General features: G+C 43.8%; 4 protein-coding genes across 4 annotated transcripts; 2 read left to right on the top strand and 2 right to left on the bottom strand.

The window, feature by feature from the left end:
• Positions 1–11,569: 11,569 nt before the first annotated feature.
• LOC128470390 (protein PFC0760c-like) lies at positions 11,570–70,296 on the bottom strand. Its single transcript, XM_053452268.1, has 7 exons — positions 69,282–70,296; positions 64,414–64,487; positions 64,046–64,114; positions 63,544–63,598; positions 61,899–61,935; positions 61,396–61,558; positions 11,570–11,579 (listed from the first exon to the last, which is right to left on the bottom strand). Exons 1-6 carry the CDS (start codon positions 70,084–70,086, stop codon positions 61,522–61,524), a joined length of 1,077 nt encoding a protein of 358 aa, XP_053308243.1. The 5' UTR covers positions 70,087–70,296; the 3' UTR covers positions 11,570–11,579; positions 61,396–61,521.
• On the top strand, positions 16,501–37,502 carry PPFIA3 (PTPRF interacting protein alpha 3). The gene is made up of 29 exons (XM_053452262.1): positions 16,501–16,801; positions 19,919–20,020; positions 24,169–24,333; positions 24,504–24,578; positions 24,758–24,838; positions 25,045–25,266; positions 25,528–25,674; positions 26,305–26,439; positions 27,100–27,183; positions 27,706–27,837; positions 28,211–28,273; positions 28,441–28,520; positions 28,617–28,764; positions 29,139–29,359; positions 29,685–29,907; positions 31,278–31,435; positions 31,782–31,939; positions 32,299–32,392; positions 32,776–32,857; positions 33,581–33,781; positions 33,947–34,009; positions 34,512–34,538; positions 34,992–35,167; positions 35,250–35,347; positions 35,549–35,724; positions 35,871–35,939; positions 36,474–36,645; positions 37,017–37,090; positions 37,318–37,502. Exons 1-28 carry the CDS (start codon positions 16,568–16,570, stop codon positions 37,073–37,075), a joined length of 3,645 nt encoding a protein of 1,214 aa, XP_053308237.1. The 5' UTR covers positions 16,501–16,567; the 3' UTR covers positions 37,076–37,090; positions 37,318–37,502.
• On the bottom strand, positions 45,448–49,253 carry LOC128470386 (G1/S-specific cyclin-D1-like). Its single transcript, XM_053452264.1, has 5 exons — positions 49,056–49,253; positions 47,100–47,315; positions 46,716–46,875; positions 46,112–46,260; positions 45,448–45,862 (listed from the first exon to the last, which is right to left on the bottom strand). Exons 1-5 carry the CDS (start codon positions 49,251–49,253, stop codon positions 45,713–45,715), a joined length of 873 nt encoding a protein of 290 aa, XP_053308239.1. The 3' UTR covers positions 45,448–45,712.
• Positions 70,297–82,730: 12,434 nt separating the features above from the next.
• Positions 82,731–110,423, top strand: LOC128470383 (transient receptor potential cation channel subfamily M member 4-like). The gene is made up of 25 exons (XM_053452261.1): positions 82,731–82,887; positions 89,048–89,115; positions 89,845–90,022; positions 91,905–92,085; positions 93,977–94,143; positions 95,898–96,075; positions 96,815–96,879; positions 96,998–97,180; positions 97,640–97,739; positions 97,879–97,997; positions 98,338–98,709; positions 99,182–99,313; positions 99,472–99,601; positions 100,135–100,280; positions 100,571–100,683; positions 101,307–101,402; positions 101,631–102,062; positions 102,451–102,583; positions 102,771–102,945; positions 103,503–103,671; positions 103,808–103,989; positions 104,246–104,378; positions 104,973–105,045; positions 108,960–109,056; positions 109,770–110,423. Exons 1-24 carry the CDS (start codon positions 82,861–82,863, stop codon positions 109,053–109,055), a joined length of 3,648 nt encoding a protein of 1,215 aa, XP_053308236.1. The 5' UTR covers positions 82,731–82,860; the 3' UTR covers position 109,056; positions 109,770–110,423.
• Positions 110,424–122,492: the final 12,069 nt, after the last annotated feature.

The following is a 122,492-nucleotide window of genomic DNA, read 5'->3' as shown; positions in this document are numbered from 1 at the left end:
CGTCTCCCCAATGCTACATCTAATAATTATTCTACTGCAGGAGTAAATCATTCCTAGCACATACATTTCGTAGGATTATTGCACGCCCTATGCAATTTACAAGTACATTTTGACCAAATGCGTAGGTTCCTGCAAGGTTAGTCCGATGGGTAATCTGGTTTTGGGTGAAAAGGTAGCCATTATACGAAGGCTTTAATTCCGTACATTAAAAACATTCTCTGATTCCTCAGCGGGAGTCAAAAACTTGCTAAATAAACACAGAAACTCGATAACGCCAAGAAAATGTAAATCTAAATATGTTCTTTATTTATGAAGAGTCATGGGACATCGACCAGCTCGTTGGTTGGGTCGCCATTGTGTTGCCATACAAAGTATTGGAGGTAAAAGAGTTGGGATTTCATGAGACAAACCAAGTTCCAGCGTTATTATGAGGATTGGTTTCTTGAAATAGGTCAAGGTTAAGTTCCGAACCAAGGCGAACCAAGGAACAGTGGGCGAACCAAGGAACGGTGGGCAAACCAAGGAACGGTGGACGAACCTAGGAACGGTGGGCGAACCTAGGAAAGGTGGGCGAGCCAAGGAACGGTGGGCGAACCAAGGAACGGTGGGCAAACCAAGGAACGGTGGGCAAACCAAGGAAGGGTGGGCAAACCTAGGAACGGTGGGCGAACCAAGGAACAGTGGACGAGCCAAGGAATGGTGGGCATGGCTTGACTCTCTATGGAGGATTTCTAACCAAGACTCTGCCGATGAGACAGCTTTGAGGTCATAAGGTTGGGCAGGCAGTAGAACTTTGATTATATCCAATATTTACTTAGTTTATAGATCGGTGGGAGTGGAGCTATTGTGCCCCAGGTGCCCCGAGGTCTCCGCCAGAGTGTCCATTTTGCCCTAAATGCTACATGCACCAAAATGGAACTTGGGAGGCTTTACTAATGAAGGCATTTGTTCAGAATTTAGAATTTCCACAGATATAATCATGGTGTTAAAATCTAACACCCCCCTCCAAGCTGATGGGGCAATATCACGGCGAGAAGCCAGATCCGTCACACACACCGGAATTCATTGCGCAATCGATATTTCTTCCTTTAAGAGGCGCGTTTATTTATCAATTTTATCTCTATCATAAACTTTGCTGTCAAACTTTAAACTTCAGATAAATATTGGTATAAAACGCAGACACTTTAAAGTGCGTTCCTTCCTCGTTCCAAAGTGATCTAGGAGCGGGACGCGTTTATGGCGTCTTATCACCATGATTGACGGCTTTTTAGAACCGATCTGATTGTGTAAATCATTTATAGCAACGTTGTCTCTTTTTTTGTTGTTGGAATTTTGAAGATTTTTCTTTTTTAAGATGACATCATCAGTGGGGATTGCCTAAAATAAAAGGTACCAGCCATAGTCCACCCCCAAGACAGATTTATCCATTTAGTGGATATTTACCAGGCATTGTGGGCTAGTGAGTTCTAGAACCATATCCCAGAAGACCATTTGTTGAGACGATGGACCAGCCAAATGCCAGAGCCTTCCTCATAATTCTTACTGGGAACGTTTTATTGTCATGTGACACAAAATCAGACGCTGATAAGCTGTTGCCATAAAATGTTGTGTTTAAGCGGGACCGAAGATTTAAATAAGTAATGAAGGACAGGAATTTCCAGATATGTTCCCCATGGGCTCTCGGAACTAGGTCAGGAGTGGTGGGGCCAACTAGGTAACGAGAAGGTAGAGACAGGTGGAGTGTGGGTCCTCGTAAAAGTTACCCTCCTCAGCCATGATATGAAGATACTGCCCTGAATCAGCAGTCGTACCGACACCACCAGGGCAAGAGAGGTTCAACGTATGGCCATCAGGCTGATGGATGGGAAGGACCACCCTAAATGGGGGCATGACTGCTGGGCTACACCAGGTCAATTACGGTGATGGGGCACCATTGGTCTTTGGGTCTACAACTTTGTGGCAGCTGGTTGTGTGTGGCTACAGGTGAGAGGGACAGGGTTGTCCAGTTTTGCCCCCCACCCCATTCGTCATCATTTGCTGTTCTTGAAGTCCCAGTGAGAAGCTTCTGGCCAGCGCTCCTCCATGAGATATCGCTTGAAGGTTCAGCAAGAAGATGACCTCGGGAACCAAGTTCTGGTGACGTCAGAAGGCATCTCAAGATGTGGGCTCCTCACAAATGCTGGTTGAGTTTAAATGGCTAAATGAAAGGTTTGGGATCTGTTCTGTTAAATCTCCGTGTAGCCTCTTTTTTTATAACCCCCCCTCCCCCCAGGGCTTGCCTAATGACGAAGTCTGAGCACTTTGTGGACTCATTGAATATTCTGGTGATTCAGTGTGATTCTGATGCTATGTCTCAGTCACACGCTTCCATTTTACAGTCTGTTACTTCGGACTAAATAAAGAAAAAGTCACACGGCACGTTAACACGTTCCTCGCCGTGCGGCTACCACGCTAGACTACAGACGCGGGGGCAGAGAGGGGTCCGTAATCCCATCACAGCAATCCCCACCACTCAGACTCATCAGAGCTAATCTGAGATCCAGAGGGTGCGACTTACTGTACGTTACTGTATGTGCGACCGGCAACTGGGAGACAAAAGCCCCACTTATTGGTAAAGGCATTGTGGTGACGTATAGTAATACCCCCCCCCGCGCATGCTGTATACAGTAATACCCCCCCGCGCTGTATACAGTAATACCCCCCCCCGCGCTGTATACAGTAATAACCCCCAGTGCGGTATACAGTAATAACCCCCCAGCGCTGTATACAGTAATATAACCCCCCGCGCTGTATACAGTAATACCACCCCACACGCTGTATACAGTAATAACCCCCAGTGCTGTATACAGTAATATAACCCCCAGCGCTGTATACAGTAATATACCCCCCCAGCGCTGTATACAGTAATATAATCCCCAGCGCTGTATACAGTAATATAACCCCCAGCGCTGTATACAGTAATATAACCCCCAGCGCTGTATACAGTAATATAACCCCTAGCGCTGTATACAGTAATATAACCTCCAGCACTGTATACAGTAATATAACCCCCAGCGCTGTATACAGTAATATAACCCCCCCAGCGCTGTATACAGTAATATAACCCCCCAGCGCTGTATACAGTAATATAACCTCCAGCACTGTATACAGTAATATAACCCCCAGCGCTGTATACAGTAATATAACCCCCAGCGCTGTATACAGTAATATACCCCCCAGCGCTGTATACAGTAATATAATCCCCAGCGCTGTATACAGTAATATAACCCCCAGCGCTGTATACAGTAATATAACCCCCAGCGCTCTATTCAGTAATATAACCCCCCAGCGCTGTATACAGTAATATAACCCCAGCACTGTATACAGTAATATAACCCCCAGCGCTGTATACAGTAATATAACCCCCAGCGCTGTATACAGTAATAACACCCCAGCGCTGTATACAGTAATATAACCCCAGCGCTGTATACATTAATATAACCCCCAGCGCTGTATACAGTCATATAACCTCCCAGCGCTGTATACAGTAATATACCCCCCAGCGCTGTATACAGTAACATAACCCCCAGCGCTGTATACAGTAATATAACCCCAGCGCTGTATTCAGTAATATAACCCCCCAGCGCTGTATACAGTAATATAACCCCCCAGTGCTATATACAGTAATATAACCCCCAATGCTGTATACAGTAATATAACCCCCAACGCTATATACAGTAATGGCAACCTGGTTTAATGTCATTTTGCTCCAATAAACTCCCTTTATCTGCAGCCCTGGAGCCGGCGTTGCTGTCAGTCATGTGATATTTTGGGTGACTTTTCCGGCTTAAACACCACACTGAGCTGATGCTTTACGGCGATGCTAATGAAGTCCATTTCTCCATTGACCTTCATTAGTCAGAGAGTCCAACTGGGTAATTAAGATTGAGCCATTCTATTGTTTATCACAGGCCATATGATAAGGATTCGGGGTGTTTACGATCAAGTATTAAAATGGACTTTTAGTTTTATTCTCTCGTTGGTAAAACGCGGAAGACGTGAAATGCTGTATTTTGAGCCTCTTCTGGCTTTATTTCCCTTTCCCCGGAGTTTGTAAAACGTGGCGTTAGAGTCGTTCTTTTGTTTTAATATGTTATAAAGTAGCTGTAAAAATAAAAACATAGCATTATGGCCTTATGGAAAAACATTATATGTTTATTGCGCCCATAGAGAAGACGCTAAAACGCGTCGCCATCATCAACAGCACTAATGTAACTCTGACGTCTGCAGCCGGAGAAAGAGGGTCCACGGGAAAGATTTCCGGCTGATTTACTCTTCTGCAAGCAGCGCTTCCGAGGAACGTTAAACCGGCAGGGGTATAACTTCATCGTGACTCCATAGACTACGTTTCCCAGCATCCCCGGCTAGTCCGCCGCATCCCAGAGTTTATGAGGCCGGCCTGCGGAAGATACCGGTGATGATATTCGGTTATTATAGGGTTATTATCGGCCATGACTATAAGGCATATCATACGGACTCCGGTACATCCTATTGGCTGTTAATGGTGTATGTCTCGTTTTTCTATAATTGAGGTTTATTTCTCATCGTTTTCTCCGCCTCCTGGCTTCTTCTACTAAAAACAGGAAGCATACTTCAGTACACTTCCTGCACGTGCGCCAGCTGGGCGTAAATATATAATGGGCCCCCACGGAGTTCAATTTATTTGCGGGCAGCGCTGTGACCTCACTAGACGCGGCTGTCCCGGTTTCACAGGCCCTCGCATGTACGGTCTGTTCTGCTGAGGTCGACGACAAATTCTGGTGGACCTGGAAGGTCGAGCTAGACCACCATAAAAAGAGGCAGCCCCCCTGTGACCCTCGTGGTTACCCCACCGCTTTTACATTCAATTCGGTGTCGCTGTCCCTGTAAATAAGGCGGCAGAAGTCGAGTCGGCATGGTGGGAACGCGTCGTCGGTTTCATCGTGCGAGCCGTGCCAGGGTAGCACACCATGCCAAGATAAGTACACATTGTTATAGAGATTCATTCCCTCACCCACGCCGCCGCGCCAACATCTACTACCCCCGAAGAACCCCCCCACGGTCACAACGCCGGGGCAGAGCTTATTAACCTTCAGTGTTCTCCTGAAAGCAAATATACTTTTGTTTCTTTCATTAAAGGCCAATATTTTGTTTATCCAATTATATTAGACGTCCACATACTTTTCAGATACTTCCGAGCGCATTAACAGAGACTGTTACAGGGGCAGCCTCATAACCCCAGCGCTGTATACAGTAATATTACCCCCAGCACTGTATACTGTAATAACCCCAGCGCTGTATACAGTAATATTACCCCCAGCACTGTATACAGTCATATAACCCCCAGCGCTATATACAGTAATATAACCCCCAGCGCTGTATACAGTAATATAACCCCCAGCGCTGTATACAGTGATATAACCCCCAGTGCTGTATACAGTAATATAACCTCCAGCACTGTATACAGTAATATAACCCCCAGTGCTGTATACAGTAATATAACCCCCCAGAGCTGTATACAGTAATATAACCCCCAGCGCTGTATACAGTAATATAACCCCCAGCGCTGTATACAGTAATATAACCCCCCAGCACTGTATACAGTAATATAACCCCCAGCGCTGTATACAGTAATATTACCCCAGCACTGTATACTGTAATAACCCCCAGCACTGTATACAGTAATAACCCCCCAGCGCTGTATACAGTAATATAACCCCCAGCGCTGTATACAGTAATATAACCCCCAGCGCTGTATACAGTAATATAACCCCCCAGCGCTGTATACAGTAATATTACCCCCAGCGCTGTATACAGTAATATAACCCCCAGTGCTGTATACAGTAATATAACCCCCCAGCGCTGTATACAGTAATATTACCCCAGCACTGTATACAGTAATAACCCCTCAGCGCTGTATACAGTAATATAACCCCCAGCGCTGTATACAGTAATATAACCCCCAGCGCTGTATACAGTAATATAACCCCCAGCACTGTATACAGTAAGGTTGGTCAGTGTAAAAAACCTTGTTTTATCCCATTTTGTTCCAATAAACTCCCTTTATCTGCAGACCTGGAGCCACCATTGCTGTCAGTCATGTGATATTTTGGGTGACTTTCCCGGCTCAAACACCACACTGAGCTGATGCTTTATGGCAATGCTAATGAAGTCTGTTCCTTTATAGACTCTAATTAGTCAGAGAGTCCAACTGGCTGAATAAGACTGAGCCATTCTATTGTTCCCCACAGGCAGTATGATAAGGAGTCGGGGGGTTTAGTAGATTGGGGATCAGATAACAGAGTGAGAATACAAATGGCTGATATGCAGCTGCCTGAAAACATTATATTATGGGGCAAAAACTACGTCGTTTTTTTCTCCGTACACTTGATATTTTTGTTGTCGGTCCATCTGGCGGGGAAGATATTAAGGATAATCAGTCCTTGAGAAAAAACTAAGAATTACACTGTTATTCAGTGGTTTGTTGCCATGGAAACCAAGAAACGATTGTGATACATTAAAAGCATTTAAATTAAGTGAAGAATAGTTGAATGACAGCGTCCGTGATAATAAAAAATAATGTCATCGATTTGCATGTGTTTACAGCTTCAAACTAATTTGGGCTAAACCCATTGAAAACAATGCATTATCAGACCGTACATGAACGGGCTTTGTCATTAAGGGGTTAATGGCCACAGAAGACCCATATTTCCTGCTTCAAAACTGACTTACTTACCGCATATTTAGATACAAAGAATGTAATCGGCATGTCGAGGGTGCAGAAAAATTCCAGGACCACTTATGTTCTAGATTATGAAATAACTTATCCTCTAGATTGTAAGCTCACGCGACGGGCCTTCTTCACCTATTATATCGTCGTATATCCATACACGATAATACAAATAATAATAAAATAATCTTACAGCTGGGCGCAGTGGAAGCCCATATAGTCAGCCTCACATCTTGAATATTTCATAATAATAATAATAATATTAATAATAATAATAAATAACAATAGTAATAATACATCTCCAGTGGCTGAGCAACTTGGCCTGGAGAACCCGGAGCAACTTGGCCTGAGAGACATGAGTGGGGAAGGGAATATCATAATAATAATAATAATAATAATAATAATAATAATAATAAAAATAATAATAAATCTGAATATCTGCGAATTTTGCGATCATTTTTCAAACATTTTTTTTTTATTACTCCAGTACCGGTTTTTCCATCCAGCCCCATCATGCATGAACTGCTAACAAAAAGCCTGCCAGCCAATCAACACCAAGAGCTGGGGAATTCTGCAGCTGGTGGATCCTTATCATATGATATATCCCCCAAGGGGGCTTTTACTAAAAACCTGCCCTCAAACCCGCCCAGGGTTGGTTTTAAAGAACCAATTATTTTTCTTGCACTTCACACTCACCTGCTGGGCTGTCCAGTGCAATAACTGCCCCCTGCCACTGACCGGGGCAAACTCTGCCCCCGTCTAGGGCAATCCCTGCCCACTGTCTCCGGCAGTCCCTGCCCACTGACCCATATTTCCTGCTTCAAAACTGACTTACTTAACGCATATTTAGATAGAAAGAATGTAATCGGCATGTCGAGGGTGCAGAAAAATTCCAGAACCACTTATGTTCTAGATTATGAAATAATTTATCCTCTAGATTGTAAGCTCACGCGACGGGCCTTCTTCACCTATTATATCGTCGTATATCCATATACGATAATACAAATAATAATAAAATACCCTTACAGCTGTGCGCAGTGGAAGCCCATATAGTCAGCCTCACATCTTGAATATTTCATAATAATAATAATAATAATAATAATAATAATAATAAATAACAATAGTAATAATACATCTCCAGTGGCTGAGCAACTTGGCCTGGAGAACCCGGAGCAACTTGGCCTGAGAGACATGCGTGGGGAAGGGAATATAATAATAATAATAATAATAAGAAATCTGAATATCTGCGAATTTTACGATCATTTTTCTAACATTGTTTTTTTTTTTACTCCAGCACCGGTTTTTCCATCCAGCCCCATCATGCATGAACTGCTAACAAAAAGCCTGCCAGCCAATCAACACCAAGAGCTGGGGAATTCTGCAGCTGGTGGATCCTTATCATATGATATATCCCCCAAGGGGGCTTTTACTAAAAACCTGCCCTCAAACCCCCCCAGGGTTGGTTTTAAAGAACCAATTATTTTTCTTGAACTTCACACTCACCTGCTGGGCTGTCCAGTGCAATAACTGCCCCCTGCCACTGACCGGGGCAAACTCTGCCCCCGTCTAGGGCAATCCCTGCCCACTGTCTCCGGCAGTCCCTGCCCACTGCCACTCTCCATCTCCATCCCTTTAAACATCCTCACCATACTCAGGATGACATCACCTCTTCCATTCAAGCCCGCCCTCCTCGGGCACTGATTGGCAGAATGACACTCCCTGCAAGCCTGCTTTGTTAATGGCTGGAGTGAACGCCGCTCAAGCTAAGAAGCCACACCTCTAAAGGTACCCAAGTAGGCGTTGGATTGTGTTATAGGCTGGCTAAGGTGTCTGTCTGTCTTTCTGTAGGCGGGGTTAGAGGAAATGGGTGGTGCTGACTCCGGGTTGGCTTTATGGGGTTTTTTTTTTTTTTTGCGCTGGCAGGAGCTGGGGTCCGGGTGCTGGGATGCTGAGGGGATGATGGGGATCACGGGCTTTCCTTCCCCAATCACCGACTGCGGAAAGGCGGCAACATCCCCGGCCTACAGTCTGCAGCTCTGAGGCAGAAGAGACAGGCAGGCAGGCAGAGGAGAAAAGAGACAGCTAGGATCTGAGGTGAGGGCGCGACTACCAGGGCTGAGGGAGAGCGCTGAGGGAGAGCGCTGAGGCAAAGAAGAGACAGGAGGTGAGGCGAAGGAGAGACAGCTAGGGGCTGAGGTGGAGGAGAGACAGCTAAAAGCTCGGGTGGGGGAGACAGGTACTAGGGTGGGGAGAGAGAAGAGACAGCTAGAGACTGGGGTACTTGGGTATGAGTGAGGAGAGACAGCTGGTACTGGGTTAGGGGAGAGGGGCAGCTGGGTACTGTGAGAGAGACAGCTGGCACTGGATTGGGAGGAAGGAGACAGATGGGTACAGAGGTGGGAGAGAAAAGAGACAGCTAAATGCTACAGAGAGGGAGAGGCAGGAGAAGAGATTACTGAGGAGCTGAGATAAGGGTGGGGAGAGAAAAGAGACAGACACTAGAGAAGGGGTGAAAGGAGACAGCAGGGATTGGGGGTACACGAGACAGTCAGCAGGGGACGGAGGGCTGCCGAATGACGAGACATTAGGACTGTCAAGTTCAAGGGGAGCAGAGACCGCCGGGAGTGGGGAGGGAGAGAGACGTCCATCTGAGGGGGTCTGATATGGATGGCTGACGGGTGACAGCACAGACTGCTCGAGACTGCTCGACACTGCTCAGGGAGAGAAGGGAGGTACCAAGGAATAAATACCCCGATACCCTCCACCGCAACCCTGCCAGGGGTGTCACGAGACGTCTACAGAGCCAGAACCCCACTGTCACCAGATGCTCCCCCCCGAGCAGGTAAGGGGCATTAGGGGGGCATTATTGACATTAGGGGGTTTTTTCATCTTTACCCCCCCCCCCATGCCCCAGCGCGTGGAGACGGTTACTTCACCTTATGGACGTATTAACCCACTATTTCCTCTTAACCTTTTCAGTGCCAGATGTGTTAACCAATGCCTTGCCCCCCACCCTCACCCGTGTTGATGATCAGGTGTACACTACCTCGTTTAATTCTATAACCCAATGAGAATCCTGCGTTCCCGTCTGGCTTCCAGCGCACGCTCACCGGGGAGGGGGTCTAGCTTCATTTTTTGGGGTATCTTTCTATTGCTTGGCTCTATAACCCCGGCATAGCTACATGCTGTCCTGTTTTATTAACCCCGTCCGTGCCCCGTCTGCATTGTGTCCTCTCCACTGGGGGAGATTAATGGAAAATCATCGCCCTTTGCTGGCCACACCGCATGCTTTCCTTCTCCGCTTTCCCACCATCCCCCCATTTATGCCTCCATCGTCTCCGGCTCCTCACTATCCTTCGGCCAATTCCATCCTATTACGACCTTCCCAATCACTACTGGAGCTATACTGGAGCTATACTGGAGCTATACTGGTGCCTTGAGTGTGTGTGAGGCCTGTCACTATCATCTCATATGCAATACATGATCTATATGGGTATAGATTATATATGTACATAATATATACCGTATATATATATATATACTGTACTAGAGTGTGTGTATGTACTGTATTATAGCGTGTGTGTGTATATATAAGTACATTAATGCTTTTGTTTAGAAATGTACACGTATGATTTTGTGTGTGTCATATATGTATATATTGATATCATTCATTTGACATGCACATTCACACACATGTACATGTATTCGTAATGTAAGCGTGTGAGCATGAACGTATCGACCTCTCTACCCCTGTGTACTGTATTTTCTCAGTTTTGCTGTTTTTTGGCCCGTTTTCCTGCCTTGATACGCTTTATAGCGCCCACATCCCATGATTCCAGGCACCGGAGCCAAGAGACCCTCCCTAGCAGCTCCCCGCTCCGCCACGGCCGCTGCTTCTCTCCCCGCTCCGCCACGGCCGCTGCTTCTCTCCCCGCTCCGCCACGGCCGCTGCTTCTCTCCCTGACACCCAAGGCCCTGCTGTGATATATATAATATAAATTATATATAATATATATATATACCAATGCGTTATACAGCTGTCTGGCACTCAGAGGGTTAAAGAGGCATAATGCCATTTCCGGTCCGGTGTTCTGGTACTTTACTCGTATATCCTGGTAACCAACCGGCCATGCGCGAGCCCCGCTCCCCTGCCTGTGCATTATATATTATATATGTAATGTGATAATGTATACGTGTATATGTTGGCGATACCTGCGCAGGAGCCCCCCGGACTGTGACCGCCCATCGTCCCCGCGCGCTCCGCTCCTTTCAGCGTGTAAGATACACTACACCGCATTTCCAAATTAATAGTGCCGAGTGGTTTATGCAGGTTACCGGGTTGCGTTCGATGCATGCGCTTTAAATCCCGTTCATGACTTCACGCCGAAGCCCCGATACTTTGTGTCTCTAAAATGTTTAAACTGATACATTGTGTCAAACCGGGCAAGTGTCCGGTGGGCCGGGGCAGACGGCGCCCCCCATGTACCTTTATTACCACTTGTGGGGCAGACGCTGTCTTGTAGTGGGTGCAAGAGCGTAACGCGTGGCCGCGTGTATCCAGCAGGTCGCCACAGCTACGTCATGTGATCGCCCGCTGGCCTTAAAGTGACAGGACCGATGTCCCCACGCTGGTGGACCCCCCCAACCTTAAAGACCGACACGTTTTTGGGACGTGGGGTCCGCAGTGGGGCTTACATGCCGGGGATCTGGGGGAAGAGGAGGGGGGCTTTTTTAAACATGGACGTCACCTTGGGGGGGGTGTTAGTATGATGGGCTGTGAGGGCGAGGGGGGCCCCTAAGATGATACAGGACCCAAAGGTGTCCGAGGAAGGCCCCGAGTGCCGAACAATTTACTGCCTTTCTCTCAATACATTTGGTACCCTAACCAAGACTGCCGGTAACTGTGGCAACACGGCCGCGAGAGTCCACCGGTCAGCGGCCTCTTTTGCGCAGGTGTTATCCGGTAGGGTGGGTCGAACGTGGGGTTGGGGTACGTGATCCGATGGTCTCCAGAACATATGGCTTTTAGGTCACGCCGTTTAGAAGATGTGACTCTCCGTGCTCTGCGCCGCGGGGGAGGGGGGTTTATATCCCCACAAGGGGTTAAAGCGATGAAGCGGCTGCCTCGTACCTCTTTCCGTGATTTCAGCGCAGTGTGCATTACTGGCAATTCCCACAAGGTCTCCCCCACCCCCACCGGAGACCCTGGTGAAGCGCCGCTCCTCGCTGATCTATGGGTGGAAACGGGGGGGGGGATGGGAGAGAAACCGCTTCCCTTTATAGTGCATCACACTTGAGATGCTCAGGGGGGTCCGGGGCTCCGCGCACGCGTCTCCGCCTGGGGGGCATTGCCTTAGCCCCTGCCCCAACGCAACGTCGGGGTTGCTCGATGCGTTTAACCCCTCGCCTGCTGGTGGCTCTCCGCAGCCTGCGTCTGATCGTTCATGGAAGGGCTATTCTTACATAAACACGATGCTGTGATGTCATCGTTAGAGTCGTATCGGGGAATTCTGGTGAGCGGCCAAGAACTCATCATATCTGCAGGTTGAATATTAATGACATATATGTTTATAGGTCTATACATACAGATACACACCGTGCTAACGCTCAGGTCTTACAGGTGCCCGTATACGTTTTCGGGGGCCGTAGGCATGAAACCGAATGTGAGACCCTCCTGTGTGCCCGTTATACTTGGTCCGAAGCCCAAACCTCTGCCTGCCCCGGCTTAATTGCCCCCAGCAGCACGCTATAGCGCCCCGTGGATAATCTGCGCGCGGTGACGTATACGCTCTCTATATGTGTATCTATACGTCACGGAGATGTATGAGTGTCGGCAGTGTAAACATTGCAGTGACGCTCGGCGCTTTATAAGCTGTGTATTAACGCTTTGATGAGTTTACGGGCAGAAGCCACGTATTTCACTATTTATACGCTTGTTGGGTGTTTTATGGACTCCCTCGTATACGTTTACTGGCCGGACGGTTCCTCCTATATATATTCTAATGCTTTCTTATAGTATTTGCCCAGCCCCGGTTTTTCCTGTAAAAAAAAATCCATTCTGGGCGACGTTAAAATAATGAAGAATGTAAGCTATATGAAAGACCACGGGGGGGGGGGGGGCTATAACCCCAGGGCCTGTATAATAGCTGCATAGGGAGCCTTTTGGTGAGAGTCAGGATTGGGGTGGCATTTCCTGGCATTTTTTCCTCGAGGACGCGGGCGCCTTAAATACCAGATAAACAGGTGTAGGTGATGTGTTGGGCATCGTATAGAATGCTGTGTGTAGGTGATGTATTGGATATCCTATAGAGTGTTGGATTGGGTATCCTATAGAATGCTGTCTGTAGGCGCTGTGTTGGGTATCGTATAGAATGCTGTGTGTAGGTGCTGTGTTGGGTATCGTATAGATTGCTGTGTGTAGGTGCTGCGTTGGGTATCGTATAGAATGCTGTCTGTAGGTGTTGGGTATCGTATAGATTGCTGTATGTAGGTGCTGCGTTGGGTATCGTATAGAATGCTGTGTGTAGGCGCTGTATTGGGCACCCTATAGAATGCTGTGTGTAGGCGCTGTGTTGGGCATCGTATAGATTGCTGTATGTAGGTGCTGCGTTGGGTATCGTATAGAATGCTGTGTGTAGGCGCTGTATTGGGCACCCTATAGAATGCTGTGTGTAGGCACTGTGTTGGGTACCCTATAGAATGCTGTGTGTAGGCGCTGTATTGGGCACCCTATAGAATGCTGTGTGTAGGTGCTGTGTTGGGCATTGTATAGAATGCTGTGTGTAGGCGCTGTGTTGGGCACCCTATAGAATGCTGTGTGTAGGCGCTGTATTGGGCACCCTATAGAATGCCGTGTGTAGGTGCTGTGTTGGGTATCTTATAGAATGCCGTGTGTAGGTGCTGTGTTGGGCACCCTATAGAATGCTGTGTGTAGGCGCTGTATTGGGCACCCTATAGAATGCCGTGTGTAGGTGCTGTGTTGGGTACCCTATAGAATGCTGTGTGTAGGCGCTGTGTTGGGCATCGTATAGAATGCTGTCTGTAGGCGCTGGCTGCGTTGGGGATTCTATAGGAGTTGGAGGATTCTATGTGGAGTTCCGATGCAGTTTTGGATTGTTTAGTTTCCCGTGTTCTCTTTCCGCGTACAGGTGAGGCAGGTGCAGGGACGGGGCTGATATCACCGGGAGTTTCCTGCGCATGAAATTCATTCCGTCACACGGAGAGCTTTCTATATAAACACCGTCTCTTCCGAGAATATCCAGATAACTAACGGCGGCGGCCCGCCAGGCTCTGCGCTCTTTTAACGTAACCCAGATATATCCGCCCCCCCGTCTCGCGAATCCCCCACCCCCGCCGTCTCGCGAATCCCCCCGCTGCCGTTCTTGCAATGTACTGCCGGCCCTGTTAATGGTCCGAGAAAATTCCGACCTTAAGGGCAAAAAGGAAACTCCGCATCCATACGGCCCCCATGGACATTTCACAAGAGCCTCTGTAGAAGCTACGGACATGACGGCCTCCGACGCTTCCAACAAGCGTTAGGGAGTAGTGGATACAGGCGCTGTACCTCCGGACTCTGCCGTTCCTATTTTTTCGAGGTAACGCCATGGTTTTTTTTCTTTTCTGGTGAGACGCGGCAGGTGGGATCTTCTTCCCGGCCAGAAAGACACGAAGAAGAGGTTGACTTCCGGCAGCTTTCTCCGAGGGCGTCTAAAAATCCTGCCCCGATTCCCTCTGTGTGCGGCAGGGAAAGGAGCTTGGAAGATCTCTAATGAGTAATTACAGTAATTAGCGGGGCTGCAGCGGAGGGGAGTTAATTATATCGGAGAACGCGTTACCAGTATTATTATTATTATTATTATTACTATTTTTTGTGTGGAAAAGCCGATCTGTCCCGATCTGTACTCCGATATCAGCCACAATCACAATGTTTTGACATAAAGGGCGAGTTTGGTTTAATCGAGCCGTGGGGGGAACGCCTTGCTGGCAGCTTACGGGGGGGCCCGGGATTCGTTCGGAAGACTAATGAGGTCTGGTCGCTGCCGCCGCTATAAAGTCGCATCCTATACGCAGAACGTAAATATGCAGGTCCTTCCAGGGTGCGTCCGGACGTCCCGGTAGAAAGGGTTAATGATTGACCCGGCTGCGGTTATTATTTGGACTCCTATTCACATTACTAAGGTATCGGGTAAGAGGAAACCCTTTAGAACCTAGAAACATAGAATCTGCCGGCAGATCGGCCCCCATTCGGCCCGTCTAGTCTGCCCATCAGAGCTTAATCAGCCGTTGGTCTCGTCTTAGATTCAGGAGCCGTATGTCTACCCCATGTGTGTTTAAATCCCCTCGCTGTATTACCCTCTACCGCTTCTGCTGGGAGGCTGTTCCGCTTAACCACCACCCCCTTAGTGTTAGCTGTCACTGGGCCATCATGTTTGCATAAATTCTTTTAGAAGCCAGCAAGGGATCTAGTCTTACAGATGTAAAAACTACACAAAACGTTTGTTGCCAGCAAACTGACTGCTTGTTTAGTCCATCATGTATGACATCACTGTTGTTGTTGTTATAATTAATAATATTAAATATTTTATTTTATTAATATAAATAACATAATATTTAGCCAGCAATCTTCGCAGCGCTTCTTACCCTCCGCACAGTCAAAGGGTCTGACAAAACTAGAAGTGACCGACTAAGACGAACCGGTACAGAGGGCTCGGCCCGCAGGCTTACAATCTAGAGGATGTAAATTAATTTCCTTAGACGTTGCTAATTTGCATATGATGCATTTGCAATCAAATCAATCTTTTTTTTTTTTTTTTTTTAATTTTAATTTTCTACTCTCTAAGTCAGACTTTTTTTTTTCTTTTCTCAATACATAATTCTTAAAATTCATCAAAATTCCAAAATCGCTTATCTGTATATTTTGGATTTTCTGATGTTACGATTGCTTTCAGTTCGAAGCGGCTGATCCTGTCTCGCCGCTTTTTCTGCCAAAACCAAACCTGTACGACGTTTTGATCGTTTATCCCACCGGGTGAGTATTAAGGGAGCCAAAGTTGTGAAATTCCTCCTGTATTATATACCGGGAGACAAATCGGGGTGAGGCAAGGAGGATCCCGCTCCGCAGCCTGCCGAACGGCATCTGGGTGAGGCCCCGGCTGTGAAAGTTCCCAGGCCGGGCTGTCACGCCGACTCTCGTGTTGAAATACACGCAAAAAAAATAATAATTTCTGCCAAAAATGAATCTCTCGCCGCACCGGAAACGTGTTTGTTTGTTTTTTTTTCCCTTCAATTCTTTGCATCTCCAACATGATTTTGGAACATGAGTGGAATCTCTAGAGAATCTTCTCACAGTCCTTCAAAAGAAAAGCACATTTTGTTATTTCTTGTTTTTTTTTCTTATTTTATGCATTTTAATGGGGAAAAAAATAAAGTTTTTAGAAATAGAATGTTTGGTATTCTGTTCTCTGGTGGTAATATTTGTTCCTTTTTTGATCTCTTTTAGGTGGAATTTAATTCTTAATGGTTCTTGGCTGCCGAGTCTGGAGTATCGTTCTGAGGTCCTCACCAAGTCCTAGTTCTTCGTGGTTGGGGACTCGATTAGCGCCGAGGACATGCGCAGCGCTGGACATTACACTCGGCTCTCGTATCATTGATTGGCTCAGAATTTCCATCTTGTTGACCTAAGCGAGTGGATCAGCCCCTTAGAGAACTCGAACCCCCCACTTCTCGTTTTCCTTGGGTGGATATCTGGTGGGTTTCTCTCTTCGCTGCGCCCGGTGCCTTCTCTTCTGGTGAACTTGCCCCTGGAACGCAGCCGTCAAGATGATGTGCGAAGTGATGCCGACCATCAACGAGGACAACCGCCGGGGCTCCACCTACAGCTCCGACGATGCGAACTTTGAACAGCTGATGGTGAACATGCTCAACGAGCGGGAAAGATTGTTAGAGACGCTCAGAGAGACGCAGGAGAGCCTTGCAACGGCCCAACTGCGCTTGCGGGAGCTCGGACACGAGAAAGAGTCCCTTCAGAGGCAGCTGAACATCGCGCTTCCACAGGTGAGAAACGCGTAACCGACAACCCTGATATAACCTCATGTCACTGTGCTGTGTAGTATCCCCCCCCCCCCAACACCACCTTCCTTGGTTTTGGGAGAGACGTCATTGGCGATGATGTCATCTGTTCCCATTTCCGGCAGAGTAACTGGAATATGATGTCATAGTGATCTTCCCAATACCCCAGTGTGTTCCTGGAGCCTCTGAATAAGTGTGAAAAGCATATGGGGGTCTTTAATCTTTTCTATTGTGCGAGCCGGTATTGAGCCTGAAAAAACATGGGGCCCCTAGGCAGATTGTCCTCTTTATGGGCTGGTAGATCCTTAACGCGACTCTGGTTACAGCCCATACTCTGCCCCCAAACAAACGCCTTTAGCTGCATTTACGAAGCCCTCGTGCGTTTCTTGACTCATTATCACCCTTTCCATGACGTCTTCCTCGCCTCTCTCGGCTGTGAGTAGTGCCTGTGCCGGCACGTGATCCCCATCATCTGTCTTGTTGGATCCTCTGACGCTCTATTGCGATGGAGGATTTTTATCTAAAGACATCTGACTGGCATCTCTTCCATTCCCAAGTCAAGGGTCCCTTCAAAGGGGGCTCTAGGAAGCATAAAGCCTCTTTTAATACTAAATATATTTGGCAATATAACTGTTGATTTCAGTGTTTTTTCGGACATTCTGCTTTTTTGCGCATTTTATTCATAATCGCATTTTTATTTATTCATAATCACATGATACATTCTTCAGAAATTAAAAAAGACTCATTACCGGTACATTTACTCGTTTATTCAAAGCTTACGTATAAATACTAACGCACCTGGTATACAATTATGCTATTATAGAAAATACGCCATGGGGCTCCGCGGGACCGAGACTACTCAGGGGTGGGGTTTTAAAATGTGACATCATCAAGGTGAAGGAGGCATTTTTTGTGTCATAGCCAGAAAAAGCCATTAAGTGATACTGTAGAACCACGCGGTGCGTCGGATGTTGGGATAACCTCTTTAACAGGTGGGATTTGCCCCTTTTGGGCAGCGTCGCCGCGCACGTCCGGCCGAATCCTGATATTTAGTGTCTGCGGCTTGCAGAGGGAGACCCGATTGGCCTCGGGGTTCTAGAACGCGGCTTTAATCTTCGGCGCGGATGCGTTTGGCCGTTGGCCGCTCGTTGGGTTCTCCGCATCCCAGGTACGCGGCCGACTAAAAATAGCAGTCAAGGCGCGCGCTCGCTTCTGTATCCTCGCCGGACCCGATTGTGGAGTACGTGGGTAGATTAGATTAGCCGTATGTGCGCTGAATAGTAATCGGCTCGCTTTTCCATCCCCGGCAGGAGTCTGAAATGCCCCGTGCAAAAAAAAAACACAAAGATTTATTCCATTGGCTGCTGGGAGGGGGGTTTCAGGCTCAACTCGCTCTCCAGGACTTAAGGGGTTAAAATAAATAAAGGAATAAATGAGACAAAATGTAACAAGAAGGCTCTTTTATGTTTTTCTTCGTGTTTTTTTTTAGGTAGATTACATATTTTGCAACATTTTAGATCTTGCTACATTCTATATATATATATATATATTTAGAGAGGCTTCGTTTAAAGGGAAACCGTCCTCGAATGTTTAAAAAGGGTTAAAAGAGAAATTTCACGTATTTCGGTGTGAAAAGGGACATGCGCGGGTGACTTCCGCTGTATGAAGCCCCCCGATGATCTCAGTGAGAAGCCTTTTCGTACAATTGTTTAGAATATCGCATTTTGTGCGGGCAGCCTGCTAATATTTTTATTATTAATCTTGGTCCCAATAATGTTGGTTTTAATAAAATATAATGTTTTTGGCTTTTATATATTGATGCCTTTTGGTAAATAATATATAATTATTGGGTATAAAAGTATAAAGATACCAGTTTATGGCACGTCTTTGCTTTTTCGCAGGGATTTCGCCTACGTACAATATATATATATATTTAGCGGTCTCAGATATTAAATGTTGTTAAAGGGAGGTTTATGATGTCATGATTTTCTTTTTGCAGATAGAAGGTGAGAAGCGTAAGTATAACGCAGACCGGAGTGGTTGAGGCTCATACGGTTAGGGAATTTAAGAATGCCCGAGTTGGACCCCCAACATACCCCCCCCCCCAACACTACAAATTTCCAAAAGTGGATGGTTTTGTTTTATGGAATTTAGTTAGATTTGTAACTAAGGAGATTTACTAACACCCTATGTCTTCGATGAAAAATAATGTATTTTATTTACACATTTTCGTTATTAAACCCATTCCTAATGTTTCTAAGCTTATAATTGTAGCTTTTAGGGCAGTAGGACCCTTGCTCATAGCCAGCAAAGAGGGGGCATCAGGGGTTTTGGTCCAACAAAGGACTGCCTCTCCTTACCAGGGACACATAGGAGGTATGACCTCATAAAGTTTAGTCGAGTTGATTACCCCGTGACATCACATGGACGTCGGGCCTTGAGCTGCGGGATACGACAAGGTTTTGGTCATCACTGAGGACCCCTTGGAATGACAGCGATGTTTTCACCTGTTACTACCTTAAGCCGTTCCCTGCTGGATTACTTACCGTCTGGCGCTCAAACAGTTAACCTTTCACTGCTGAAACAAATGAGTTAATGGGCAGTAGGGGTAGTCTGGTCCCCCCCCCCCCTCCAAACTCACACACATTGCATGCAAAGAAAACACGGCATTAACATGAAGTCTCGGCGAGGTCCCAGGTTATACAAAGCAGGCAGTGTGCTCGTAGGGGTCTGCGTAAAGCCTTTCACACAGTCCCCCGGGGGGCTGCGGGGACCCGGACCATACACAATGCAGGCAGTGTGCTCAGCACCGCGCAACGCTTCCTCTCCTTTCAATGGACAGAAAATCCACTTTTTCCCCCCTCTCTTGACGCCTTTTTTTTCAGTCTGGGGTAAACCCCTTTTTTATACACTTTTAATTGGAAATATAACGGGGCTTGCTTGTATATAGCTAGTTCTGGAGGAGACGGTGTCCAGGTGGGAGTAAGATGGGGGTCCCTGACATCTATACCTGTGTAAGCCCTTTTTGTCATTAGATCTTCTCTTGATATTGTTCTTGTTCCGTCGCTTGCAATCTGACACTTTTTTTTCCCCACTCTTCAGGAGTTTGCGGCGCTCACCAAGGAATTAAATCTTTGTCGGGAACAGTTATTGGAGAGGGAAGAAGAAATTGCCGAGCTCAAAGCAGAACGGAACAACACTCGGGTGAGTAGAGTCCTGTCTTATCTTCCTCTCTTGGCCAAAGATAAGTGAACTCTGCCAAGCCCGCTGCTGCTGATGACCGCATAGTGGGAGTTGTAGTTAAAGCACCCAGATTGCCAAAGGATTTATAAAGATTATGAATCCACGTGAGATTCATCTTTAACACGCGGTTCTCTGTTGTTTTACTGATAAATTATCACAATGAAACATCCTCCAAACTGGTAAGAAAACCATAAAATTCAGCGCTCTTATTGCCGCCGTACTGTAAATCCTGTTTCTAACTGTATTTTTTGATGACTTCACTCTCATCGAGCTGCCAGTGGAACTCTGATACATAGCTTTAACTCTGCCTAAATTATTTGAGCTGCCGCGCTGCCCCCATCCTTAATCTCTTTCAAGGTCAGTTCTCAAATACCTCAGACAGGGCATATTTTCCCTTTTTTGGGGATTTTTTTTCATCCTATAAGCAGAGATCTGGAACGTAAACCTGGATTGGTCCACCTCGGCTTGTCTGAGATGATCCTGAACATGTACTGCTAGTGGGTCCTTGAGGACGAAGGTTAAAAGACTCTGGTCTAGCATATTCCTTCAATAAAATTATCTTCCATGTTGTTTTGTCTTGGGAGCCCCCGATCCCCCGGTGGTAGACTTAAAATAGTGAAGATACAGCCGCTGTAGGACGTAAGGTTTCTGTTCTTGTCAGAAGAAGCTGATCCCGAATGATGGGAGAAGATTAGCGAAGAATTCCAAACAATGTCAGCGGCATTCCTTTTTCTACGCTTAGTGGAGCTTCGCAAATTCTTTTCAAGGCAGCAAAGGGATTTATTTCCAGTTTAAGACCTTGTAGGAGAAATTCCAGCTTTGATATTCCAGGTTTGGAGCCACAAGCAGATCCGTCACCAAAATCTCACCGGAAGTTCTCTATCGATCTGATACCGGTCGGTTAGAAGTCTATCAGTTGTCTACAAATTATCGACGTTTTTTATTGTTGTTGGATTTCATCTTAACTTTAGTACGGCATGTCAATCTAAAGTAGGGGTTCTGTAGACTGGCGGATCTTCTGTAAAGTAGAGGTTCTGTAGACTGGCGGATCTTCTGTAAAGTAGAGGTTCTGTAGACTGGCGGATCTTCTGTAAAGTAGGGGTTCTGTAGACCAGTGAATCTTCTGTAAAGTAGAGGTTCTCTAGACTGGCGGATCTTCTGTAAAGTAGGGGTTCTGTAGACTGGCGGATCTTCTGTAAAGTAGGGGTTCTGTAGACCGGTGCATCTTCTGTAAAGTAGGGGTTGTGTAGACTGGTGGATCTTCTGTAAAGTAGGGGTTGTGTAGACTGGTGGATCTTCTGTAAAGTAGGGGTTCTGTAGACTGGCGGATCTTCTGTAAAGTAGAGGTCCTGTAGACCGATGAATCTTCTGTAAAGTAGGGGTTCTGTAGACCGATGAATCTTCTGTAAAGTAGGGGTTCTGTAGGCCGGTGCATCTTCTGTAAAGAAGGGGTTCTGTAGACCGGTGGATCTTCTGTAAAGTAGAGGTTCTGTAGACCGGTGGATCTTCTGTAAAGTAGGGGCTCTGTAGGCCGGTGCATCTTCTGTAAAGTAGGGGTTCTGTAGACCGATGAATCTTCTGTAAAGTAGGGGTTCTGTAGGCCGGTGCATCTTCTGTAAAGTAGGGGCTCTGTAGGCCGGTGCATCTTCTGTAAAGTAGGGGTTCTGTAGACCGATGAATCTTCTGTAAAGTAGGGGTTCTGTAGGCCGGTGCATCTTCTGTAAAGAAGGGGTTCTGTAGACCGGTGGATCTTCTGTAAAGTAGGGGCTCTGTAGGCCGGTTCATCTTCTGTAAAGTAGGGGTTCTGTAGGCCGGTGCATCTTCTGTAAAGTAGGGGTTCTGTAGACCGGTGGATCTTCTGTAAAGTAGGGGCTCTGTAGGCCGGTGGATCTTCTGTAAAGTAGGGGTTGTGTAGACCGGTGGATCTTCTGTAAAGTAGGGGTTCTGTAGACTGGTGCATCTTCTGTAAAGTAGGGGTTGTGTAGACTGGCGGATCTTCTGTAAAGTAGGGGTTCTGTAGACTGGCAGATCTTCTGTAAAGTAGAGGTCCTGTAGACCGGTGGATCTTCTGTAACGTAGGGGTTCTGTAGACCGGTGCATCTTCTAAAGTAGGGGTTGTGTAGACCGGTGGATCTTCTGTAAAGTAGGGGTTGTGTACACTGGCGCATCTTCTGTAAAGTAGAGGTCCTGTAGACCGGTGGATCTTCTGTAAAGTAGAGGTCCTGTAGACCGGTGGATCTTCTGTAAAGTAGAGGTCCTGTAGACCGGTGGATCTTCTGTAAGGTAGGGGTTGTGTAGACCGGTGGATCTTCTGTAAAGTAGAGGTTCTGTAGACCGGTGGATCTTCTGTAAGGTAGGGGTTCTGTAGACTGGTGGATCTTCTGTAAAGTAGGGGTTCTGTAGACCGGTGCATCTTCTGTCCAGTCAACAGAAAATGGATTCTACATCCATTTGATCTCATGTGTATAAAGGATTCCATCTGAGGTCCTGAATATGACCTTTAAACTGGAGAGACACCTTTTGGCTATATTTTTGAAACATGATGGTGTAATCTGTGCTTTCCGGCTCTGACGCTGCCGGCGTGCGCCTCACCTGGTCAGCTAATGGAGTAAGGAACCTGATCTTCTCCCGCCGCCATTGTATTTCCATGCTTCAGACCATCTTCTCTCGCTGTTCCTGCGGTTTAAAAAAATCGATTATATGCCAACTGGGTACACAGCGTGTGGCTAGGATTCCCTCTTGGCTAAGATCTAAGTTAAAATCGAGGTGTGACATTGACAGTCGCTGACCGTATCGTTGTCTGCAAGCAAGCGGTGTTGGTCGCGTAGAGGAAGCAGAAATCCACTGATCACACTTGAATTTACGAAGCCGTTTTTGATTCTTTAATCCTTTTTTTGGCAAACTTGTCATTATGTTAAAACGAGGAGGGCTGTCACCTGTCGTGTAAATCTTATTGAATGTAAAAAACCTTGTAGGGCTGGTTCGTTTTTGAGATTTAGTTGAATAACGATGATTCCGTCGATCCTGTCACTGTAACGAAACCTGTCATTTTTAATTACATTACACGGGGGCGCAACCTCAAGGCAGAGAGGTGCCCCCTTTTATCTGTATTACACACCCTGCTTCGTTTTATAGAAGAAACGAGCAGGCATGGAGCTTTTACTCGTTCTGCGATGTAGCACAGTATAAGAATTACACGCGTGTAGGACGTGCTCGTCATGGTTAACGTGGCTGACAGCTTGCCACGGGCAAAATGAGGAACCTGGATGTGCCGTGTGCGTTGTCACCGTAAGATTACCTTGGAGAAGATCTGTAAGAACGCCGTGTAACAATGTTACTGTACAGGGGTCCTGCCGTCTAAACGCTTTAACCCGGAGATCCTGCTTATTGTTCACCCTTTGAAGGAGCATTGTAAGGGTTAACCCTTGGAAGCTTCACCCCGTCTGACATTGTTTCGTGGCTCTTGGTATGTGTGGCCCTTAGGGCGTTAGCAAAGTTTGTGGGCGTTAAAAGCATAGGAACGTCTTTAGTCACAACCCACCGGCAGGAAAGCCTGTAGAGCGGGCTCAGGTAGAGGGGGATCATTGATGAGATGAGGAAACGGAGCGGGGCACCTTTTAAAGGGTCAGAGACCCTACGCGAGTTCCCAGCTGTTTCCGCTTCAATCGGTCGGTGACCTGAGAGTCCCTATTGGCTGCTCCTGATGCTCCTCTTGGAAGCAGCCAATCAGAACGTCTCTTTCCCATCTCGAGAGAGAAGATTGGAGATCTTCCTACAGCTGCTTCTCCCAGAGGAACGCAGAGCGGCACTCCGCTCGTAGAATAATTCACGCTAAAACATAATAATAATGATTTCTAAGAATGACTATTTTTTGAGATTACCCCCCCAATCAAACCCAAATGTTTAGCATGAACGATGTACTCTGTTGACTACAACGTGTTATTATAGGCAGCCATCAGAACGTTCATTTCACGCCGTGGCAGGATATATTCGACATGGCAACACCTTTCCGTGCCCGGCCGTGGAATTTTCCCCACTCGTTTCCCACTCGCCTCGCTGACGCGTTTCTCTTTTATGTTTAACTCTCGCTTTCCCCCCCGTCCGTCTAGCTGCTGTTGGAGCACTTGGAGTGTTTGGTGTCCCGGCACGAGAGATCACTGAGGATGACCGTGGTGAAGCGGCAGGCGCAGTCACCGGCCGGGGTCTCCAGCGAGGTCGAGGTCTTGAAAGCTCTGAAGTCCCTCTTTGAACATCACAAGGCCCTGGATGAAAAGGTAAAAAATGGGACCCTTTTGGGACAGCGGGTGTGAATTTAAATGATTTTTAATGATTAGTAAGGGGCACATCATTATTTCATGTATGGGCAAGACCAGCACGCTTTACTGCCTTGCTGTAAAGGCACGTTGTATTCGGATTCTGGTAACCAGTTCTTTTTTAATGGCAGGTGCGAGAGCGCCTTCGTGTGGCCCTTGAAAGAGTGGCTGTGTTGGAAGAGGAGCTTGAGATGTCAAGTCAAGAGGTAAGCCTGCTCGGGCCCGTATGTTGGCGCCATATTTTTATACCTATAATGATTCATATTGTCTTATAGTAATACTCTGCGTTATTTTTTGGAAAGGGGGCAGGTTTTTATTTAAACTCAGAGCCTAGGTTTTCTGTGCGTGTGGAGAGCCGGGTCTAAATCACCTCCCTCTTCCACAGTCTCTCTCGCTTCGAGAACAGCTCGCGAGGAGAAGGTCCGGAATCGAAGACAGCAGTAAGGATGGAGACTCCCAAAGCTCTGTAAGTGGATATCCCTGGTACACGTCGGACATATTGGGGGGCACTTGGGGGAATGAGCAGTCCGGGGGCTGAAAGGCTGATTTTGAACAGACCCAACAGCAGACGAACGTTACTGCTCCATATTTTAGGAGATGGATTCCCTGGATCGCTCCGCTGCATTATGTTAGACTCAAGATAACCAAGTCTGCCCAATTGCTTTATTTCAGTCCCTCCACAATGGCTCCTCTCACCTGGAGCTGCGCGGCAGCCGTGAATCTGAGCTGGAGGAGATGGTGGAGAAGCAGAGGCTGGAGTTGTGCCAGCTTAAGGAGCGACTGACCATGATGTGCCGACAAATGGCTGAACTGGAAGAGGAGCTTAACACGGCGCAGAAGGACCTCATCAAATCAGAAGAAGTCAGCTCCAAATTACAGCGCGACGTGAAGGAGGTGAGTCTGCCATAAGTACTGGAGTCCACTCAGATACCTTCAGGGCTCCTCAGATACCTAGAGCACCTCAAGGAACCATTTTTACATGGCCTGGAGCATTGTGACATGGCCCAGCCATATGATGAGCGTCTGTAGCATCTTTGAGTAATGGAAAGTTTCCCCAGGGAAATGCCTCTTTTACATCTCCCAGACCTCCTAAAACTCATTTTGCTTACAACCAAATCTTCCTCTTTTATTTATTTTTTTTTCTTTTCTTTTTAGGCTCTGGCACAAAGGGAAGACATGGAGGAACGCATAACCACCCTAGAGAAGCGTTATTTGAGTGCACAGAGAGAAGCCACGTCCCTTCATGATGTCAACGACAAGCTGGAGAATGAGCTGGCAAGCAAAGATTCCCTCTACAGACAGGTAAAGGATCTAAAATATAAGATATAAGCAATCTATAGGCTCTGGTGAGTAGATTTGGCATTGTCCCCTATAGCACTAGAACATGCCCAGAGTCAAAAGGGTTATGTGAATAATACTCCATGTTTTGGATGTCAAACCCAACCCTACGTAATAGATGGAGGACCCCTAGCCTTTTTCCGTATAAAACATTGAATTGAACCACAATGATGGGAGTTGTAGTCCAAGGACAGCTTTAGGGATGCAGTTGGACAGGCATATTGTACAATAAATGGAATCCATGTATAATAAGGCTTTTACAGACGGGAGGAGACATTTTGGGTGAAACAACGTTGCAGCAGAGTCTTTACTGTGCTTCTTTTCGTAGCGATTGGACTTTTTAATAGGTGCGTTGGAGTGTGACCTTAAACGGTGGTTTCCGGTTCATTGGCCTTAGATTGTGGCCTTTAAGTGATTGCCTCTGAGCTGCGTGTTATCGATCAGTACCTGTCCGCTGAAAGGAAAATAATAGCCCTTTCACATTAGAACGAATTGCAAAAGGCCTCTGGATTTATGGTCCGAGCGCCCTCGGGGTTGGGTCTCTGCCGGTTATCGAGCGCTTTATCTTTAGCTGGCTTGTGTATCCCAACGCAGAGCGAGGAGAAGAACCGGCAGCTACAGGAGTGGCTGGAAGACGCCAAGCAGAAACTGCAGCAGACCCTGCAGAAGGCAGAGACGCTCCCAGAGATCGAAGCTCAGTTGGCCCAGCGAGTGGCCGCTCTCAGCAAGGTACTTCAGACTTACAAGTTCCTTAATCAGAGCGCTCTGCAGGGGAGGACCGGCGGGGGGTCCTTCGTTACACGGCCCGCATCAACGCTGTGCCGCTTCTTCCCTTTCAGACCGCCAGAGGGTGAGAATCCAAATCAAACCATGAATCTAGATACTGAGAGAGGCGGCCATCCTCAACCTAAACTTGGATCTTTGGTTAATAAGTAGTTTGGGATAAGGTATAGATTTAAAGATGTAGGAGAGTTTGGATAGGTGTCTTCTAAAATATTTTACATGTTTTAAAAATTATAATTTATATAAGGGGTGTGAATAAACAGACATATTCAGTAAAACGACAACTTTGTGCGTAACTCCCAGACAATCCTGTGTCAGTCTCCATGGTCAGGATTTTCTGTAGAAAATCACCCCGCCGGTAATATATAAATATAAAATTGTCCCGTTCGGTTGTGTAGGCTTCAGATTACATGTTAAATTTTTAGGGCCTTCATTCACTCTTATCCATCTCCTTGCCGATGTCCAAACTTTTTGGATTGTTTGTTTGGAGAGACGTTATTTCTGTGGCTCCTCAAACATTCGCCCGTGTTGGGACCGATGCCGTAGGGGGGCTTTTCAATGGCGTTCTTCTGCGGCTTTGTCTTCATTGTGTCCTCGTGTGTCCAGGCGGAGGAACGACATGGAAACTTTGAAGAGCGTCTCCGGCAGCTCGAAGCTCAACTGGAAGAAAAGAACCAGGAGCTGCAACGGGTGAGTCCAAAAAGGCATCCAGTTTGACAAACGATGATAGAAGGCGGCTTTGCTCAGTCCAGTGGCATGGCTCATGGGCCACCTCCCCATGGTCTATAGCTGTTACTGGACTGACGCTCTGATATCCATGACATGGTTACTGTAGACCAGCGATGTCCACTTTCTGATGGGGAGGACTTTGTATCCTTGAAAAGTAGCCTCAGAGTCCAGACCTGAAGTTGGGGTTCTACAAAAACCCTTGAGGGTTACATCCACAAACTTCCAGTTAAAGGCTTCACTTACCTTCACCTCAACTGGGAAATGGCAGCTTGTCAGACCACCAGCTTATCCAAAATGGAGTCATCCAGTCCCAAATACAGTAGAGTTATGGTCTTTATTGCAAATTCATATAATTATAAGCATAGCTCAGAGTGGACAATGCGCTTTTGGAAACTATTTATGTACAGAAGGCTGTAAGTAGGTTTTCTTCTTCTGCATTAATACATTTGTCCCAATGTGGCCCACACATGGTCTCTTGTACAGGCTCGCCAGAGGGAGAAGATGAACGATGAACACAACAAGCGCCTCTCGGAGACCGTCGATAAACTACTTTCCGAGTCGAACGAGAGGTTACAACTTCACCTCAAGGAGCGGATGGGTGCTTTGGAGGAAAAGGTAGGCGTCCAAGCCGTCCAAAATGTAGACGCTGGGCAAACCATCCAGTATCTTCAATACTCTCCACCCAGTGCTTTCTCTCCCTAGCCTTCTAGACAAATACGGGAAACGGGAAAGGTTCACTACTTAGTCCCTGGAAATGTTTTCAGAATTCCATTTATAATATTAGCTAACCTGGGTTCTCGGTGGGCTTGGAACAGCTCTGTTGGTCATTAAGTCGTCAAAATAATCCGACTCCTCTTCTGACCCTGTCTTCTTCTTCACCTGCGCTGTTGCCGCCACCTTCGTGAATTCGCCCACCCTGAAGCTCCTGAAGTGCCTGTCCTATTCTCATGTTCTTCTCTCTTTCCTTTGCCTGCCTTCCTTCTCTTAGAACACTCTCTCCGAGGAGATAGCTAACATGAAAAAACTGCAGGATGAGCTTCTTCTCAACAAGGTTTGTACCTTCTTTTATTAGCTAAGTTCGGGTTTCACGCACGCCCTCCTTCTTCCTTCATACAGTGTTAGGGGTTTGTCATCTATATAAGAGATCGGAAGGATATTAGGCATCTTATGAAGCGCTACGTTGTATCCCAGCCAACTCCTTCCGTTTTGATCTTCCAGGAGCAGCTGGTGACTGAAATTGAAAGGATGCAGTTGGAGATTGACCAGCTGCGGGGAAGACCTTCGTCCACGTACTCCAGGTGAATTCTTTTCTCTCTCGGAGACTATGTAAAAGGGTTCAAGGTAACGGCCCCTGGGCCATGTCCCAAAAAAATCCTTCATTCTCATTTCTTTAGGTCTCTACCTGGCAGTGCCTTAGAGTTGCGTTACTCTCAGGCACCAACTCTACCCATGGGAAGCCATATGGACCACTACAGCGGCTCATCGGTGATCCGCCGGCCCAAGAAAGGACGCTGGGCCTCCTTGAAGGATGATCCAACCAAGGTAATGAGCTCCTTTGGAGGCAGCGGTTTGGATAGAAGGAGAAACGTGCGTTATGGTTGACCAATTTCTAAAACGCCAATTATTGCTGCGCTACAACTTTCTTTTCTTCTGTTCTTTCTTTCTGCTTCCTTTCCGGAATTCATCTTAACGTAAGTATTTTTATATTATAATTTATTATTGGGTTTTTGGAGCTCATGTACTCTTAAAATTCTGATAGCGACTTGGTGATTGGTGATAACGGAGGCCTTCATCAAGATAATAAATGGCGTATCACCCCTCCTCTTATTATTACCGGGATGTTTTATTTTCTGGGGATTTGTCCTTTTCTCTGTTAAACCATTTTCCTTTTTTTCTCTCTCTGTTTTTCCCATCAGATCCAAACTTTGGACGAGCAGGAGTGGGAGCGAGCGCAGCAGGCCAACGTGCTGGCAAACGTCGCCCAGGCGTTCGAAGGTGACTTGGACGGCTCCGATGAAGACGACAGAGACACCATCTTCAGCTCGGCCGATCTGCTGTCTCCCAGCGGCCAGACCGACGTGCAGACGCTGGCTATCATGTTGCAGGAGCAACTAGAGGCCATCAACAAAGAGATCAAGTTAGTAGACAAAGCCCTACCATGGGCATCCCAGAGGTCCAAATGATTTAGGCACCAGCACCTATCACCCCGTGCCATTAAATGCATTAAACAATTAAGAATAAACCCCCCATGTTTTAACAAGATTCTTAGAAGTGAAGCAGGAATAGATGAGCTCCATCTCTGACGGCCATCTTTACACATTTTTGGGTTGCCGGAATTTTAACCCGACCGGTCAACCTCTTTACACGTTAAGCCCACCAAACGTCTTATTAAAATCGTGAATTTCTATTTTTGTTCTGTTTTCTTGTTTCTAAACCTCAATCTCGCCCCCGCCCTCCGCCAGATTAATCCAGGAGGAGAAGGAGACGACGGAACTGCGTGCCGAGGAAATCGAGAGCAGGGTCACCAGCGGGACCCTCGACGGGTCGCTCGGACGCTATCGATCAGCCAGCTCCATCCCGACCTCCGTGACCACCTCCACCCTGGCCAGCCCATCGCCCCCCAGCAGCGGCCACTCTACCCCGCGGATCACCCCCCACAGCCCCGCCAGAGAGGGAGAGAAATTTGTACGTCTAAAAATCCATCTCTTTCCAGTTCTTTTTCAGCTGAAACATACATTTTACTTAACATTGTGGGACCAAAGCAGAGTTAATGCCAAAGGCATTTAGAGGCAATTATTATTTTCTATTTAAAGTTTAAATATCTTTTGGCTAATTTACCCATTTTTGCATTTTTTTTAGCTAATGTTAAAAATAGAAGGTTTTACCCCAAGGGTACAAAGATACAAAGTATTTATTTTCTTTAAAGAAACAACATGGTTACATTTTCCTGGGGTAATAACATTGATATTATTATTATTATTATTATAAAAAAATATAATAATAATAAAAATAATGTTTTATTAGTATTATTATCATATTTGGATGGAATATTCTGTAACATGGAGTATAACCTGGAGCCGTTTACCTTTCAAACGTTGATCTTTTTAACTCTCCTAACCTGATTATGAATTAATGGTTAGTGGTTTCTGGGGCTGGAATAATGAGCACCGGTAATTAGACGCCATGCGCCGGCTTGGCGTGTTCAGGTGATATTGATTTAAGTGGAATCTCTAATTTATCTTGATAAATGAACCCCGTGGACCTCCATTATTCTCCAAGCAGCAGGAACCTGCCATACGGATAGCTTTAGACAGCGTGAGGCCTGTTAGCGGAGCGCCACCTCGTGTTCCTAAAGAGAACTGCAGGATATAAGCTCACGTTTCATTGAGTTATGAATTGCGTACGGTTTTAAGAAGATCAGGATACCTTTTCCTTAGGCTGTTGCTTAAGGCTGGTTTTCCAGACCGACTAGGCTTGGGCTCCCGCACTGTTCCGTATGTATTAACATCTAGTAGATGCCGGGAAGCGCACATCCCCAGCTGGGGTACAGGGACGAGGCATTTCAAATTCAACTTTTGCCACTTTGTGCCTAAAAGAAACCAAATTTGTCTGTTAAAGGAACTTGAGGAGCCCATCGTGATCCACCCCACCTACATTCACAGAGTACGATGCCCGCTCATGCTTTCACGATCTTAGAGATCTCGTCTTCAGATGTAAAGATTCCAAACCTCTAAGGTCTTGAAAGCTCAGCGATGCTTTATCTTACTCTGTGATCATTTGCAGTCTAAATGATTGCAAGCTTCTCCAACCGGTCCTCCTACCACCGTTCCCATCACTGAAAAGGACAGGTCGTGACGTGGACTCGGCTTGCATGACTTCAGTTGGCCGTTATCGACTTCCAGCTGTCCTCGAATATCTTTCTAGTAGTTCTAGTAGATTGTTTAATAAAATGTAATGGTGGTGCCATCATTATGGGTTGGTAGATCTGCATCTTTGGTGGGGATTTGACGCACCTGAGTAATATGGCTTGGATTTTTGCTTCATTGTTAATGCAGAATCACGTTCCCAAGGAAGATGGGCGAGATGAAAAGGCTTTGATGCAGTGCGAGACGACCCCGCCGCTCACGCCCCGCGCGGTGCGGCTGGAACGCATGACGCAAGCCCTGGCTCTCCAAGCCAGCCCGTCGGAGGACGGGAGAGAGTCGCGGGCCAGGTATGGGTCACCGGCAGAGTCTCTGAACGTTGGGTTTGGAAGAGGCGGTGAGAAGACGCCATATCTCGCCATGCTGCGGTTTCTCCAACAATCCCGCTCCGTTATACATAAAGCATGTTTTGGCAGGGTCTGCGTATGCACATCACCTTATTTCTAGAATCCATGGGTAAACGCCTGAGGGGTAATCCTTCTACGGCCAAATCCTGTCTATTCTCACCTTAACCTTTGCCATTGTATGATGACTTAAATCTCCGATGACTCTCCGATGACTTCTCACACATTATGGATTTTAAGGTTTTTTTTCCACCATGATGATCGTTCTTTTTTTTTTTTTTTTTTTTGTTAGCCTGGGAGCTGACGGACTTGGCGGGACCAACAGCACCAGTCAAGATTCCCTGCACAAAGCTGCCAAAAAGAAGAGCATCAAGTCATCCATCGGCCGCCTGTTTGGCAAGAAAGAGAAAGGCCGTATGGGGCAGATGGGACGGGAATCCTCCTCCCTGGGTGAGCATTTATTCCCTTCCTAGCCATCTTAATTTTAAATGTCTTACTGCCCATTGTAAACCTTCAGTGGCCCAGACACCCATGGGGGAGCACGTGGCCCAATCGCATATCAAACTTTAAATTTAAAGAAGGGTAAAGCGGTCAGATTTCATCCGTCAATTTTTGTTTTAATGACGGATTGGTTACAAAAAGTATGGCATGAGCCTGGGGTTCTAACGCCGCGCTGCCTCCTTCCGTTGCTCTCCGCCAGTTGCTTTTAATGGCAGATCTGGTGAGCGTTGCTTTTGGCCGATACCTTGTGCCGTGTCCTGTATTTCGTATTCGCTGAGTCGCCTTTTTTCTTCTCGGATTTTATTCAGCCGGAACGCCATCAGAGGAGATGTCTCCTTCTGACCCGATGGGTCTCTCCAAGCTGGCAGGGCCTGTGGACAAGGACCGTCGGAACAAGAAGAAGTGAGTGGCGGAATCCTTCCTGAGAACGTTAATTAAACCTGTGTTAGAATTCTCTTAGTGTCCAATCTAGAACTTTCTCTGGCAAAGAGCTCCTGGATCATCCTTGTGTGTATGTGTAGAAAAATAAATAAATAAATATATATATATATATATATATATATATAATTTAGCAAATATTTGAAGATATGACAAGGGGTAATGTCTATACCTTCTGTCATTTTGATGGCAAAACTTAAACAGAGTAAAGCTGCTTCTGACCACAAGAATTCTGATGCACATAGTTGTAACAGATCTGTATCTGGCTCCATCTTTCAATGTCTTCGTTTCTCACTTTATTTCGGCATGTTTAGTTATCGTTATTTCCCCCCCTGTTTCCCCTCTAGACACGAGCTCCTGGAAGAAGCCTGTCGGCAGGGGCTCCCGTTTGCGGCCTGGGATGGACCCACTGTTGTTTCGTGGCTTGAGGTATCTTTTTTTAATAATTATTAATTTATTAATTTTTATTGTAAATTACCCTGCAAGAACCACCAGCGAAAAACGGCCTGTTGTGGCTTAGGATACTCAGAAAAAAATACATTTTATCTGTGTGAACCTCATCAGGGTCCAAATAATATTTATATGTGTTGGACAAAAAATATTGCGAATGAAGTATCGCCGCGCGGTGTCCCAGGTTAAACGGCACATGGAGAGCAGCTGCTGTGGACTCCAATTCCCACGGCGTTCTCCATCTGTCTGCGGCTGCTATTGTTTCTGTAACCGTATATAAAATCTTCAGCACTAGGCCTTGGAGGAAGGCCCTTTAAATGATATTTTTAAGTGTTTTAGCGTATTTGATCGGTTAAAAGACGCCCCCCCCCAATCTTCCGATCTTAATCAAAGAAAAAATAAAGGCCTGAATATTAGGCGACATTATTGCAAAAAAAAATCAAAACCACTGTTTTTGCTTTCGTTGCTCTCCTTTCCCTCTGCTTCTTCTATTGCCCATTTTTGTTCTTTCTTCTGTCTTCTTTCTTCTTCCTCTTCTGTTTATTATGAGCTCTGTCATCCAGGTACTCCTGCGGAGCCTCCACGCTCACCCTCTCCTCCGATTTGGAGGAACAGAATATTGCAGACAGATCTGCGGAGAAAGAGAGGTGCAGAGACTGTACGTTTCTCACACAAACAACTGTCTCTCTGTCTCTTTTCCAGCTGTGGGTTGGGATGCCAGCCTGGTACGTAGCGGCCTGCCGCGCCAATGTTAAAAGTGGAGCCATAATGGCCAACCTTTCCGACACCGAAATCCAGAGAGAGATCGGCATCAGCAATCCGCTCCACCGCCTGAAACTACGTCTCGCCATCCAGGAGATGGTGTCCCTCACGAGCCCCTCTGCTCCAGCAACCTCGCGTACGGTAAGACGATGCGTGGGTAACGGGCGCCATATTGCTTTTGAATGTCAGATGATGGAGCCATCGGTTTATAAGCTGAGCATTCTGGGCGCTCCAAATGTTTATTGCTTTATTGCCATCTCTGTCTCTTTATTCTTGACCTATTTGTAATGTTTTATTCTTCTACAGTCAACGAGCAACGTGTGGATGACCCACGAAGAGATGGAAACCTTAACAGTGACCACTAAACCCGTAAGTCCACGTTCTACCCAATGTTTCGCCTCCTCACCAATACGGTTGGATAGGATACCCAAGCCCAGGTTATGCGGTTAAAGCTCCATTGTGTATGTTTCACATGTTCCGAGCTCAAGAGGAGCTTCACCAGGTCCCACCAGGTCCATACCCAACTTTAAGGTTTGCAGGGGCAATATTTGAAGGACGTCACTGACGTTCCATGAGTGTCCCAACCTCGCGCATGGGGCTTCAGTAACGTCACACGTTAACTAAGTTGATGCATTGAGTTAATAATCGCCAAGGGCAATGCTGAGCGCTGTGAGCCGCACATTGAGGGATAAATCCCCTGTATGTAATGTGAACTCATATGAAATGAACACATTTTCAGCACAGCTGCATTGGAAGGGGATGGAGCGCGTGTGCACTTTCTATATTAACCCAAATATTCACATGTTACTAATAACTCCACTCTTGACTTTCTTCTTTTATCCTTTTTTTAAAACACTTTAACCTCTGCCAGGAGACTAAGGAGATCAGCTGGGAACAGGTAGGCTGCGGTTTAGGAGGGACAGATTTCTATCGAGCATGCACGGAGTTAATATTATCCATTTTATTCTCGAAAAAAGTCATATTTGGGGTTACCTAAGACTTTTTGTTTTTGCATGTGTGTATATATTTTATTATGTGTATATATATATGTTATTATGTGTTTATATTGAGTTTATCGACCTTTATTTTCTTATTTTAATTGATATTCCTTTACATTATTTGACCTACACTAAATACGCCAACTGCTGTAGTATCTTTGAACTATACGTCTAGCAAGTGTATAGCTCAACTGATACACTACAGCAGTTTCTTTGTGCACCACAAACCCAAAAGTATTTGCCTGCCACAAACTCATCGGGAGGCAGGCAGATGTCTTACGGTGCGGAGGTCTTATGGTTGGCCGAATCGTTGCGTGCGGCCCCCCGATATCACCCTCCGTTTCCTTCATCAGATCCTTGCGTACGGTGACATGAATCACGAGTGGGTGGGAAATGATTGGCTGCCGAGCCTCGGTTTGCCCCAGTATCGTAGCTACTTCATGGAGTCGTTGGTGGACGCCCGAATGTTGGATCACCTGAACAAGAAGGAGCTTCGCGGCCAACTGAAAATGGTGGACAGCTTCCACAGGTACGCCCAAAATGAATATATACCGTCCATCTATAAACTGCTCTGTGGTATTTTTTCACCCTTGGTGTGTCCTGGTTTTCAGAGTGAGTCTCCATTATGGTATCATGTGCCTAAAGAGACTGAACTACGATAGGAAGGAACTGGAGAGGAGGCGAGAAGAAAGTCAGAACCAACTCAAAGGTAGGTGGAATAATTAGGACAATGATTAATGTGCGATAATCCCACACAAAGTGCTAATTACCAGACTATGACATGCGGGGACTTTAATATTTAAAGGGAAGTCTCAGTAAAGAATTGGGCCAAGAGCAGAGTAAACGGGAAGAAGCATTGCCTTTGTTCGGTTTGGGTTCCAATGAGAGGGGTCTCTGTGTCCCTCTGTAGATGTCATGGTATGGTCCAATGAGAGGGTCATGTGCTGGGTGCAGTCCCTGGGGCTGAAGGAATATGCCAACAACCTACATGAGAGCGGGGTACATGGAGCCCTCATCGCTTTGGATGACACCTTTGACTGCAACGACCTGGCTCTTTTACTACAGATCCCGACACAGAACACCCAGGTAAGAGGTGGGAGTGCGGCAGAAACACAACATAACCCCCAAAACACTCGTTCCTGGTGAAATGAGCTGGGAACGAGGGAAAGATTGTTAATTCTCGATCTCGCTTTACTGCCTTTGACTTCTGATATGTTGTCTTTTCACGTCAGGCTCGCCAAGTATTGGAGAAGGAATTTAGCAATCTCATAACCATGGCGACGGAGCGGCGACTTGATGAGGTCAGCAGTTTAAGAACGTTTGTGCGCACCCTGCATTACAACCCACGCCGGTTACTCTGTTATTCTCGTATAGCAAGTGCATGCAATCTATTACTCCCCCCCCCCACCACTGCGGCTGTCCCACTAACACACTAGATCAGGGCCGGCCCCGGGCCACCTGCCTCCGGCACTCGCACTTACTTGCTAGCTTAGGAGAGAAGCCATATAATCTGCTGGAAATGTTTCTAGTGGAAAAATAACCTAGCGTATTTAACGTTAAGTCGGATATTATCAGCATTGTGGAAAACCATAGAAAGCCTTTGTATAAACAACAGCATCGCCCTGGTATCTGCTGCCGCTATATACATATATGCGTAAATTGTTAGCGCTATATAAAATTAAAAGATAATAATAATAATTTGAGATTCCTCTCTGCCTGAAACCTCTGCAGCCAAATAAGTTGTTTTTGAATTAAGGGGAAGGGGAGGCAGGTCACATGGTCTTATATTCGATGACCAAAAGACGTGAATAATATGAGCTCCCTCTGTGTTAAAGGATGCCGCCAAGACTTTCAGCCGCTCTCCCTCGTGGCGGAAGATGTTCCGGGAGAAAGACTTGCGAGGAGTTAGCCCGGATTCAGCTGAGATGTTGCCGGCTAATTTCAGGACCGCGGCCGTCTCCTCCATTACCTCACCGGCTGTACAGCTCCGCAAGATGCAGTCTGAAGGTGAGCAAGAGCTGGACGCCTCCATATCAATGGGACCTTGTAGCTGGCCACTTTTGGCCTGGACCCTGGGGTGGGAAGGGCAGGACCATCTAGATGGGAATGCCAACATTCTATATGTGGAAGTCTATCACTGTCCAACACATACCTGCATAGAGAAAACACGGGAAGGACCATTCATGGTGGGGTGGCAATGCAGGACATTTTAAGAAAAACTGCTATTTGTGGTCCAAGATGGTGGCCCTGATGGAACCGGCACCTGTGTCAGGTTGGAGAGAGAGACACAATGTAACAAAGTCGAAGCGAAGTCGCTTTCTTGTCTGCTTGTAACCGGACGCTGGTTCTTCAGCACTTTCTTCTTTGTGTCTTTTCAGGAAGCACTTCCAGCAGCCAGCGCCCCGACAATGTCTCAGTCAGAACCTATTCCTGTTAATGCCGTCCAGACGCGGTAAGTGCGAGGTGGATGACGTTATGTGTGCAGGGCATGGCACAATAGCGCTTATTTGCCTCAAAATTGAAATATTTTGCCAATCTTTACCTTTTTTAAGTGCGGAGCCATCAAAAGGATGGTTTTAGATACAACTCCAAGTACGTGACTCCTAATGGCGGGAGAGAATCGTCGGACATGATTATAATTGACCCTTTTCTTTGTCTTCCATACTCTTATGTCCGCAGGCAACGTTATTGGGGCAATAAGGTCACTGAGCGCACTTTTATTTTTTCATTCAGTCGCTTTGCCAGACGGGCTTGGCATGTATGATTCTTTTCCCTACAATGGCACATTATCGCTGGGCCGGTCTGGACACATCTCTGTGTCAACGCTAAAGGAATTGCGGAGCCAACAAGACTCGGAGACGTTCTATAAAACCTTTTTTTTCTGTGTTTGCTACTTGAAGTTGTCCACATGGACCCAGGGTGATAAAACGAGCGACGCATGCTGGGAAAATCCACCTCCTTCCCCTCGTACCCGTCTTCTCCAAAACATTTTGTTGGATGGATGGACCTCTTTCAGCACTGAGTGGTGTTGAAGACCAAGAAGAAGTATCTGATTGTGGGGGTAACGATGGAAACAATGTTGATCTCCTATAACACGCTTAGAATTATGAGCTTTAGTCCCTGTTCAGTTCTTCTTGAGCTATGCAGATGGCCGCCATCCCCAACCACCCAACTGGAGCTTCAACACAAAGCCATGTTTCAGATGGTCCAGTAGAATTTAAATAGGGACTTGATGGTTTAGGATGAACAATAGACAATCGGCGTCAACTTTGCTTTAGAACTGGATGAAGCTCGATACTCCAGAGCCCATGTTCCGTCTTCTACATTCTCTCTTTCCGTTCAGTAAGCTTTGATGGGAAATACGGCTACGTTGACAGCAAAGGCATGGCAGGGAAATGATATGACCATCGTACCATATTATTTATTTATTATTTATTAAATATTTTATTTTCACCGCCAAGCTGAGCGTCATCGCACAACGTATCGCAATGCACACGCGGCCAGCTTCTTCTCTGAAGAACTTGCGGTTTCATTCGGTTCTGATGGAGCAGGGTGGGCCGAGGGACCGGGCCAAAACCAACACGCGTCCCGCCAATCAGTCTAACGTTGGTAATGTGGTCGTGAAATGTTTTGTAGGGTTTACAGTTTCTTGTTTACAGATGAAAAGGAGGCTGTTACATTAAGTGTTTCGTATGCTGTTTCCGTGTGTCTTCTTAGGTGCTCGATATATCGACGACATTACAGGTTGCGTGCAGCTCGCACCCTTATTCTCTGTGCCATTCCCAAAGAGGGCTGACACAAATCTGACTGCTAAGAAAACCCATTTGCCCTGGAGGCTTAGAATTGTGCAATACAGATAGAGAGAGGAAATTATACCCCAAAAATAGCCCCACAGCAATCAGAATCGAAGGTTACTGATGATAAATGCCTCCTTTTGTTTTTACAGCTGAAATACTTAATAACGGCACCTCCCGCTACCGTTAAAAACACTCTAACCCATGTAAACATCATCATCATCAACATTGAGATACAAGCCATGTGGAAGAGCCAGTTGGCCACGTCCAGCTATGGCGTTCTATGTAATGGCCGGTGGTGGATAGAAGCAAATGGGGCTAGAGCCTCATCCCCTTGATTTTGTGGATTTTTTGGGTCATATGTGTCTTTTGATATTGTTTTCAGTGACAGTGCCAAATATGGGTTAAGTTAATGATGTCAGAGTACGGTAGAGGTGTCCGTCGACGGAACGGATTATTATATTGGAACATGGCTTTGAATTATTTATAAGCAACAATCAGCCCCTCCAGCCTGCTTATAATTAGGAGCGTACCCCAGAGAGGGGGTATTGAATTAACACTTTGAGCGCCAGAGGGGAGAGCAGTACTCGCACCTCTGTCCCTTGAAAGGTTAACTGGAACAGTATCATCGTCGCTGATCGCGTTACGTGTACGGGATGGTGTGAAAGTGTCCAGTGTCTTGCGCTGCTTGCTATAGGCCCCGGAGGGCCGCGTTTAACAAACAGATATCTATATACAGAAAAGGATATATTTTATTGGGATGTGCCTTGCTGACCCATGAAATGTATTAGAAAGACCTTTTGGTTGCGGGCGAATCTCAGTATAACGTTTGCTCTGGTAAGGTCATTTATTTTTATTTTATTTTTATGTTTTGTTATTTTTTTCCTTCTTCTATTGCACTGCAGACCTCCGCTGGCCGTGAAATGGATCCGACCTCATAATGATTTTAAAATTATACTTGTTATCTGTTCACATCAGAAGCGTATACATTTCTCCTGATTACTGTCCAACATGCGGGCCGGTCGGGAGACTTGTCTGATTTATGTCAGACCTGAGCAATCAATCTTTCGGCTCCTCCGCTAACAAAAGAATGCAAACTCAAGCACTCCAAGGCTGCGCATACACGCTTGGATTTCAGAGTAATGGATTGCTGGTACATACAGTCTAGTAGCTTATTACGCCTTTAATTGGCGGGGTCTAGACACCTGGGAACACTATAGCGTATTATAGTACCTAACCTGCTTTCTCCCTAGGGTTATTCTCCCGTATAGGACATATAAGCTGTCCCTAATAAAGTCAAAAAAAGGAAATTAATAGAAATAAAAGAACGTTGAATTGCATGGTGGATGACGCCAACCCAACGCGTTTCGCCTGCAAAAAAAAATAATAAATAAGAGGCTGCATTGGCTTAGCATAGTTAACGCCATGGAATTATTGACTTCACCTTCTTCTCACAGTTTAGGGAATATTCCCCAAACCTCAATGCCAGTTTATTTTCAAGTTTCAGGCTACCGCTTCTTGTTTTGTTTTTTACTTTTTTTATTTTCTGCTTAGCACGCGCTCCGCTTATTGTACAGATTCGGCATAACTCGAATTTATACGCCGCTCCGCTTCTGCTGTAAGCTGCTTGTCCGTTCGGGCACCGGAGGGTTAACCTCATCCTCATCCGCGTCTCTTTTAGAAGTTATTTTAATTTTTTATTAAGAAAAGGGAAGAAAGAGTCAAAAGCCATAAAGATGTATTATATTTATTTTTTAATTTAAAGTTTTTCTTGAATGTGGGTATATAGATCTTTATTTTTATTACTCTCAATGGGATATTTTTAATGTTTATTGTGCAAGTTCTTACGTGTATTTTTTTTTTTCTTGTATTTTAAGCTGATATGGCGTTTCATTTGCACTATTTTATTTGTATTTTCTTTTAAGTAAATAGTTTTTGGGGGTTTTTTTTTATGGAGAAGCCACCCGCCACCACTGAAGGTGCCCCTCTGTCTTCATTTGGATTATGCACCATAATTTAGCCTATGTATAGGTCAACTTTCTAAATAAGCAGATCCTGGGCTACCCCTTTAATATCGCAAGATCCCATTGTAGTGACTGATTAACTAAATGGTTCTCATAACAGTCTTTATAAAAGAAGAGAAGATATTCGGAATGATTGGTCCCCATTCTTCGCAATGAATTCCAATATAGTTCTTAAGCATAAGCCGCATGCGAATGAAATATACGTTATGTATAGACATCTAGGGTATCGCAGGGTTCTACAGCCCTAAAATGCCAATAATGTTTATAAAAACTGCAGGAAATGTGTTAATATATAAGAAAAAAAACACAAAACATCTTTTTCTTGCTTAATTATATGAATATGGCGCAAAGCCACATAAAACGTGTCGGTTAAAGGCCACCGCCGTAAAACTGATGGGTCCCAAACCTGACATTCATTCACAGTGCATAAAAACTGCCTATAAGATGTGTTAGCATCATATGGTATATTTGGATTAAAAAAAATAAATTCTGTATCCCCCTTCCTGATTGGCTGCCAGTTTAAAAGCTTTTTAGACCTTCGCGTTTTATTATTGGTTAAGGAAATGGGGAAAAGGAGAAGACTCGTGCCGGTTCCCTCTGTGCCCAAAGAGTCACGGTGGGCCATCCTCAAATATTTTACCAAAAATGTGGACTGTTAAAAAAAAAAAAATACAGAATTTATTCATGTTCTGTTTAACATCATTTTTTTTATTTTTGTTTTTTTTTGTTTTGTTTTGTTTTTTAAAACAGAATTTCCGAGCAAAAAAGAAAAAATTAATTATTGTATAAAAAAATTGTTTTAGGTAGTGAATTGGTAAGTGACCGTGGAATCCTATTGCAGTAAGCTGTGAATTGTCTCGAAGTGCTCTGAGCTGTCTCTTTGTGCGTTTGGCGGTGTTTCCGTTGACTGTGAGTCTGCGCGAGCGTTTCATATGCTTTCTCTTTTTGTGTGCGTTCCTCCCCCCCTCCGTATCATTGTCGCTCTCGGATATTGTCGCTCTCTCTCTCATTGCGTTTTTAAGTCAAAAGAGAGTGCTCATGGTGTTTTCTAATGCTCCCAGCTGTCTCTGTTAACAGGAGTGATGCTATTAAGGACTGCGTTGGCCTAGGGGGCCCTTGAATTGATGAAAGGGAGACACCTATAGAATGGTCACAGAATCCTCTTGTTTGTCATCAAAATGTATTTTTTCGTTAATGTAAATATATTGCATTTTTCCACGAATTGATTTTATTTCTAGAAGTGGCTCCGATAAATGTCTTCTCTTAGGGCCCGTTGAAAAAGATTCTCCATTGTCTGTTTAAACTTTCCAAGCGGCGGCTTCTCCAAGCTGCTATGATGTCATTGATATGTCATTACCGAATCGTCCCCCTTTTTAACACAACAGGATACTGCAAATTAAAAAAATTCAGTGTTACAATTTTTAAAATGTGGTCTTAGTTAATATTTATGTTTTATCTGATTTCTTTATACCCAAACCGGTGATGGATATCTTAGGGGGAAATAATGGTAAAAACCGTACTTAGCTTCTGTCATTATATATATATTAAGATATGCTCTATTGTCTTGATTTTTTTTACATTTTTTTGGACCATTTTTGTATAAATTGGGCTTTTTCATCAAAATACATGTCTAAAGCAATAGCACAGGTGGCCATGCCTTCTCAAAATTGAAGGGTGGAAGAGAAAGTGTGTCGAACGCCAGTCCTCAAGAGCTCTGTGGATACCAGACTGATAATAAGTATTATTTGGAGAAGTCTTAAAACAAAAAAAATATACATCAACACCTTAGGAGAACTAAATTGTCTTCTTATAGTCCGCGTAGAGTCCGTTGTCTATGTGACGATAGAGGAATGACCCACAAAATCATTGTTAATGATGAAGGTAGTTGTGGGCTGAAATATGGAACTTCTGGACAATGACAGCAAAACCTAACCCAAAAACGCTGCATTTCCCTTTAAAGTAGAGTAGGTAGCCGCGTAGGAAGCCATTTTGTTGGTGGAACACTAAGAGTCAAGGTCACCTTGAAAAGCTGTCTTGGGTTTTTCCACCTTACTCCTGTCCAGCCCCAGCCACGAGGTCTATAATATTCCGTTTTTATTTTGTTTTTCGAGGGAAAGAAGAGACATAAACCGAGAGCTTAGGGCTTGGCAGTGACTTTTTATTTTAGTTTTCTTACAGAATGTGAAATCTTCTTTACTGGTCAACAGGTTGACGCCGAAATGTTGGTCGGTCAGATCATTCCGCCAATCCAGAGTTCATAAAATCATTAAATACCCGAATGAAAATGTTATTTAAGATACAGATTTCTCCTCCGGCAGAAGGAAGTCGATGTAATAATAGATAAGGAACTGAAATAGTGACATGACTTGTGTCCTTATCCGCATGTCCTCGCCTCTAACCCTTAAAACATATTGGACACTTTCCGTGTTTTTGAATTCATAGAAAAAGTGTGTTGCCTATAACAGAATAAGTGTACTTTGTATCGTTTGAAGTTATTATTTGCCTTATGTCAGGTTTAGAAGCAAGACTTGACAACAGTCTAAACATTTTTGAAGTCCTTTGACGATTCCAATCCGTAGAACCACAGGCTGATCCGCCACCCCTTGCCGTACAAATGCCAAATCGACGATTTCCGCTGCTCTCTCTCTATATTTTGTACACGGAATTTGCAATAACTGTTAGCACAGTGATACCCTGCTACGCTGTTGTGTATATGCTGGCTTTTTAACCCCTCTTTCATGCTGTCGTGTTGCCCCTAAAACTCGTAGGCCGTGTGTCGCTACAGGAACGTGGCCAATGTGACAGCTGCTGAAGTCGAGTGCCTGGTTAATTCATTTTTCTCATAGACTGACATGAACAATATGGTGGGAATAACAGAAATAATTAAAGTCCATATAGATATAGATTTTTTTTTTTTTTTGTGGAATGTTGCCCCTGAACCGCCGGGCTTAGGGGTGCCGCCAATTGTACGATAAAACGCTGTATTTATATGTATATCTTATGTCGTGTTGATCTGTGTAAATGATCTTTGGAATGTTTTTTTTTATTATTATTATTTTTTTTTGTGCATGGTTAAAAAAAAAAGGATATTTCTCAAAAAAAAAAAGTGAAAACCTGTTGCAAGATGAGATTGTGACAAAAATGTTTTATTAATTTATTTTTCCACATGGGGTGGATGAAAGGGATTTTATTTCCTATATTTTTTTCATTTTTATTTTATTTTTTTCTCGGTCTTGCAAAAATAGAATATTGAACTCTGTATGAATGATGTACTTCAAAAAAAAAAAAACTTTAAAAATGTGACAAATTGTCTTGTTCAATTTTTTTTCCTTTTTTTTTTTTTTTTTAATCTCACGTAATTTTTCTGTTCAGTTGCAATAAAGCATTCTCAGTGGAATAAGACTTTCTAAACATTGGCTTCTATTTCATCGCTCTAACGGGTAAAATATAAATACTAACTAAAAAGAAATTAAATAAATTTAACTAATTTGATAATTTATTATTATTTTTTTTTCCTTTTTAACGTTTACTTTTGTTTTCATTACTTCAGTCTTCCCTACACAATTAATATATACTTTCTGTAGACAGTCTTCACTACACCACCTGACCAGTAGATGTCACTGTTGGCTACGAAACAAAGACATCTGTTGCTATTGACAACCGTCTACCATTCTTCCCGGGTCTTAAGATGGGTTTTTTTGCGCTATTATTATTATTATTTATTAATTGGTTTATTGGTTTATTAATTGGTTTATATAGAGTCATCAGATTCTTCGTATTGGTTAACGTTTAATAAATTATCCAGAATTACCTTTTTCTCAAGTCTACCAGAAGTAGGAATTAATAAAAAAAATAATAAAAAAAAAAAAAACCATTTGGTTACGGATGACAAAGACACCATTTTCTTCCAAAAACTTTATTTATAAAACAGTTTTCACACCAATCTGAAGAAAATAGACTAAAACTATTTGTTTTCCATCGTATAAAGTGCAATTTGTAAAGAACGTTCGCTCGGTTATATTTTTTTTAACTACCCAACAGATCGGAAATGGAGAAGCACGGCAATTGCTGTACGCCAAACCCCAAATAAGATACAAACATTCCACCTGCAAATAAAATCCAGATAATTACACAAAATTATTAAATAAAAACGAATGCCGGATTTACCGGACATTTAAATAACTAGATAAGGGATTATGGATCTCTCACCATAGGATGTTTCGACGGACTGCACGTCTTTGATGTGGGCGTTGGAGGATTAATTAGCACCTCGTTAATGATCAACTATCATTCTACACTAATTAATAGGCTACCTTGGCTCGTTGGAGGAATGCTAACGTTTTCATGTCCCGAGTTGACCCAGAGACCCAACCCCAGAACTCAATGGGTACAGGAGTTGGATCGCCAAACTCAACGGAGGGGCTTGAGTTATCAGAAAATAGAATCTTCTGTTATTAAAATTCTAAAGCTACAGTTTTCTGAATAGTTTAGGTTAACTCGGCCCTCTTGCCAACAACCAAATTTCATTTTTGGTGATCCTTCAAGTAGATGTTCGGCCACCAGTTATGAGAGGCCAAAGCGCAGTTTGGTTTCGGTAAATAGGACCACTTTCAAGTCACCGGGAGGTAGAAACTTTTAGCGTTTAACTTTTAAACTCAGGTCACCTGAGTTCCAAGCAGAGATTGCACGATTCCACTCGTTACGGAGGTTAATGAAGTCCAAGTCAAATGTTCTCAACGTCCAAGCAGTAGAGGACTTCTTTCCTACATCGTCAATATTTATATACCTCCCTTTACAGCCAAAGAGAACGTCCGTGCAGCACAGCTCCCGCAAATAATAATAACTTACAGAAATAATTAAAAAAACAAATATTATGCGCACTCGTTGCCTTAAGAAAACTTAAATAACAAATAAATAAACAAATAAATAAATGATAATAATAATAATAAAATAAATTAAGAAAAAAACAATTGGAAATGTGTTTGCATCTGTTGGTTTCCGAATATTTCGCAGCCGATGTTCTAAACCCGGTGAAAGAATTCTAGAACGGCTTTCGATCGACGCACCTTTTTGTGTAGCCATCTCGTAAGGTCCACGTAAAAGTGCTTTTGTATCGTAACCTCTTGAAGCGGTGATGCGTTCTAGACGGCGAAAATCGAACAGCCTGGTTTGGCCGGAAGTTGGACATTCTGTCTCTTAAACCATCGCGTGTTGGTCTCCAGCAGGAGATGACGATGAAGGGTATTCTTGCGTTGGCTACAGGTCGATATCCAGAACGTCGGTTGGCGTGCTAGATCTCTCAATCTCCTCCACAGACTTTGCATCGGATAGCCTGCTTCTTTGAGCTCGTCGAAGACTTTCTTCAAGAGAGACTTCGATTTCTTGCTGACAAATCCTCAGCACGCTCTAAAAGAATGGTTGGGGGGGGACACGTTATTAGATCTACGAAAACGAGGGTTTTTGGGTTTCCACAACATAGTTTGTGAGTTTCCAAGCTATAGTAGGCCTTCTTTAACCCCTTAAGGACAATGGGCGGTCCCTAAGCCCATTGAAAACAAAGCATTTTATGGGCTTTGTCATTAAGGGGTTAATACAGTATACAGAAGGCAACCTTGGCTTGCTCAGCTTTGTAAATCTAAAACTCGGTGGTCTTACCGGGTCGCAATGTATGGCGTGCGCGAGGTAGTTGGTGGATGCTGTGCTGGAGAGAGTCATTCCCAAATTCTCGGGTCGTAGCCCCGTTACCGCCGCGGCTGTGCTGGCCGCCGCTACCATGGAGGGTGGAAGTGCAATAAACTTGCCGTCTGTGGATCAAGAGTAACAGAGACATCAGAAGGCACTTTAATTATGGAGAAGAAAATAAAAACGAGGGCGAGGTCAGGTTAGTGTATTTTTTTTGGTTCAAAATGGCAGACTAAGCTCTTGGTTTTACTAAGTGAGTTAAGTGGGAAACCAGGTATACTTTACTGCTGAAATTTGTGTTCCAAACCTCTTTACCTTCAACAGTCTAGGGCAGCAGAGGACAATTCTACTGCTCAAATAATGAAGGATCTCCAGATGAAATGGGACCATTCAGATGAGCGATGGGCTCTCCAGTGTGTAAGTAGGGCTGCCTTTAAATCGTTAGTTTTGAGTAAGCCCTCAAGTCTACGACTGCCAACCGCTAACCTAAACCTCTCTAGTTGCGCAGATAAAGTCACTCGGTTTAGACGTTTTATAACAAGTACCGTTTGGGTTGAAGCCTACGAGAGGAACTCACCGGTGGCGCAGAGCGCGATGAAGGTCTCCGTGTGCTTCCTGACCTGCTGAACTTTCTCCGCAGGGACACCTAGAAGGTCCACGAAGTGGGAGAGGAAATCCCGCGGGGTTACGGCTTCTACGTCCCATTTCAGTTTGTTCAAAACCAGCAACTCCATGGCCTACAACGCAAGACCGAGGTGGTGAGATGCAGAACATTTTCTTAATGTCGCTAAGGAGTATTAAAACAGAAACATTTAAACAAAAATCAATAGTTATTAAGTTTCTGAATCCGAAGAGTTTTTCTACGTATTCATTTTCTACGTTTTAGTTCTTATTTTGTTTTCTGTTGTCCGGTGTTGCAGGGTTTGGTGGCGCTTAACGTGAGCGAGCGATCCGTACTCACCCTCAGCTCCTTGTCGGTGAAGCAGTAATCGGAGTACATGCACAGGGTCTCGGTGGTCATCGGCTTGCACTCCCTCAGTTTGGAAGCCAGCAGGAGGCACGTCGAGCCTAAAAGCTGAAGCCGCCGCTTTTCAACCGGCACGAGGGACAAGAATCTGTCCAAAGAGTTAACAGCCAGCGGGAAGACGTCCTCTCCGCACCTCTGGTCCTCGCACACCTGTTAACGGAACCAAAAAAAGGTCAGACACCACTTTTTAGCCAAATAAATCATATTTACAAATTAAAATAAACAATATATGTGTATGAATTATAAGCTCATCGCGTGTGCTGCATGGGGGCAGCCATCTTAACTTCCTGTCCTCAGGATCTGCACTTCCTTTTAAGTTGCTGATTGTTGTTGATTGGTTGGGGCAGCCCTGGTAAGGGTGGGGTTAGGAGAAACAATGTAAATGTTTATTGAAATCATATTGAAATTGATAAGTTTGCCACCCAAGAAGTAGAAAAGTAACTTTTTCTTTTTAAAGGGAAAGTGTAGCCTTTAATATTGTTTCTTGGAAAATAATAACTTTTGAGTCCTAAATGATACTTTACGGTTTACGAGAAACACTTTAAATAATAAATTGTGTTTTAAATATATTTCTTCTGAACCATCGTTATTTTGTAATGTAGAATAAAGTTTTCTGTCTAAGTAGAGAGTCTTGCTTTATAAAAGAACGGCTGGTGCGTTAGGATTAATCACCTTTTGGGACCCTGTAGGTTCATGGATCGTGTAGCAGATCTGAGCTGTACTCTGAAAGCCACGGAAGTCTGTTTTTCAGATCTGGACAGCCATAAAATGAGTGCATTGAAGCCTAATGAGGCGCTAAACTTTGTCAATGTGCAAACACATTACCCGGGGGTCTCGCCCCATTAGGGGGCAACAATGGCTGGGCTATTACAGACAACTTCACAACAAAGTTACACTTGAATGTCAGCTTCATGTGCTATGCAAGAAAAACCAGAGAGGCGCATTAAGGGTTAAGCCATTTACTAGCGTCTTCAATTAATATGAAGATAATTTGTTTCCACAATTTTTATTTTGTATTTTTTTTTTTTTGTACAAATTCAGTAACAAGCGTTAAATGGATTTTGGGTAATTTTACAAAATATTTTTTAAAAATTAACCCTTTGATGGCATGGGAGTAATTTGGTGTCAGGGATGTGGCAGTACGATTTGCATCACTGTGCCACCTTACTTGCGCTGCATTATGTCACATGCAGGGACTGTGCAAGAAATCAAGTACACTTTTGGCAGGTATTAGGAATGTTAATTTAGTGTTTTTTTTTTTATTTAAAGAAAATAATGATTACATAATAAATGTTGACTTTTTTCTTTTGCAAGAATGTTTTTTTTTCTGCCTTGATTCCGTAACATAAATATTAATGTCAACATCGCCCCATATAGGAATTACTAGTACTCCATAGGTGCATGTCCAGAATTTTTGTAAAAAATTATATATATATAAACATATATTTACTAGGTTGGGTATTGTAAGGACCAACATTAGCTAACCAGAATCTGTGGTCAACCACTCCCACCACACTCATCCAGCAAGGGACATTATATAGAAAGTTCCTGTTGTTATGATTTCTCAACGTCTTAGGGCTTAACTGCCCATAGGCGAGATAAGATTTCCTAATTTAAATCCAAACCGGGTTCAACCTAGTGCTGACATCAGGCAATAAATATACTTATAAAAATATATATATATAAATAAATGGTTTTCTTATTCTAGTTTCAAAACATTCATTTTTCTTTCCAGATTCTTAAAAAAATGATAACATAATTTGAGTAATCACAGTTTATACGTTAGACATGTCATGGTTGCAAATGTACATCTTGTATGCCACCGTCTAAAGTTTAATGTCCCTTTAAAGGGTTAATGGCGTTGGCCGGGGTTAAGGCGAGGGTCCTCACCTCTAGCATCCAGTTGGTGAGCGTGCTCCTCATGTACGGATGAAGTTCCTTCTGGACGCGCTGGAAGTATCCGGCCCCCGGGATGTATCTGAGCTCTGCCTCCAGCAGGTTTAGCAGCACCTGGTTCTGGAGAAGGACCGGGTCCTCCTGGGCTCGGAGTTCTGCCTGCGCTTCCCAGCACACCAGACTGTTTTCCATCCCTGGGTCTTTGCTGCGATGCGGAGTATATTCGCCGGGGATAGATGACCCTTTAAACTTTGTTGCTGTGTCCCTTTAAATGCCTCCCTTATATACTCGCAGAGCTCCCCTCCAAGCCTAGACCCTCCCTCCTCTCTTCATTCATTGGACTGTTCGGCCAATCGCATCTGCTCTTTGCATTAATTAAGGGGTCTTTGAGGGGATACATGCATCACTGGAACCTTGGAGATGTCAATTTTATTAGAATTAAAAAACACGTTAATTTGTATAAACCCCAAAACATAGAATCTGCCGGCAGATCGGCCCCATCCGGCCCCCGTCTAGTCGCCCGTTTTTCCTCCTATAAAGACTCAAACTTTAATCAGTCGTTGGTCTCGTCTTAGATTCAGGAGCCGTATGTCTATCCCATGCATGTTTAATACCCTCACTGTATTAGCCTCTACCACTTCTGCTGGGAGGCTGCTCCATTTACCTATCACCCTCTCAGTAGAGTAAAACTTAAGCCTCTGACCCTCTGGTTTTAGATTATGGCCTCTTGTTCTAACATTTATCCACCTTTGTAATAAACTTTGGGCCAAACTGACCCCATTACGATACATGCTACGCCCCATATCGGGGAGCGATGGCTAGTTCTATGGCTACCTCCGAACAGCTCTAGCAAGCAGCCTGCCTTATACGTGGCGGGAGGGTTTGGCGTATGAATGTAATAAACCTTCAGAAAGAAATATAAAAGAAAATAAAAAACAATAAATAAAATCAATCCCCGAAATAAATCTCTGGGCAAAGAATGCTTACAAAGAACTTTAATTCACATTCTTCATGGGGGGGCTGTAATATGGGGTATGAAATTGTCCCTTTAATCGTAAGACCCTAAGTTTCCAATAGGCACTTTGAAACAGAACTTCCACCTTTAAGAAAAAGTTATGGTTTTTTAAATTTTTTTTCTTGGAAAATTCCGTCTGATTCACAACATTTACAGAATCAATGAATGAATGAATGAGCTCATTCATAATCAATGAAGTTACACACAGACAGGGGTCCCGCTGGGTCGCTAACAGAAGCTTCAAGGGGGTTCCTACAGATACAACGTGTCCCCTCCTGTCACCTATGTATGAAGGAGAGAGCCGACATCTTGCCCTGCTGAGCATCGTTGGTCCCCATCTCAGGCCCCTAGGGGCCACACACACGCTGGGTTTGCAGGACTTGACTTGGGGCAGTAATGGGGTTTTTAGTGGGATCCTCTATTTCACTATAAGTGACCTTAAACTTCTCTTTTCACCCTTAAAGTATATTCTGCAGTCCCAAGTAATCACAGCCGGCATCTCGTCTAGATTCAGGAGCCGTAGCCTATCCTGCCCATTCCCTCGCTGTATTAGCCTCTACCACTTCTGCCGGGAGGCTGTTCCATTTATCTACCACCCTCTCAGTAAAGTAAAACGTCCTTGCATTCCACCTACGCCTCTGACCCTCTAGTTTTAGATGCCTGTCTCTTGTTATATCTCCTCTCCTGTACGTTGTGTATTTAAATGTTTCTATCATATCAATTTCCTGCTTCGGACATAAAAATTTGGGCAGATTTGGTAAAAATAAAAAAGTTTACATATTCAACCCAGCGGGGGAGTCGCGTCCGCTCGCTCATATCCATATGACATCTGTTACACGCTGACCAGCGGAATTCCTTCACAACCCCAGACCCTATGTATCTCCTGTATCTGAAATGCCGGGAATGCGCAGCCCTCCGATGCCCCCGGCCCTCGCACCCCAGGCTACCAGGTGGCGGGCCAGGACCTCCATTCACCGGACCCGTCTCCATTTTGTTTTGCTGGAGGATGGAATTGGAAAAATGACAGGAATAAAGTGTAGAGGAGGCCGTTGTGACGCGAGTGACAGCGGAAGGAGGGACAATGAGCGACACAATGCGTTTCTTCTTCTTGCCCCTTCTCAGCCTTTGTCTGCGGCCGGCTTTACCCCCTCCGGAGCGCATTGTGCCGAAGCCGCTGCCATTCAAAAGTATGCAAAGAAGCTTATGGGAGAGGGAACTAGCTGTATTCATATGAAAAGAAGGGGCACCCTCATATATCGCTGCCTGTCAGTCAATTTGGGGAGGAAAAATAAAAAAACATATAGCAAGAAGTTAGTAAGTGTCTGTGGAATGGCGGCGGGATTGTGTTTTTGTTTTGAGGAGGAAAGGCAGGAAGTGGACTTTTTTAATGTTTTTTTTTTATCAAGGAAAGCGCTCTTTGACAGGTTGGCATGCCCTGGAACTCTCTGGGTCTCGCCCGCGACTCTGGGTGAAGCGCCGCTTCTACATATCGTGAAAAATAAACTCTGAGTCGTGGGAGCGGCGTTGTGGCACTCCCCGCCCACTTCTTCTCCAACCACAGAGTTTTACTGCATGTGGGGCTAGCCCCGCCCCCAACGTCCACCCGCACCCCAAAAAGCGAGGGGGGTCCTGGATGTTCCCAGGTATGGATATTGGCACCTGTCTGGACAACGTTTAGCAGAGCTGCCACTTTATTCGCTCCCCTGGAAGTTTTACCACAACAAACAACATGGCAACAACCTATCAGGGCCTGCTTTTGTGTCACATGACAATTAAGTGATCCTGGCAAGAAAAAAAGTGCTAATGACCCCAGGCATTTAGCGGTATGGGAATGATGTTTCTAACGCTGCTTATAGTTATTCAATTCAGCAAAACAGGTGGAACAGCAACTTTAATTTCTAATACAAGCGTAAACTGCCATCTTTGAATTGCACGAGTAACTTAATTTACTCAGCTATTTTTTTTTAAGCCAAACACCATGATTCCTCTTTACTGAGAATACATGAGGATGATGGGAATTGTAGTTATGTGGCTGCTCCCCCCCAATCTTAGAACTACAGCTAACATCCACTCTGTCAGATTGTCTGTCTTTGTTTTTTTTAATAAAGTTAGGCAAAAAAAAAAACACCTCAGGTGAATTTCAGATCCCTGAGGTGATTGTGTTGGCTGCATGTATACAATCAGCACATACATGTATCTTCTTTATTATTACACGCACATGTATGTATTTTATATCTATTTCATTCCAAAATATTTACTGTTTGCCATTCTTTTGTTTGTTTATAATTTGTATATTTTTCATGTTACGTTTTTATACAGAAATAGAAACATGTTACGTTTGTTATGTTTGTATACTTTGGAAATGTAAACTAAAATCTAATTATGTAAAAATAATTCTATATATATATATATATATATATATATTGCTAGAAAATGCAGTATAAAATAATTCCTTAACATTCCATTTTATGGGCCATTTTACTTTTCTATAAAAGTAATATATATATATATATTTATATTAAAGGGTTTATTTTATACAATTATCTTTTTTAGAAGTAATATATATATGCTGTAAAAGCACCAAAGCTTTTATTATCTAATAATTAATAATATATGCAACTGTTCGAAAGTTTGGGGTCACGCTGGGTCCTTGTTTTTGAAAGAAAAGCTAATTTTGCCCATTAAAATAACATGAGATGGATCAGAAATCCAGTGCAGATGGGGTAAATGTTGTAAATGACTATTATAGCTGGAAACGGTTGATCTCCTCATAGGCATACAGAGGCCCTTTATCACTCCCATCACTCCTGTGTTCCAATGGCCCTTTATCACTCCCATCACTCCTGTGTTCCAATGGCCCTTTATCACTCCCATCACTCCTGTGTTCCAGTGGCCCTTCATCACTCCCATCACTCCTGTGTTCCAATGGCCCTTTATCACTCCCATCACTCCTGTGTCCCAATGGCCCTTTATCACTCCCATCACTCCTGTGTCCCAATGGCCCTTTATCACTCCCATCACTCCTGTGTCCCAATGGCCCTTTATCACTCCCATCACTCCTGTGTCCCAATGGCCCTTTATCACTCCCATCACTCTTGTGTCCCAATGGCCCTTTATAACGCCCATCACTCTTGTGTCCCAATGGCACATTGTGTTCGCTGATCCAAGTTTAAGATTAAAAGGCTAATTGATGGTTTGAAACCCTTTTTGTGATTATATTACAGCCAGAAATGTCCTTGTTTTCCATGAAATCAGCCGAGTGACCCCAAACTTTGGAACTGTAGTGTATATAACATAATATCATGATTCATACATAGGCAGAAAATAACTATCGAGACTGGTCATGATAGAAATGTTTATTCCTATTTCCCAGGAGTACTTACAAAATCCGGAAGAACCCCTAAGACCTATAAGAATCTATGACCTAATAGATTGGTGGGAAAACTTCAGGGCATGTAAGTACTTCCTATAGTAAAATTAGCATATTTTTGTGGTTTTAATGCTAACGAATATGCAAATGTCAGTAAACTTGCATTTTATTCCATGCGCCTTAAAATACTATAATTTCTGACATCACATGCTTTGGATGAGTACATTTCTACCGCTTCTGCCGGGAGGCTGTACCACTTATCTGCCGCCCTCTCAGACTAGACAATTATACTGTATTGACCCCACGTTCTAATATTGTCACGGCGATCTGTGGCCAAAAGGTTATGGTTGTTATAATTATTCCCATTCCGTTCTACTTATCTTTTTCTGTAAAGAAAGAAATAGTTAATAGCGGCGGCTACAACGGGGCAGAATTGTTTGTCTAAGAAAACGTAATGCGGTTTAATTCTGGGGTTCAAGAATGAGAGTCCTAAATCCGATTAGCAGGACACTAATCCACTAGTGAGTTACTTGAAAGTCTTTGTCCCGATGACCCGACCCTATTGAAAGTGGCCATGAAGCGCAGAGGGAAGATAATAGCGAATGTTTGTGCACTAATCATTCCGAAGTGAGCTTCAGGAATAAATCGCACTGTGCGACGGGACTGTTGTTGAAATACTTATTAAAATACCTCCCAACTTCTACCCCCAGCCAACCGTGACTCCGGGGAGCAGAACTTGGGAGGTGGAGTGTCACTCGGTTCTGCTCGGTATGTATCCGCCGGTTTCCCCGGAGAATGAAATCAGTCGTTGGTCTCGTCTTAAATTCAGGAGCCGTACGCCTATCCCATGCATGTTTAATCCCCTCACTATATTAACTTCTACCACTTATGCTGGGTGGCTGTCCCACTTATCTACTCCACCTCTCAAATATCTGTAACTTCTTTTGAGTCCTGTGTCAGTTGAAATATTATTACCCGGGGTAGCGCTTTAAGAAACATTCCTGTCCTACCATTACTAAATCATTGTATATCAGCTCTTTGACCAGCATCCTCATCATAAGACGCTTTTCACGCCTTGTCACCAGATAAGATCTTATCAGAAACACATCAGTATTTAGACGTCATCCCCGCAGACCTGAGAGACGTCTCATTATAGAGCAGTTAAACACTTTCAACCTGTGGAGCATACGGTTGACCTCACCAAATTCCACTAGGAACATATGTCCGCGGAGAAACCTCTAGGAACAAACGACCAAGTCAAGCTAAGACCGACGGACGCGGCTGAGCGCTTCCATTGTTCCAAGCAGCCTGATGGGTTACCCCGTATTCATACACATAGTTTAACAAAAAAGGGCCTTTTACTTAGCCCCCCATTGTGTAAGACAGTAGAGGAGGGTAAATGGGTTAAGGCCACAGAGGGAGGGCGGAGGAGTCCATCAGCCATGAATACTAAACGGTTCAGCCTCGCTGGGATCCTGTCCAACCCACCCCTATTGATGCATTATCTCAGGCTAGTGAACTTGAAGTAACTGGAGCCCTGGCGTTCTCTAACCACAGATCAGTGTTTTCACCCAAGCCTGAATTCGGATAAATAAATGGACAACATAGATCTGGGAGTCTGTGGTAGGAATACAGAAGGCGTACGTAGAGCATAAACACAAACCAGCTCCGCGGGCCCTTTTGCATAATTATTTTTTAAAGGGTTGGGGGACAGGCAGCTGCCGCCTAGGGCCCAGCGCCGCGCACGCGTTCAGGGTGCGGACGGAGGGAGTAAAACTGGGAAAAAAAAGAACAAGTGTAGCAGGTGGTATCATTGTCTATCTCCCGACAATTATCATTTTTCATTGTCAAGGTTCTATACCATTCTTTTAGGGGCAGTTGTAGCCTGAAGATTCTATAATGGGGAGAAAAAAGGCGCATTATACTTAGAGCTCTTTATTCTAAGAATTCCCTGGACGGTGCTAAACGCCATATTGCTGAAATCGGTCATCATTTGATGTATTTAATACATTCCGCCTAGTTGACCCCGCGTCGGTCCGTGTCCTCGTCACTTTAAGAAGGTCAGCGCAGGGTATAAAAGTTTTCTGAACTGTTTGAGTTTTTTTTGCATGTGGCTCAAAGGATTAACAAATGACTCAAGGTCGGGGGCATTTCAGATGAATTTACGCGTCGGCTCCTGACAATGTTTGAAATTGGAAACTTTAAATCGTAAGATCAGTAAAAATTAGCAAAGAAAAGTTAGCTCTTTTCCCCGAGAAATAAATGTTACATTTAAAGCACAGTTTACGTGGCCTTATGGAGAGACAAGCGACTGACTACAACGTGGAAAACAAGGGGATATCTGGCTGTAACATAATCGTAAAAGGGTTTCTAACCATCAATTAGCCTTTTAAACTTAAACTTGGATCAGCGAACACAACGTGCCATTGGAACACAGGAGTGATGGGAGTGATAAAGGGCCATTGGGACACAAGAGTGATGGGAGTGATAAAGGGCCATTGGAACACAGGAGTGATGGGGGTGATAAAGGGCCATTGGTACACAGGAGTGATGGGAGTGATAAAGGGCCATTGGGACACAGGAGTGATGGGAGTGATAAAGGGCCATTGGAACACAGGAGTGATGGGAGTGATAAAGGGCCATTGGAACACAGGAGTGATGGGAGTGATAAAGGGCCATTGGAACACAGGAGTGATGGGAGTGATAAAGGGCCATTGGAACACAGGAGTGATGGGAGTGATAAAGGGCCATTGGAACACAGGAGTGATGGGAATGATAAAGGGCCATTGGAACACAGGAGTGATGGGAGTGATAAAGGGCCATTGGAACACAGGAGTGATGGGAGTGATAAAGGGCCATTGGGACACAGGAGTGATGGGAGTGATAAAAGGCCTCTGTACGCCTATGAAGAGATTCCATTAAAAATCAGCCATTTCCAGCTACAATAGTCATTTACAACATTAACCCCGTCTGTGCTGGATTTCTGATCCATTTCTGAAGCTCTGTCTCTGACAACAAGAAAATGGCATTTGAAATGTTGGGAGATAAAACGTTAATCTTGTAAAATAAAGTGCATTCTGTGCTGTGATCGGTACCATGGACAGGGAAGTGGATGAGCTCAGTAGTTTTGTTGAGTTCACTAACCCTGAACCTGCCGGTAGTTTGATTGATTGATTAGTGGGTGCATCGCTCTAGTAGCCGTACAGCACTCTCTAAAATCTCCTCTGCACATAACCTGTAATGCGTCACTTTTAATGCCTCGAGTACTTTAGAACATATTTGCCAGCATTCATCTAAACTCTTTTTTTTTTTTGAAATTGAAATTTTCTGCATAGTTTAAATATTTGTGATATGCTTTGTATTAAATAACATTCTTGTAATTTGTGACACGGTTCTTTTCAAACCGAAAGTATACAAGGCGACGGAGCGATTCCAACAATGGGAAATAAAGGAAATAAAGAACCGATGGGTTTTCCTGAATCTACCCGTAGGAGGGATAAGCACTGGGAACACACACTACTATTCAAAAGTTTGGGGTCATGTAAACATTTCTTTGTCCATTAAAATAACATTAAATGGATCAGAAATACAGCGCAGACGGGGTTAATGTTGTAAATGACTTGTAGCTGAAAATGGCTTATTTTAATGGAATCTTTTCATAGGCGTACAGAGGCCCTTTATCACTCCCATCACTCCTGTTCACTCCCATCACTCCTGTGTTCCAATGGCCCTTTAACACTCCCATCACACCTGTGTTCCAATGGCCCTTTATCACTCCCATCACTCCTGTGTTCCAATGGCCCTTTAACACTCCCATCACACCTGTGTCCCAATGGCCCTTTATCACTCCCATCACTCCTGTGTTCCAATGGCCCTTTATCACTCCCATCACACCTGTGTTCCAAAGGCCCTTTATCACTCCCATCACACCTGTGTTCCAAAGGCCCTTTATCACTCCCATCACACCTGTGTTCCAATGGCCCTTTATCACTCCCATCACACCTGTGTTCCAATGGCCCTTTATCACTCCCATCACACCTGTGTTCCAATGGCACGTTGTGTTTGCCGATCCAAGTTTAAGTTTAGATGGTTAGAAAACCCTTTTTGCGATTATGTTACAGCCAGAAATGTCCTTGTTTTGCATGAAAACAGCTGAGTGACCCCAGACTTTGTGGATAGCGACTGTAAACACGCGTGCATGTGTAGAGTTGCTATACTGATCCCTGAGAAAAACAGGAATTACAACGTATAGCAGAGCCAAAATATGGTAAACCAATGACTCAAACACTTCTGAGAAAGGGATATCGGTTGTTAAGCCGCAGTGTAATCACAGCGGGACGTTGAGAGGTCTGCACCGTGAACGCGTCCCCCATCGTGTTACCCCACTGTCTGTACCCCAAGAGCCTTCAACAAGAGCCAAGTGGAAACGTAAGATTTCCCGAGGGCACAAAGTGCTACTTCCTGATGTTTTTCGTATATGAGAAGTTTTTTTGCCCGTGAGTTTGTAAAGTTTTTATTCTAGCTAACTCCAGTGTATTTTTTTTTGGTGGATCTTCTAACGGAAGTTGTTTTCCCGGAAGATCTGAACACTGGAAACTAAAAGCTGTTGGTGCATACGACTTGTTTCCCCCGTACACCAACTTCTACAGCAAGACGCCTACTGATTTCCCATTGAATTTTTAAAAAAGTTTTTTTCTCCGAAGCACGCGGCCTGCAAACTTTTACTTGTGAACTAATTGTTGCTTTCCCCATAGCCTGGAGGCAGCTGCGTGTTACTAGTGACCCTTTCACCTTTCTCAGTGTGGCACGTCATGGGTCCGCTCCAAAAAACAGCAGGTGGCAATATTGTTAAACCCCCATTACAACCCCTTTTACAACACGGGGCCGTTGTTTGGGCTCGCTGGGGCATGTGATGCGTGTGAACGTGTTTGTGTTTGTCTGCGGTGAAAGTTTGGAGAGATGGTCGGAGGGGATTGCTGGTAATGGCTCATTCTTTCACTAGGAGCAGCGGACCGTCTTTATGGCCACCGGGAGCACGCACTTTTCATTCATCTGTGTCGGGTCTGCTAAAGATATCTTTTTACAAGTCAAGAGGCTCGGGAGAAGCAGAATAGCCTCTAGCGGTCATTTAAACAGGGGCTGTAATCATTGCACCTTTGGACGTTTGTAGATTATGGCTCCTTTTGTGCCTCTACAATGGATCTAAACTGCTCGTTTTAACACGATTGCATCAAGTTTACTGAAAAAGGGAACTTGCGCGTTCCGTGTTATCCGGCATCCAACCTCCTGTCCCTGTGTACTGCCAGTTAGTGTTTGTTTCTTCATTTCACAAATAATTCACATATTAAAGATATTTATCTTTAATATCACACGGGAACCCCCATGGAAAACATCCCCCTTGAGCATAATCCCCAGCGCTGTATACAATAATATTACCCCTCAGCACTTTATACAATAAACTCCCTTTATCTGCAGACCTGGAGCCGCCGGTGCTGGCAGTCATGTGATATTTTGGGTGACTTTCCCGGCTCAAACACCACACTGAGCTGATGCTTTACGCTGATGCTAATGAAGTCCGTTCCTCCATAGACTTTCATTAGACAGAGTGTGCAACTGAGTGATTAAGACTGAGCTATTCTGTTGTTTACCATGAGTAGTCTGATAAGGAGTCAATGTGTGGGTCTGGTAGATTGGGCTCAGAACACATACAAATGGCTACCAGGAGTCCATCAAACTCTGTGGGTAAACTTTTCTTCAAAGCCAATCGGGAGGATGTAAAGGAATCGGTTTCGGTGATCGAGTAACAGCGGGTTCTAGTGGAAGGGTCAGCTGGTTTCCATTACGCTAAACTGAGTTTCCAAGCTTATGCTACCTGTGGACGGTTGTATTTATGGGCGATTGGTACATTGGAGATAGAAGTCTCCCCGCACCCTGTCCTTCCAGGAGCTGGAAGAATCGGGAACAAAAGCTCTGTTTTTTCGGGCTGCGTGGGGCTGGGATTCTGCCCGCATTGTCTCTGTGCTCTTGTGTCTCCCGTTACCCGTGTGTCAAGTTCAGTGGCCTGAAATAATCACTGGGATGTTGCATGCAAACCGATAGGGAACATAACTTTTTTTCACTTGCGAGAACAATGCAGAAATGCGGGCCCCGGTACTTTGTCCGCTGTCTGTTCCTGCTTTTCTAAGGCTTCGTCCCGCAATTTCTCCTCCTCCCCAATCTGTTTCTTAGTTAAGCGCCATTCATGTGTTCTCTTGTAGAATAAATCGCAGCCCGGTCCTATCATTTGGACACCTGGGTTCTCCTGAGTGAAAGGAAAGTACTTTGTAAAGTGTAAAAAGAAAACAACTCATATACCATTCGTAGGCTCGCGTTTCTCTGATTATTCTAGAACTTGGGTTCTAATAAATAAAAGTGGAGAGAAGAGATGTTAAGATGATCAGAACTGTGAAACTTTTCCAGTGAGGGGTTTCAAGTTGCAGTTTGTTTGTTTTTGAACACCATCTGTTTTGTTGTCGTAGTTCTGTAGTATTATTAGGGGGTCTGGACTGGTCGTCGGGCAAACCGCGCAGATGCGGGGTGGGCTGGTGGTCAGCTAAATATACCACTAGTACATACGGCCATTTATCAGCCCCTGGCCTGAAACTGTCCGGTTTTAATCCCCAGTCCACCCCTGATTCGTACCAACCTTAATGCACACCCAAAAGTCACAGCATGATCTCCTATTCCTCCGCCGCGTTAACCAGCTGAGTTGGTTCCACTTCTTAGAAAATACATTGAGTTGAGTTTAAGAGAGAGATGTTTCATCTGTCGTAACATCGATGGTGAAGGCTTTTACCCCCAAGGTAGAAAGTTCTCAGTGGCCATACGCAACCAGATCCACGTTATTCAATTATTACTGTTCGGTCATCTCTGCAGGTACAGCAACCATGTATCGATGACTCTTTATACAAAAAACCATGCTTCTTCTACTTTCAGGCAGTTCTTTAAGTCAAGCAACCCCTTTTTCTATAGAAACGTCTACCTTCCTGGACCACCCTGCCTCCCATAGAGAAAATCCGAACACACAGAACAGACCAGAATTACGTTTATTAAGGCACTCGTAGAGAGTCTGAACGCGTCACATAAAATAAATAAATAATTCTGCAAATTCCGGTTTAAAACATGAAATATTTTTGTAATGATTCTTGTTATTTATTGTTTTACATCGTGCTCCACAGCGTAATGTAATAATTATTAACGTAGGGTGGACTGATCGATTTGAACGTTATTCCCCCGCATGTATTACTAGGAAAGGCATAGAATGAATAATGTTTCATTTACTAGGTTGACCCGCTGGTTATTGAGTTAGCGTTTGGTTCACAGCGCACACAGTTGCCGGGTTAGTGAGATTAATATGACTTTCCAGCCGTTCTGAAACCACATCTTCTGGGGTTCTTAGGGATGCCTTTTTGTTTAGGACCCTTTGACAAGCATCGGGAAAGTTGTAGTTTCACAACAATAGGAGAGTTACCTTCTGGCCACCCGGTTCTACTGTATAGGTCGGCTCCTTGGGGGGACGCGGAGAAACGGCCTCTCTCATCCTCCGCCGACTTTGTAGCGGTTTCAGTTACTCGATATCTTCCGTAATTTGGTGTTTAAGGTCGGAGAGCTCTTAGGACCAAGTGTTCTGATGAATAACGCCCTACTGTAGACCCATCAGTGATAACGGCCAATAAGGTGGTGGCCTGTCACATTATAGAGCGAGTAAAGGAGCAGCGAAAGTAGAAGAAACTAACTGTGGTTGAGGAACCATTGTGTGGGTATCTGGCTGGCTTTCCAAAGAGTCCGCCAAGTGTGTGGTGAGCACGTGGGTGTGATTGGTTAGGACCCCACCAAACACCAGCATCCGCCGCCACCCATGTGTGCCAAGGAAAAGACTGAATGGACGTCTGAGGCAAAGCCATTGTCATAGGTCCATCTACCCACGTGATCCATCTATGATTGTGTAGGAGAAATGTCAGTTTGTGATACAAATGTTTCCGGCTTCATTTCAGGTTCCATGCGCCGCTTCGTGATGTAGGGAGGCAGAGAAACCTTTAGTTTTGATTCTCTTCAAATAGCTTGGAAACAGTCCTGCGGACAGAGAGAGACTTCCGTGAAGCTGCCGTAAATATGCAGTATGTATGAGACGAACCACCCTATGTGCACCCGTTAGTGAAATGTACTTCTGTGCGTAAGGTTATTTTTTACTTCTTAAATATATAAGTTAATGCTTTTAATGCAATTTGGGTTATGTGTAAAATGTAATTGTGATGTAAAGTTTAAAAAGGGTCCTATCACCTAAATATCAACAAAGTGCTGTTCCGTTGCTATAGTGATAAGACCATCTTGAACCTAAGAACCAAGATCACTTTTTATAGATAAATACATTTTAATCTTTTTGTGACATGACATGAAAACTTTGATCACTTACTGATACAGAGACCCGGAGATTTCATCTATGTAGCTCCCTGTAGAAGAGAGAGAGTAACATCAGACATAATCGTGATAAGTACTGGTTGCGTGTTTGGCACTTTTACTGTTGTCTTTCTGTGAATGAGTTCTTTCTCCTACTAGAACTAAATGCAAAATAGAAACAACATTCCAAAAATACCCTTTCTAATAATAATAATAATTTCTGAATTATCAGAAGTTTTGCTTCATTCATCATTTTTCGGGGAATGCCTAATTGTCATGTGACAAAAGCAGGAGGCGCTGATAGGCGTAACTTCCTGGGGCTGGCTGCCTGGAATTCCGCCTCTCCTTCACAGGATGCAGAAAGTGGGAGCGGCAATAAGAAAGGGGTGGGGCTAGCTGTGTGGGTGGAGCTGACCTCCGACTTTCAAGGCTTGGGAAGTAGGCAGAAGCTGGGTGAAATGCGCCGGTAAACATTTAAAATATCTTTGGGATCCTGGGGAAGCAGCTTGTACTTTAGACGTTACCGGCTCCTTTCTCCAGGACCCAGAACCACCTGTCTTGACCTCGGTTGATTAAGGGCTCCTAACTGGATCCTGATTGGCTGTCTGCCGCGAGGTGAATCTTAATGGATACGTTGCGTTTTCTGAACATTCCATTGGACGTCTGGAAGCCGATACCTCCCTGTTCCCTGTGCTAGATTCAGCAAGTCTACCTTTACTATTCTCAGAAAGCTTATCCCTGTAGATAAGCAAATCCTTTTCGATATCATAATTCCCCCTCAGTAGGTGGGACCCCTATCAGTATTCTGGTAGCTGATATGAAAAGTATATTTGTTTCCCCCTGTGGCTGGTAATGAGGTACAATGTGTTAATTCAATTAAACGCCACTAGAGGGAGGAGGAGTGGCATCACTAAGTCAAACACGGTTTCTCTTTAAAAGGATAGCCATGCTGCCTATTAATTCCAAGGATCCCTAACGTTAACCCTGCTTCTCCCAGTCTGGGTATCCCAAGCAGACGTTTGGGTGAAATTCTGCTTATTTACTTGTTTATGACATACTTGTATGTTATCTGCAGGGGTTACAGTATTTGAACTCTTATGCTAGCGGCTGGGTTACAGATGGATGTGGTTGAGCTCTGTCTATACATTAGCACCTGTTTGAGAGGCAGGGCTGCTGACGCAGAGAAGCGGATGGGTTTAGCGGCTCCGCATAATGTTTCATGTTTATTCTATCTAACCAGACAATCCAACTCACTCCTGAACGTCACATGTGAATTCACAGTTTGCAGAACAATGGAAACTGTCTTAAAAAGAGCAATTCAGGAGCTAGACTAAACCGAAACTAGTCTCAGGGGGGATTATAAACACAAAACAAGGTTTAAAGTAGAAAGGTCCCTCCCTCTTTAAACAAGTTAAAGTATTACCCATTAATCTCACAGACTTCGGAGCCACCATGAACTCATGCATGAGATTTTTGGAAGCCCAGCATTGGCGGTGCTTGTCGGTTGTCCTGAGTAATATCTCAAGTGGGGTCGGGGTCAACAGGCAGGGCAGAAATGTCCCAGCTTCATGCTGGCGAATGTAATAGAGAGACCTCGCTCTGCCGTTGGGTGCTAAGAATGAACCGGCGCAATGTACTGCTGACCACCGTCACCTTCTTACCTGGTTTGCAGGCTGTCTCACAGAGTACCGGACAGATATAGCAGAACTGGCAGTGCTGCGGAGAGAGAAAGGCAATCTTATTCATGTAGAACCCTCGGTTATTTTTGATGACATCAGAATCACATCATCCCATTTGATTATGCAGGTGACATCATACCACAAAGAATCATAATGTGGGAAAAGACTGTTACATTGTAACAAGATAGAACCTACAGAGCCCCTTGGCTTCTAGGTGAAGATGAGTGTTCTATAGCAGCATTTCTCAGGCTAAGTTTCACTCCTATATACATTGTCATTGAAGGAAGTACCCCAACTATCATCTCCCTAAAACCTCCCGAAGGTGTATCCCAGAGGTTTCATGTGCTGTAGACCAAATAACTTTGGTGGACAGGACGCCAATGGATGTCCTCCCCTTAAAGCTGAAGCCATCAGTGAGATGTGCCCCCACCGCCAAGCGCTTCTCTGAAGTGATGTCATACGATTGAGTTCCAGCCATACTCACATCACAGTTTTTGCAATGCTCGCTCGTATCCTTCTCGTCACAAGGACACTTCTCACACTCGCCGCAGTACTGAACAAAGAGAAAAGGATTTCATTAAATACAATGACATCAACACGCGAAGGTCTACATGCCAATCGTCCTTCACTCCCCTAAGAGTTTGAGAGGTGCCTATAAATGACCCCATGCCTCATAGCTAGGGTGACCACATCGGCCATGTTTTTTGCTGACCAGCCCAGATAACATCGGCTCTTTGCTCGTCACGTCTTACGCAATGCTTGCTCTTTACGAGGTGCTCAAAGCAGAATAGAAACCAGTATTATTCTCCTTGCCCAGGTAAGGATCAAGACGCAGCAATAAGAGGCCATTACCTTGCAGAAGGAGCAGTATTGGCAGAGGGAGCCTTCTGTGTATTCTTCATCATCATCATCATCCTCGTCCTCATCTTATACACAGAAAAACAAAAGGGGACAATATGTTGAGAATTCCATACAACACGCTCAGATATGTTGACGTGTTGTTACTAAGCCAGTTACTTCTCTCCAGCGTTTCCATCACTCCTTAGGCTGCAAGTCATGGGATTTGTTCTCCACCTCGCATTGTCCAGGTTTTTATTTTAATCACAGATCAGAGGGAACCTGATTCTACAATATCTCTTTTTCTGGGCTTGTTAATCTTCTTAGAATATTTTACATTTGAGGAAATGACAAGGTTTGTAGGGCTTTTAGATGTCATTGAGAGTCCTTGTTGGACATGCATGTAATAGACATGTTTACTTGCTTATTATTTCCCTTTAGAAATGTTTTTGGCCATTCCCATGATAAATGCAGCCTTTTTTTTCTAGCGATTACACGTTCATACCTTACTTACAAAGCCAAGTTTGAATTGAGTAGTTGCTATATATTTTTCAAGTGGATAAACATACTTCCCATTTGCTAACAAAGTTTTATAGTAACAATTTACATCACATATTTGTTTTATGTTTTATGAAAGTATATTGTTTTCATAATTCAAATTGTGTAAATACACTACCTTTCAAAAGTTTGAGTAAAAAGCTCATTTTGTCTATTTAAATAACATAAAATGGATCAGAAATCCAGCGCAGACGGGGTTAATGTTGTAAATGACTATTGTAGCTGGAATCTCTTCATAGGCGTACAGAAGCCCTTTATCACTCCCATCACTCCTGTGTCCCAATGGCCCTTTATCACTCCCATCACTCCTGTGTTCCAATTGCCCTTTATCACTCCCATCACTCCTGTGTCCCAATGGCCCTTTATCACTCCCATCACTCCTGTGTTCCAATGGCCCTTTATCACTCCCATCACTCCTGTGTCCCAATGGCCCTTTATCACTCCCATCACTCCTGTGTTCCAATGGCCCTTTATCACTCCCATCACTCCTGTGTTCCAATGGCCCTTTATCACTCCCATCACTCCTGTGTTCCAGTGGCCCTTTATCACTCCCATCACTCCTGTGTTCCAATGGCCCTTTATCACTCCCATCACTCCTGTGTTCCAATGGCCCTTTATCACTCCCATCACTCCTGTGTTCCAATGGCTCTTTATCATTCCCATCACTCCTGTGTTCCAATGGCACGTTGTGTTCGCTGATCAAGTTTAAGTTTAAAGGCTAGTTGATGGTTAGAAAACCCTTTTGCGATTATATTACAGCCAGAAATGTCCGTGTTTCCATAAAAACAGCTCAGTGACCCCAAACCTTTGAATTTTTAGATATTTTTAAAGGAGCTGAAATACGGGTAACACGGGGGCTTATGTTGGAAAATCCACTTTATGACCGAGGATACTTTTATATCATAAAGGCTTTTTTTGGAACATGAATGCGCATGGTCGCTGTGATTGGGTATCGCTGTGATTGGTGATCGCTGTGATTGGTGATCGCTGTGATCACATGATTCTCTGTGACTCCAGTTGATCTTCTGCACAGAGAGCTGGCGGGTGGACGCATGCACGCTGCACGCTGCAGTCATTGCAAGCACTTTTTTGGGATGTGATATTATTATCCTAAAATTGAGAGGGGGCTACAAGTTGTTACAATCCTGGATTGTAAGCAGGCCTTTTTCTAATCTGCTCTCTAAGTGCTGGTGTCTGGACTCTGAAACGTTCTCTCTGATGACAGATCCACTGGAGACAATTCAACTAGAACTCTGTCTGCACCCCTACTGCTCTACTCGCATAGATAGGCGACAGAAACATCATTTTATAAGTGTGAAAACTCCCCAACCAACTATACATTATCCAGGGCCAACTCATAACGCATAGTGAAGTCATGGGAAAAGGAGATTCCTGCACATGGAGTGGAGCGTCATACAGAGGACATGAAGCTTCATACACAAGACGGGGAGCACCATACACAGAGAGTGGAGCGTCATGCCAAGGAGAGGGAGCATCATACACGGGGAGCGGAGCTTCATACACAGGGAGCGGAGCTTCATGCCAAGGAGAGGGAGCTCTATACACAGGGAGCGGAGCTTCATACCGAGGACAGGGAGCTTCATACACGGGGAGCGGAGCGTCATGCGGAGGAGAGGGAGCTCTATACACGGGGAGCGGAGCTTCATGCCGAGGACAGGGAGCTTCATACACGGGGAGCGGAGCGTCATGCGGAGGAGAGGGAGCTCTATACACGGGGAGCGGAGCTTCATGCCGAGGACAGGGAGCTTCATACGCAAGACAGGGTCGTGAACTTGTATACCCGGGAAGTCCCTGAGCTGACCCTGAGATTTGATATCAATCCCATGGCAAAGACTGTATTGTAGAGACTCACTAATGGAGGCAAACAAATGGCTTTTATTACGGCCCAGGAGGCGATGGTATTCTGAATGTGATATGAGAGAGTAAATCTGAGTGACCCCGAGAACCTGGCAATGGGGTAAAAACACCAGGAAATGGGTACAAACCAAGGTGTTATCACGAGAAATGTGCCTCCGTGCTGGAATTGATGATGATGTCCCTTTTACCACATGATAAATTGGTGTAAATTGGTTTAACATGCAGAAGAAATGCGTACTCACAGCACACTCAGGCAGACCATGCGCAGACAAGGCAATGAAAATGCTTGACAATATGTTGCGTAGTGAAGCATTTATTAAAACAGTCAGTGAGATTTGCCGAGGCAGCTGCACAGAGCTGTGGTTATATCAACACGTTAAGATACGCAGAACACGCGGTACACCCGGGTTAACCCCATGTGTTCCTGAGACCTGGCTAGCAGGCCCCGCTGTGCCTTTTACCCCATACAGAACTAGAAGATGAACACAGAGCCGGACAGGTTAGTTATAAACCCCAAACTTTTGTTAGGACCGGGGAGAGGTCTGATTTACAGAGGTCGTTTACATTTGCCGATTGCTGAAATGGGATAATGATTTAAACCAAATATGGCACTTTTTGGAGAATATATAACATTATTTTGTCAGAAACTCACTCTTTTATTCTTTAAATCTGTTTTGGAATATTACATCCATTCTCATGCTTTTATCTGTAGACCCTCAACAGAACTCGACAGAACTCGGCTCTAACCCCAATCACTAGGTTTTTTAGATCAGAATTCTGTATCGTGCTCTCTAAGTGGTGCTTAGAAGGCTGGACCCCAGTAACTGTGAGCTATTGGAATGGGAGTGATGAGAGTTGGAGAGGCCCATTAATATATGCACATAAGTAGCCAGTCTGCAGCTGTTGCATAACTACAGCTTCCATAGTGCATTATGGGAGATGTAGTTTGACAACCGCTAGATGGACACCTGTTGACGATCTCTTGTACCAGGGTCACCTGAGTCTATGTAACCAGCAGTTCTAATACAAGTGTCTTAAGGACTGCTTCATAAGCTATTCTGTTTAAAAGGAGGCATGGGCACCAGACATTCATTCCACCGTACTTTCTGACGGCTTCCACCCGCGGGCTCCCCAAATAACAGAACCGCTGACGATCCGCTCGGGTTTACGCTTGCAAAACCTACTGCTGAAAACTTAAACTTCTTTAGCGTTTAAAGTGCCTGTGATGATTGTTTATGAAGCCATCAAAACAGGATTCTAAGTTACATGGGATGCATACAAAAGTTATCAGTTTAAAATGTGTCCTCTTTAATATGAGTAATTAAACCGTCTAATCTACAGGTTAAACACATGAAAAACTAGGCAGGCCTTTATTACAATAAACTGATCCAATCATAGATTAGTAGATCTAAAACATGCCCGGAAACCGTAATTCATTCAATTTTACCCGGTTCCCCTCAGTATTGTTCTCAAAGGCTACATAGAAACCAGTGTTTGTTTGTTTGTTTTGGGTGAAATAATGTAATTCTATAATGCAACATTTGTTACAAGCCAAGTGTTTTAAGCAGCTCTTGTATGAGTACAATCTTGTCTTTACAGATTATTTTTAAACTATTTTGTTAAGATTTATGTTACAATAAACCAAAAAAACCTAAAGATGGATTAAAAAGCGATGAATAGAATTGGCCAGGAAATGTTAGCTGTTCCTGATTTCACACTTTGCCTTTTATATCTATGGGAGATCGATGCCTTAGTGTTATATATAAAATTGAGTAAATTAAGGATTATTAGGTTTTGGGATTTTTATATGAGTATTTTTGCTTCGGCAAAGACTGAAGATCAAAGCTCTTTAGAGGGGCAGTTATAGAATGGAATCATAAAAAACTATTTCTTCAAGGGAAGCTGATGCTAGTGGAAGCAAATGTATTTGGGATTAGCTGTGTTTATTAGCTGGGCTACATGTGAATTCGGTTAGTTTAATCTGGCAAACTCCATCTGGGGTCACAAAGAACAAAGGTAGCGTTAATTCCGTTAAAGGATCTCTAAACACACCGTCACCCGCGTTTCAGAACCATTTAAACCATAGTTTGTACTTTCCCATCGTTTGTTGCAATTGATAAACCAGTTCAATCCAGTAGAACATCAGTCCAGTTGACATCAATGTCCCATTGCTTTGGCATATCGATTAATCAAGCGCAGAAGACAGAGGTGCAAATGCTCAAGGCCAAACGTTTAGGTGTCTTGTTCATGCTGAAAGCCAGGTGTTAAATCAAGCCTGTCGGGATGCAGCGCAGGGGAGCTCTGCTGCTAATTCGCATTCACTGACACATTGGGCTTTTTTCTTTTGAATGTAGAAATACTTTTTTTCCACTAGTTTAAATAATTACAATTGAGAGATCTGATCCCTACATCTTTAACAAAGTACGAAATACTTTAGTTTTAGTTACCTTCATCATCGTCATCATCATCATCTTCTTCCTGTTCCTTTACAACTTTGTTGTCATCTTCATCATCATTGTCATCACCATCGTCCTCATCACCATCATTGTCATCTTCATCATCTTCATGTTTCTTTACAATTGGGCTGTCGTCGTCGTCGTCATCATCATCATCATCTTCCTCATCATCGTCGTCATCGTCGTCATCATCTTTATCATCGTCGTCGTCCTCTTTATCATCTTTATCATCATCGTCGTCATCTTCATTGTCGTCGTCATCATCGTCGTCGTCGTCATCATCGTCGTCGTCGTCATCATCATCGTCGTCATCATCATCTTTGTCATTATCGTCATCATCTTTGTCATTATCGTCATCATCATCATCCTCGTCATCATCGTCATCATCATCTTTGTCATTATCGTCATCATCCTCGTCATCGTCGTCATCATCATCCTCATCATCATCATCATCTTTGTCATTATCGTCGTCGTCATCATCATCATCCTTATTGTCGTCGTCGTCGTCGTCGTCATCCTCATCATCATCATCATCATCTTTGTCATTATTGTCGTCATCATCATCATCCTTATTGTCGTCGTCATCATCATCATCTTTCACATCATCTTTGTCGTTGTTATCATCATCGTTGTCCTCTTCATCATCCCTCTCTACCTGAGTAGGATGTTTTCCCTCATCTTCATCGTCCTCCGCCGCCCCATGGGCTTGTCCTTGTACACCGGGAATGAGATTCCCTTGGAAGGAGCAGATAAATGTAACAAGCAGGCAAAACAGCCACACTCTCTGTGAGGCCATTTCAGGAGAAATTTCACGCGGCTTTCACCAAAAAGTGTCTCCTTGGATTTCACAGGCCTTCAAAAGACGACAAAACAATTGGAGAAATGTGGGCAGCAGGTTACGCCGGGACACTTCTCAGCGTGGAGAACTCGTCTGCATTGCCAATTAAACAGTCCAATGAAGAGGGTTTTTAGAGATGAGAGCGGTCAAGTCATCAGCACGGGAACCAAAACTGAAGAACAGAAGAGGCTTGTGAACACCAGACTGATTCCGAGGAGTTCGGAAGATTGACTGCAACAGATGCAAAAAACGTCTGTCTTCTGCCTTTTACCCAATCACAGAGAGCGGCACTCTTTTTCCAGCCCCGCCGTGCCTCCGATATAGAAAGCGGTGATGGCATGTATCCCTCTTCATGACCATATTTGTGTTACGCTGTATACAGAAGGTCACCGAAGACGGCCCTCAACGGCGCACTGAGGATCTACGACGGGTGCTATAATTAGGCCTTATCAGCCCTTACCGGTGTGTTTGATTGTAACAAGAGTGCCATAATTTTATATCATCTTTTGTAATCTGGCCCCGCAATTATTATTTTTTTTAACTCTTTGTTTACTTTTCAAAGAGAACGGCCAGGCAAACTATTCCATTCGCACTCAGATGGTTAAACCCCCCCCCCTGTCAGAGTGACTTTGAAAAGCATATTTAGTTTATAAGTTATATTTAGCTGGCGGAGATTGCTCTAGAATCGAGTCGCCGGGGATGTTTCAAACACCTTAAAGAAGGCAGAAACAATGGCATTTGGGGGCATAATTCGAAGGGATGCGCTTTGTGTCGCTGCGCTACCGGACCACAGTCGATGGTCTGCCCCGTCGAAGACCCTCCTCGCCAGAAAATAATATATTATTTAAATTAGTTTAATCGAAATCATTTATCAGTTGCAACCTGTAATCAGGATCAAATTAAAAGAAAAGTGCCTTATATCCTAACTAACAAATTAAGCATATAAAAGTCAATGATCTTGATTTATAATAAATATACTAATAATAGTAATAAAAATACTACTAATAATAACGATTTAGAAAATATTGTATGGAAATCCTGTAATACGGATTTCTTTGTCCGGTATGCAAAAATGATTGGAAAAAAAAATAATAAAAATTAGATTTATTAAAAAAAAAAAAAGTTAAAGTAATAAAAGTACAATATTTTCATCTGTGTTTTTGACAATGTTGTGACGACCAGACGTCATTCATAACATTAGGTATGATGCCCCAGGGACATGGCGTCCATACGTTGTTGTTATATAGGTGCGTGTCAGCACTAGTTATACCGTATGTGTAATCATGATAAAATTCTTCCGGCCTCCACCCTAAGTTGCTAGAAGATTTCTCAGTCTTGGCGGAAGAGAAAAAACACGAAGAGAAAATAAGGCAAGTCATTTATTAAACTTTAAAGAGGGGGGGTTATAACAGCAGGTTTACCTAAACACGTTACTGGAGGGCAACTTAGACGCGCGTGCTCTGAGCCCAAGTTGTGAGGAGTGGAAGCCTCTTGTAGGTGAATTCCAGAAGAGAGAGAATCGAGCCGCTCCATCTCCTCTAACACGGTCTCTTTATTGAATTTATTGAAATTATTGAATTAACGCGTGTTCATTCGTCGTGTTATTATGGGATATGCTGTGAGAGTACCCTGTGCACCCGCACTGATCCTTACGATGGCACCGGGGCATTGTCCGGGATTCCAGCCTACCTTCTGGGACAATAAGTAACCAGATTTAGTTGGTGAAATTGTATTTCTGTGCGTAGAAGACTGTGTTACTCTCTGATTTATGGATTTACAGGTATATTCCATGTAATTGTTTTATATTTAATGTAAGAACATCCTTGCCCAGTATTTCAGAGTTGAACCATAATAACATCTCAAACAGTCAGAGGGACACTTTTTCTTATAGGGAGTGCGGTGCGGGGCGTTTCTAGGAGCATGGCTGAATCTGGACTGTATGTAGCTGATGAAACGGCTGTTTTTCTCATTAAGTAACAAATAATGCATTATATTTAATTAATATAGACATTGTTGGGGGTTTTAGGGCTGTAGAACCCTGCAATGCCCTGATACCCAGCAAACATTATGACCCCGTAGAAAAGAGGGGCATCAGGGGTTTTAGGTGTTAGGACCTACCCCCCTACCTGAAGACACTTGGTTAGTATGAAACATTGTATTGAGTAAGTGCCTGTATATTTTTCAGGAAGCCTGTAACCCGTTCAGGATTCCATATGGACTGGAACCGGACTTCATACTATTATCACAGCGATCAGGCAGGTGATATATTCCTACATGTTTGTGTCACCCATGTAAAAAGTGCCGATAAACTGGGAATGGTCTGAATTAGAGAAGGGGGTGAGGGGGGAGGAAAAACTGCTGTGCTTCAGTAACTGGAATCCGATGTGCGCTGTCAGCCTGCCATTCCAGCCGGCCCTCTGTGCTATAAATACCGAGCGTCCTGACACCAGCCTGGCACTGGGACAGTCATGGGGAGGCCGCAGAGCTTACGCTCCAGTGTCACATTTCTGCAGCGCTGAGGCTTCAAGTGCACGTTGTTGGAAATCTGCTGACACTTCCTTAATCCCAGTCTGCAGAAACCATCATCGGCTCCAAGTCGCTGTCACAGATAAATCATAAGAATTCCCCATTCCCCCCCAACCGCTAATGCCATATTTAACCTTATATGGAAAGGATTTAACCCATCCCCCACCGGCACAAGTAGGGCATTTCGGGGGGAAAAAAGGTGTTCTACAAAATGCAAACATTCCAACGTTTCCAAAGTCCGAGCGACTCTATTGTCTTAGAGGGTGTTGTTAGAGGTGTGGCTAGAGGCGGGGCTTTACTCACGCTTTATATATTTTTCATCATTAAATGATAACGATGTAACTAGGAAATTAACGATGTGTTTATTTACACAGTTATATTTATACACATTATCGGGGCTTTTAGGGCTGTAGAACCCTGCGATCCCCTCATACCCAGCAAACATTCCGACCTCCTAGAAAAGAGGGGGCATCAGGGATTTGGGTCCCAAAGAAGAAATGGCCTTTCTAATTCTGATTTATTGCTCATGGAAACAAATTAGACTTTACTGTCCCCTTAAAACTTCCAACCACACAATTCATTATCTTAGTTATTATTTTGAAGCAGATGGTAATATATTCCTGGTTACTTTTTTCAAAGCACGAAGGGCGTTAATAACGATTTAATTAATTATGTTTATCGGCTTATAGATAATGAATATGGGGAAAGGAGAAATGGGTTCCTTTCGGCACGGTTCATCCAGCGCTCTCTTAGATCACACCTTCCTGATCTGACATCCGGGGGGGGATCGGCTTTCACCCCCAGCAAAGACCTTGCACTTCACTTATAAATAACCCCAGTGATTAGGAGGGTCTGCGTGCACCCGCTCTGCTGGCGCTCACTCCTGCTTAAACATTTAGGGTGATATTTAATCCTGTGCTGAGCAAACACAAGACACTGATACACAGGGGCAGGTAAAATCACAGCCTCTGGGGTGGAAAGATCCCCAATAAAACAATCAAATGTGACTCTTGAACAAGGGCGAACCTGGGGCCACGGGGCACTGAAGTGAGTTATGCTTTCTGCGGGTATGTGTTGGTCTGGGTGCCCAGTGAGGGGTATATGACATGCTACATTGGCTTCCCGGGTAAGGGGGTATATGACCTGCTACATTGGCTTCCCGGGTAAGGGGGTATATGACATGCTACATTGGCTTCCCGGGTAAGGGGGTATATGACATGCTACATTGGCTTCCCGGGTAAGGGGGTATACGACATGCTACATTGGCTTCCCGGGTAAGGGGGTATATGACATGCTGCGGGTAGTGTGTTTGACAGGCGTGGTTCAGTATGATGGGAGTTGTAAACTGCATAAGCTGCCCATTTGCTGGTGCCTTGTTTCCGGTCCATGTTATGTAAGCTGTGTTTTGGGGTAAAATGCTCCCAGCTCAGTGTAACATGTGCTGTCTGGACCCCTCAATGCTTGTCCACATGTCGGTGGATAACTAGCTGAGAATAGTGGGTGTTGCATTTCTCTGCCCAACCCTAATAATAGTTTTCCTATGCTTGGATGAGGATTGTGGGAGCTGGACTACCAGGGCTGCCTGTTTCTGAGCTAGGATCTGGTTCTTTGTGCTGGCCCCTGTGCCTTCTGTACTTCTATACGTTTCTATGTAGACTCCATAGGCTCTGACCAGCTGAACATCTGACACGATTTCTATATTAACTTCCTCTGATACTTAAAGAGTTAAACGAGTCAGACGTGCAGCACGACTTGCCGGTCAAAATGACTATTTATTGCGTTGGCAGTTTTGCATTTATTTGCATTATATTGTAGGACATAGAGCTGCCAGGTTTGTTGTCCAGACACCTGCTTAGGCTTTACTGTAGAGAATGAAGATATCTCTGTGACTGCACCAATATGGCGCCCGATACTTCCCAACATTCCCACGACAGTCCCCATTTCATTGTGATTCTGTACGTTTAAATGTTTTCTATCAATCTATATATTTTCATTTCTCGTGTTTTGACTGGAACCAAACGGAATTCACATAGAAACCTAGAATTCTAGAATCCATTAGGTTGATGACATCAGCGTTGTTGTTCCAAATTTTTCATGGTTGTTTATAAGTTGCAGGAACCTTAGCAGGTCTGTCATTTTATTCTTTCCTCCGAAGGTTTGATTGCAGAAATGGGGAATGGTTTGCAGGATAAAAACTTATCCGGTAAGGGATCTCAATATGTCTGGCTTGGGGAGAGAGAGAAGAGAGACAGGAGGGGAATATTCTGGGCACCGGTCCTTTAAAAAGGAGATTATGGAACTAGAAAAAGTGCAAAGGAGGGCTACGAAATTAATAAGGGGATTTGGTGATACGAGTTATGAAGAGAGACTAAAACGGTTAAAATTATATACACTGGAGAAACGGCGTCTCAGAGGGGATATGATAACATTATATAAATATATACGGGGCCGATATACATTATATAAATATATGCGGGGCCAATATACATTATAAAAATATATACGGGGCCGATATACATTATATAAATATATGCAGGGCTGATATACATTATATAAATATATGCAGGGCTGATATACATTATATAAATATATGCGGGGCCGATATACATTATAAAAATATATACGGGGCCGATATACATTATATAAATATATGCAGGGCTGATATACATTATATAAATATATGCAGGGCTGATATACATTATATCAATATATGCGGGGCCGATATACATTATATAAATATATGCGGGGCCGATATACATTATATAAATATATGCAGGGCCGATATACATTATATAAATATATGCAGGGGGCGATATACATTATATCAATATATGCAGGGCCGATATACATTATATAAATATATGCGGGGCCGATATAAAGAGCTCTTCAGTGACCTGTTCATTAACAGAAATATACACAGAACAAGACGGGAAAAGCGCAGGTTTCATAGACGAGAAAGGAAGGGATTCTTTACAGTGAGGGCAGTAAAGGTATGGAATCCGCTGCCAGGGGAGGTGGTGTTACCAAATACACGAGATGCCTTCAAAAGTGGTCTGGATATTATTTTAGAAAGGCATACAGGGATATATATTAATAAGAATTAATATTTTAGAGCTTCTTGATCCAAGGAGAAATCTGACTGCCTTTTGGAGTCAAGAAGGAATTTCTCCCCTGATGGCAGAATTCGAAGAAGCTTAATTAGGGTTTTTTGCCTTCTTTTGGATCAAGGTTGGGTAGAAGGGTTGAACTTGATTTAGGTCTTTCTTCAACCTTATGTACTATGTAACTATGAGAAACATTTAAATACATAAAGGGGTTTAACAAAGTACAGGAGGGGAGATTATTTCAAAGGAGGGGGCATATTACAAGGGACCAGGACCTAAAACTATAGGGTCAGAGGCTTAGATGGAATGCAAGGACGTTTTACTTTACTGAGAGGGTGGTAGACTAGTTGAGAAGTTGATCAGCCTCTCATCAGAAGTGGTAGAGGGTAATACGGCTCCTGAATCATACGGCTCCTGAATCTAAGACGAGACCGACGACTGATTAAGACCTGATTAATTCTTTACATCACAGAGAAATGGGTTTAAAAGTACTATTGGGTTTAATGTATTATACTTATTATCAGATGAACTGGTAAGTGTAAAGGGTTAAACTCCAGGTGGGGCCCCCGCAGCCTGTTACATAGCCTGTTACGTGATCCCCGTAAGGCTTCTTGCTTGCCGAGTGGGCCCTTTTAAAAGTAGCACTAATGACATCCAGCTCTCGTAATTCATTACTGGACGTATTCCAGCCGTCTGTCATTGTATCGCTGGCTCATTATACCGGACGTCATCTCTTTAGATTGCAACCTCTCATGGCAAAGAGCTATGCAGGTACCCTCGTAACTTCATCCAGGTGAAACCGGAGGAACAGGTATGACCGGTCAGTCCACTGCTTACTGGGAATCCCTTCCATTTCACTGTACAGACTAACAGGGTATAATTACACCCCGTCCCTCCCCTACAACAGCCTTCCTCTCAGCGCGGCTGTTAGTGTTACGGAATAAATAAGCCACTTAGTCCAATGCATTAGATTCTAGGTGAACAGCACAGTGGCCCCAACCAGCTGATGACGCTTTGAAAGCAGCTTCCAATTTTCTGTAAACCTACCATACCACCCAGAATGTCAGGTGGGGCACGGGGCAGGTGGGGCTCGGGGCAGGTGGGGCGCGGGGCACTGACCGTACCCTTCTTGAGTTAGTGACGCCAATATAATATTCGGGAATCCCTACATTGCAAGGAGGCCCAGTGGAAGCTATGATTGAGGTCTGGGCTAAGCGAGTGGTCAGGGGAGGTCAAAGGATGACAATTGTGACTGTCCCAAAGAAAATGGGACACTTGGAAGGTGTGATGTACATCGGGATTCGCCATCTTCCTGTTCTCAGGAGCGGCATCGTCCATGTTCAGTTATCCATCCCGCTGTTGGTACAGGCGGCCTTAGTAAGGGAGTTGGGGAAGAGGACTTGTACGGGTCTTACAGGTACAGTTATCTCGTTAAGACCAGCGATTACGCATAAGCCAGATTGACCGTGCCCCGGGGCTGTAGGTTTAATGGAGCGGGATGAAGACTCCTCTCCCATAATGCATTTCTTTCTTATTTATTACAATGTTTATTGGGGGGTTGTTTTTTTACTAGGTGGAAAGGCTTGATCTGGAACAATTAGCATTAAGACGCTGGATTAGAGTAGTTTCTGTCTGGCTCAACAGGCTGATCAGCGCAGGGGAAATGTCAAGGTTGAAGAAATGTTCTCTGGTGATGAAATGAGGTGTATTCAGAGGTCCATGACACTGGGCTGCCTACTCGCTATCCATAGCAGGAACCAAGAGGCACCTGAAACTCTGCCATCGCCTTTCCTTCACACCGTAGGCTTTCAGATGTCGCTTCCAATTAAGTGACGACATCTACAATAACAATGCTCGCTTACTTTAGTAATTTCCTTTCGGTGGGCGTCGTAAAAGGAGGGTATGTTGTAGGAATCTTCTTTTCTGAAAGTTCTCCAAACTGATGGCTGAAAGAACCTGCAGTCTCGTTACGCGGTAACGGAAGAACGGGACATCTCTGGGGCCTAACGGCTGTTTGTGGAGTGGATACAGTCACCCTAATCTATAGACCAAATACTTGTGTGGACGCTCGGCGATTCCCAGGACATTATGACATACGCGACCGCTTAGCTTAGATACAACGGAAATAACGAGACTGCTTCGGACAATGTCAGCCCCAGTCCAGACAGAATAAGAAGTTCTCAGTGCAGATATTCCTCGGAAGCCTTTATGGGTTCTTACGTCATCGGGTAGCATAGGTCTGCTAAACCACAACTTTTTTATATTAAATTCTTCTTAGTCTATCCATGAAGTGGTGATATGAAGCAGTGACTGCTCTGCGCATGAGACAGTGTCTGCTATTTAAAGAGCAAATGTAACTAGAGGCTTGGAGAGTCATTCCGTACATCAGCCGTTAATGCATTAGCTCCCTCTGTTGCCCGTTCTTATTGTAATAAGGAATACATTCTCAGTGTCATTTAGACTTGCAGAAAGATTTTTCCGGCACCACAGAACACGCCTACAAAATGTTGTGGTTGGGGGGTATATGACCTTCGAAGGCTGGAGGGCACCGCTCCCGTTCTTACATAAAAAAAACTTCAACCTCCTTCTTGTGAAATAGAAACACAGAAGCTGCCAGCAGGTAGATATAAATCGTCTACCCATTCTTCCTCCTGAAAAGACCTTAATCAGTCGTCTCGTCTTAGATTCAGGAGCCGTATGCCCATCCCGTGCATGTTTAATCCCCTCGCTGTATTAGGCTTCACTTCTTCTGCTGGGAGGCTGTTCCCTCTCTGTAAAATAAATTCCTTTGGGCACTCCACTAATCTGTATCATTTTCTAAATATTGTGAGAAATCGTTGGGAAATGTTTGAGGCCAACAGGAGAAACCACATATAATGTTTTAATAGGCCTCAAGACCTTCTTCACTCAGAACATTGCCCATTGACCTGGGATGTAAAGTCCCGTTGCAGGACTGTCCCGGGCAATCCAGGACATGTGATCACCGTACCTCAATTCCAATGCTCAGAGGAATTCAAAAAATGTTTTAAACATACTAGGCCACATAGCGAGGTGATGAGGAACACACATTTTGTCCCTTCGGAGTTTGTTAGGAAGATGGACGTCTTTAAGTCCTCTCAATCATGTCTCTTACTCTTTAGACTTTCTCACCACTATAAAAGGCGCTGGACATAATTCCGCAACTCCCCATTTCTCCAACCATACTAAAAACAACAAAATAAAAAAAATACTCCATTTATATGTTTTAACAACTTTCAGAAAAATTAGCAAAGAGATTTTTTATATGATGAGATCAAAGCCTTTGTGGCACAATTGCGTGTCTTCCTACTGCGCACGCTATGCCTGAATAATGAGGATGTTATACGACTAAACCTCCCGTCCCTGTTTCTGTTAAAAAGGAATCCGCGACAGCGCTTTTGTTTTAAAGGAGGGACGACGTCTTTACTGTTTACACAACAAATCGAAATAGCCGGCATAAGATCAAAGCTCGGCAGCGGGCCTCACCCCATAACGTCATTTGCACAACTTCACGGGCAAGCGGGCTGCGGCACCGGGGTATATCTGCCGGTCCGTGATGTACTGGATGGGACTCGTAATCCATGTTTTCTCTAACCTTGTGTAATGTAGCAGTTTTGTGTTTGATATCCAATATATGTTGGGTATTTCCTTTAAGTGCCATATTGTGGGAAGTCTTTCTCTCCCATATCAACAAAATGGACTTTTCTTTGATAGTACAGAGTTTCTCAACTTTGTTTTTCCAGCCAAGTTTAGTGGTCGGTGCTTCTTATGAGTGTTACCTACCAAGAGAAGGATCAGAGGGATACACATAACATACTTTAAGAAACTCTGATATTGTGGTTCTGTTGGGTCCATGAGCGACTTGGTCACCCTACATACAAGTCACTGAAGTCAGCCGTGTTTTCCAGGACACACATACTTTTTACATATTGTTGACCAGCTCAGATTAAATGCTGCCCTGCAGTATGGAGGCTGTATAACTGACTAACTGATTCCCTTCCATAAGTGTATACATCCCACACACTTTACCTTATTTGAGTTATAAGTACCGAGTGAACCTCGGTCTCATTAACCAAGCCCCCCCCCCCCAAGCAGCCGGGGAGAGCGGATCATGAGACAGAAGTCTGGTTTTCTAACACAAGTCTGCACCCATTTACATGCAGCAAGATGCATCGGAGTCCCCCCCCCCCGTGGGCCTTATAACAGCTCCTATAGATTTCACACCTAGCACAGTTGCGTGTTCGCCAAACTGATAAAGCGTGTTTATTGCGGCATGCGTTCCGTCATTCCTTAGTGTGCCTGTATAGCCCGGGCGCAGCCCCCGTAAAAGACAGAAAGAGTCAGCGAAATCTTTATCGTGGGAGGAACCGTCACAAACATCCTTGAAATGTAATCTGACGGTAATTGCCCGGGGCAAACGGCAGCGAATGTTGCAACGATGACAAAGCAATCGGCCGTACGGCGCAGCGAAGCGCGGACTTTGACAGCTGACCAAAGTTGACCAAACCAGGTCTCTGTTCATTTCTAGAACGTTGAATAATGTGAAGCAGTCGCATGTCTTTTACGTTCCGTTCACCGGCAGAGCTGGAAAAATGGCGCTGAGCTGCGGAGGGGCATTTAAAGATTTTTAGACCCCTATGAGGAGCTTTTTGGCTTCCTTACCTGCAGCTCCTCGTATAGAAACATAGAGTTTGACCCCATTCGGCCCCTGTCTAGTCGCCCGTTTCTCCTAAAGACCCAAACCTTAATCAGTCCTTGGTCTCGTCTTAGACTCGCTGTACTGACCGCCACCACTTCTGCTGGGAGGCTGTTCAACGTATCTACCCCCCTCTGAATAAAGTAAAATCTTAAATTACATCTGAGCCTCCCGGACCCATAGCTCTTGGGCTGTAAAAATAATTGAGTAAGCGTCGCTGATCCTTTCACCTGATTGCCTGCTTTGGCTGGTTTCCTAATATTTTTTATTCTTTGAAATTCCTTGGCGGGGTCGGATTCGTGTTTTTTTCCTGTTTACGTTTCTTTGTGTTCTTAAAGGTCAGCGCATCTATTGTCTCATAATAAACATGTTAGTGGCTAAACTGTTGATTGTTTTCCAAGTATATTCATACGCTGGATTCTTGGTTTGATGCCACGGTTTGCGTGTAGGTATGTGCGTGTGCGTGTATATGTTCCCGTGACACGCCATTGGCTTCCGTCCCTGCACTTTCGTACCTTTACCTCAAGAGGGTGACATCATTCACATAAGTAACTGTCGCTGGACGAATAATAAGAACTGATAATGAAATAGATTTGCTCTCCATGCGTATTGACAATAAATCCACTTTCTCTTGAGTGAGGAAATTGCTTTTTTTTCCTCCCCAGACCTTGCATTTTTTTCGGTTGAGTGCGCTAAATAAACCAGAGTAATGGGGATTGCAGAGTAATTATTATTCCGCCCCATTATATTATCTCCTCGCTATTGTTAAGGTGCTGATTGTTGTTGAAGGGTTCAGGCACCATTTGTAAGCAATCGCAATGATTACCAGACGGCAAACCTTAACACCTCAGCAGGTCACCAGCTCCTTATGCCACTACTACATCACGTGAGGTTTACAGAAACACACGCAGAGCTCAACACCTACAACCATCCGTGTGCTAAACAGCGTTAAGCCAAACCATGAGTCAGATAGGAAACATGCGCGTTAATCCCAGCCTTTAGAACATATCCTAATAAAAGACAAGCACGGATTAAACCCCTCCGACACTGCGGGAATGGCCCTGGAAATCTAGGACAGTTGGCAGGTATCTTTGTTTATGCCCGATGTCCTATTCACTGAGAACAAAAGTTTGAATAGAGGGCCAGGAGGACGCGGCGCAGGAATTTCAGGAAACGCGCCGGATGTTGTTTGGCCGGGGACCAGAAACAGCATTAGCGGAGAACCTAAAGACACCGCACTCTGCGAGACGGTCATACGCGGGTTATTAATGCTCCTAGAAAGCCAAGAAGACGCCCTTCATTAACTCAAAGGGCCGTTACCGATTGGTCCTTTTATCCCTGCTTGAATACAGGTGATTTAATGCAGGTTATCTTTCACCTCCTGACTCACCACGTCTTTGGGGTTCAAAAGGAACATTATTACAACCAGTCGGTTTCCATTAGGAACGTCTCGGGACTGGCCCCAGAACCAATATTTTAATAAATATATATATATATATATATATACCGTGTATACATCATTAACCAGTTATTAGTTACTTCTGAACATAAAACATGCGTCGGTTGCTGCGCGTTCCACCGTCCTTTATATCACTCTTCATGTCGTCATGAAAACCAAACAAAAAAAAGTCCTAAAAAAGCCTATATAGGAAAATCAAATATTTGCTTTTCTATAGTATTTTAAGGCAGGGCAGGTCTGCGCCTACGCGAAACCGCCCCGAGAACCAAAAAATACTTCGTTCATGCTTCAAAATTGGGGGTCTCATGTAATATCGTGTATAAAAATTGGTTTTATACAAAACATCTGTGTGAATGTATGTATATATAAGTGTGTGTGTGTGTGTGTATATAAGTGTATGTCTGTGTGTGTATGTATATATATATATATATATATGTGTGTGTGTATATGTGTAAGTACACACACACACACAATGCAGATACACTGTGAATAGAATCTTAAAAACATATTTTTGGGTCAGTAAAGATTTATATATTATTGGCTACAAAATCTCTTTTATTTATTTATTTATTTTTTGGTGCAGTTTTATTTCTTTTTTTCCCTATTTTTGGCAGAGCGAGGCTGTTGTAAATCTCCATGATCTGATCTAAAAGGTTTGAGTGCTGCTATTGAGTTCTCGCAGCTCTTGATCACAGATAAGGACCCCCTGTCCGCTCTCGGCCCACCTGGCTGAGCCGGTTAGTCTGCAGGTGTGTGTTACAGAACCGGAATGGGTGGTGTGTGAGGCGGCTCGTGTAGGTGTGGCGTGTTGTCTCGCAGTGTAAGCGAACACCGTCCCAGCGATACGGGACTTCTGTTTCCTTCGCTCCCAGCGCAGGCAGGAGGAAGCACAGAGCTCCGGGAAACTCCGTGCCAAGAGAGCTGGAGTTATGGCGAGCGCCCTGCCGAAGGATCAGGTATGCCCCGCTTATCACACTAACCGACGTCACGGCTCCATGGAATGCGTGTGTCTGCAGCTATGCAGCTCGTCGGGTGTAGACATGCACGGCTCCTGGTATTCCAGGTGTAGGACAGGGGTAGTTGTAACCTGTGTAAAGGCGACATCCCCGGCACGTTGAGCTTTAACAGCGGAAGCGTTTGTTTTTTATTTGTTTTTGATTCGTCTAATCTTGGTTTATTAATAGATTGATTTCTGATAACGCTCCCTACTAAGGCAAGACATCAAATCAGGACCTCCTTCCCTTCCTTAAACTTACATTTAAAATCATCTAGTGTAGGTGGGGTGCACAATGTCGGGGCTCCACAAAGTGCAGCGGGCCCTGAGCGCTAGGGAATGTTGCCTAGGGGTTCGTCCACCGGTACAGATAACACAAAATGTAGATCACTGAAGAAGGTGATAGCATTCAGCGGGACCCGCGGGACGCGCTTCCTCCTCCTAGGACCTCACAGGGCCCTTCTTTGGGTTCTGCAGGTGGAGGATCTCCTCTTAGTTTGCAGCTCGGTATGAAGATGGCAGACGTCGTTTTTTAATGCACCAAAATGGGACGCCTTACTAAAAAAATTGGACGTGGAGATTCAGAATGTATTGGCTTTTTATTGTGGGAATTAATTATTTTTCCCTCCCATCCTCCTGATTGTTCTCCTCCTCTGATTATTGTTGGTCTCCACAATACCCATGCACGTGGGGCTTAAGGCTGTTTTTGCCCCTAGGGCTCTGGCGATTTGCACGCATCCAAACTATTTTTGGCATTGGTTATTCTAACGAACAGCGGCGCTCTGACGATATCTAAATGTTTTGACATTCGTTTAGGAAGGGATCTGTTCATTTAAGCGTCGCACGCGGTACCCGTGTACTCATTGTTGGGTTTTGTCTAGGGGTCCATTTTCGATACCCTCTTGTACGTTTGTTAATTATTTTCTCTTCTTGGCTCTCCGTTGGCTTCTCTGTGCTCTTTCCAGTCCTGTCTCCTTTCTATGTCATAAAGTTACAACTCCGTCATCCCCCTGACTGCTGGACCCCCCAGCCTCGCAGTAAGCCTAATGAACGTAACCCAATCGTTGGCTACGTTACTGGCGCTTGTCGCGGGACCTGTTATATGAAGGGCTTGGGATGTCTAACGTCTTTACCGTTTCCCATTAGCTCCATTCATTTCAATTTAAACTTTCTGCCCGGGCCACATATTGGAGAGCCTGGGCATATACATAGAAACATAAAAGTATGTCGCTGGACGTGAATTACAAAGATTTCGACAAGGAGAACATGTTGCAACACAGTACTCCTGGGGAGAAACAAGCACCGTGACACCAAAATATTACTCAATACCATGTGAGGACCTGCTGAATACACGGCTCTAATCAAACAGGCAGGAAGGTATAGACACCCCGCGTACACGTGTGTGCATGTCAGCCTAGGACAGTCCCTGGACAGCACCTCAGCGGCCCCCTACACGCTACTGCCCTCAATTCAGAGCTTCAGGATATGACATCATATGACATCACCTGGGGCCGCTGGATTTCGTTGATTATATGATGGCAAAGCCTGCACGTGGGATCCCTCCACCAGAAATAATCATTTATCCTGCTTAGTTTTACCTTAGTAATGCTATTCAGTCCTAAAGAGAAGTTATCCCTACCCAAGAAATGTCAGACGGAAACGTTATTGTGATTGAAGTCACCTGTATTCAAGTAGGGGTTTCAGCTGTGATATAGCAATGAGAAAAGTATTAATGTATCGGAGTATAATAGGAAGGGGGTCCGATCCGGAATGCATGACCCTTAGAATCCGCCCAGTAAACCCATGACCCAGAGACGAGGTAAAAGCCTGAGAATCCGCCCGTTTACCCCCTAACTGTGAAACTGGGGTAAAAACCTTGAGGATCTGCCCATATGGCGTGAGTTAATTGTAGAAAATCCTTATTTGTGCCCCGGAGGTTGTTGATCTTTCCACCAAGTTTTATTATAGGAGGCCATCGTTCCCAGTGAGCGCGGATTCCGAGAGCCTGGGGTTTATTTTACCGGCGAAGCACGTCGTTTAGCTACTTTATATTCATCGGTTTGGACGTCTCTTCGGGTCGTCGGTCCCAGTACGGGCTGTGAGCTCCTCGCTCCCGCCAAGCAGCCCCCCATGAATAATAACGCTTGAATGTATGGAATAATGCAGCCCTGAGCTCTGTTCTAGGAGGTAGAATATTCCGCCATTAGAACTTTGGATTTTGTTCCAGGCAGCAGGGACAGCCGGGCCGCTGGCTGCCTGCCGTCAGATGTTTTATCGCAGCGATAAGATAACCTCGGAGCACCAGCTAGGAATTATATCAACCGTGCGACTATTAGTGACTTCATTCAATAAAAACACAGAGTAATTACGCTGACGATGATACGGAGCGCCAGCGGCTGGTGACCTTTGGCAAGTCAAGTGGGGACAGGGTTATGAAGCCAAAACGGACAAAACTTTCCAGGTTTCAGCTGGTCTCTGTTAGCTGAGGATGATGAGACTGGTGGTTCAGCAATATTCTGGTTTTGGTGTCTCAGCCTTAGTACCAGCACGATGTGGAATCTCTTGCCAGCGCTGGGTATCATGTGATTGGATCATATATATTGTTGGTGCTTTTATTATTGGGGTTTTTTAGGAGATCCTGGGAGTTGTGATCCATAAACCAAACGTATTTATTATTATTATTATTACTATTATTATTGTTATTATTATTAGTGTTATTATTATTATTATCATTTATAATCATAACAGGAGAGGCCAGGGCTGTGTTTGACTTCTGTGAAACCCATTTTTACAGAGGGTGTCCAATGGTCGTTTGCAGGGGATTTTTTTGGCAGAACAGTTTCCATCTGAAGAAGAGACCTCTGAGGTCCTAAAAGCTTATATAACTTCATATATCTTTGTGTTTGGGCCTCCTAAAACGTATCGAATGTGTGAGAGACCCAACGCGTTCCTGGTATCTAACGGAGCTGCGGATATTCGGACGCTGCCTCTGGGTGATAACGTTTAAGGCAGCGTTTCAGTTGAGATAACAGAGATGGAACGTATACAGGCAGCCGGCAAAACATTGTATACCGTGAAAAAGAAACAATGTAACGAGACGCGAAGGATAGAACGGATAGCCAAAGCCTTGCTCAGCGATCTCCCTGTGCCACGCTCCCCGGGGGCCGCTCAGACGCAGGGCGCTGAGATCTGGCACGCTATGGGGAGCCGGATCCTGCCTGGGGGGTTTCCGTTTCCTCCATTGTGCGGATAATATTCCCGTTAAAATCATTGATGATTTGTGAAATTGAGGAATTCTCGAGATTTAAACAATCTCCAGTGTTTTTTTACTTGGTAATCTGTGCTCCGATTGGTTAGTAAGAGGACGGATCCCCGTGGATCTCCCCTCTGCTGGCCCTGCTTTATGGGGAGCAGTCGCTTCCACGTCCTGTTCTCGGGATCTGCGCCGTTTAGTTATGGTGGCCCCGTAAGAAGAACGTAGCTGTTTGTTTCTAGCTGGTTGCTGTTTTGTCACCAGGGAGATGCGGAAAATGCTTTCGAAGGATGTGGCTAATTATATGAAAATATGAATCAGCTAATTTCCCACAGAGGCTCGGCGATGAGGCGTACAGATCAGCGACCGAGCCGACAGGGACACAATAAGTGTTTAGAAAACCTAATCCCGGATCTTAACATTGCGTCGTCACCCTGGATCCTACAATAAGCTGCTGGCGTGGCAGGAGCGATGTCCAAGCTTTCTTTATACGAGCTGACACACAAGGGTTAATAATACAAACCACGATGTATATAAAAGTATTTATTTATCCACCGGACTGATGGTTGTGATTGTTATATTAATGCATGTTTTCTGTATTGTACGACGACCTGAACCGCTCTTTAATTCACCCAAAAAGGCAGCGATGTTACAGCTCTGGAGATCCGGGAAGGGAAGCCTCCTCTTTGGATCTGTGTGGATTTTGTAACGAGAAGCGGGGGGGGGGGGGTTGCTGCCATTGTGTCATTGAAGCTGAAATAATATAGATTATTTATTTAAGTTCACTGCAACTAGATATCTGGACGCACTCCCCGGCCCTCCCTGTTCAAACGTTCCGTGAGTCATTTGTGTGCCTAATCCTTTATAGAGTTATTTGTGTCCCTGTAACCTCTGCTGCTGGGAGTAGGTGCCCTGCATGAACCTGTTGGTAGGTCAGGGCTGGTTCAGTTTGGGCTGTGTCCTGCACCTTCACCTTGGGACATAATGTTTATTTATGAGCCATGCGGTTCGTGAGAATTTATTGTTAAAACGGAACAGGTTTTACCCCGGAGGGCGTCGGGTTATTCCTGCTCCTCATATTTAACTTTCCACGTCACCAGCGAGCGTTAAAATGACAGAGATTTATTCTGTAGCCGTGGGATACTCCTCCCGGCTACCTGCTTTATAAACACTCACTTACCCCCCCCAGCGCTGTATACAGTAATAACCCCCCCAGCGCTGTATACAGTAATATAACCCCCAGCGCTGTATACAGTAATATAACCCCCAGCGCTGTATACCGTAATATAACCCCCAGCGCTGTATACAGTAATATAACCCCCAGCGCTGTATACCGTAATATAACCCCCAGCACTGTATACAGTAATATAACCCCCAGCGCTGTATACAGTAATATAACCCCCAGCACTGTATACAGTAATAACCCCCCAGCACTGTATACAGTAATAACCCCAGCGCTGTATACAGTAATATAACCCCCAGCGCTGTATACAGTAATATAACCCCCAGCGCTGTATACAGTAATATAACCCCCAGCGCTGTATACAGTAATGTAATATAACCCCCAGTGCTGTATACAGTAATGTAATATAACCCCCAGCGCTGTATACAGTAATATAACCCCCAGCGCTGTATACTGTAATATAACCCCCCAGCGCTGTATACAGTAATATAACCCCCAGCACTGTATACAGTAATATAACCCCCAGCACTGTATACAGTAATATAACCCCCAGCACTGTATACAGTAATATAACCCCCAGTGCTGTATACAGTAATATAACCCCCAGCGCTGTATACAGTAATATAACCCCCAGCGCTGTATACTGTAATATAACCCCCCAGCGCTGTATACTGTAATATAACCCCCCAGCGCTGTATACACCACAAACACCACACTGAGCTGATGCTTTACGGCGATGCTAATGAAGTCCATCCCTCCATAGACTTTCATTAGTCAAATGGTCTGTCTAAGTGAATAAGACTGAGGCATTCTATTGTTCCCCACAGGCAGAATGATAAGGAGTCGGATTTTTTATGTTATTGTATTTTTCCTTATTTTGTAGGTATCCCAACTTTTGTCGTCAAATAATCTCAGACCTATATTCAGCACATATATATTTTATCTTTAGCAGGTTCCACAATGTGGTCTCTCAGCGCCAACTGCCACCCCCTCTGTCCCGACTATGACTTCATATCCCGGCGCTCTGCCATGCCGGGCGGAAGGAAACCATGCAGGCTGTGTGGACTCGCGCTGTCCTCCGTCTTCTTAATGAGAGCCGTTTGGGGAGATCCGTGATCTCCCTGTCACCCGGGCCATTCAACAGCTTGTCGCCCCAATAGGGTAACTGGCTTCCTTATATGCGGCTGCTGCCCCCCAAGGCTTAGCTGGAATACCCCACTGAATGCCCCCCCTCAGAACGTTTGCTGGGTATGAGGGGATCACAGGGTTCTACAGCCCTAAAAGCCCCGATAATGTGTATAGAAACCGCAGGGAATGGCTTTATAAATCTAAACCCAATCACATTCTATCAGATCGTTATGTCAGATGTCATCAGCAAAGGGAAGAAAAACTGATAATCGAATGCGTTTTGTGATCTCGGCTAGAGATTATTCATCAGTTCCGCCGCGATCTTCGGCCCGGGGCCATGACTGAGAAATTAACGCGTCCGTGAAAACGCACAATTTTGGAATTTTTAGAAAGAAATGTTTGGACAAATATTCTTCACTCATTGAAATATATTTTCTTTGTATGATTAAAGAATTATTCTGTAAACGGCACGCAAATGGTATAGCAGCCTACATTAAAAAAATAAATAAAAACAGCTTTTCTCTCTTCTAATGCATCATTTTCTGACTCTCCCTACAGAGCTGGATACCCAGACTGTTCAAAAAGAAAACATGCACCACGTTCATAGAAGACGCCGCAGCCCAAAGGTAAGAGGTGAACCGACTGCTAGAAACTTTACAGAATTATTTTAACCCCTGAGCTGCCAGCAGAGGAGGGCTGATATCATCCGCCCCGGTAGGAAACCCACCCAAGTGGCCCATTAACAGACTGGAACATATCTGGGATACGAGATTTAGTCGCCTAAAGAAGGCTGCATAGAATAACACAGAAAGGATTCAGACATGGAGTAATGGCGGCATTGTGTTAAATTATACATGTTTTGGGGCGGGGCACCGCTCCCCACCACTTACTTTCACTGCCGACGTCCTCTGTGCTGAGCACCGGCGTATGAAGTCGTCTCCCGGCACACTGCATTCTAAAAACACACGATGCCGAGTACGATTCATATGGAGATTGTGCTCGGCCCTCCGTGGGGTATAAGAGCCCCTTACAAGATCTCCGATCTCCCCGACTGACCCACGGAGCAGTGACGGGCCCAGGACCCCGACTGTTCAATAGGGTGGTCTTCTCCCAGTTATGCTGCCGCCTTTCCTTTGCAGGAATACCCTCTCTTGGCATTTGTCAAGCCTTGTGGGTTACCCGGGCATCCAATGTTCCTCTCCGAAGTTTGGGTTTCATCTTATGTTTTTCCCAAGCACTCCCGCGCCGTATCGTTCCTCTTAGAGTTCCACGGAAACATTTCGTTTGTTTGGAAGGATGTGGCTGAGGGCAAACTCCCTTGTTAACAACCTTGCTTTCTTTATGTTGTAAAACAGCTCGGGACAAGTGTGCCAATGCGGGACCCCCAAGCAGGACCATGTGTCTGTGGCCATGGAGGATAATTTCGGTGCTGCCATAGTCAGCAAATGGGATTCAGCAGAACACACCACCGAGGAGCCCACCGATGCCTACGGAGACATCGAGTTTGTGGGTGCAGGGAAGAAGCACAGCAAGGTAAGGGCAGCAGATAAACACGAGGGGGTATGTTATGAGCCGGCGGAGAATTTACGGGGGAACCGTGTAGTTGTAGACCTGTGTTATCCGACTTTGGACTGCTGTGTACACGGAGGATCCCGTGAGACAGCGAAGAACGTGAAGGTAATAATAATACATGGAGGAATCCCCAGCTGGACCAACGCGTGACGAGAAGTGAAGTTAAGAAAACAGCTGAGAAACGTGTAAATGTAACCTTTCCTGTTATCCTTTGGAGCGACTCTTCTGTCGTTATTTCAACTACAAAAAGAACAATCCACCTGTCAACAAATTTCCATCGCTGCGGTTCTTAAGATCTGTTCCCGGGTGAAAGGCTTCCTGTGTTACCGGATTCCGGGAGATAACAGATTGATTATAAATCACCTTTATAGTCGCCTTTTACGCTGATCGCTGTCACTTTGCTGCCATTTTTTCCATTACATGCTGGTTTGGCTCTTTTCCTTTTAAAATGTTTTAATTCTATTGCTTTCTGGAACGTTGTCACATTTTTAAGTTGCATTTGTATTTCCAAGTGTAATTATAACGTACTGATTTGTAGTATTCATACCTGGGAGGTCTCTGGGTTTCTCCCACTGACTCTGTGGGAATTGCCTCTTCTACGGGTCACAGCGGGGAAACTCTGTGTCGCGGGAGCAGCGTTGCGGCCCGCCCACTCCCCACCCACTTCCCGCACACTCCCCACCCACTTCCCGCACACTCCACTAAAACGGCTTGTGTCCCGCGCCGTTAGTGGGACCTTCTATCCCCCATCCCACAATGGGGGCCAAAGCCAGAGTTCCCAGTTACAGTAATATTCTACAGCAGTATGTCACACGTGACTCCTCATGATGTCATGCTTCGCTCTCGAAACGCACTGAACCTCTTCCCCTTTGCGTCATGCATAGCGCTTGATTGGTTCGCTGTGCGCCAAGATGGCAGCAGTCACCATAATCAGGAGGTTTCATAATGTAACATCTACCCCCCCCATGCTAGTGGGGAGGACTTACCCTTTAACACCCTTCATTGTCATGAGAAGCCCAAGTGCTGAATTAAACTGTATTCCCCATAAAAAATCAAACACAATTTACAATAGCTTGTGTTTTTTATGAGAATTTGGCACGTTGTCGTTTTCCTATCAGGATCTCCGGTTTCTTGTCCACTTTCGTGGCTATTTTTAGCAGCGGTGTCACATGCCATTTTTCACGCGCCCTGGAATAATTTGGACGTCAGCCATTCAAAGCAGGCTATTGCGAAACACCCAGCGTCCGAGGCTTTCCGCCAGTTTATTGTTTTGTTTGTTTTTTAACAGTACACAATGCAAATTCTCGCAGCTGCCAATAAAGAGGTTGTGCGTTTTCACACTCAATCCCGAGACGCCTCTCTGCCGTAAAAACGTGCGTTTATTGTAACAATGCACATATACGCGGTGCTCGTTAAATATCTTGTAAAGGACGGACTCGGGCTACAAAGTAACAAATGCGCCAAATAAACTGCAACGTGTCTCTCCCATCACTGTCCTCATTATAATACCTAAATCATTACAAATTACCCCAATTACCCCTATGCTTGATGTACATATCCCACACCGTGTAGAACTAGGAGCCAAGCACTATGGGTCATGTATGTATCAATCACAGCATCCTGTTAGATTTCATGGAGATAACCCAAGAGTTCCAGATGAACACGTATGGCCTTCAGCAGAACCTTCTGTGAGAGACCTCTTGGTCACCTCTTGCAATGCAGCTTTATTCTCCTTTGAAGTTCCATATTTAAACTTTATGGATGTAAATGATTACCTTTTACGGGCTTGGAGACGTCTGTGGTTAATGTTTTTTGTTGTTTATGTTTTTTTTCTCCACCTCAGTTCATCCGGCTGTCCAACGAGACCGACCCATCCGTCGTATACAACCTGATAACCCATCACTGGAAGATTCCGCCGCCCAACCTGGTGGTCTCCGTCGTCGGAGGGGATGGTGACTTTAAAATGAGGACATGGTTGAAAGATATCCTGAGGAAGGGGTTGGTCAAAGCCGCACAAAGCACAGGTCAGAGGTCAAAGATTGCAAACCTAATTCAGGCAAATATATTCTGAATGAAATCACCTGTATTCAAGCAGGTATTTTAGCTGTGATGTAGCAATAAGAAAAACACCAGTCCGATGCTCAGATATCATTAAATGAGAGTAGAATATTGAGTCAGCTTGGGAAATACCCGGAGAATGTGCCCACTCACACTTTATGGTAAGATGAGGTCCCAGGTATGATGAAATGCCCTTCAGTTATGACATCAAAGCAGCTCTCCAACTCTTGGGGCTAAACCAATCGAATCGAAGAAGTAAGACTGCAAAGCAATGGAATATACCACCCGCTCCCAACCGCGGTCCTAGAGACACGCATTGTTTTCTTTTGCTGGTTTTCACGCCTACGTAACTCCTCCACAGTGAAACTGGTCATGGCACCGAACATGTAAAACGAATAGCATATCGTTACAGATTCTTAACATTCCACCTGTTCGCATACATTCACTCCGCACACAATGTTTTATCATCGTAATGCATGAATGCGTTTCAAGGCAAGCCTTTAGGGTGTGAGATCTGGGTGGCGGTGCAGGACACCACCCTTCATAGCGTCACCCCCTGTGTGTATTTTACCGGACGTCGGGTAAACCCTTCCCTTGGGATCAGTTCACAAGCACCGGACGGAGCTGTAGTATTATCTGATGCACTTGTTGAGGGGCGACTGTGGGCCATGTGCCAGCCGGTTGGGTTTCAGAAGGCGTGACCCTGATCCTACTCACCATTTACTATATATTCCCCCTAAATAGTCCTGGAAACCTGGCATAGCCTGGACGCTCGCGATGCCACCTTATGAAAACCTTCTACATCAAGCGTGGATTTGCATCTGCCAGAAAAAGCCATCGGTTCTCAGACGAATGCAAATTCAGCCTGAGTACCGGTAATAAGCTTTGTTATCCGATACGGTTAGCCAGGCGTCATGCTGTACATTAACCCTTCGCGTGGCACCGGGGTTTGTAATGATCCCCTACCCGGCTCATGCTACTCCGCTGGTCTAAACGCCCGAGTCTTTATCGCAAGAATCGTAAATCAGATTCGCCTCCTTAATCGATGATGTCATTGTTGGTCATTTTGGGTCGATGAGCTGTTAGGGGGGCGCTGCTGGTCTCTGTCCTATGTTAGAAATCCTAAAGCGGGCGCACAGAGTGATCAGCGATGTTCTCAGCTGTTTTGCGTGAATCCCCCATTGTATACGTCAGTTACGGCAATTTTCACTGCCAGTCGCTCCCTAGCTGTGTTCGTTAAAGTGAAATGATGCTCAAAAAACATGGGAGGCCATAAACTTAGTGTGTGTATGTGTGTGTTTATCTATATATATAATGTGTGCGCGTCTTAAAATATTACATTTTTATTATAACAAATGCTATAAACCACATTACAGAGTCTTAAGAATCTGTGGCATCCCTTAGTAGATAGACACAGACCTTTTATTGAGATGTTTAAAGGCACCGTCTCATGTAAAATGCTAACATATAATTATTGTTTAAATTTCATGTGGAGGCGACTTTAAATCTAGGCTTTGAACTCGACAGTTTAGCTGAAATGTTATTCTGAAACCCTCCATCATCCATATTATTCCACAAATGTATATTTTTCCGTGTTTCTACCTAAAAACCTGTCTTTTTCCTTATTAATCCTGATCAACATCCCTCTACTGCCATCCAGTATTCCACGTCTTGAAATTCCTGCACACCTGAGTAATTATTTGCCCCGATGCCGTGATTACCCCCCAGGCATGATTTTTTAGAACCGTTGCGTATTGAATGCATGTAATTCCAGAGCTTTCCTAGATCTTGATGTTTATTAAATGTTTTTTTTCTGCATTATCAAATAAATCTTTTTTTTTTTCATGTCCCTCCTAGGTGCCTGGATAATGACGGGAGGAATGCAAGTTGGCATCGGCAAATACGTCGGCGAGGCGGTAAGAGACCACGCGACCGCCAACTCCAATTCCAGGACCAAAGTAGTTGCCATGGGTATTGCGCCGTGGGGCATCGTACATAACCGGCAGAGCTTGGTTAATCCAAAGGTAAGATCCGGCAGCTGGAACTTGTTATTCAGGAACTGGGAAAAAGGGGAGATGACTTTTACATATTATACTATATATATATATATATATACTATCTATACTATATACTATCTATACTATACATACTATCTATACTATGTATATACTATATATACTATCTATACTATATATATATGCTATATATACTATCTATATATATGCTATATATACTATCTATACTATATATATACTATCTATACTATATATATATATATATTATATATACTATCTATACTATATATATACTATATATACTATCTATACTATATATAAATATACTATACATACTATCTATACTATACATACTATCTATAATATACTATCTATACTATACTATATATACTATCTATACTATGCTATATATACTATATATATACTATCTATACTATACATACTATCTATACTATACTATATATATATACTATCTATAATATCTATACTATACTATCTATACTATATATATACTATCTATACTATCTATACTATACATACTATCTATACTATACATACTATCTATACTATACATACTATACTATATATATATATATATACTATCTATACTATACATACTATACATACTATATATACTATATTATATATATACTATCTATACTATACATACTATATATACTATACATACTATCTATACTATATATATACTATCTATACTATATATATACTATCTATACTATATATATACTATTTATACTATACTATATATACTATTTATACTATACTATATATACTATCTATACTATACATACTATCTATACTATACATACTATCTATACTATACTATATATATATATATATACTATACATACTATACATACTATATATACTATATATACTATACATACTATATATACTATATTATATATATACTATCTATACTATACATACTATCTATACTATATATATACTATACATACTATCTATACTATATATACGGTACCATCTATACTATATATACTATACATACTATATATACTATATTATATATATACTATCTATACTATATATACTATCTATACTATATATACTATCTATACTATATATACTATATATACGGTACCATCTATACTATATATACTATCTATACTATACATACTATATATACTATATTATATATATACTATCTATACTATACATACTATCTATACTATCTATACTATACATACTATACATACTATCTATACTATATATACTATCTATACTATCTATACTATACTATATTAAACTATGCCCACCAGGAAACCAAGAAAAAGGTTCCACACCCCCTGCAACTCACGGAGGAGAACCACCTCGCTGGGGCTCTGTCACCTTCCGCACTTAGGGTTTAACCCTTGAAATATCATTAGACTAAATACTTCCCTGAAATAATTATATAATCGTGTACAATTTAATTTTTTTTTTGGGGAATGCTTAATTGTCATGGGACACAAAAGCAGGCGCTGATAGATGTTGCCATAGAAACGGAGAGATCTACTTAAATGTTTATATTTTGTGACTTGAAAGGCAACAATAAAAGTGACAGATGTCCTAAGGTGTATTTGAGCTCTATCAGTGTAATGCTGCGAGAAGATGGGGCCGGCGGCCGTTACTACCCAGGAATGTCGGGGTTTCTTCACTCTGAATACAGAGATTACGGATCGTTAGACAGCGAGCGTCTCTTCTGCGATCGTTTCGGGGACAGTAATGAGGTTCTTTTGCAGGGATCTTCACCGGCGAAGTATCACATGGAGACCGTGGACGGTCCAACGTACTCACTGGACAACAATTACTCGGTCTTTCTGCTGGCAGATGATGGAACCAACCAGCAAATGGGGGGAGAAACCAGCTTTCGATTCAGGCTGGAGGAGCACATCTCACGGCAGAAAACCGGGGTGGGAGGTGAGTCCGACTCTTCAGCCATTAGTATTTTCCACCACGCAGCCGCCTGGACATTCTGTGAACACGATGGCATTTTCAGCGTCTTACAAAGGGACAGTCTCTAGGATAATACTCAGTCTGCCAAACAATGGCGGCAGAGGCCGGGAAGCAGTCATTTGGTAATTCAGATGAGTCATTAAAACATTATAAATAAACTGCTCTTTTCCCATTTTAATACTTTATTTTGTCATTATGACATATTTACAACAAGAATGTAACAAAGTAACATACACAAGCTTTACCATGATTGACATTTACCTGGAAAAAGTTGTCTTATGAGATTTTGGGGCACTAGCCGGTCTTCTCTTCAGAGCGGGTGAGGCCACAGTAACCTTATTGCATTCTATGTGAAGTAGATATCCCAGGCAGCGCGTGCGCCTGAATGGTGGGGCGCCAGCTCTGGGTTTTTAGAGGGACAGCACTTGAATGAAGAGGCAGGTTTTTGAATAAAGGGAACATTTTCTGGGAAATTGGGCTTCAGAAGGCAGGTTCTCAACCGAGTCACATGACATTGGATACATTGTGGTCTGTAAGCTTGCCCCGTCGTGCTCCCACGTTAGGGTGGCAGCACCAGAAACTACTCCTGCCTGGGGTACCTCTTGGTATCGGACCGGCTCTGCACGTGAAGAAGAGGCCATGCTGTGTTGGCCGAATAGGCGGTATGAACTTGAACCGATGCGTCTATACGTTTTCCTTCTAGGTAAAGGAAGCATCGAGATCCCGGTTTTGTGTATGGTGATTGCTGGAGAATCCCAGATGTTGGAGGTGAGTCCAGACCGAGAAAAAACTCTTGTAATAAAGCAGTTTCAAGCAGGGCCTTGTGGTTCCAAAGCAGACCCTTCTGGCATTTTGTAATCTGTCTCTTTTTCATCTATGTTGGCAGAGAGTGTATCAGGCTACGAGGAGCCCCATTCCATGTCTTCTGGTGGCCGGTTCAGGTGGGGTTGCCGACTGCTTGGCTGAAATCATGGAAGAGTCGCTGACCATGGAGTCTATTAGGAGCTTAATCAAGGAGAAACTGAAACAGCACTTTCCAGGTCAAGATCTGCAAAAAATGGTCGACAAGGTTAGTTCTACTGAAATTACTAAAGCGTGTTATTACAGATATAATGGAGTTTATGAATGAAACTCAAGTCAGCGGAGCCTAAACAAAGGTTAAGCTGCAAAGAAAAAAGGTTGCATAGAAACAGACATTGAATCGCATCAGCTTTTAAGACCTCAGAGGATTCCATCTGATGACGAGACCTCTGAGATATAGGAACGATATCACACATGACTAAAGACCACATCTTATTTTGAACCACTACAGCTAGATGTACTTATCTTAGGTAAATAATAACAGTTTGTGTATCTACATTCAATTACATTGTGTCATTCATGTCTAAATAAATCCCGATGGCCTATATGGCAACCAATGCCAATTGGAGTTCAGTTGACCACAATGTTTGCAAAACCAAAGCTTCCTTTGTCAACTTACCAGCAACAACTTTTTGTTTGTTACTATATCATCATGTTTACTTTGTAGGTGCAGAAAATCGTGGAGAATCGTGACTTGGTCACCGTGTACTCAAATAACGACGGGGCGGAGGACTTTGAAACTGTGATCCTTAAAGCTCTAGTAAAAGGTATTTAAAGTGGGGAATGGTCGGTCGATTCACAAAGTCCTGGTATTTTAGATTAAACTATATATATAGATTTAATAACAATAGGAATCGTCGAAATGCAATTTTTATGGAAAACCTACTGATATCCATCTTGCCGTAGCTTGCAAGAAACAATCAAGCGATGCTACAGAGTACCTGGATGAACTTAAGTTGGCTGTCGCTTGGAACCGCGAGGACATTGCAAAGACCGAGCTATTCCATGGGGAGATCCACTGGCGGGTAAGCCAGCATTGCCACGACTCCCGACAGTTTAAATGTCATATACATATATCGCTTTTCCCGTATTTATCACTCTTGAGCTCATGAACTTTCTTCTTCATGCATTGCACTTCTCTGTCTTCTGTTCCTGTGTTGGGACAATGAAAGTCTTCTTCTATTACCTGCTGGATCATTCACTTCCCATCATGTCTGTTACAATCCTATTTACCCCTGCGTTTGCAAATACATCACACGAGGGAGGCCTTTGTTTGGCAAGACCGTCCTGCCATCACCGGCCTCTCCACAGTTTACATCTTACTCGTTCCGTCTCTGAAACGTTTTCTGCATTATCCTGGGTCAGGCCTCCGATCTTGAGGACACCATGACTGATGCTCTGGTGAACGACAAGCCCAGCTTCGTGAAACTCTTTGTGGACAACGGTATGAACCTCGTGGATTACTTGACGTATGGAAGACTCGAGGAACTGTACAGTTCTGTTATGGAGAACACGGTTCTTTGGCACCTTCTACAGCGAAAGCATGAAGAACGTCGAGAGACCAACAAAGCTCACCACCAAGAGTACTTGCCGGTGGACACTCTAAACAAAGGGAGAGACTTCAAGCTCTATGAAGTGGCCAAGGTTTTACGAGAGCTTTTGGGTGACGTCTGCGCCCCTTTCTACGCACAGGTCCTCGGGAACACAAAGAGTTCTGTCAGCAGAAGACATTCAAGTGTAAGTATCTGAAACTCCCAGCTTATAGAAGACAATGTGAAATGTTATAAAATGTCGTTTTTATGTATAGGTCAAATCCGTAAACGCTAAAAGGCGTACGGGATCTATTATTTCTACGCAGCCACCTATATATAAATATATATATATATTATACGTTCATGTTTTATAGGGATCGTTTTACTGTCTTCAAAAGTGGCTGGAAATTAAATCAACTTAAACTAAATAATGTACATTAGCAGGGAAATAGACACTTTCACTTCTGTTTAGAAATTGTTTTTTTTCTAAATCCTCGTTGAGCCTCTGTATAAACAAATATATTAATAGATATAAAACTTAGATCAAATCATTTACTTAGTGTAAATCATTGAAAATGATTGATCTATTTTGTTTGTGAGTTGACTATAGGTCCGGTGGAACAGGGATTGTATCGATAGATGCTGTACGTTACGCTGCTTGTTTTTTCTCTCCGCAGAATAAAACTCAGCAGCTTAATTCTAGCACCCAGTCATACGAAAAGAAGAAGTCCCAAAACCCGTGGACAGACCTTTTCATTTGGGCCATTCTACAGAACCGGGATGAAATGGCAACTTACTTCTGGGAGATGGTGAGCATTCTACTGAAATGAGGTTTTCTCGTAGCCTGATACTATAAGGCATCTGAATGGAGCTTCCGGCGGAGGAGCATATAAAATGTATGTTTTTGTGATAAAGCCCCTTTAAATTTGCTGTTTTGTTACCAGCTTTCTGCGTGTTTCTCCTGCAGGGTTCGGAGGCTGTAAGTTCTGCGCTGACTGCATCGAAGATCCTTAAGGAACTTGCTCGCCTGGAGTCAGAGGCCGAGGAGTCCATGGCTATGAGAGAACTGGCAGCGAAGTTTGAGCATCTTGCAATCGGTGAGTGAGCGCTGCCAAGCAGAGGAGAAACCCAACTGGGAATTCATTGGGTATCACGGCTGATGACCAGGTTCCATGGTGTTGGGGGACATACGGCCTTTCCTAGTCCATGCACTGGTTCTGCCCGATCTCCGCTTATTTCTGCCTGTTGGAAGAGTCCCTAATGTGACGTTCATAAAGTATTATACAGAAGAGTGTGAGCTGTTCACAAGCTCCTCTCAAAGTGCAGAATATATCCACAGCATTCACGTTTTACCTTCTTGTGCATTTAAATTTCTTTGATGTTCAGCTTGGTACCAAGTTCCTGCAGAGTCCGCAAAAGAGATATGGACCACTGCTATGGCCCACTGTGTAGGGTTAGGGCCATGGATGCTCCCCGTGACATTTCCTTGTCGTGAATTAAGTATCGAGGTGTCCGGTTGGATCTTCATTCTGTTACCGGGTTTTCCTTGATCACTTGGGGCAGCTCATTGTTATTTCCCTTTTTTGGGAAAACGAAGCCCATCAGGCTCTGACTCCGTGTTGTTTTTCAGGCGTGTTTAACGAGTGCTACAGGAACAGTGAAAATCGGGCTTTCAAGCTTCTGGTACGACGTTCCGCTGTTTGGGGAAAAGCCACCTGTCTGCAGCTCGCGTATGAGGCAGACGCCCGGAACTTCTTTGCCCAGGACGGGGTACAGGTGAGGTTCCTGTTTTGAAGATAAAATATACCCGTGTATATTAAAGCGGGGAAGTTCATAATTCATTCCTTAGATATCGGGAGGGACGGTGAAACCATCACATTCTGTCCAAAAGACTAATTAACTGCATCAGCTAAAGGCAAAAAATATATAATCAGACTTCTGGCGTCCCATCATCCCAGTGCGCTTTTATTGCCTGAAGTTCCTATATCTGGTGAAAATATGATTTTACTGTAACTTATGTCCTGTGTTGTTTTTTGTGACCATTTCTGCTTGTTCGTGTCTTTCAGTCTATGCTGACGGAGAACTGGTGGGGGCAGATGACGCAGAATACACCGGTGTGGGCGATGGTGTTGACCTTCTTCTGCCCACCTCTGATTTATACAAACCTGATAGAATTTAAGTGAGTGGCACCCTTTATGTGAGCAGACATCATGTAACTAACGCCAGGTCTGTGTGCTGCGGCAGATGTTCCTGGGAACTGCCTTCAAAACTATAGTTTATATATAGTTTGGCCCTTGAATGTATGGAGTATGGAGGCCTGCAAGGACTCTTTGGTGTTTGATGTTTCTGGAACAGCTCAGGCTTGGCCCAGTTTGGCTAATGCCCCTCTAGAGCCGGCTCGTCCGCTTCTATAGAGAACCTAGAGGATGGGCTTATGGCAACTTTCAAACTCAATAGACTTCTCCAAAGGAATGGCCAAAAAACATCATTATTATTATTATGATTATTATTATTATTGTTTGTATTATTAGATCTAAAGGAATTGATATTGGTCCAGAGTTGAAAGAAAATGTTTAATATACTAAGTTAAAGCCACATTTCAATAATAATTGGAATTTCCAGTGGATATGTGACTGCAGATTTTATTACTTTATATAATATGGATTTTATTAATATAATATAATTTTGCACGACCTCATCTGGAATTGGAGACCTTTGCATTTCATTTTAAATTTGAGTTACAAATTCAAAACACATTCATTCTCTATAATCAGAATATAATCGCTATTTTTTTTCTCACAGATCTATTGACAATGAGAATGGAGAAAGTACTCAGCGAGTGGAAATGGACAGTCTGGATATCGATATAAAGACCACCGTCGCTGAAATAATGGAAGGGTAAATGAGTACGCAACAAAGTGGATCGAAAACCAGTGGTCTGCTGTGTTTTTTTTCTGTTTCAGAAACATATATATATATATACTGTATATGTATGTGTGTGTGTGTGTGTGTATATATATATATATATTTATATTATATATACAGTATATATAACTAAATACACTAAGGTTTATGGGTTATGGGTTTAGGAAGCAAACGGTTGTTGACTTTTTTGTTTCCTTTCAGAGAAGACCTCGAGAAGGAGAAATTGGAGCTTTTAACCATAAAACCACGCACAGCAAGCACTTCAAACACCGCGGCCCGCGAGGCAGAGATCACCAAGGTGAAGCCGAGGCCGACGTGGCTCCGGCGCTGGAAACAGTTCTGGAGCGCCCCGGTGACTGCCTTCCTGGGCAACGTGGTCATGTATTTCGCGTTCCTCTTCCTTTTCTCCTACGTGCTGCTGATGGACTTTAAGCCTCCTCCTCCGGAAGGCCCCGCAAACTCTGAGTTCATCCTTTATTTCTGGGTTTTCACCATGGTGTGTGAAGAGATCCGTCAGAGCTTCTTTGTAGGATCTATGCCGGTAACACAGAAGGTCAAACAGTACCTTCAAGACTCTTGGAACCACGTCGATATCACAGCCCTGATGCTTTTCATCGTCGCCCTGATCTGCAGGTATGGATTGCTAGAGGCGAAGTAATAATCACTGAAAATGGACTTGAGTCTAAGTCACACAAAAATCAGCTTTTTCTTCACACCAAAATCACTATTTCTGAAATGAGTCCATAAAAAAGGTTTCAATCCAGGCGCAATTACATTGGTTGCACCGAACGGCTTTGTAGGTTCTGCCTACGTGGAAAATGGGAGGAGAAACGGGGTGAAACAAATGGAGACGGTCAAAATAGGAGGGGTAATGGTAGATGGTGGGTGGAGCTTCTGTAAAACCACACCCACACACTTTTGCAGCTCCCATATCGTTAGCTTTCTGTGTAATCCATCTCTACACAGGATAGCCGGGCATTTCTTTAATATCTTGCCAATTATTCTCTGCTTCTTCCTGCAGGATGTTTGACGGCTCCTTTGAATCTGGCCGCACCATCTTCTGTTTTGACTTCATGGTCTTCACGCTCAGGCTGATTCATATTTTTGCCGTGAACAAGCAGCTGGGACCCAAAATAATTATAGTTAGGAAGATGGTGAGTAAGTGAATGACGACAGGGCTTCAAATGTATTTCTAAAGTATGGGTGCAAGGAATGCAAGTTGGCAAATCTGGGGTGGGTTAGGCCAACAAAACTATTAGGATCCAATGCAACCCCAAGATACTCGACCTTTGTCTTTCCTTAAAAAGGTCTTCTAAAACCCAATTGTGTTTTTGTTTGCAGATGAAAGACGTTTTCTTCTTTTTGTTCTTCCTGGGCGTCTGGCTCATCGCCTACGGAGTTGCAACAGAAGGTCTTCTTCATCCCAGCGACATGCGTCTGACCTGGATCTTTAGACGGGTTTTTTACCGGCCTTATCTGCAAATCTTTGGCCAAATCCCACTGGATGAAATTGATGGTAAATTAAACTTATTCCGGGGGATATGTGATTTGTTTCCTTCTGGCTAACGCTGCAGGGCTTCCCGCCGTGTGGGAAATGATTCAGTAACCCTGTGTTCGGCAAATAAATCCAAGCAACAGCGCTTCTTACAGTCCCAACATTCTGACAAAACTAGAACCGGCACACGAAGATGACGGATACGTCGGTACCGGGGGAACAACTCACTGTTTGCTGAGTATCTCCCAGCATGCTGTGCTTCTGGAGCTTGGTGTCCTCATTGACCTTCACTGTTGGTAGCCAAGGTCTGAATAGAGGATACAACAAGACTCCTAGAAATATAACGCGGGGCTCCGGAACACGGGGCTCCATCACTACTTATGGGGGGTACATAGAACAGTTTTGGAAAACATGAGCATACTGCCAATCGAATATCAGTAAATGTCAAATTGTTCAATTAAAATGAAATAAAATATTATCGTTAAATGTAACGTTACCGGTTCCATCCCCGAGTGAAGCCGCGTAACGTGCGGTGCTTTAACGTTCCGTGATCGGATTCCTTTTCTGTTTCCCCAAAGCTGCGAAGATTGCGGCTTACAACTGTACGGACGACCCGATCGCCATTATGATGGAAGAAGCGCCACCCTGTACCAACACTTATGCCAACTGGCTTGTCATCCTCCTGCTTGTGGTGTTCCTGCTGGTGGCAAATATCCTATTGCTGAACTTACTGATTGCCATGTTCAGGTATTCTGCGGGGGGATGGGGGGTGGGGGTGGGGCGTCGGATGTATGCACCCTGCAAATATTCTATTTACTAAAAGGGAAAACCTGATGCGTTTCACATTTATTTTTTGCTAATGTTTTATAACTTGTCTCACCAGCTACACGTTTTCCAAAGTCCAAGGGAACAGTGATATATACTGGAAATTCCAACGCTACAACCTGATTGTTGAATATCACAATCGCCCAGCCCTGGCGCCTCCGTTTATTATAATCAGCCACATCCACACCTTCATCAAGCGCAAGATTCGCAAGGTGGAGTCTCAGAAAATCAGACATTTCAGTGAGTATTTTTCCGCGCGGGTTCCGTGAGTTCCGTTGTTCATGGCGTTCCTCGTGGAAGTATTACTCCAGAATGCACGCTCCCTTCATTTCATTCCACTGAGTGGCCCATACTTGGCTGCGTTGGCAGCGCTAACCCTGATACTTGAAAGCAGGTGTTATGTGGACACTCTGTTGAACTCCCTATTGGGCGAGTGGGCTTGAAGGCGATGGCTGCCCCGAGTAACGATGTTTTGACCTTTTTTTCCCCTCCGCAGTGTTGGAGCTGAAGGAGCCGCTGGATAACCGGATGCTGATCTGGGAGGCCGTGCAGAAGGAGAATTACCTGGTGAACATCGCCAAGCAGAAACGAGACAGCGACACCGAGAGACTGCGCCGCACCTCACAAAAGTACGTGAGACAGGCACATGGAGACCGTTACCAATGTTCATTCTGATACGTGTTAGAGACAGGCGCATGGAGACCGTTACCAATGTTCATACTGATACGTGTTAGAGACAGGCACATGGAGACCGTTACCAATGTTCATACTGATACGTGTTAGAGACAGGCACATGGAGACCGTTACCAATGTTCATTCTGATACGTGTTAGAGACAGGCACGTGTAGACCGTTACCAATGTTCATACTGATACGTGTTAGAGACAGGCACGTGTAGACCGTTACCGTTACCAATGTTCTCCCTTATATACAAATACTAAAACTCGAAAGAATCAGCAACTGTCTTCATGGACAGGATGGATCGCATAAACACGTTAACGTTGCCAGGACAACGGCAGGCAAATATATGTGCGGACAAAAAAAATAAGCTTTTTATGCATGCATGTTTACTTCTGCGATGGAGGACAATGGCTCATTTACATTTGGGGCTGGGCAGTGACGTCACTCGCGAGCGGGGAAAACTAAATGGATGGCACAGAGTCTCGTGTGTAATTATTATATGTGTTTGTACTTTTAACGGAACTTTTAATGTTGTCTTCGTAGGGTAGATACAGCGCTAAAGCAACTGAGCGAGATCAAGGAGCACGACCGGAGGTTAAAGGCTTTGGAAATCGAGGTACGGATACCAGAATATTTTGGGGGGATTCCTTACGTAATAAAATTACAGGAAATAACCTGATATCGTGATAGATGCCGAGGCCAGCTATTAAATGGCATCCGGTGCTTTCCAGCCACGGGCCGTTAGTGTAAGGATCTAGCCGGGTTTATCATCGCAGCGTTATATAGTGTATATAGTGTGTGTATAGTGTGTATATTGTGTGTATAGTGTGTATAGTGTATATAGTTGTATATAGTGTATATAGTATATATAGTATATAGTGTATATAGTGTATCTAGTGTATATAGTGTTTCTAGTGTATATAGTGTGTATAGTGTATATAGTGTATCTAGTGTGTATAGTGTATAGTGTGTATAGTGTATAGTGTGTATAGTGTATCTAGTGTGTATATAGTGTATATAGTATATAGTGTGTATCTAGTGTGTCTAGTGTGTATAGTGTATAGCGTAGTGTATATAGTATATAGTGTGTATATAGTGTATCTAGTGTGTATAGTGTATAGTGTATATAGTGTATCTAGTGTGTATAGTGTATAGTGTATATGGTATATAGTGTGTATAGTGTATCTAGTGTGTATATAGTGTATCTAGTGTATATAGTATATAGTGTGTATAGTGTATATAGTGTGTATAGTGTATCTAGTGTATCTAGTGTATCTAGTGTATAGTGTATATAGTGTGTATAGTGTATAGTGTATATAGTATATAGTGTGTATAGTGTATCTAGTGTGTATAGTGTATATAGTATATAGTGTATAGTGTATATAGTATATAGTGTGTATCTAGTGTATCTAGTGTGTATATAGTGTGTATAGTGTATAGCGTAGTGTATATAGTGTATATAGTGTGTATAGTGTATCTAGTGTGTATAGTGTATAGTGTATATAGTGTATCTAGTGTGTATAGTGTATATAGTGTATATAGTGTATCTAGTGTATCTAGTGTGTATAGTGTGTATAGTGTATATAGTGTATCTAGTGTATAGTGTATCTAGTGTGTATAGTGTATATAGTATATAGTGTATAGTATGTATAGTGTATATAGTATATAGTGTGTATATAGTGTATCTAGTGTGTATATAGTGTGTATAGTGTATCTAGTGTATAGTGTATAGTGTATCTAGTGTGTATAGTGTATAGCGTAGTGTATATAGTATATAGTGTATATAGTGTGTGTATAGTGTGTATATAGTGTATCTAGTGTGTATAGTATATAGTGTGTATATAGTGTGTATAGTGTATCTAGTGTGTATAGTGTATAGTGTGTATATAGTATATAGTGTGTATAATAGTGTATCTAGTGTGTATAGTGTATATAGTATATAGTGTATCTAGTGTGTATAGTGTGTATATAGTGTATATAGTGTATCTAGTGTGTATAGTGTATAGTGTATCTAGTATATAGTGTGTATAGTGTGTATAGTGTATCTAGCGTGTATAGTGTGTATATAGTATATCTAGTGTGTATAGTGTGTATCTAGTGTATATAGTGTATCTAGTGTATATAGTGTATAGTGTGTGTGTATAGTGTGTATAGTGTATCTAGTGTGTATAGTGTATCTAGTGTGTATAGTGTATCTAGTGTGTATAGTGTATAGTGTATCTAGTGTGTATAGTGTATAGCGTAGTGTATATAGTATATAGTGTATATTGTGTGTATAGTGTGTATATAGTGTATCTAGTGTGTATAGTATATAGTGTGTATCTAGTGTATATAGTGTGTATAGTGTATCTAGTGTGTATAGTGTATATATAGTGTGTATAGTGTATATAGTGTGTATAGTGTATCTAGTGTGTCTAGTGTATAGTGTATCTAGTGTGTATAGTGTATATAGTATATAGTGTGTATAGTGTATCTAGTGTGTATAGTGTATAGTGTCTATATAGTATATAGTGTGTATAGTGTATCTAGTGTGTCTAGTGTATAGTGTATCTAGTGTGTATAGTGTATAGCGTAGTGTATATAGTATATAGTGTGTATAGTGTGTATATAGTGTATCTAGTGTGTATAGTGTATATAGTGTATAGTGTGTATAGTGTATCTAGTGTGTATAGTGTATCTAGTGTGTATAGTGTGTATATAGTATATAGTGTGTATAATAGTGTATCTAGTGTGTATAGTGTATATAGTATATAGTGTATCTAGTGTGTATAGTGTGTATATAGTGTATATAGTGTGTATAGTGTGTATAGTGTATCTAGTGTGTATAGTGTATATAGTATATAGTGTATATAGTGTGTATAGTGTATCTAGCGTGTGTAGTGTGTATATAGTATATCTAGTGTGTATAGTGTGTATAGTGTATATAGTATATAGTGTATCTAGTGTGTATAGTGTGTATATAGTGTATATAGTGTGTATAGTGTGTATAGTGCATAGTGTGTATAGTGTATATAGTGTGTATAGTGTATCTAGTGTGTATAGTGTATAGCGTATATAGTGTGTATAGTATATAGTGTGTATAGTATATAGTGTGTATAGTGTATATAGTGTATCTAGTGTGTATAGTGCATAGTGTGTATAGTGTATAGTGTGTATAGTGTATCTAGTGTGTATAGTGTGTATAGTGTATATAGTGTATCTAGTGTGTATATAGTGTGTATAGTGTGTCTAGTGTATAGTGTATAGCATAGTGTATATAGTGTGTATAGTGTGTATATAGTGTATCTAGTGTGTATAGTATATAGTGTGTATAGTGTGTATCTAGTGTGTATAGTGTATATAGTGTGTATAGTGTATCTAGTGTGTATATAGTGTATATAGTGTATCTAGTGTGTATAGTGTATATAGTGTGTATAGTGTATCTAGTGTGTATAGTGTATAGTGTGTATATAGTATATCTAGTGTATCTAGTGTGTATAGTGTATAGTGTGTGTGTGTATAGTGTATATAGTGTGTATAGTGTATCTAGTGTGTCTAGTGTATAGTGTATCTAGTGTGTATAGTGTATAGTGTATAGCGTATAGTATATAGTGTATATAGTGTGTATAGTGTGTATATAGTGTATCTAGTGTGTATAGTGTATATAGTATATCTAGTGTGTATAGTGTGTATATAGTGTATCTAGTGTGTATAGTGTATATATAGTGTGTATATAGTATATAGTGTGTATAGTGTATCTAGTGTATATAGTGTGTATATAGTGTGTATAGCGTATATAGTGTATCTAGTGTGTATAGTGCATAGTGTGTATAGTGTATATAGTGTGTATAGTGTATCTAGTGTGTATAGTGTATAGTGTGTATATAGTATATCTAGTGTATCTAGTGTGTATAGTGTATAGTGTCTATATAGTATATAGTGTGTATAGTGTATCTAGTGTGTATAGTGTATAGTGTATCTAGTGTGTATAGTGTATAGTGTATAGCGTAGTGTATATAGTATATAGTGTATCTAGTGTGTATAGTGTATAGTGTGTATAGTGTATCTAGTGTGTATAGTGTATCTAGTGTATAGTGTGTATATAGTATATAGTGTGTATAATAGTGTATCTAGTGTGTATAGTGTATATAGTATATCTAGTGTGTATAGTGTGTATATAGTGTATCTAGTGTGTATAGTGTGTATATAGTGTATATAGTGTATCTAGTGTGTATAGTGTATAGTGTGTATATAGTGTATATAGTGTGTATATAGTATATCTAGTGTGTATAGTGTGTATATAGTGTATATAGTGTGTATAGTGTATAGTGTGTATATAGTGTATATAGTGTGTATAGTGTATAGTGTGTATAGTGTATCTAGTGTGTATAGTGTATATAGTATATAGTGTATATAGTGTGTATAGTGTATCTAGCGTGTATAGTGTATCTAGTGTATATAGTGTATATAGTGTGTATAGTGTATAGCGTATATAGTGTATCTAGTGTGTATAGTGTATAGATAGTGAATAACGCCGCCGTCTTCCTGCAGGTTGAATACTGCTCTAAAGCTCTTTCCTGGATAGTCGACGCTCTTCAGAACAGCGAGATGGTGAAGACGACCAAAGAGCCGCCGGTGTTAAAGTAGAGTAAGTGAGAGAAACGTTTTGGGTTTTTTTCTTTTAAATATTGTCTAGAAATGAATAGAAGAAAGTCTGAGAATAACGCGGGATGCAGGGAACCCCTCGGCCGCTGAAATGAGGGGTAAAGATTTCAAGAAGAGGGAAAGGCTTGGGGCGTAGAGTTAAAGGGAAGAAGTTTCGGGGTGGTGGGGAGGAATAACATGGCTGATTAAAAAGAGGGAAAGAAATTCATGCAAAAGGGAATTTAAAAAAGCCTAAGGTGAGAGGAGAAGCGGCTTTGGGGTATGTAGGAATAAGACAGCCGGTGGGGACTGGGGGGCCGATCTGTGTCTGATTCAGGGGTCCTGCGTTCTGCCTGAGGGGTAATTACAGTGATGACTCCGGAGCGTCTCCTTGCATCTCTACGAAGCCGTCTTTAGGGTTGTTACACACAGGAGTTGCTAAATTCTGTTGGGGGAGCTCTGGGGGATAATAAAGGGGGGGCGCACAACGCATGGAGGAGAAGCTATATGTAAGTAAGTGGGATGCCGATCTGTCAGTGGGGGGAGTATGTGTCGTGTGGAGTGGAAAAGTATTAATGTTTTGGAACCAGCATGGACTCAACCAAGGTCAAGCCCAAGAGACAACCCACCTGTGTTTACTAAACGCGGCCCCCTGCGCGATACTTCGCTCCTCAGGTGGGTTTGGTAAAATACCTAACGCTCTGTTTCATTTTTTAGAGAGAACGGAGTCTCCCGCCAGCCTGAAGATCTCATCCTACGGCAGCGGCTTAACGTTTCCGGCAGCACAGCGCATGGAGGACGCGACCGCTGCCGGTCTGCTTTAGCCCTGAAGACAGAATCTCACTTTATTTGGGGACATATAAGAGGACCTGATTGTGCCTAATATTTATCTGCCTTTACTTTGATCCACGACAAAAATCAACCGTTTCCAGACGCCGGTGCAAAGCATCTCCTTTCCGTTTCTAGAAGATGTGGAAGTCCTACGTGTTTGCGACACAAAGCCGGTCCTGCGCCAGAGGAACTTCTCTCTAACCCTCAAGAACGAGATCAGAGATTTCTGGGGATCTTCTGGTTTATCTGAAATGGTGACTGTAACGTTACAAGTGTCAGTGGTACTAAGTACCACTCCTTCGTATGTTTAACGTTCTAAAATTTAGTTTTATTCTTTTTCATTTTTTTTATTTCTTGTTTTTTAGCGAAAGCGAGTTCTATAAATATTTCTGTGGGGGGGGGAAACATTTTTCTGCAGGGTAAGTTTAAGATGTAAATTTGTGCCCAGAAAATAAGTGAAGACGGTATAATAACAGGAAATGTTTGTGTAAAGAAAATGTTTATTTTACCTGATTAAATACGTTTGGAAAACCTTAGAAATGTTGTGACTTTTGGGGCGAGTCCCCTCTAAGCAGTTGATGTATTCCCAGTCCTAAGAAGACCCCCAATGAGTTAAATGGGGCGCTTTCCTCCCATTGATTTCCTCCCATTGATTGGCACAAAAAGCAGACAGCAGAGTAGATGGGATTTATAAAGTAAGTTAAATGCTTTCTGTGTTTTGGGGGAAGCCTGATGCCCCCATACAGCCCCCCAAACTCCCAGAATGTCTGATCCAAATCCCTGGACTCCCCCCATGCAAACGCAAGACACAGCCTGTCAGTCAAAGACGCCGGACATCGGAAAAAACTAACAAGATATTCTACTGATCGGTAACCAGTAGCGGCTCTGCTGCGGCCCCACAATGCTTATACTATATATACTGCATATACTGTATATACTATACACTATATATATATACTTTGTGCAGGGGGAGCCAACTAGCCCAAAACTGACTGCCGGGGCCAAAAGAGACTGCAGAGACAACCAATAAACGACCCAGCTGGGCTGCAGCTTCTCTCTCTCTATAACAATATGAGGTTAGAAGAAAAGCCCCCGGGACATTCAGCGGGTGGGAAACAGGCCGGCTTCCTTTAAATTCACGCGCAGTCCTCTATGGGTTAGATTTGCAATTTGTTCCCCCAAAAGCCGAGATGTTAATGTAATATTTGAATTTCCGTTTGCTGCCAAGCGGCGGGTGCTGTTCGTGCCGATTTCGTATCAGGAATAACGCGGTGAGCAGAGCGGCCCACAGACCGGCCCCTGTGTTCAGTTCTCCCGCTTTGAATGGAAGGGCCGGTATTTGCATTGGAAGATGATTTAGCGCCGGGTGCTGCTCTCCAGCTGTCCCTCGCAGAACAAATGCAAATGATGGCTTCTTCATTCATGCGGAATTACAGAGCCGGTCGTTCTCTACACAGCCGCACAAAACGACGGAAACGTTCCCTACTGATCTGTGTGAGCAGAAGTCGCCCAAAACGGATACTCTAATGAAAAAAAGCGATAATAACTCTAACACGCATTCATTCAGCGGGTTCTGTACCAACAGGAGAAACGCGCTGGGCATGCAGGAGTTAACCGAGTTGTTTAAGGATGCAGCTGACACTTAATTAATCTAGCGACTCGTTGAAGGGACCCTCCAGTGTACCATACAGCCCGCCAACGAAGAACGGGTATTCGTTTTTAAGCACTTTAATATGCGGTAACTTTTAGAAGAAGCTGCAGCTCCACAGCTGCAGTGCAACAACCCCCCCCCCATGGTCCCATTTTCACAGCCAATCAGTGGCAGCAAAGTCAGGGAGATCTCTTTGCACACATGCGGGGTATCATTAGGGCTGGCACAGACTGAGCAGACCCGTGGGCACAGACTGCAAACTCATCTCCCTCGGCCTGAGAGATGGTGGGTGAGGAACCCATCATCTCTTTCTGGGCCATCCTCTGTAAACCCTAAAGTGTAGCTATTTGTGTTAACGAGCAATGGACCAGGTGTACCGAATGGCCAGTGAGTGTATATTGCATAGGATAATCTTATTTAGTGTATAGAACAGTAAAATGGAGCATCTGTGGAAAAGGAGGGCCGAGGAATATGTGTTTAAGAAGGTAACTGCAGTTTGCTGCATGACCACAAGGTGTCACCATTACCCTAAACATGAGCCACGACCTGTGCCAACGCGCAATGAGCACCAGGTGACACAGACACGGGGTCATTTTTTCCATAATTCCTGTATTCTCAACAACAACAAAATGTTTGTTTTGGTCTCTGAAAGACACGACGGAAACCTTATTTGTGCTCTTCCAGTCCTGGCGATAAAACAAATGGACGCTTTAGACCTGCGACCTGTGGAGTGTTTGCAAAATGGCAAAGACTACTTCATGGAGCTATAAAATCACAGTTACTTTTGTTTATTTAGTGTATAGATCCATAAAATGTATAATTAACAAAACACATTAACCTCTTACAGGCAGGAGAGCGCTGCCAGCATTCAGCCTGGGGGGGGGGTTACCTGGGAATAAAACAGCCAACCAACATGTCTGGTGGACAAAACATGAGCTGTATATTATTGAGACCTTTCGGAAGCATTCCCCCCAAGAGCGACTGCACAGAAACCTTAGGAATGAGCATATAAAAAGGAACTAGGAAAAAGTTTGTCACAAGAGCTGCCCCTGGTGGCAGTATGTGGAATTGCAGTAAAACACACAAAAATCTTTAAATTGGGGGCTTTGGGGACAACAGTCCCGCTACCTCACTTGGCAGACCTACTCTGGGGCCCACACCGAGCCAAAGATAAAGTGAACCTTTTAAGAAGAGACATCTTGTTCAGTGATAGCAATACTTGATGAGGCCATGAGAGGGCGCCCCAGCCCCACTAATAATCCATCAGAGACCGCTGGCCAAAAACATCTCATGCCTGCCTTGTGGCACGGCTTCAGCCAATGCGCCTGCCAAATGTCACCCATCCAAGATGGGAAACGATGCCAAATGACCCAGTTTCCATAACTGAAACATTCCCGTCCTTCACATTCAGCCTCGGCGTCCGGCTCACTTACTGCTTCCTAACTGCTTCCTTGTAAGCAGAATGCCTACAAAATGAAATTAAAAAGAGAGAATTTGGGAGAAAAAAACTCAAAGCAACCAGGGGCGTACCTGAGTATTTGGCACCCGGGGCAGATTTTGTTGGCAAGAATATTCCTTTCACAAATTTGTAAACTGTTTATGTCAACTGGAAAAACTAGAAATCTGAAAAAATATATTATTGACTTGTAAATACATTAAATACGTTTAAATAAATAACATTTACTGAACAGATATGGTGCAGCATAACTCCCATCAATATTCACTGAGCCAGACATTGATGTGGTAGGCCTCTGCCCCTAAAACAGCCTGCCTGTGCCAACTCTGCCCCCTAAAACAGCCTGCCTGTACCAACTCTGTCCCTCAAACAGCCTGCCTGTGCCAACTCTGCCCCAAAACACTCACTCATTCACTCACCCATTCACTCACTCGCACCCCCTTACCTCTCTTGCATATTTTACTGGTCCAGGGACCGGCTGAGCACCACTGGGGCCACGCAGACAACTATTTTAGGCCCCCCCTTTAGGTACACTACTGAAACCTCTGAGAAAGTGAGTGCCAAGCATAAAATCCAACTAAATATACTGCAAAAGGATTAAGTTACAAGTTACAAATATACAGGCAATAAAATGCCGGAGTAGAAAATGATTGTTAGAAGGTGCAGCTGCAGTACCCGTTCTAACCACAGGGCGGCAGGCTCTGGGCAGGGCAAAGCCCAAAGACATGACTTCGATCAATCAATCAAAGAATATAGAAGAGGATGACATCACAACCCCACAGCCATTTGTCCCCCCAAACAGAAGGAAAGAGGGGTAGTTCAGTAAAACGACACGCAGCTACCATCTCTAGATGCCCCCTGTAAGCAATCTCCCTTTGGCTGAGCATGTTGGGAGTTGAATCCCCTACTGCAGGGGGAAGGAAGGAAGGAACGTCATGTCTGAAGACTTCTGCCGGTCACCTGCGTGCCAATCACTTTGGCTAATGGCTCGTGACTCAAGCTGTCCTTTTGGAGGCTCGTTAATCTGCGGGGCGGGGGACGGAAACGCTTTTAAAGTTTGTTTTTCTGGAAAATTGTCATTTTTTTTAATATGTTTTCAACATCTTGGCCGTCATTTTTTGCCAGGATCCATTTTTTACGCAGCAGCGTTTTATTTCACTGGAAAACGACTTCAAAGAGCAAAAGGAGAAATAGCTGCTGCGCTGTTACTTCTTTCTCACACGATGGGCATATTAACCTCTTCACTGCCAAACTGACTTTGGTGGCCAGAGAACGTCAGGGGCCCGCCATAGACTGATGTCATCTTCATGTATTAGAGTGGGTTTGCGGTCTCTCATGGGACGACGCGCTGTATGACATCATAATAATAAGAATGCATGATATGGGTCATGACTTCATTAAGTCTATAAGCAGATCTTGGTGTTGGGCAAGCCAAGGGGAGGAAAAAGCCATTAGGTACCTCTCCAGCTACATTGGAACCATGACTCCTCATGATGATTGGTTGATTTATAGCCAATCCCAAGCCTCCGATTGTCTCCGATTTTCTGTGTTTTTTATCCCAATCTCAGGCAGGATTTCAGGGTCACAATCTGGAGCCGAACGCTTTCATATCCTACTCTGACCATTCATGGTCCTCGGAATCATGTGGTTGCCGCCATTAGCGCGTCGCTGCGGTGAAATCTTTGGGATGGACCATTAAAGGGTAATAAAAAAAAAAAAGAAAGCTCAGGGTCGGCTCATTTAGAACGTTCTCCAGTCCAAACTTGGGAATCCAAGTTCTAGATTTCTTCTTGTTGGTCACCAACGGTCTAGAGCGCGAATAGACAACAGCAGCGCATCGAATCAAATGAATCATCGCAGACGGAGCAGGTTTCGCAAAAAGACCAGCTTTAAAAACGCACATTAACACGAGGAGCCCTCTTTAAAATCTGAGTGTCAGCTCTTTTTCCTACAAACGAAGCCTTCGTGTTTTACGACCCTCATCATCATCATCATCATATAAATGAAGAGAAATGGTGCTAAGAAGTTCTGCAGCAGGTTGCGCCTTCCTCACTCCCCACAACCGAAACGCTAGACAGGAAAATCCTGACGGCTCGAATGTTGCCAGACATTTTTTTTTATCCGACCGCTGGCTCGAGAATGTAAAAGGGAAAAATTAGCCACTTCTCTCACTTTTTACCCCAAAAAACGAGTCTCCTGCAGGTGCCGCGGCGTCTTCTGCCAGCAAACAGGTAAAAGCCTTTCTACGGCTTGTTGCTTGCCAAGCTCGCCGAGCGCGGCCCCCGTGTTAATCTCCGCACGCGCGCTCCTCGCAGGCTTTTTGGAAAGCGTACAGAGTCTCTGGCGGAGGAAGAGAGGGGGGGCCGGCCGGAGAGCTCGGGGGTCTCTTTACGGGCGCCTTTTGATGCCGTAGCGCGCCGGGAGCCGGTGACAGATCCAGCATTGCAGAAAGTGTTCTGATGTGCCGATGCGGACAGATGGGGGTCCGCGCCCTGGAAGGCTTGAAATGCCCCTTTTGAAGTCGACGGGGTCAGGTTGAAAGCCTTTCGGGTTGGGGTGAGCGCGACAGACACCGCATTGTAGCCGTACGAGCCGCGCTCGCATCTGATCGCAGGACAGACAGCTGTACGCCGGCTGCCTCTTACCCAACAGTCCCTTAACCCATCGGCTGCCAACGGGGGCTCAACGCATGGCTGGCCCATCAAGGGGTTAAATATGTTCTTTTGTCCTGCTAATAAATTGACGGCGTTCTCGGTAAGGGAGGCGTGTAGTTTTTTTTTTAGGAGTAGTTTTGCCGTGAAGCGCAGACCCGGCATGGCTTGAGATTTGGACGGAAGCCCGGAGGGACACGTGTAATGTTTATTTTGTCTCAATGTATTTTGCTACGATCGCGAGCTGGCCTGGAAACGTCTTGACAATTAAAGCGGGATCATCGGCATGAAGAACGAGACCCGCCGCCCGAAACATGTTTATTTTATAGATTATTCAAACAAACAAAAAATAAAGCAGGGGGGGCATTAACGCCACTGATGTCTCCATGGTATATACAAACGATAAGTCTCTCATACATATACAGTGGATTTTTACTTTACTGAGATGGTGGTTGATAAGCGTAACAGCCTCCCAGCAGAGGTGGTAGAGGGTAATACAGCGAGGGTATGAAACATGCGCAGGATAGACATGCGGCTCCTGAATCTAAGACGCAACCAACGACTGATTAAGGTTTGAGTCTTTACAGCAGGAGAAACGGGCGACTAGACGGGGGCCGAATGGGGCCGGATAGATTTTATGATTCCATATATTGATTATTTTAATCCATACACATTTCAAGGTTTTATTTTGTGCACGAGGGGAGAGCCATGCATCGCTCGGGGTTTAAAGGGTTAACGCTTTCTTTTTCAACCCAATTTTTCCTCGATATAAACAGAGAACGAGTCAGATGAAAAGCGCAGGAATCTATAAATTCGCTCGCATGCAGGTCCCCCCCCGGGGGCATTAAACGCGATTCGTGACACGAAGCTGCGTGAATCCAGCCTGTCGGGGGTTTTCTCTCCACGAGTCCCCGCGGTTACAATATATTAAAAAAACAGAATTTATGCAAAAAACAAGAAAAGGCGACTCCGGCGTGCCTCAAAATGATCAAAAGATCAGAAAAAAGGAAATCAGCCCAAAATCGATGCATTAAGAGAAAACCGACGACTTCAAGGGCAAATCGATGGCAGATCATGGCACCAACGGGGCGTCAGGCGGGGGTAATGCCTTTCACCGGAAGATCGCTGATTTTTCCTCCCCAAAAATATCATTATTATCATTATTATTATTATCATTATTATTGTCATTATTATTATCATTATTAGTATTATCATTATTAGTATTATCATTATTATTATCATTATTATTATTTACTGTTTTATTTGGCTTAGAATTATTAAAGAAGGTATCACTAGAACAGTTTGAGTGCGACTCCTTTCTTGTTTAATTAATTTGATTAAATCAGTTAAGAAAGTAATTAAGTAAATTCCGTGAATGTATTAATATTTGTTCAGATGGCGTTACATGCATGATAGTTAATCGGAGCCGGTTAAGGAGCGCAGCTGCCGAGCATACTGGGAGTTGTAGTCACACAGAGGCTCATTGTTGTCATGCGATGAATTATACTTTGCCAGCCATATCGGCCCAGTCCATGATTGAAGCTTTAATGCCCGTAGCCACCGACAGATGGAAGCTTTAGCTCCCGACAATCTATTTCAAGAACATACTTTGGTTTTTGATGTCATGAAAATTCTATCTACTGGAAAAGGAATAAAAGAACAAATTCAGTAAAAGATACCTTTATTGGCTAACTGAAGTATAATAGATTGCAAGCTTTTGAGGCCGTGTAGGTCTCTTCTTCAGGCTTATTATACCATTGGGGCAGATATTGCAATTAAATGTGTATTATTATTATTTATTTATATTTTTTTTATTTATAAAACACCCTCGTATCCCGCAGCGCCGTACGATCCGCCCGAGGAGGAGATCCAGAGAAAGTTAGACTTCAGTTAGTCAATAAAGGTATCTTCTATACAAAACTGTGATATATCCATAAAAGTCAAATTAAAGTCCAGATATAATAATAAAATAAATAAATAATACAAAATTCTCCCCAAAAAGAAAGGATAAAATCCAGCTCGCCCTCTCCCAATTATCTACGCGCAAATCTCGTTCCTTGGAAACGGGGCAGAACGCTCACCCTGTTTGTTACCCCTCTGGGTGCCGAGTGCCCTGTTTTTTTTGCTAGTTCTTTCTCCCTATGTTGGATCCAAAGGATTAGCACAATAGCCAAGGCCGTGAAAGGGGAGCAATTGTGTGGAGTAACCAGGACTCCCCAATCTCATCAAACCACCATCCTTGGCTTCTGCTATCTGCTGGCCACTTTTATTTATTGGTTGCCGGGTTAAAGGGACGGCCCATTCATCGAAGGCTTTCCAGATAAGAATCCCCCCTCAGGCCAATATATCAAACCCCCCCAAAACTCTCCAGAATCGTAAACAAAGCTGTTAGCGAAATGAAACGCGGCTGAAACGGCTCATTTACATCATCAACGGAAAAGGAGAATTAGTACCGACATTTAATGCGTTAAATAATGTATTTTATGGAATACAACATAATTTCGGCGTTGAGAAAATAAGATTTTTGAGATACACCAAATGGCTCTAAATTACTAACATTTCTAAATGATTAAGATAATCATCTAATTATACGAAAAAATAATGTTATAAACATAATAACCAATCAGGAAGGAGTCTGAAGCGCGTTGGGAAGAAATGCTCAGAGACAAGAATGGACGTTAATTATTAAACATATCTTAAAATGATATATATATAAATTAAATGATATATGTTCTGTGTATATATATACATACTGTGTTATAGAATAATATATATATATATATTTTTTTTTTTATGCTCTGTTGATTACTAGGATATATTGTCTATTTTTGCAGTTATTAGATAATAATGTGAATTATTGGGATTGTTAATGAATGATCCAGATAGATACACGTCGGGTCATTTACCAAACTATATTATTGTAACCTTAATAGTGACCAAAACCAACAATTTCTCTAAAAAAAAATCAAGTTGGCATGACTTCCTCCTCGAGGTCTCCAACATTCATCATCTTGGCTATAAACGGTGGAACACTTGGATTACTTGCAGAGGTTAACGGCACAGCCTTTGTGTTCTTCCTAATTGGGAAATCCTACGGAGGAATTTGTTGCCACCCTTTTAGTTCAACCCAAGGTTATCGCGGAAAGAAGGCAATAAAGACTCAAGAGTTTGGTGGGACGACCATCATCTATGACCACCATATGGTGCCAACTCGTATTGAATATTTTACCTCAAACTGAACTGATCTGCATTCAAAAAAACCCCAAGTTTTATCTAACAAACTTCCGAGCTTTGGGTCAAAGATAATAACTCTTCCCTTCTTTTACTTTGCAGATTATCTTAAATTGTAAGGAAAATTGAAAGAAACGGGTCTTAAGAACGAATCTTTTTGGGATTCTGATGTTCTAAACGGTGACTTAAGGCTCTCAAGCTTTGGCTATCCCCACGTCGTTGGTTACGTCTTAACCGGTTAATGAATCCATCATCTGATGAAGCGGCGGGATAGACGTCGGTCGCGCCTGAGCTGTAGTCTAAATGCTGTGAACTTCTATCTTTCCCCTACAGAATTCTGCTAAATTTACGATTAACCAATTAAGATATTTCAGACAACCCCCCGGCCTTTGTAGACCGCAAAAAGGTCACCTCGTATCCCCAACAAGGCATATCACGGGTTAACAGTAACTTAGTTTCATTTGTTCTTAATGACTCATCTGTGACCAGCCGGGATAACCATAAAATCCGGTCTTTTAGCCCCCATGAAGGGCCACATTCTGAAGGCAGTGGAGTGCAACCACTTTATGGTCCTCGGCCACCTATACCAAGGGTATCCAGCACCCCCCCCCCCTCCTCCGAGGGCCAAAATACTTTCTGGAGTAACATTTCACAGTCTAAAAAACGTTAAAAAAATCTCCATGAAAATCTCTTTTAGTCTTTGTATCGTTTGTTTTTTTTACTCTTTTTATTGTTATTATCTATGTATATAGCGCCGTCTAATCTGTAATGCTGTACAATCAGTAAACACGATGTAATTTAATCATTAAGGATCACATAACTTACAAAAGAAAAGGTGATGAGGGCCCTGCTCCAAAGAGCTTACACTCTACAAGGAGGTGGACCAGCCACACAACTCTGCCTCGACGTGTCGTCGTTTAATCATTAATAATGTTATAATAATTTGCTATTATTTCAGAACTGGTGCTTTAAAGTACAACTCGAAGGGCCAATTCCAACATCTCACCTGCCTTTTCTTCTTCGATCTCTTCGGGCATCCAACCCCCCCCCCCCCCGGCCCCGGGCAAAAGATGGTCCACATAATATTTATACTTTGAAGGAAGCGCAAGTATTTGTGTTTTCGGTCGCACCCCCTCGCTACTATTTGTGTCGGCTGCTGGAACAACAGGTGCCGGCGTCATCTTGCGGAGGGCGAGGAGCAGCAGCTGGCGATAGAGATTTCCCCTAAAAGGCTGGTTGGGCAGATAAAACGCATCTAAAAATAGTAAAAGACTACAAACAGATAACAAATCCGGGTCCTTAATGGAGCGGGTCGGCAATATTCAACTGAACCATTAGGGTGCCCCCCCCCCGTGTGTCCCCTACACAAGTCACAAGATACTAAGACTATTCACAGTAACCCCCTCACCGCTAAGGGTTACACCGATAATGTAACCGATTGGCCAAAACACACCTGCTTCCTAAAGCGGGCAAATCATGGCGGCATCTGCCCCACAACACATATGCACTAACATACCGGCGGTCAGCTGTTACCCCGGAACGCGCACCGAGCATTCCGTCATTCCTTCTGAATCAAACACCCCTTTGGGCTGCTTCAGTAACCCCTCGGGATCGTTTTATTCTATAATTGTTTCCCTCTGGGGTGCAAAAGTCTAGAATACGTTTGGACTGAACTCCTATTTTTTTCTGTAATTAGCGAATTCTGAAGAACATTCTACCCTTTCGTCTCACGCCTTTCAACAGCGCATGCACGCGATGAGACGTCGCAGAACACAACCTCAGATCCACATCACGTACTATAAACGCATTCAATGATTTCACTTTTCATTTCAACTTTACTTTAACCTCTCTTACTACCTTGAACTTTTGAAGGCCCTGCCTGGTGAGCAGATGTTTAGTAGTACCTAGAACCTTCATTTCTGGTTCTAGATGGGTTCTACAGAACGTCAGGTTCCAGCAGCAGTAACTAAGGAACCGGATTTATTCTTCCGAGACTTCGTGCAGCTAGTAGATAAAGGAGCGGAGCTCTCCTTCGAAGTCCCAACCAAACACAAGACTTGACTGGCCAAGTATAAATAAATAAATAAATAAACCCCCCACTGGCGTTTTATTATCCGGCGCTTTCTCTTGTGCTAATTAGCCACTAATTTGTTTTGACTCCCCGAGTGTGAAAAGGCGACTGGCTAAAGAAAATGTTGACGTTGTGTGGATAATCTCGGATGGCTCTTTACAAGGAGAGGAAACCTCACACCGTGAAGACGACCAACAGTAACACCTTCTTCAGGTCTCACCTGATTGATGTTCTCCTGATCTAGATCAGCTCATCAAAAGGGTAAACAGAGACAGCCCCAAGGTGCTGCTATCTGCTAAATGCGGACGGCCCTCCGGCCCTCCTTCCCCACAGCCTGAATGATAGAATCAACAGAGCTCCCCTGGCAGCTGTTCCTGAACACATGCGCCGGATTCATCTTAGGGGGACACATGCGACAGACTGGGGGGGCGACAGCACATGCCTCCGAAATAACCACAATTCTGCTACAGCTTACATACCAAGCGGAGCCACCCACCCCCCCCATTCCCCTCTTTTTGGGGGTTTACGCGCACTCTAATTATTTACTTATTTATTTTGGCTTTATGTTCTCGTTCATGTATTTTTTATTTATTTCTCCTCTCTTTTGGGATCTATGGAACAAACGGATCTGAGCACAGATCAGCCATTGGTCTTGTCTGTATTCACCCTACCACATCTGTTGGGAGGCTGTTCCACTTATCTCCTGCCCTCTGATAGGTTCAGCTATACCATTACAGCCATATTGAATGAGGGATAATGTATTTAAGTAATTATTTCTTATTAGAGGTTTTTACGCGGTGACAGAAAGGCTTTAAAGGGGGAAAACGTTCTGCCGATCTCCTGCGATGTCCAACAGGTGGCAAGTTCTGGCATCTACCGTCTCGAAAAACCAAAGAAAACCTCAAGCACATCTCTGCTGGGAGGCCAGTCAACGTATGTTCCTGGAGTATCTCTTCCAACAAGGAGCCTGTATCCTTTTGTTTTGATGGAAGGCGGATCGGTGATCACAATAGTAAGGAGAACCCATCTGTGCCTCGTCCTCCTTACACACGCAGGACAGTAGAAAGAGGTCCAAGCATTGTCATGGAGAAGAAAGGAATCCGCTCAGCTTCCATGAACACAACAGACCTATAAAAGCCACCATTACTGTTTCCCCAGCAGGCTCCTTCCCTGACACTCACATAAAAAAATAACCAAACAAATGGTTACAATTGGTGGAACAGGAGATTTACTGACCCCGATGACACGTTTATGACATGTTTATTCATGACATCATAAGCCATACCTGAACGTCTTACATAATATGGGGTCGCCCTATCGCTGGGTTTCTAAGCTATCAGTGTACTAGGAAACAAAGGTTTTTACACAAATCTCAGGGTCTTGGGGCGGGTGGGCAGATTCTTACTCTTTTTACCCCAATGTCCAGGTCCTGGGGTAAACGGGCAGGTTCTCTGGATCACACAGTGTGGAGTCAACTCCTTCATATTCTACTCTGATCTGCGGTGGCCAGCCGCACACCTTGTGAGCCTAAAGATGTAGCCGCGCCGTC

The sequence above is a fragment of the Spea bombifrons genome, chromosome 12 (genome assembly GCF_027358695.1).
Source record: "Spea bombifrons isolate aSpeBom1 chromosome 12, aSpeBom1.2.pri, whole genome shotgun sequence".
Taxonomy (NCBI): Eukaryota; Metazoa; Chordata; class Amphibia; order Anura; family Pelobatidae; genus Spea; species Spea bombifrons.
The sequence above is the reverse complement of the archived record's forward strand: the minus strand, read 5'-3'. Positions and strand labels throughout refer to the sequence as shown.

What these genes read in the sequence shown, in the direction of transcription:
- LOC128470390 (XM_053452268.1), bottom strand. Translation starts at nt 70,086, where the DNA reads ATGGCCTCACAGAGAGTGTGGCTGTTTTGCCTGCTTGTTACATTTATC. An exon ending in AGCATTGCAAAAACTGTGAT is followed by an intron (nt 63,599 to 64,045) that starts GTGAGTATGGCT and finishes CTCTCTCCGCAG; the next exon opens with CACTGCCAGTTCTGCTATAT. An exon ending in TGAGACAGCCTGCAAACCAG is followed by an intron (nt 61,936 to 63,543) that starts GTAAGAAGGTGA and finishes TCTCTTCTACAG; the next exon opens with GGAGCTACATAGATGAAATC.
- PPFIA3 (XM_053452262.1), top strand. Translation starts at nt 16,568, where the DNA reads ATGATGTGCGAAGTGATGCCGACCATCAACGAGGACAACCGCCGGGGC. An exon ending in GCCATCAACAAAGAGATCAA is followed by an intron (nt 29,360 to 29,684) that starts GTTAGTAGACAA and finishes GCCCTCCGCCAG; the next exon opens with ATTAATCCAGGAGGAGAAGG. An exon ending in CTGTTGTTTCGTGGCTTGAG is followed by an intron (nt 32,858 to 33,580) that starts GTATCTTTTTTT and finishes TCTCTTTTCCAG; the next exon opens with CTGTGGGTTGGGATGCCAGC.
- LOC128470386 (XM_053452264.1), bottom strand. Translation starts at nt 49,253, where the DNA reads ATGGAAAACAGTCTGGTGTGCTGGGAAGCGCAGGCAGAACTCCGAGCC. An exon ending in TCACCAACTGGATGCTAGAG is followed by an intron (nt 47,316 to 49,055) that starts GTGAGGACCCTC and finishes TTCCGTTAACAG; the next exon opens with GTGTGCGAGGACCAGAGGTG. An exon ending in ACGCCATACATTGCGACCCG is followed by an intron (nt 45,863 to 46,111) that starts GTAAGACCACCG and finishes CCATTCTTTTAG; the next exon opens with AGCGTGCTGAGGATTTGTCA.
- LOC128470383 (XM_053452261.1), top strand. Translation starts at nt 82,861, where the DNA reads ATGGCGAGCGCCCTGCCGAAGGATCAG. An exon ending in CAGGGAAGAAGCACAGCAAG is followed by an intron (nt 90,023 to 91,904) that starts GTAAGGGCAGCA and finishes TCTCCACCTCAG; the next exon opens with TTCATCCGGCTGTCCAACGA. An exon ending in CCCACTGGATGAAATTGATG is followed by an intron (nt 102,946 to 103,502) that starts GTAAATTAAACT and finishes GTTTCCCCAAAG; the next exon opens with CTGCGAAGATTGCGGCTTAC.